The following is a 123,814-nucleotide window of genomic DNA, read 5'->3' as shown; positions in this document are numbered from 1 at the left end:
TCTACCTTTTGCTATCACAAATTTTTGAGCGGCATTGGTTCTTCCTAGCTGATGATTTCTATACCTCATCAGAAAAAAAAATACCTGAGAATCGCTATCAGTCTTTTAAATGATAAGTGTAAAGGCGGTAAACTAGCCTAAAATATCGAAGAACCGCAAGGTGCACAGATGAAAGGAAAGGAAGTTCAAGGCAGAGATGCACGACTTTAGTAAACTCAAAACATCGTTGCCCACATAGATAAAGAATATATATTACTGTTGCCCAGTCTTGTCCGAGAGTTTGTTAATAACTATTTTATTTACAATGAGAATACAATTTCTGTTTACGTGTTATTGTTTGCTATGGATGTTTAACTTTAAATTAAAAAAATACGTTGAACAAAGAAAATCTGCATTAAAAGGGGGTGATATTTAGTTTTAAATAGTTGATTGGAAAAATATTAAAACTATATCCAAATCATAAATACAATTAAACCGGTCAAAATGAATGATATTTTTTCCTAACCTTAGTGGTGCATTTTTTTTTCTAAAAAAATTAAGACCATTACTCGCATGCGCGCCAATGATGAATATACAATTCTTAATATTAATAACTACATCTTAAAATACACAAAATTTTATTTGCATATCTCAACCGATTTCATAGCAATAAATAAATCATCAGTTTGTATAATAAGAAAAATTCAAACTGTCACTTTTGTTTCATGCAGAATCACCCCCTGATTTTTGTTGCACAACTCTGCAATAAAGATTAATAACGTTAGAATCCGACGAATCTGATCACCATTTACTTAAAGCGTCACTACTGTTTATATTTAAAGGAAGCCAACGACAAAATGTAAATGAAAGTTCAATGATACTGCAAAACATTTCAACAAAAAATTATAATCTACAAGGTTTTGAAAATGAGTTTACCCAGTTTCTGTATCGAATGAAGTTGAATTTAAAAGTAGGTACACAATGTTGTTATCTCTCACCAATTAACACGTACAACGAAATCGCGAGAGCTTTTGACGAAGCTGCAATGGAAGCTATTGGAGAAGTGGATAATATAAAGATTAGAAATGAATGGTGGAATAAAGAAATAGAATATCTTGTGGGGAAGAAAAACGATGTGTATAATAAATGGTTAGCAACAAAGGACTCAAATATGGGAAGGCTCCAGGACCGGGGGAGTACCCATAGAACTGATTAAATATGGCCCTGACAAACTATATCAGCTCTATCTTAACAATCTATACAGAAATAAAGGCGACAGACAGAAAGGATTGTAAGAACTACCTACGGCTTAGTGTAACCAATTAAATCTGTAGAATTTAAGGGAAGATAATTAAAAGCTGAATTAAAGATTGTTGTGAAGACCCTATAGATCAGAGTGGCTTTCGTACTGGTCGTGTCGGTATTGTATAGAGTATAGACAATGTGTTCTGTCTAAAACAAACAGTAGAAAAGCGCTTGGAACACAATATGGAGACCTGTGGCGCATCTTAAAAGGGGGTTTAGGGATTAAAACCCCTCCCAAGGCATATAAAGTAAAAAATCTCTAAAGAATAGTGGGAGAATATAATGTAACTTGTCTTACACTGTCACATACAATACAAATAATCCAAAACGCTAATTTAATAATTAAATTACCACTTTAAGTATGTAGAATACAATAATTATTGTAAATATACACAATAATGAATACACAATAATTAAGAATAGTTTTTATTATATTTAGATATAGATACCTAATATAAGGCTCATGATAAAAGTAGACAGAACGAGTCTATTGCGAGTAGCATGCACCTACAGGACTGTATCTGTGGCGCCCTTCTGGGCTATCACGTGTTGTGTTCCTCTGCCTGTGTTAGCAGTAGAAAGGAGACATCTCTATGGGTGAAGAGAGCATTTGACAATAGCTATAAAAAAAAGAAGATAGAAAAAGATCAATGGAAAGATGGCAAGAAGAGTGACACGACACAGAATATATTGCCCAGTGGACCAAAATACTGATACCGAGCCTAAGGGACTGGGTAGACTGTCTATTTTAGGGTGTATAGAGAGAGATGATCGTGAAGCAGACGTGAAGTAAGGAGCGATGTAATAGTGTTCACTATTACCTCTGAACAGTAATTAAAAAGAAAAAAGAAAAGAAATACCAAACGACCAACGACAGAGATAAGATCTCTAGATAGAAAAGGGAGTGCTCCGAAAGTGTCGTCAACCTTACAGCATAGCGGCCATCCCACTTTCGGAGTAAGGTAGGTGCGACAATCAACTGCGCACAAGTAGGGGTGAGAGGGTACCAAGTTGGTAGGCAAGATAAGAGATACCTGAATCTTTGGCACTGCTATCTTTAGTACTTTAAATTAAACTAAACCCAAATTTTAAGGACTCAAAATGAACGTAGCATAAAAAAATTTCGGTGCCCAACCAAACCCCCCTCCCAGGAAAATTCTAAGTGCGCCAGTGATAGAGACACACATGGTATTTATTGATCTTCAAAAGAAGTATGATAGTGTCCCATTAGATAAGCTGTGGCAGGTGCTAGAAGACAAGAAAATTTCACCGATTTACATTAGTGCTGTAAGGAATTGTACGACGATATGACGAGTTCAATAAAGATTGGAACAAAAGTGACAAAAAAGATACATGTGACCAACAGATTTCGCCAAGGCTGCTGCATGACACCTACGCTCTTTAAGATCTATTTGGAAGGGGTTTTGGATATTTGGAAAAGAAAATATGAACCGATGGATATTAAAATTGGAGCTCATAAACCATACATCTTGCAATTTGCGGATGACCAAGTAATACTTGTAGAAGATTAGGATGGTGTCCACTACATGATGCGAAAAATAAATCCATCAAAAACAGAGTATTTAGTAATGGGAGGTGAAGTAAGGCACTTAGAACTAAAAGGCACACAGATCGAAAATACTGATAGCTATAAACATCTCGGTATAAGCATTACCAACGGTGGTGGGAATACAAAAGAGATAACTACTATAGTTTATTCACTTGAAAGAAATGCAGCTTATCAATACGTAGATTCATAGAACACGTGAAACCTGATCGTGTTCAATATAATCGTACAGGGTTGTATTAAAGTTCTAGAAGTCTATAAAATGTGAATTTGAAATGCATTAATTTATAATTTTTAGGATTACTGTTAAAGTAATAGTAACAATATGATTGGTACGTCTAGTACGTCTTTTTGGTGCAACTAATTTGTGTGTAGTTTTATATTCTTTGATAACTTTATAACTTTAAACACACATCTAGCCGACACTCCAACTTTATCAGCTACTCTTTTCTCAAGAGCGGACAATGGTAACGCCGAATTTCCGTGCCTATACACTTTACAATTATTTCTTTACTCTCTAGGCTTAAATAATCTTTTTCGATCTTTTTTTAAGGGACTTAAAAGGGATGTTTATGAGTTCATTGGCAGAATCCGTCTCAGACATATTAAGTTGGTTTTAGTGACTGTATATACAAACTTGCAAACTATTATTTACAAGCTAATATTCTAGTAATAGAGTCACAATAATATTACATTAATTTGCTCGAGCGGAGTCGAGCCTCAATACGTGTAATTTATATGCTCCGTTTTATTTTCTCGCCGTTTTATTCTCCATTTTATTTTTCTGTTTATACACCGTGTCCGTAAAGTATGGAACAAATTCTTTTTTAGCTAAACAGAGCATTTTAAGAATTAATCCTGAAATACGTCGATTTTTGATTTTAATTTACCGTATTTTAAAATATTATTTTAATATACAGGGTGAATTACTTTCGAGTAATGACGTCACCGTCATTTTTTTTTAATGGAACACTTCCATTTGTATCCAATAAATTAACAATATTATCAAAAATACTTATTGTCTAGCAGACAGAATATGACAAAATACATATAAATGTTCGAACTGCAGCCCTTGCTATATTTGACAGTAACCAAAACGTTGTACAAATTCTTGTTGAACCTTGTTTATTGTGTCTTGAGAAATATTGTTTATTGCTGTCCGAATTCTCTGTTGTAATTCTTGAATATTCGTTAGTTTCGTTTGATACACAACATTCTTCAGATGGCCCCACATAAAATAATCCAAAGGATTGAAATCTGGTGACCTCGCTGGCCATTCAATAGGTCCACGTCTACCAATCCACCTGTTCGGAAAAATTTCATCTAGGTACCTTCTAACATCTACAGCATAATGTGGAGATGCACCATCCTGTTGAAACCATAAACTTTCATCAAAACCTCCAGGATTACGTCTGCTGGTAAACAAATTACGTAAAGTAGGTACGAGATACCCCCTTAAAAACTCAAGGTACGTTGCCCCGTTTTAATTACCTTCGAAAAAGTAGGGTCCGATGATTTGATTTCTTACAATTGCAGCCCATACATTTACCTTTTGCGAGTATTGTGTATGATGCTCACGCATCTAGTGGGGGTTTTCTTTTGCCCAGTATCTACAATTCTGACGACACTGACTCGACACTGAAGAGTAGGCAGATTGAGACATCAGTGCTGAGAGACAGTTCTCGTATTTATACAGAACACGATACTGGTACGTCTCGAGTGGGGGGAGTAGGCAGATTGAGACCCCGAACTCGAACGGAACCGTATCATCACTCTTGAAAAAAATGGCTCCAAAATGGGAGCCGAAACGTCGAGCTTTAAATTCTCAACGCGGTTCTTTCCGAGAACTCAGTAATTTTCTTATATATATATATACATACAATAATACAATTGTATATATATATATATATATATATATATATATATATATATATATATATATATATATATATATTAGACTTTAATTTGCCTTAGACTTAATTTTGCAAAACAAATGAATTTCTCTTAATTAATTTTTAATCTAAGGATTTTTTTATCATTAATTTTTCTACGTAGCTTCAAAGTAATATCTATACTATTGCCTTTGAAGTTATTGTTACATTTATATTATTTTAAAGTTTAATGAAACTGGCGCAGTAAAAATTTATTCAAATAATAGTGCAGAAAACCTACAGCAGTTGAAAATAAATTCATGTTGGAGGTATGTCAATATTTCAGTATTAAAAAATTAGAAATTTTAGAAAATCCGCAAAGGCGATTACAGCAGATTCTCAAATCGAGGCGTTTACTACAATCCAACAAGCCATGCCTTTTTTAAAACTTCGCAATACATTTTACATCTTTGACTGTTCAATTTGTCTTATCTCTGTGCTAATCCTATCTTTTAATTCTTAAATATTGGCAGGTTTTGACAGAAACAGTCTTAACGATGCATGTCGGGTGATAGCGGGGGCTATTCGATAAAACCTCGCCCTCTAATCCATCTTCTCGAAAATACAATATTTAGGTATTGCCTCACCACAAGTTTCGAATATGTAATGAAATTTCTACATTAAAATGTAATTGAAAATACTTACTTGGATTTGGAAATAACCAAGCCTTCTCAGGTTTAATACTATTTGACAATAGATAAATCTAAATACACTGCACCAAGTAAGTTTTCCCTTAATCATTTAAGGAAAAACGAACCAATAATTTTGTTGCCTATTATTCCAGCCCATACATTAAGTTTTTCTGGATACCTACTGTGTGTGATATTCACCATTCACGCATCTAACGAGGATTGTTACGTCAACAGTATCTACAGTTATGCCGATTTACGTTTGCATTAATTAAAAAATGGTCTCGTCGCAAAAAATCATTATGTCTGCAAACTCTTTACGTCTATCGAAATCATCATCTGACAACTCTAGATCTAATCTTATTTTATATGGATGGAATTTATTTTCACATATTTCATTATGGATGTTTGCGAAATCTTAAGTTCCCTGGATGTTTAGGTCAATGCTATAATGTTCGTAGGTTTTGCTAATCACCATTACTTTAGTTTTTTGAAGATTTATTGACAGTCCCAGTCTGTATACCTGAATATGCATTCAGAGTACAAGTTAAAGAGCAATGGGGATATGACACAGCTTTGTCGGACACCTCTTTGTATACGGACGATTTTAGGAGTGTGATGTGTGATTCGAATATTTTAAGGTTGCTTCTTGGTTCTAATAAAGGTTTTGAATTATGCTGAGATCTTTTTCGTCTAGCTTCATTTTCTATAGTTCATACAACAATTTTTCATTCTGTACTCATGATCCAACAGAAAAAGATGAATTCTATGCAAATCTAAATCAAGCATGCGACGAAATACCAAAAAAAGACATGCTGTTAATACTGGAGAGACGCAAACGCACAAATGGCGAAAAAAGGATATTTGAAAGACCTAGTCGGAAACGGAAAAGGAACTCTACACGAAAAAACAAATGACAATGGCCACAGAATCTGTCAACTCGCAGCAACATTAAATATGACTATCCTATCAACAAAATTTGAGCATCCAAGAAAACATAAGGCAACCTGGAGACATCCACCTTATAGTGAAAATCAAATCAACCACGTCCTAGCAACCAAACAGTTAGTACAAATAACACTGTATACGAGATCTTATAGAGGGGCAAACGTGGACATGAACAACTTTCTAGTAATAACAAAAATGAGCGCGCTCAAATGGAAAAAAAGATATCAATCTAAAACAATCTCTATAATAAATGGAACTTAGAGGCATTAGAAGAGATTGAAATAATAGAAAAAATTTAACAACACAAGAATTAAAAAACAAAATAAATTAAACCACAAATGAAGGAATAGCAAAGAAAAAACAGCAAAAAGAAATAAAGACTACTACAATTAAGACTGCGAAAAAGAGAGAACATTAAAAAATTCCCCTAGAATGACATAAATCAACAATCCATCAGAACCAAATACGAAGGGAAAATTACAAAATAGCTAGAAGCAAAGCTAACGTATAAAAACAAGAAGACATATAAACATATACATATAACATATAACATATGAAAAGAAGAAAAATGACTAGTTAAATGAAAAGCTAGAAGATATCGAAAAAGAGAAAAAATCATAAAATAAAACAATTTTACAAAAAAGTGAGAGCAACAAAAAATACGCCCAGCGTTAAAACAAGAAGACTAAAAAACCAAAATGGACAAACCGTATTTGAAGATAAACAGATCAGCACAATATGGGAAGACTATTACGAAAAGTGCTTTCACTACGGAAGAAACATACTGTGATAAAGAAGTAAGACCAATAGTACAAGATAAAGACGAAACAGAAATTCCCACAGAAGTACAAAAAGAAATTAAAAACCTCCGAAACGGAAATGCAGCAGGAGAAGATGAAACAGCAGCGGAATTAATAAAATATGGAGGAAGAGAATTACATAAAGAAATAAACAAGTTAATACAACAAAATATCGACACAAAACATACTAGAGTATGTTTCAACTGTAGTGGCGGTCAACTGTGGTGGAAATTTCTAGGAACAGTAAAGCCTCACCAAACACAGCAGTGGCGTTCCAAAAAATCCTTATGATTTAAATCAAATTGTTAAAGATAGGTACACACAATAGATTAAACAATGATATTAGATTATACTTTTGGCAATATTGTACTAGGTACATTTTAATACATAGATAGTATTATAATATATTACATACATATATTGTCTGTATCTGGAACCACAGATACGTATTACAGATTTCAGTATTAATAAATATTAATTACAAAGATTGTTTGAATTTTAAAACCTTTATTATTTATATTAATACTCACTTAAACGTCACAAATTTAAATAGAAGAATATACGAAATGATTGCAATAAAGTATAAAAATAATACATACATACAGCACAGTTTGGAAAACTTATATTCACATAGGTTACATAGGTACATCTTAATGTTAAATTATATTATTCACTTTCATAATCAGATGCACTGTCGTCGTCACTAGAATCATTTAAATCAATCCTTAATTCTTCAGTAATTACATCTATGCGACATTCACTTTCCAAATACTTATCTTCAACCTTGACATGTTCACACACTTTCTTCCAGTTATCTACAGTTACTCTAGCAAATTACTGTTCCACGAACACTTTTACGTCTTCCAACTTAAAATAAACGTTTTATTTTGCAACTTCATTTTTTATTTGCGCCAAAACCATTTCTATAGGGTTCAAGTCTGGATGATATAGCGGAGGTTTTAAAGAAACACGTCCACATTCTTGCAGCAGTTTGTCAAATTTATATTGAATATGATCCTGTTTGTGTCGTTTGATGATTTCATACAATTGCGGTTTTAACATTGACGTTACAAATGGTAAATTTTTTCTGTCAACCAAGATATATCCATTTTTTTAGAATTACTGGTGGGTGCTTTATTAATCTTTACATTATGATATGACGCATTATCAGTAACAACAACAGATCCAACAAGCAAATTGAGGATTAACTGTTCTTTCATCCATTTTTCATAATTTTCTGAATTCATATCATCATGATAATCTCCTGTCTTAAAAATCAGAAGGGCATTCTGTATGAAACCCATCTCCCCACCACCATGTACGATAACCAACCTACTTCCTTTTGAAATGTTTTTGAAGAATCCTTTACCACTTTAACATATACAGTTGACTTACCTTCGCTTCTGTAATATTTAATTTTGTCCAAATATTTAATGCTTAGGCACGAATATCATCCTGTTGAATTAATAAACGTCGATTATCTTTCGTTTTCTTTCATTTAAATCCCAAATCATTCACAATTCTGCAGAGAGAACTCCCACTTCCAGTCTACTCGTACACCTCTTCAAGCCTTTTCTACAAAAGCTTCAATGATACACGACAACGTTCAATCTCATGAAAACGATTAATGGTATTTCTAATGAACAGTTTGTCATACTCCCTCAAGTCTGTTACGGTTGCTTTTCTTTTAGCAAGTGTTGTAGCTGGAAATTTTAGTGTATTATTTGACTCTGTGTTTTTAACATATTCGCTTGTTGAATGATCCTTTCTACTGTACGTAAAGATACTCCACTACCTTCACTCACACGTTGTTTAATACTGGTTCGATTATCTTCACTAAATAGTATTTTCATATATTTAAATACATTTGGATTCTGGTGTCAATCTGATCTGTTTACTTGTACTACACTTAACGCATACAACTTAACTAATACGCATGGTAGCACCTTTCTTGTTGAGACTCGACAATGAGACTAAATTATGAATTCATTTGAAATCCAGTGACTAGAAATTCTAATCCCCGGAAATAATTCTTATCAGTTCTTTGTATGTCCTTAACCAGTCGTTAAGGAGTCATTAATGACTTTATAATTACGGTTTTAAGGTAACTGATACTAAATTAGAAATTAACTTTTACCAAACTTTATAGAGTGTCAATTATTAAAGATGGTATTATAACAAAAAAAAAAGTTTTGTATCTATAAAACAATCTGTGTACAATCAAACTCCATTTATTATTTAAGTGAGTAATAATTTTGTAATTAGTGTGATTTCAAATAATTTAATTTGTTAAATATTGCAATTCCACTGCATGGGTCTGATCATAGATATTCTATTGTCTGCGTGATTAACTATTTTGTGGAAGGTCTTGCCACTCGATTTAAAATAAGCTGCACCAGATGATTGGAACAGAAGTGTTATAGTGCCTATCTATAAAAAAGGAGGTAGGAAGGAGTGCTAGAATTACAGAGCTTACAGAGCAAAACCTCTATTAAATACCACATACAAAATTCTAGCAAACATACTAAAAATGAGACCTAAATCATGTGCTGAACGAATATTAGGAGAAAATCAGAACAGGTTCAAACCAGGGAGATCAAAATTAATTCCATACATACAGTGAAGCAAATAATTCATAAATAGAGAGAATACAACAGAGAAATGCGCGTAATATTCATAGATTTCAAGAGCACTTTTGAAACAATTACTCGGATGAAAATGATGGAAGAGCTAGAGCATCTTGAAATCCCAGGAAAATTAAGATATATGCTAACAGTGAGTCTAAAGAACACCACAGCAAAGATAAATTTCAATGGAACAACTTCTAAAGAGATCAAAGTAAACAAAGGTGTGAAACAAGGTGATTCTTTCTCCCTGACACTGTTTAACCGGATATCAGAAGCAATAATGACAAACTTAATAAACAAAAACATTATTACAAATCAACTTCAAGTAATAGCATATGCAGATGATCTAGTTATCATAGCAAAGACGAAGATGAGACTTATAAGAGCAATTGAAAAATTAGATACGGAAGCAAAGAAAATAGGGCTAGAAATGACACAATAACTCAGAAATATCTAATAACACAGAACCACAAAATTTATAAATATATCCAGCTATAGCTACAGAGTAACAATAGGAAAAACCAGACAAGAGAGAACGGAGGAAAGAATTCTGAAAGGCAAACAAACATATGGAATAGATAGAAACCTGTTGAGAAGCAAAACTCTAAGTAAGAGAACAAAGAGTTATATAAGACCTTACTAAGACCTGTTTTGACATATGGGATGGAAACAATGGCAATTAACAAGAAAGAGGAAGATAGTCTACTGAAATTTAAAAGAAATATAATGGGAACAATACTTGGTCCCAATGTAACCAGACCGGGAGAAAGAAGAATGAAAACAAATGCTGAAGTTACAGAATTAAACAGAGAAAATATAGTCAGATACATAAAATATCTTTGCTTAGAATGGAGAGGACATATACAGAGACATGCACACTGAGATTTTCTGAGAAAGATAACTAACTGGACACCATTATGGCTCAGGTGTAGATAAAGACCCAGAAGATGGTTGGATGATGTAGAAGAAGAAATAGAAAAGAGTCATGAGAGCAGCAAAGACACATGCCAGCTATAAATGACATAGAGGAATAATCCACCTCATCCAAGAATAGGATTTTGAACTGATTGAATTAAATATATTTCTCTCATTTCCTACCGTTCAAATTTAACTATTTACCTGGTTCTACCTCGGTATTATAGTACCTATGTCTTCTTGTCTACTTAGCTACAGATACCTCTAAATGCTCTTAATAATTTTATGAAAATTCTACATATAACTATGCATTATTCTGTACAGTGTGTTTTTTGGAAAAAATAAAGTTTTTAAAATAATTTAAAAACAATAGATTACAATCATTACAATCAACTCATAACTTGGTTGTTTGGTGTTTTTAACATGGAATCTTTTAAAGTATTCAGTATGTCTTATTGCTCATGGAGACTGTATCATATAGTTGAAACACTTTCTGTAACTTATCATTCACAAATTCAGTTCAGTTTATTACATAGTATATTAAGTTTATATATTATGTCATAATTTTCAGGTTATTGAAAGTAAGTTTCATCATTAAATATTAGCACATCAAATTGGAAGGATTTAATTAAAAGTTGTTCTGCATGAAAGAGCACCTTAATATTGTATATAAAAAATGTGATGTTACTCCTAAAAATAATTGCTATCACGAAAGGGAAATTGGACTGAATATAAAAAAGTGACATAAAAAATTATATTAAAGTTCATCAGAACCTAAATACTTCTGAATATTTTATTTCAAATTATTTAGTTAGAGAAACTACAATAAGATACTTGAAATAACTTAACTATACATTTAATTAATTACATGTGGAATACAGACTGTAGGTGCAACTCGGGCTTGTCATAACCAAGCTCCTCTGGGGTATTGAGGCCTAATTCTGTCAAAGTAGGTCTCAGTTCTTGAATAATGTATGGGTAAATTTCATTAACTTTACTTCCACATTTGTCCTTAGTGGCTTCTAGTATTCTTACTGCCAAAGCAAAATCATTTACTCGGCGACAGGCCTTTAATGCAGCAATAAGAATTTTTGGTTCTGGAACCAAGTCATGACCCCATAAATCATTGATACCTCTTCTGATTTCCCATCCATCGATATCTTTTCTGTTAAAGAAGTTTTCGTAACGGCTATCAAATTGCTCATCGGTTTCGGTACTGTGGCTGGACATCAATCTATATAATGAAGAAATATGAGTTGATTATTTTATTGTGCATTTGAAAAATCTTACCTCATCGTAGATACATTTGGTTTAGGAGCAACAAGCGCTGTTCTTAAAATTGAGTGAGCACGGATAGCTGTATTTCTGAACATTTTCGATTGATTATTTTATAAAGAAACTTTACTTTGCTAAAGATTTAAAGATTACGTAAAAGTAAAGTGTCTAACCTCTTAATGTATTTGACAAATGACAAGGACATGGACATAATAGACATAATTGTATTCTTCTCGCATAATGGGCGCGTTCAGCAGACGGAGCAGCTACCGCTCCGCTACTTCCGAATCCATCGGTTAGCGCTGGACCAAATGTCATAAGTCAAAACCTGCTGGATTCCGCTACCGCTACCTTATCTGTCAATGTCAAATAATTTGTCATTTTAAAAATTAAATATTTTTGTTCTTTGTTTACGTTTGTCAGTAGATTACCAATTTAGCTTGACTTTTAAATATTATTTAACTTTACGTCACATTCATATAATAGGAATATAGAAAGGAATGACATAATTAGAGTATTAGTGGAAGAACTTGCGGACGAGGAAAATAATATCCAGCTAATTGGAAATGTTGTGGATCAGTTGACACAAAATGAAGAATTAGAGCTAAATAATGTTGAGAGAGCTCAAGTGCCTCCTAATCAAAATTTTTATGAGGAAACCATTCACCAATAATACATGGGAGATCTTTTTGTAAAGCATTTTCGCATGAGTAGGGAATGTGATGAAGTAGGTTTTAGTAAAGATTATTAGTTCTTTGAAAACTACATATAAATATTTTAGGTAATTACTCAGCAACTAGGAAATTTAGGAGTTATACCCATTTCAATTCAATACCCTACAATTCCTTTAGATAAAAAGTGGAACATCTATTAATGTGGCGAAAAGGCAAATAGAATGATGATACTTGTATATATTTTGGTTCATTAATATTTATGTTATATTTACAAACTTTTCTTATTTGGCTTATAAACACACTTTCCTCTGTAAAATAATTAATTTTAATAAAACAAAAGCTACTAAAAATATATCATTTTATTTACAACATTTTACAAGTTTTATTTACAGTGCTATAAATGTAGTTAATACAATAAACTGATTTGGAAGAAGAATATATGAATAGTATGATTACAAAAAAAAATAACATATACAGTCACAAAATAAGATAACAAATCAATTCAGAAAAAGTCACAAGGTATAATGGTATTAAGTTATCTAATGCATGCAGATAATGTAACACTAAACACAATACAAAAGCTGAAGTTGAAAGTATTACAAAGTTGGATCAGAATTATCACTTTTGAAGGGGAAAACTGATAGATTAAAAATTTGGAGCTTCTTTGAAGAGTTAGCTAATAGAAGAGTTCTGGGAGTAAAGCTGTTATAAGAGTAATTGAATCTATGAAAAGAATATAAAAAGTCTGCACATACCTAGTTGCAATATTGGAGAATAATAAACAAATATTTTGGAGAGAAGTTTGAAGCAGGTGCACAGGCTGTTGATAATTTTAAATAGAACTATTAAGTCTCTTTGATTTCTATATACCTCAAGAGAAGTTCAGTATACATTCTAATGCAACATATTCACAGTATACATGCATCCATACAATGGCATGACAGAAAATTGGACAGTCTTAAGTTTCAGTTTAGATGCAATGTAATAGGGGGACAAAACTGTAGACCAGTAAATGAAAAGGGATCTAACCATGGAGAAGGAGATCAAATAGCAGAGATGTAAGAAAAATCTTTGATGGTTCTCTTCACAAATCCAAGTAGCTTCATAGATTTCTGTATTGTTGTGGAAATGTGTGATTTATAGTTAGAGTCAAGGTTCACACCTAGATCCTTGGTTTCAAAAGTAGAATATATGGTTAAATTGTGTTTACTATATTCGAATATTATTGGGGGATGAGGAAGGTGCAAATGAAAACTATGACATTTTGACGCATCCAAATACCATTTTGTGTGCTCCACTTAGAGGCGATCAATATCCTTCTGCAGACTTCGGCCTGGCATTTGTTTATTTTAAAGCATTTTAAATCGTCAGTAAATATATAGTAAATTTTCACTTACTTGGAAACAACATATTAGATAGTTGACAATTAGATTAAACATTACACACAATTATCATCTAAATAAGGAAAGCTATATAGTGCCTGAAAGAAAGACTTTGATATGTAAGTAATAAAACCATCAACGAATTGAAACAATAATTACATCTATAGGCATGATAACAACAGAACTAAAAAACCAGAAACAGAGAGGAATAACACCAGCTTTCAGAACAAACAATTACTTAAGCAAATATAATAAGCACCAGAGCCAACATAAAAAACATTTATACAGTGGGGTATAACAAACTTAATCAAAAACCCAACATACAATATTACATCTGTTAAACTGGTAGAACCTTAAACAAATGTATACCAGAACACAAAAGAGCTTTCAACAACAAAAAACAGAGTCTACATGCACACTTCACCTTTTATATCATAATAATTCATTTAGTGAACAATTTCAAATCCTTATATTAAGAAATTTATGAACCCTCACACTGCACCATAGTGAAAAAAAGGACCCTTCTGGCTGTATATCTTTTTAACTCTATATACACACAAAATTAAAATCTAAGTATATATCTACACATTTCTTTAAAAAAAAAACCTTAATTTGTGTTAGTTAGAGGTGAGAATCACTATATGATTCACGCAGCCTTGTTGACTGATATCGTATATTACAGCAGTGTGCATCAAATGCCGATTCACACAAAAACAAGTCCATATGATTCATGCGACCGTGTTTATCAATGTAATATCGTTTATTACAATTATATGTCCATTTCCACAATATAGGCCATTTTACAGAAAAATACAATTTTGCTCTAAATGAATATTATTTATTTCCAACTGTTAGCCCGTAGGTGTTTGTTGATTTCACTGGGTACTCTGTGCAATTCTTTATACTGTGAAAATGAGTTAAAAAAAAACAAGAGAAACTAAATAGTGTAATGAAAACAATATTTTTTAATATATAAAGTTTTTGTTAATTTCTTATTAAAATAACAATGTATTTAAATAATAGTTTTCGTTAAAAAATAAATATATAATAGTTGACTTAAGTAGTTTTTATCAGTAACCCACTTTTCAGGCTGTGAGAATCAAACATTGGTTCACATATTTCAGAGGCCAAATATAGTTTCTGTTGCTTACAGCCGTCTATGTTTAAACTGCATTAATGATACTTTGATATGAGAGACCACAATTGCTTCTCAGAGCTTTCATAATTTGTGATGTGTGAGCATTACAAATGCGTGTGTATTCGATATTTGATTCTCGCGGCTGTAAAATCGTATTACCCGTGTATCACATTATGCTTCTCATGGCAGTGAGATGTATTAAAATATACAGATATAATTCTGAATGACCAATTTGAGACATACAGCTTTCCCCTCCTTTATTTGTTCAGAGACTATAAAGTGTAAAACAGACATTTGTTTGTCAATTGAGAAAGACAAAATGCTGAAATAGCTGTAGTGGGAAGAAATTATAATAAAAGTTATAGAGATGTAGAAAACAAAAGTTTTCAGAGTTTTCTGTTTAGATAACATTAACTATAAGTAATGATCAATTTCGACGTAAACATTTTTAATAGCTAATATATGAAGTGAAAAGAAAGTATGAACAAAACATGAAGGAATGGAACCAAACAGTCATTAAATTGTAAAGATAAATAATGGATCACCTTTTTGTTATTAGGAAACAGCTGGAAAGGAATTAGAAATCCAATCAAGAAATACCTCTAAACAAGTTAAATAAATTCAATGGATATGTCCATATAATAAAGTAATATATGGCTGGAAGTAAAAACGTAAAAGCAAAACAAACAAACACCTAACCCTCAATTTTAGTACAGAAATGTCATGAATGACATTTCTCTCAACATGTTGGATGGAGGTAGCGATACATTTTTACGCTACCAAATTTGACAGGCCGCTCCGGAAGTAGCGGAGCGGTAGCGGTTTCATTTTGCAGACATTTACTCAACAGTTGTGGAGCAGCTCCGCCTGCTGAACGCGCCCAATGTCCAGCGTCACTAATCGTTGGTATTACGTAGCTATAGTCGGTTCGCTATTGGTCGGTCCGAACTGTCTAGTGATTATTTTTTGCGAAGTTAGTTACTTTTTGACAGACTAGAAGTGGCTGGAAATTGCTATACCACCAAAGACACGTACTCATAGCCAATATTAATAATATACAAACTAAATAGTAAATAAAATGGAACTTTACGAATTACCAACAATCAATGTTTATTAATTTGCACCATATAATAAATAGTTATGTTAAATTATAACAACTGAAATATATTTTTTAAATATATACTACCCAAAATTTTATGGGTTTAGTTACACTTCCACTATTTATAATAATTCTTCTTTTTTCAATGAAAGAAGTCTGTAATAAATTAAAATGTTAATACTGCGAGCTAGGAACTTTTGTGTTGTAGGTTTCCAGCTATGAATCTGTCAAGTCAAAATATGCCCGAGTTGAGCGAATGGAACTTACCAAACCATAGATGTAGTACTACATATATATATACCTCTTTGTATTTGAAGCATATAACATATACATTATAAGGACATGGCAACACTGCCAATGAAATTTTTCGTTTTGGGAAACTTAATTGACAGCTAATTTAAAGCTATCTTCACTGGGACCAAAATGTGAAAAAAAATTCGACAGTAGGTGGTTATATATCATAAACTCCATTTGCTTAGCTCGGACAAATTTTGACAGATACATTGTCGGAAACCTACAACACAACAATTCCTACTTCTCAGTATTAATAGCTCAAGTATCCTGCTATTACAGACTGCTTTCTTTAAAAAAAGAAGAATTATTCTAAATAGTCGAAGTGTATACTAAACCCATCAAATTTTGGGTAGTATATATTTAAAAAATATATATTTAGTTGTTATAATTTAACATAACTATTTATTATATGGTGCAGATAAATAAATATTGATTGTCGGTAATTCGCAAAGTTCTATTTTATTTACTATTTAGTTTGTTTACTATTAATATTGGCTATGAGTACGGGTGCTTGGTTGTATAGTAATTTCCAGCCACTTTTAGTCTGTCAAAAAGTAACTAACTTCGCAAAAAAATAATTACTAAATTCACTAGACAGTTGGGACTGGGCATAGTATATACCCCCCCTAGTAAGGTAAGTGCCGGAGAAAAAGTGGGGAGAGAGTTTCTAGCGCCAAATAAGTTCGGAATCGGGAACTAAAAATTTAGCGGCAAATTCAAAATGTAGGTTCTGAATTTAAGGCGGGAAATTCAAAAAGGATATACTGAATTTTAGGCGGGAAATTCAAAAAATAAATTTCTGAATTTTAGGCGGGAAATTCAAAATGTTCCGAATATTATATAGAAAACAGATATAGTCATAAAATAATAAATAAAAACTTATTCTATGCCAAAATATATTCTCTGTCCAAAAATGTAGTATACACTTATGCAATTTTGTATACCATAAATGTATAACATATCAGATAGAGACATATGTTTTGGCACAGGAAAAGTTTTTATTTATTATTTTGTGACTATATCTGTTTTCCATTACATTAAAAAAACAGATATTCTTAAAAATTTATTTATTTCTGTAATTTATAAAATTTGAGGAATCACAGAGATATAATAAATTATAAAGATCGTCAGCACTGCCATTGTGGTGGTCTTCACCTGTATCCACGAAACTAGGCTCCATTCTGAACTTAACCATCTATTCACTGCAACCTGCAAAATGATATATGGAATTACACACAAGCAGCAACACCGAAATAAGTAAGCCCTACCTGCGGAGACTTGCATACCCATATGGACATTCAGGCATACAATTCATTGAGGTGAGAAAGATTGGTCCTAGTAAATTAGGGACCACTCCTTCGAGCCCCAATGCTCCCCAGGCTTTCCTCACCCTCCCCCCCATACCACGCTGATGTGCTATGGGAGGCTAGTTTCATCTATATATTTACTGAATAGTGCAGAGCAGCATGAGGCTCTTTAGTCTTGCTATGCTATTTGTATGTTTGTGTATATATATATATATATATATATATATATATATATATATATATATATATATATATATATATATATGTGTGTGTGTGTGTGTATATGTTAGAGATTTATTATGTATCTAATGTATTTTACACACAAACATATATAAATAAAAAATAAACTATGTTTATGAGTAAAATATGTGCCCATGTATAATTAAAGTAAAATATGTACCTATGTACTACAATGGCGAGTGAAATATCTCATTCATTTACAATTAAAATGTTTTGAAAACCTTTGTAAACAAAGAGTAAGTAACATTCTTTCCAGAACTTACATCAAAGGAGAATTTTTAAATACACAGTGTTCACAAATTATATGCAATTTCTTTGAATTTCATGAATTTGTAACTAAGTATAATTAAAGTAAAATATGTAACTATGTATAATAAAAGGAAAATATGTGATTATGTATAATTAAAGTAAAATATGTAACTATGTACTACAATGGGGAGCGAGACAAAGACATAGCATTTCTCCCAAACTGTTCACCCTTGTTCTATAAGACAAGGTAGATACAGATGAAAGCAATTGTGAAAGACCTAGATTCAGGAGCAGATGGAAAATGTTTGATGATGAAGATATATGTAAAACAATAAAAAGAATTTTAAAGATTCCATATGAGTCCAGTAAATAGAAAACACAATTTTATTTGTTTACAACAAAATGGAAATATGAAACTGTAAACAAGAATGAATAACATACAAATTGTACAGTTTTATACTGGAAATAATTTAATTACACTTATGACCTGTACTTACAAAATTGTTTTCTCCTACTTTCATATTTTCTGTGAGCTACTAATTTCATAGGATCTATCATAGTGTAGTCTGGTTTATTTTTAAGTAAGTTAATAAACTTCTGGTCTCTGCCATTTACAATTGCATTTACACTTTTACACCACATATACAGAGAAAGTCTAACAATAAATTTACATATATTTATACCTGTATTTGAATGGATTTTACAGTTGAATGGTGAAAAATTTAAACAATTCAATTTCAATGAAATCTGTATCCTCTTTCTTTACTCTAAATAACATATTATATTTACATTGCTCACAGGAAACCTTCAATACTTTCTTTGCTACATATCCTGCAACATAGGTTACAGTACACCTTCCCACCTGAGTTCTCATAACATTTGAAACTGAAAGAGGAAGTGAAACATTCACTTCAGGTGCCAAAGGTTTACAACCTGGTAATACCTCACCTGTTAAAAAAAACCTAATGCATCTAATGCTCCCTCACTAACATCATTTTCACAATTGCTTTCAGGTGAATGAAAAGATATAAAATTATTTATAAGCAAAGCTTTGAAAGTGGTTATAGCATCTGGCACACTTACTGAATGAAAAATGTAAAGACATATTTTTATAATATATTACCAAAGAATATAGAATATTTGATATTACCATGTACGTCAATAAACCTTATAGTTTGAGTTTCTTCTTCTTCAATATCTGCTGCATTCTGAGAGCCTGAAATTTATAAATCTGTTGGACTAATAAATAAACAAGTACTAGATATCTTGATCTTTATCATCATCAGAAATGAACCCAAATAATATGTTGCCCAGAAGGCCCATCAAAATTTATAATAATTAACTACAATTAATATTCATAATACTTATATTAAAAATCAAAGTCATATTTGCGGAATACAATTAAGTACAATTAGATTTATAAGTTTTGATGATTTTAAAATATATAAGTAAGATTCATATGATAGGATTAACATTAATTTAAACAATAACAGTTTAAACATACAAAATATTATTTAATTTAAGTTTGCTAACAAACATTTGCTATGAGGTACAGTGCTTACCTATTGCCGGTAAAAATCCACTTTATCTTCGTCTGTAAAATGTCTAGAGCAAACACGAAATTTATTGTAAACAGTAAGAGGTGTATAATTGTTTAATACTCCTCTCTTAATTACTTTCAACCATTCCAACGTGTCCATTTCATTTTTCGGATTTGGAAAACAAAATCTACTGCTTGTGTGGTCCTTACAACCAGGAACACAACATGGTTGGCTTTTTCTTTTCTTTTATTTTGTTCCATTTTAACGATCAACAATCAATAAGATGATTACAACAAAGACAAAACAAAACAAAATTCAACTTGCAATATTTCAATGGCGTACAATACAAATAATACAATACCATACCATAATACCATAATACCAACAGACCAACACAACACCAACCTTCATTCTTCAACTTCAATTCTTCCACGGCACATGCGTCTCATACCATACCCCCACCTAGAGTGACTGTAGCGCCGCCGCCATTACGTACGACTGGAATCGTCCAAACAAACTTCCCCGCTGCCCTATCTCTCTTGCACTACTATTTCTTTTTATGTACTATGGGACTGGGATTGGGATTAGCTAGCGAACCGAGTTTAGCATAGATCATAGATAAATAATATAATCAAAGAATATAGACGCTTATCTATCTTCTTTGATATAATATTAGAAATATATATTTTTTATTTAAATTAATGTGTCTCGGCTGCAATGACCCTTGAAATAGAAAGTTATATATTATGGAAATAGATAACCAAAATCAAGAATCAAGTTTGATCAAATGGAAGTAAAACAGGAGGTTGGTGGCGACTCTTGTAAAGCCGAAATTAAAGATATTGAGGTGAATAATGTTCTTTTTGATACTAAAATCAAGTTTGATCAAATAAAAGTAAAACAAGAGGTTAGCGACGATTCATATAAAGTAGAAATAGAAGATAATGAGGTGAATGACGCTCTTCCTAATAACTACAAAATTGAGATTAATGAGGAGCCCAAGAGAGAAAGTGCACATAATGCATTTGATTATTTAGTTTTATATGAGAACTCTACAAAAACTGAAATAGAACAAGTTGATGAAAAACTAACAAATAAAAGCAGTAAGTGGCTTCATCACTAATATATCATCTAAAAAATTGTTTTAAATGCTTATTTTCTCTTACATTTTCACAAAACTCTAGTTGTCGACCAAAATTATCTCCAGTTAATTATTATTGGATTAAAACTTTGTGCAAAATGAATTGTACAGAATATCATAGATGATTTCTTGCTAGTTTAGTTGTAGACATTTTAGAATTCTGTTGAATCTTTAAAAGGACATCTAAAGTTTTATCATCCATAGTTGGACTGACTTACTTAACAGACTTAAAAAGTTGACTTGCTTCATCATCACTAGAGTTTGGATAATTATGCATTTAAAATAGGTAAAATTTGCATACAGATATGCATTGAAAGCCTGAAAATATGCACTTAAATATTCATATATGTAAATAATTATTAATAAGACTAAGTACTCTATTACTATTAAAAATAATAACAATAACAAAACAAATAAATGGGGAGGGTAGAACTCCACACTATAGCTAGCATGCTACCATCACAAAGAGACACTTTGGGGCATTGGTTATGTCAGAATAAGATAAAACTTATCTAGAAGGGGGAACTACATTAACAATCCATTCATGTTGACAGTCCCTTGAGTGGTTGTGGGGTCTGGTGGTTACTTGGGTGTCACTAAAATTGGAATCCCACCTGCTGAGCAACAGCTACTTATCAACACAAGAAGCGTGTGGCAGGTCTGCACCTTGTCCGGAAGTTTGTGTAATGTTTAGTTGTTTTTGTCAAATTCAAATCTTCACGCAAATTATTATGACAATAGTTTTGAGCTTCTGTGCCATATTAGGTCCCCCTAACGTTGGAAATTACATTGGTGAATTGTTTACTGTCTTCAGATAATCAGAATAGTTGTTTAGCACTCTGTCCAATTGCAAATGGCACACTGTCTGTCCAATTCCAAATGTAACTGAGCCATGCCATCTATTTCCTTCCAATTCCTCTGTGGCCCTAGATTTTAACTTTGATGTTAAGCTGAAAGATTCTGTACCAGTCTCCTCTAAGAACATGCCCTAGGTATGAAATTTTTATTATTTTAATAGTTTTCAATAACTCATGAACTTCATTTGCTATATTTTACAAAACTTCGTTGGTCTGCATTGCTGTCCAGGGTATTTGGAGCATTCTTCTAAGCAACTACATCTTAAATGCCGCTAGATTTCTAGGTGGTCTAAATGGTCTAGACAATTGATAATATCAGCCTTTAAAGTCCAGTGCCATGTAAAACACTAACCAAATATAGCATTTGAATTTCATTTTTAGAAACTTTGTATTAACTGCTTCAATTCTGCATTTGATTTCTTTACTTATTACTGTTCTGAAGCTATTTTTTGTGACATCTTAATGCAATTACAAACTTATTTTAAACTTCTTAAGTTGTGGTTTATTTCCAACAAGAATAATAATCTCTTTACTTGGGTGTAGGTGGTCTGTAATATAGCATCCCAGATATTTAAAATGAGTAACTCTCTCAATGTTGTGTTGATCTATGAGTAGGGAGCATTGTAGTGAAGTTGGCAACTAAAAATCATAAATGTTGTCTTAGAAACCTTCATTTTTAGACCCATTTCTCTTCCTGTTGTGTTTAATTACAATCCAATACTTCTTTTTATGATGGAAAAAGGAAATTTGAAGTGTTACCAAAGTAATAATATTATTGCTTTTGTTTCTATACTTACCAGGGTAAGGTTGTTCACTAATTTTCTTAGATAACTCCCAATATACATTTAATTCTATTCATATTTTAAACTTTAAACACTCTTCACACAAAGCTCAAGCAAATATTTATGTAGGTGTATAACTTCAAAAAGTTATTCACGAAAATGCAAACAAGTCAATATTAACTCAAAAGACACAGCACTATCTAGACATTTTGCAAAGAAAACTGTAGTAACTCAATATATGACAAATATTGTTTAAAAATATGATGATTATGCAGCGAAGATTACAGTAACTCAACTTAATGCAGTTATCGTTGAAAATGTGCTAGGTTATTTGAGATACTATAAAACTGAATTGTGTATATTAAGTTGCCTATACAGATGCTAGAATTGCCTATACAGCTACATATAGAATAATTCAGAAGAAGGTAGTAACTCCAATTATACAAAAATTGAGTTAGTACAGTTTTCGTTGCATGAGTTGATTTGTTTTACTGATCTTGTGATATTTATTTGTCTTTGCTGTTGGTATGTGATATTGGTTTAATATATATTCACTATTTTAGGCTTTTCCCCTGAAGATATACAAACAAATGCAAGCAAAGCATTCAAAGACCATGTTAGAACTAACAGTATTTTGGACCAATATCAAACTACTTCGCTGAATGTGAATACGGAAAAAAACTCTGTTACTTGTGAAACTCTTAGTGTGAACACCCAAGAAAAACATTTTACATGTGAAATTTGCTCAAAATTGTTTTCAAACAAATCCAATTTACGAAAACATCTGAGAAAACACACTGGAGATAAACCTTTTACTTGCGATATTTGCTCCAAATTGTTTTCAGAAAAATTCAGTTTAAATGAGCATATGATAATACACACGGGAGATAAACCTTTTGCATGTGAAATATGCTCCAAATTGTTTTCACGAAAATCCAATCTAAACTGGCATCTAAAATTACACGAAGGAGGCAAGCCTTTCAAATGTGAAATTTGCTCCATATTGTTTTCACATAAATGCAGTTTACAAAGACATCTGAGAAAACACACTGGCGAAAAACCTTTTACATGTGAAATTTGCTCCAAATTGTTTTCACAAAAAACGGATTTAAAAATACATCTCAGAATACACACTGGGGAAAAACCTTTTACATGTGAAATTTGCTTTAAATCTTTTTCACAAAAATATCATTTACAAAAACATCTGAGAATATACACCCGAGAAAAACATTTTACATGTGAAATTTGCTCAAAATTGTTTTCAAACAAATCCAATTTACAAAAACATCTGGGAAAACATACTGGAGATAAACTTTCTACTTGCGAAATTTGTTCCAAATTGTTTTCACAGAAATCCTCTTTAAATGAGCATATGAAAATACACACGGGAGATAAATATTTTGCATGTGAAATATGCTTCAAATTGTTTTCACGAAATTCCAATTTACGAAGACATCTGAGAAAACATACTTAAGATAAACTTTTTACTTGTGAAATTTGCTCTAAATCATTTTAACAAAGATCCTATTTACAAATACATCTGAGAAAACATGCTGGAAATAAATCTTATGCAATTAGCTCCAATTTTTTTCACGAAAATCTAAGTTAATTATGCATATGAAAATACACACGGGAGATAAACCTTTTGCATGTGAAATATGCTCCAACTTGTTTTCACGAAATTCAATTTACAAACACATCTAAGCATCCACTGGAGAAAAACCTTGAACTTAAAATCCGCTTAATCTGTGTATTCGTCGTCTCCTCATCTTTCATTTGTTATGATTCAATTAATCGTTTCTTTTGGACTCAGTCAAAGGCCTTCTTTTCGCCAATAAATCAGTATATACTTTATAGTATATCTATTATGCATAGTGTCATGTGATATCTCATATATCGCTACACGTTCACTAATAACGAATATACGGTGTAGTGCCGTTTCGACAGTCGCCATGTCATGATACGTGAAGATCGGGAGTTTCAACTAAGAAACGAGACCAAAATGAACAGAATGAACCTTAGAATTTCTTATGACGATTTACATGGGGATACAGACGATTTTATACTCGTTGCCTTTCAGCCCTTTTACTAGAAAAGATATTTTCAAAAAAATCTTTAAAAACCCATATGAGGATACACAATGTATAAAAAACCTTTTCACTGTGAACTTTGCTCCAAATTGGTTTCACAAAAGTCCGCTTTAAAAAACGAAAAGAGAATACGCAATCTATAAAAAATACCTTTTAAATATGAAGTTTGCTTGAACGCAAGTGTGCAATTGAAAAAATAAGACATGAGAATAAAACTGATTAATAATCTGTTATGTGTAACATTTGCGTCAAATAATCCCCAAGAAGTTTCAATTCACATATACAAAAGCACACTGGTTAAAACTATGCATATTCATCATTTCCTTTGGATTAGTTTATTTATTAAATTGTCTTGTTAAGTGTCCAACACATTATACAATTAATACATAAAAAATATAAAACATATTTGCTAATATTCTTAAGATTCATACCTTCATCCTATATTATTCATCCTTCCAAGATTGGTCTTACCGATCATATGACATTTATTTGACTTTGCTGTTGATATGTGATCTCGGTTTAATATATTTTCACTATTTTAGGTCTTCCCCGTGAAGATACACAAACTGAACCAAACAAAGCATTCAAAGACCATGTTAGAACTAACGGTACTTTACACCAATTTCTCACTGTTTCGACGAATGTGAATACTGAAAAAAACTCTGTTTCCTGTGAAATCTGCTCCAAACAATTTTCAACAAAAAATCATTTAAAAGCAGATATAAATGAAAACACCAAAAAAAGAATTTTTACGTGTAAAATATGCACCAAAAACTGCACTTTTTCAGAAAGTTCTCATTTAAAATCACAAGTGAAAACCCACTCTGCAGAAAAAAAACTTTTAATATGCGATTTAAGTGTAAATACTAGAGGAAAATCTTTCGCGTGTGAAATTTGCTCCAAATTGTTTTCACGAAAATTTAATTTAACTGAGCATCTTAAAATACACAAAGGATACAAACCTTTCAATTGTGAAATTTGCTCCAAATTGTTTTTACGTAAATCTAATGTACGAATACATATGAGAAAACACAATGGAGAAAAACCTTTTATATGCGAAATTTGCTCTAAATCGTTTTCACAAAAAGCCCATTTACAAAAACATCGGAGAATGCATACTGGAGAAAAACGTTTTACATGTGAAATTTGCTCGAAGTTGTTTTCAAACAAATCCAATTTACGAAAACATCTGAGAAAACACACTTTTAGTTGCACAATTTGCTCCAAATTTTTTTCACAAAAATACAATTTAAATTTGCATATGAAAATACATACGGGAGATAAACCTTTTGCATGTGAAATATGCTCCAAATTGTTTTCACGAAAATCCAATTTACGAAGACATCTGAGAATACACACTGGAGATATACTCGTGTAACTTGCTCCAAATTATTTTTTAAAAACACATCTCTGATTATGTTCTGGAGAAAAACCTTTTTCTTGTGAAAATCGTTTTCTTATAGATTCTGTTTAAAAGAACATATATGATTACACACAGAAGATACAATCTTTTTCACAAAAATCAAATCTAAAAACATCTCAGTGTACATACTGGAGAAAAACTTCCGCTAAAATCCGCTTTAAAAAAACATCTGAATTTATGAACACATCTTAGACATCACTATAGATAAACTTTTACTTGTGAAATTTGCTCCAAATCGTTTTCACAAAGATCCGATTTACAAATACATCTGAGAATACACACTGGAGAAAAACCTTTTTCATGTAAAGTCTGCTCATTTATCATCCCCACCCCTTTAATTGGTTTTTCTCCGCCGATTGTTTATTTTGTACTCGATCAGAAGCCTTTTTCACGTCAATAGATCAAATTTGCCTTATACAGTACTGTGTGAATTAATGGAATCCTAGGCTGTTTTAATGAAAAATCATTTTATTGGCTTAGCTTTGTCTGCAGTTACTGCTTTTACTTCTTTTTGTCATAGATTCTACGAGCTTCTGACAGTTCCCAGATATCCTTTCATCTCGAAACCAGACCTTGTAGTGCAGTCGATTTTGCGCTGTCTAGCTTTGCAAATGGCCCATAAATTTTCAATGGGGTTGAGGTCTGGTGATATACCGGGCCAATCTAAAACATTAATCTTATTTTTTTTAAATTCCATCATTTGCTTTTATTTGTGAAAGGGAGCAGAGTCTTGTTGAAGAATCGCTCATCCTTGTGGTCGACACTTTTGGAGTTCTGTGTCGAAACGCTATTTCAACATCGATTTGTATTTTTGGCTGTTCATCATGCCTTCGATGAGTACCAAAGATCCAACCCCCATGTATGAAAATCATCCCCAAAACATTTTTTTGACTGGATATTTTACGGTTTGATCAATATGAGATGGTGTAAGGTTTTCATTGTCAGACTTCCTGTCGAATTTCCACCGCTGTCCATGAACTATAAAGTGAGCTTCATCTGTAGATAGGACTTTTCTCCAGTTGTATACAGTCCAATTTTTTGGCCAACAATAGCCTTTATTTCCTCATTCGTTCAGTTAAAAGCTGTTTTTTCTGTGGACGCATTGCCCTTCTACGATTCTCCAAAAGTCTTTTCCGAACAGTTGAGTCGTGAATAACTACACCTCCATCCATCCAATGGCACTACAGCCCAAATCGGACCTTGGCCTCTTTCAACTAGCTTCTCCAATCATTTCGATTTACCGCTGTTCTTTTCCATGAACGCGTTCCCAGGCAGTTCCTGGCATCCTCATCGACTTCGTCTTCCCATCTCTTTTTAGGTCTTCCAACAGGTCTTTTTCCCTGCATTCTTGCATTTAGTAATTTTCTGGGGATTCTATTCTCATGCATGCGGACCACGTGTCCTGCCCACCGTAATCTCTGCAGTTTAGTGTATTGTGCTAGAGTTGGTTCGCTATATTGCTCGTATATTTGAATAACTATACCTGATGCTGCTAAATCGTGTTGGAGCTCTTGGATTGTTTTTCTTGGGTTCAATTTGCTTTTTCGAAGTAAAAATCTTTCATCTGCTGATGTTGTTTTTTTCTTTCTTCCGCATTGTCCTTTTTTTCACATCCATTGATCCCATTTCTCGTTTATTCTTCAAAATCTTGCTTATTACCTCCTGACTCACTCTAGACATTCTTGCGAATGCTATTTGTGACATAGAAGTGATATTCTTTTCACGGTTCCTAGGCGTAATATCCATGATGGACTTAAACGAAACAAACTCACTAATTATCGAAAACAACACAAAATAGTACAAAACAACAAGCTTAGTGGGAAATGTCCTAAAGCACCCTCAAATAAAAGGCAGAGCAATGTAAGGTTATGTTTTCAATGCTTGGTCAGTTGTAAATGTGTGAACAGTGTTGCCAACTGTGAATATTGAAAAATGTCTAATGATTCCACTAATTCGCACAATACTGTAGTATATCTTTAAGCGTAGTGCCATGTGATATCTCGTATATCGCTACCTGTTCATTAATAACGAAGATACAGTATAGTGTCCTTTTGACTTTCCCTTTTCTTGTGGGCTTCCATAAGAAATCTCCTTCTGCCTGTCCCCGGACCTCCTACGTTTGGCGTGATCTTTGTTACCGCTGCTATTCTTTGATGGGCTTTTTTCGCGGCATATATTATTTTTTACAGAAGCTCTAGTTGCGTCCACTATTACGCCCAGATATTTGTCTTTCTTAAGTATAGATAGGATACTTTCTCTTTCCAAAGTGAAGGGGATATGCTCTCTCACTCTTGGGCCCTTAAAGATTATTGTATCCGCCTTCTGTGTGACTAGCATCAGTTTTTTTCCTCTAGCACCTTCTAACTAGTTCAAGGGCTGTATTTAGCATTCCAGAGCAGCGGTACTAGGACCGAGCCCTATGGCACACCCGCAGATGTTTTTACTGTGTCGTCTTTAGTTATATTAATGTTCCTGTCTGTGACATAATCACTTACCAAGTTCTCCATGTATGGAGATATTTTCATTTCTTCCAATAGTTTGATGATTTTCTCCTAGCTCGCGTTATTGAATGCGTTCTTGATGTCCACGAAGAGTGCCACCATCTTAATAAGCTGTTTATGGCAGATCTGCCTTTTATGAACCCATACTAGCGGTCCGACAGGCCTCCAATTTCTTTTTCGAGCCTTGACTTTATAAGGATTTCAAATAGCTTGCCTAGTGTATTTAGCAAGCATATTGGCCTACAAGCACCCGGTTTAATTTCTTTCCCAAGTTTAGGGATGAGGATAAGGTTTGCCACTTTCGAAACCGTGGGAATTTCTGTCTTCTAAGGAGGTCGTCCATTATGTTCTTTACCTATTCATCCTTTTCTTCAATAATGGTTTTTATTATTTCCGGCGCCATTCTGTCAGGTCCGGATACCTTTCCTGTCTTTCAGTGTCTTTCCTGCTTGTATTATCTCTTTCATTGTGAAGCCATTTGTTGGTGCCTCTGTAGGTATTATTTGAAATGTTTCCTCTAGTGCTTCCGCTAGTTCCCTCCTACGGCTGTCCTCTATTTTAAAAAAGGTGTTTCCTTTGAATTCTCTTGCTGCAGTCTTATATGCTTCCCCCAGATGTTATTTTCCAGGCTTACGCATACTTCTTTTCAGCACCTTCTCTTTTCGCCGTTTATTTTTCGGGCTAGTTCTTTCTTTAAGGCTTTCATTCTTTCGGCCTCCTCTTCTATTAGTCGGTTCTTTTTTCTGTCTCTGGTGACTTTTCTTCTTAATTCGTTGTAATTTCTTCTTATAACTTTTATGTTATCTGTCCACCAGTATGGGCGGGTACTCATTCTTCCTCCCCTAGGGCAACATATTTCGGTTAGCTCCTTAATTTTAAACTATGCAGTTAATTTTAAATCACAAAATCATTCAAAGGGCGCATGAGTCATTACAGCCTAAAAAAATCTAGCAGGAAGTACCTGACAGAGGAACTTAACATTAAAAGATGTACAAAATGTTCCTTGACAACACACGCTTTAATATCTCCTTTGGGTATCCCAGAACCGACACTTGCAGCATTTGTGATGCTTTCAAAATAAAAATAAGGGAATGTAAAGATAAAAAATTAATTAATAAACTTAAAACAGGGCAGAAACTTCACTTACTAAAAGCACAGACATTCTACAAACGAAAAACAAAAGCTAAACTACGAGCAAGGACCTCAAGAGAATATGAAGTCATAGCCATGGACTATAATAAAAACCCAATGCCTAATATTACGAGTAACGATGTGTGTTATAAAAGGCAGTTAGTCTTTCTACTCCTTTAATGTCCATCGACTTAGTGATAATGATGTTATGTACTCGTACCTTGAGACAGTAGCTCGAAAGGGTGCCAAAGAAGTTTGCTCATTTCTGTATGACTATGTGACAATCCAGCTTCCTCCTGAAGTTCGTAACTTAGTAATTTTCTGTGATTCGTGTGGAGGCCAAAATAAAAATTGGACGGTATTCCGGTTTCTACATTATTTAGTCCATAAAATAAACAGATTTGACTCTATTTTAGTGACCTTTCCTATAAGAGGTCACTCTTACATGGAGACGGATAAATATTTTGGTATCGTTAACCAAAAAAGTGCAGCAGAAACCCCAGAAGATTGGGAAGCAGTGTTACGATTGGCTCGTCAAAAACCAGCGCCTTATAAAGTAGAAGTGGTTGATAACTACTTGGTGCGTAGCTAGGACACTTTTCTTGCACCTATGTATGCTACAAAAGTACCTTTTAAAACTAGACCAATAAGAGAATTAAGCATTTCAAAGAAACATCCCAGACTAATTTATTTCAGAGACACCTACAATGGAACATTGGTTTCTGCTGTCATTAATAAAAAAGTGACTGGTAGGGAACCACCGTATACTGGAAAAAAATTCGTTTTTCCTTCTCAATCCTATACTGAGTCACTGCCCATTCCAATGGCAAAATACAAAGATTTCCAAGTTTAAAAAAAAATTGTTCAGAAAAAGGAAGAATGTATTTTGATCAGCTAAAAATAACATGACTTATTTTTTATCTTAAGAATTTTACAATGTTATTGATTTGTTTAACAGATACTTAATATTAATGTTTTTAGCTTTAGTTAAGTTAAACAAGTCTAGTTCTGTTTATTTTTTTCTTTCATTGAATTAATATTATATTTTGTCAATTACAGCGTTTTTGTTTTTTTCCTCCAGACCTTTGGTTGTTTTTTTTTTTAATTTCTCTTGTTAACTACTGTACATGACAATTTCAGTTTTATAATATCATACTCTGTATATATGAGTTGTCAAATACTCAATACAACAGTGTTTTAGCATGTTTATTTATGAATTATGAAGTTTTGAATCTAAAACTCGCGTTTTCCAAAAATTTAAAAAATTGACTTACAGCGTTTTTCCCCTGTAGTCTTCAATTCAAACACACATACATTTTGAAAAAGATTACTTTAAAATGATATTATTTTACTATCATCATATTATGCAATGATTACTGATAAGATTGGTTAAGGCTACAATGCGTAAAGTTGTTTGCAAAGTCGAAATACAGGGCGAACAATCACAGGCATTTGAAACGCATGTTGGTCTGCGACAGGGAGATGCGCTGACGTGTCTCCTTTTCAATATAGCTCTGGAAAAGGCGGTCAGGATGCCCAAATAGACAACAGAGGAAACATTTTTAATAAATCATCCCAAATTTTGGCATATGCAGATGATGTTGACCTAGTTGCCCGCACAACACGCAAGCTAGAAGAAATATATACCACCTTATCAAAGGCCTCAAAAAATATGGGCCTGCAAGTAAATGAGGAGAAAACTAAGATAATAGCATCAACACCCAACAATGGAACCAGAAACATCAGCCACCAATTCACGTTTGATAACTCTACCTTTGAAGTGGTGGACAAATTCACATACTTAGGCTCCCTGATCACCAAGGAGAACGTCATGACGGAAGAAATCAAGCGAAGAATAATCCTAGCAAACATATGCTATTTTGCGCTGAGTAGACATATGAGAAGCAGAAACTTAAGCCAAAAAACAAAAATAACCATATACAAAACCCTTATACAACCAGTGTTGACATATGGGTCGGAGACATGGACCATTTCCAAGGCAGATGAAAATCTCTTGCTTATATTTGAACGGAGGATCCTGAGAAGAATATTCGGTGGCATCTGTGAAAATGGTCTTTGAAGAAGGAGGTACAACTACGAGATATATCACAGATATAAACATATATTTGGTGGTAATATTCTCAGCATTCTTCTTTATAGAAGAATGCTGAGAATATCATGGACAGCAAGGATCACGAACAAGGAAGTTCTAGAAAAAATGAAGAAGGAACCGGAGATTGTGTTTACGATCAAACGCATAAAATTGCAATATCTGGGACACGTTATGAGAAATCAGCACCGTTACTCCCTGCTGCAGTCTATATTGCAAGGTAAAGTCAAAGGTAAGCGAGGACCCGGTAGAAGGAGAATATCATGGCTGTGGAATTTAAGAACATGGTTTAAGAAAACCTCGAGCCGCAGCGAGCAAGGTCATGATTGCCAATATGATTTCCAACATCCGAAACGGATAGGAAGCAGAAGAAGAAGAATATTTATAAAAATAGGAAGACTAAGATGGGCAGAACATCTGGCAAGATCACAGCAGAACAACCCTCCTAGAAGAATCCTTATGTCACAACATGTGGGAAGTAGAAGTAGGGGTAGGCCAAAACTCAGATGGAGGGATGGTGTAGATAAAGATGGGAGACAAATAGGCGTAGCAAACTGGCAACAGTTGGCAATGGATAGAACTGACTGGCGTAATAGACTTGGGAAGGTCAAGGCTCTTTTATAGGGCTGTAGCAACAATGATGATGATATCAAAATTTTCTTGCTAGAAATGGTGAGTATTTGGTCACAGGATAATAAAACAATCAGAATGCCCACTCTGCTTGTCAAGATAAGTACGCGCAGACGGAATCAGCCATGTCTTAAACGGAACCAGTGTTATTCAGTGAAATTTTATCTGATGAGTATTAAAAAGTTCAGTGGTAGCGTGTGTTAGGGTGTTCTCTATTTGGGATTAGTGTTATCAAAATTTGAAAATTTGGACAAGGATGTATAAAAAAATGTACGGTTCTGTTGTAGCTTGTCACAAATTTCTTAATCCGAGTTCTGTGTTTCCGTTTAAAATATGGCGATCGCGTGCTGACAAACTTCAAAGGCGGCATCTGAGAGTGGGCATCCTGATTGTTATTTATTCTGTGATTTGGTCTTACATTTAGTTTACTCTGATAAAGTAGAAAAAATTGAATATTCTGATAAAGTCGTCCCAGGAACGCAACTCAAAATATTGACAATATCATTTTAAAGCCATCTACTTTGAAATCATAATGTGTGTCTGAATTGTCATGAGTCGGATAAAATAAAATTATTAGAGCAATTTTTTACCAAGTAACAAAAAACAAAATTTGTTTCATTTATTAATGTTAAGTATTTTGAGAACGATTTCCGAAGTGGAAATCATATCGTCAAATAAACGTTTTTTAAAATAAAATTGTGGCTTATTCCCAATAGAAATAGTAAATTTCATTAAGACGCCATAGGTCACAGAATAAATAACAATTGTTATTTATTCTGTGATAAGGTCATGTCAAATGAAAGAAGAACCTTAAGGGAATATCAAAAAACATCCAAACACCACAGAGTAATAAACATAATAAACAATCAGAATGCCCACTCTGCTTGAAAAAATAATTACGCGCAGATGGAATCAACCATGTTTTAGTCGAAACCAATGCTGTTCAGTGACATGTTATCTTGTGTGCACAGAAAAATTAACCAGGTTTAATTTAATTTAACTGTAGACATAATATGCACTATTTTATTCGTACTTTTAGTTGAATAGATTAAATTATTTCAAATGTACTAAATTATTAATCTCTAAAAATTTAAATTACAGTTCTGTCGTAGCTTGTCACAAATTTATCAAATCGAGTCTGCTTCCGTTTAAAATATGGCGATCGCGTGCTGACAAACTTCAAAGGCGGCATTTGAGTCTGAGAGTGGACGGTCTGATTGTTATTGAAGTTATACTTCTATACGCGCGCTCCACGTTGGAAATTTGTATGGGAGTGAATCTGTGAAATCATTACATATGTAAGATAATGAGTAAGAGATAGACAGAAGATATATTTTCTCTCTCTCTTCCTTTTTCGAATATAAAAATGTTCCTTTTGTATATATATTTAATATTATATATATATATATATATATATATATATATATATATATATATATATATATATATATATATATATATATATATATATATTATATATATATATAATAAAATATTTATTAATATTATTATTTATGTGATATGTTTTGTATTATTTATTAAATGTTCATAATTATATTAGTCTTTTATATTTCAAAATAATAATCTCAATTAATCCCTGTATGGCCCAGAACTGTCAATTTTGAAATACATTTGTGTCATGTCCTCGATAGTATAGTAGTCAGTATCTCCGCCTGTCACGCTGAAGACCGGGGTTCGAATCCCAGTCGGGTAGGACTTTTTTATTAATATTATTACATGGTAAATTAAACATATGCGTAAGTAGAAAAGTTATGTATATTATTGTCATTTTTAAATACTTATGAATATTGCATTTTAATTTGTATTGTATTATTATATTGAATTATGTTGCACTTTATTGTAGTGTATTTTTTTTTATGTATATTATTGTCATTTTTAAATACTTATGAATATTGTGTTTTAATTTGTATTGTATTATTATATTGAATTATGTTGCAGTGTATTGTATTGTATTTTTATATTAATAACAAAATAAACAATGAATTTTACTGCAGAGTATGTGTAAAAAAATTTTTCATTCAACTCCTTTCATACATATATGAAAATAAAAATATACATTTTCATCAAAATATTGATTCAATCCTTCATTTACTATACTCCTATTACAGGTCAAATGTTGTTTATTAATTGTTAGTAAGTTGTTATTAATTCTGTTTCTCCTTCTGCTATGTCTTACCTATTCGCGATTGAAACTGAATGTAGAGGGCAGGTCGATTGCAGTGTCATGGCCGATATAAATGGTATAAACAACTAATGTTTACCATTGCTTTTGCATGTATAGTTTGGTTTAAGACGAGTTATTTTATAATTTGTAAATGAAAATTAGCCTTAATGATATCTTTGAGTATTGTGGTGAAGCAAAGAGTCCATTGGTTGAAGGGGAAGCATTTTTCAAGTGATGAATTCTTAAATTTTAACTTTAATGTTTGGAACTGGCTTGTGTATTGATGAATCTAGAATTCTATTTTGTGTATACCTGGGAACCCAGAGTATAATGTTTTGTGTAATGTTTGTCTTACTACCTAGTATATGCATTATTTTATATTATGCCTTATGTTTTTAATGTTAATTTTTATTTTATACTATTTTTTGACATGTAAGTACTTTATTGTATATTAACATAAATAAATAACTTTTTGAGTTTATTGTAAGATAGTTCATTTGATTACATGAAATCAACCTTAACTTGGAGAGTCACCTGTCAAAAAAGATTTGTCTTTAAAAGATTCCGTAATAAATCATGAGGAAAAAACCTCACGATACTATCAGAGAACAACCCAACACAGGGGTTGTGTCTCTGTTATGTCTCTGTTGTGTCTCTGTTATTCTAGGATACTATCCCAACATGGTAAGTATTTGTATTTCTGTTATTCAAGAAAATAAATTATGTATTCTCAGTATGTTATTGACTTAATGATAGTGGTATTTTCTTTTTATTGATTTCCTCAAGTTTTCCAGTTTAGGAAAGAGAAATAGAGAAATATTTTTTGTCGATCTTGAATTGTTGAATTGCATTGAGGAACAGAACAATATCGATTTGATTTAAAATACTTTAACGTAGTCACAGTATATTGCTTTATAAAGAATATTTTTTGGCAATATACTGTGACATAGTCATAATGCTGAAATTTACTAATAAAATTTAATAATTCTATTCAATATTCAAATCAACAGCTGTCTGGTTTGTTTATACCACTTATAGTAGTTTAAATTTATTCCGCCAGAGGTCAGATACTTTGTTTTCAATCGCGAATAGCAGTACATATGTAATGATTCAGCAGATCGACTCCCAAATAAATTTGTAATTGTAACGGCGAATGCGTGTATAGAAGTGTAACTTCTACCGGCAGTCCCATTGGACTGCCACACCCGTTTTTTTATTCTGTGCCAGTATCATCACTGCCAAGTGCCAAACCGAAATATTTTGTTCCTTGGTTGACATTTGCGGCTCTATTCAGCTTGTACTTTCGTTAAAGCAAATAATATAATTAATTCTTTGGTTAAAGTTAACCATGAAAGTTAACCGTTCCGTTCTAATTAACTTTTTATAGTGAATTAATTGAATTATATATTTGATTATTTAAAATGAACGATGGTTTAGATTTTATTCCATCTAAAGCGTCTTTGTTAAAAGCAAAAGATTTAAATTTCGAATCTGTAGTTTTTGAATCTTATAAATCAACTAAGAAGGCAAGGAAATCAACAAAAGATGATGATAATGGTAAGTTTTAGCAAAGAATATAGACGCTTATATATTCTTTGGTTTTAGCTTTACAATGTTTTAAAAATAATGCTTTTATGCAATATTTTTGCTTTAAAATTGGGTATTTGTCTAGCCTATTAGGCGACCTTAAATTACAGCTCAAATTCAAAATATTTAGGTAATATTTATGGTTTTGTATTCACTTTATAATGCTCTAAAAAAGACGGATTTTATATTTCACTGTATATTTTTCCTATAATTCTCATGCTGGTCATTGTAAAGTATAATCCATTGTTAACATTTGAAAGTAATAGGAAATCCAATATAATCTGAATATTTATTGAGACAACATTTAACAAAATTAAATACCTATATCCCTATCAAATCCAACTTTATGTAAATTTGATCATTTTGTTCCATATTAATACTTGCATAATTACCAATTAGCTAAAGAAATGGATGGAAAGAATGAGCTGAACATGAGACAAGCAAAACATGAGATCATAAAATTAGGATTGTCAGGATTGAATTCTAAGAAGAAAGAGGAAGCTAAGATAAACTTATTGATACAATTGGGTAAGTTTATTGAGTGAATACCCATTGAATAAATTTTAGCTTACAATAATTCCTGTATCTAGGGCAAATATCCTCTGCACTTACTTTTTGTGGCCAATGCCAAAGGTGGCTTTGTTAATTGTCATTTATTAATAACTCTTTTTGATAGTAATTTTTGTAATTAAATTAATAAAAATCCGGACAAAAAATAAACATTAAAGGGACATAGGGATAGAAATGCCTAAATAACGGGGGTTCTTTTATTTTGTCACTTCTTATTAAGTATTTTATTAACAAAGGTAATAAAATATTGTGGAAATATAACTAAATAAAATTTATCAATGCCTTATTTATGCTGTACAGGATATTAAAAAACTATGGCCAAAATGGTTATGTAAATAACAACAAATTAAAATTTCATATAAATGCATCACATTTGATTAATTTAATTATTTATATTTTAGGCGCTAAACCACCAAAAAAGAAAAATAAGAATTATAAAGAACTTTGTTTGGAAAGGAAAAAAGCCAAAGAAAAAGAAGCCAAAACAATGCAATTTTCACAATTAGGGAAAAATCAACATGGCAGATCAACAGCTAAAGGAAAAAGTTTTGATCGCAAGAGGAAAAAAGAAAATAATATATTATCAGTTTATGGAAAAGTTCAAAAAACAAATAAATAAGCTTTTTATTTATTTTTAATATTTGTCCCTGATTCACAGTTTTTCCACCAATAGAACTATGATTTTGTTGCAAAAAAATGGTTGACTGATATATAAAACCAAATGGGACACTTCAGGTGTGACAGAGGAGGAGAAGCATAGCTTTCTTATTCTGTATGCATGAAGTGATGGTTTTAATTTAATTTATTTTAACACTGTTTAAAATAATATCTTTCATTTATTTGAGAAGTTCCTACTAGATGTGACAATAAAAATTCAATATGCCTACTGTTTATACTACCGCAGAAAGGGTACAAATAATGAAATGGTATTTTAGGGGCCATTCTGTACAAGAAACTATTAATTTATTTATTACAGATTTTCAAAATATACCAATAGCCATAGAAAAAAGTGTATTAGCTATTATTCATTAATTTTAAAAGTTTGGCTGTACTAATGGCAAATTTAAAAACTGCTACTCATCAGATCAACCTGGTGAAAAGAGAATTAGTCAAGAACAAAAAATTGGACAAACCTAGAACTGAAATGAAAATAATATTTTTTTGAAGAGCATATTGTTTACAGACTAGTCCTCCTTCACAATGGACTATCTAAGTCTGACGTCACAATGGGTGGGGGTTTTAAAAACATTTCTAATTTGTGTGTATTTGTCCCATAAGAAGTTGGAAATATTGGTTTTTTTAAGGTGGTATGTTACAATGTTAAAATTTATATACTTTTTAGTACAAAAACAAATCTTCAACTTATGATTATGTATGTAAACTTTCTATTTTAATGATATCTAGTTTAAATTTCCAAAGAAAGCAGTAATTTTTCATAACTGTACTTACATAGATACATGTAATAACGTGATTAAAAGTTGGTATTGTGTAATAATTTTTGAACTTAGGTACAAAATAACTACGTTAAATGATTAACTTGATTGAAATTAATTGAACTTGTCGTACAGAAAACAATAGCTCACAGGAATTTTAAAGCATCAGGCAACTCATATGAGGAATTTTCGGTGTTAAGGGAAAGATGTAAATCATTACAAGCAGTATGTTATAAGAACTATTTAGAGAATATTCAAGCAAATCTTTCAAGTAATCCCCACTCTTTTTGGAGGTATGTTAGTACTACATGACTTTTATTCTGTATAAAACACATGTGGGTCTAGTGCTTATCCTAATGTAATGTTTAATAAATGAGGGGATGTAATAGCTCAGAATGGTGATGAAATAGTAAATCTTTTTGCCAGTTACTTTTCAGGTACATATAATGATAGTGAGTATAATGTACCTAATTTTAAATTGGACTATAGTGTGGATTTTCAGATTCTATATTTTAGTCTAACTGATGTTTTCGAAGGGATTATGAGTTTAAAAACTACATATTCTTCAGGGCCTGATGGTATACCTGCAGCACTTATTAAGAACTGTATTTTTTCCTTTGTAAACCTTTACAACAAATTTTCAATTTATCATTGTCATCATCTGTATTTCCACAATATTGGAAAAATAGTTTTCTTACACCTATCTATAAATCTGACAATCGCGAGTGTGTTAACAATTATAGAGGTATAACTATTTATTTTGTGGAAGTTTTGAAAACAAAGTTTTCAGTGTTTTATTGTTACGTATAACTATTCAATCAGCAATCCTGAAACTTCTTAATAAATTGGTATCGATAAATCTCATCTGGGCTTGCACAAACAGGTCAACAGCAACAAACCTTGTCAATGACCAACAATACTTGTTGGGTGCATTTGAGAATACAATTCAGGTCGACAGCGTTTACACTGATTTCTCAAAGGCCTTTGACCAGGTTAATCATAATCTTTTGGTCCACAAACTTCATGCATCTAGCTTTGGTGACCCCATTGTTAATTGGATTTAAAAGTTTTTTGATGGGACGTACACAGCAAGTTCGTATCAACAATTATATTTCAAAAGAATTTCATTGTTATTCTGGTGTACCACAAGAGTCTCATTGTGGTCCCTTGTTTCTTAACTTGTTCATTAACGATATTGGTAAGGCTATTAAAAACTCACACTTCCTGCTATTTGCTGATGATCTTAAGTTGTTTCGTTGTAATAAATTGAATGGAGATCTCTTGCAAGATGATGTAAATAATAATATATGTTTATGGTCAAAACAAAATGGTTTAAGCTTAAATCCAACTAAATGTTCTTGTATTTCATTTGGTCATATAAATAATCTAATAGCTAATAGATATGTTCTTAATGATTTACTCTTGGATTCAGTTACTGAGATAAGAGATTTGGGTGTATTATTGGATTGTGCATTGACATTTAGAAGCCATTTTCTTAAAATTAAGGAAACAGGATTTCGTAATCTTGGTTTTATTTATTGTAATAGTCATGATCTCTCACCTATTGTATTAGATAGACCTTAGCCAAAAGGTTACATGAACTTTACTTTACCTACTGTATTCAAATTATACTATTGCTCTCTGGTACGCTCAGGTCTTGAATACTGCTCTGTTGTTTGGTCCCCATTTCTTCAAGTATACATTGATGGATTGGTGAGCGTTCAGAGGAAGTTTCTAAGATCTTTAGCTTTTAAAGCACATATTAATATAAAAAATACTGAAAATTATTTCATAGATTATTCTATAATGTCTCAATTTAACATTGCTACATTGAAGAACCGCATGTTGAGAGCTGATAATATGTTATTTTTGTTTAAAATTCTAAACAACGTTATTAACTGTCCCTCGTTATTAGCCAATGTACACTTAAACACAATACATAGAACTCGACACACTTCACTCTTTTATATTCCTTTTCATAGGACTGATCATGCTTGTCATTTTCCCTTGTCGAGAATGCTCAGCTCTTGCAATGACGCAATGACCTATTGGATCCTTTCTGCCCAAACATTAATGCTTTCAAAAGGCAACTTAACCCTGTACTGCCCAATTTTTTTCAACTGCAAAAAAATTTCTTCTATTACATACTTCCAGAATAGGATCAAATTAAAACATTTTTGAAGATTTTTTTAATTCTTTATTTCCTTTGTTTCATAAGGGTTTGTGACTATCAAGTTACAATGGGAAAAAAAGTTAATTTTTATGAAAGTCCACAAAGCAATTAGAATTAGGCGTAAAGCACAAATTTACATTACATTTTTCACACAATACTTTTGGCACGCCTAGGCATCCCGGTTTCTTGCAACGTCCGCGCTTTTCTGAAAATTTAGGCCAATGGTATATGCCGTCTTTCCGTATGTTTTTCTCCGGTAGAGAAGCGATAGGTCCTCTTTTCTTTTTATGCTCGATTTCTTGTTCTATTATAGATAGACTGGGCCTTCCCCTCTTCTTGAGGCTCTCTTTACCCTCTTGACAAAGCAAAGGGGCAATAGATGCCTTGAAATCTAAAAGATTTAGTTCATCGGTTTTTTTTATACCAAGTAACTGAGTGTCTCTTCTATAAAGTAACCAAGCGTTCACAACTGCTAAATTTAAATATATGGAACACAATTCGGAGGTATCACTTTTTAGAACGAATCCTAGTTCTATATAAAGCCATCAACGAGTCCATTAAGTCCACTCCGCCCATACATTTATTGTAAAATGTTACAATGTTAAAACATTCCACAAGAATGGTTTCTTTCTTTGCTTTGTCCCATCTTTGAACTTGACTTGTAGGATACGTGCCTACAAACGAACTCAGTAAATCCACCGGCTTGTTGTCGTACCATTTGACTGCCCTAACGGTTATTTCTTCTTTCTTGTAGACAAGTTCTTCGAAACTCCCCCTTCCTTTCTTTTTCATATCTTTGTCGGTAGAGAAATTACATCCTTTTAATCTGTTAGGACGCACCGTACCTACAGAGGGAATACCCAACTTGTCTAGTTCAATTTGCAATTGCATACTTGTAAACCAGTTATCAAAATATATCTTATGGTAAGCATTTCTTGGAATTATTGTGGCCAATCGAAGAACCACATTTCCGCTGACTCCAACATTTGGTAAAGATTCTGGATGCCTAACTGAGATTTTTATTTATAAATTTTTCTCAGTATAGACTAGATTCATATTAAAAACAGTTCCTTTAGATTAAATTTTGGTTAAATAAACTAAAATATCAATCCCGCTACTTTAGCAGGACAAAAACAGCTTTCGCGTTTTCATTTCCATTTTTTAATAAACTAATATCAAAGACTTTAAATTTTGATGTCACGTAATGCACAATGTTATAATCATACCCCGCATCTACTAAAGATTAGTATGCAAATATGTTCACAACAAGAAGTCAATATCCCGTATCGTAAGGTCTCACAATATTAAGACTGTTTTATCAACTTATAATATCCTAGGTTAATCAAAATTTATAAAAATACCAGCAGAAATATATTTTTAATAAAAATAGTGGTAAAACTTACCTTTGAAATATAATTAATTCACTGAACAGCTAAATAAACTTACACAAGTGTAGGTTGTAGAAGAATGCAACGTACAACTGACAGATACGGGATATTTTTATGCGCATATCTTCTGACGAGCAATACATGGTCTTTGAATACGGGATACTCTACACTTTCCAACGCGCTTCTAAATCTTTCTATAAAAGTGGTCAAATTATTATTCAGAAATATCTTGAGAAAGGTCACACCCAGATGGAGTGTGATAGTAAAAATTGTAAAATTTTTCTTCCACACGATTATATAACATGTACTGAAGAAGCGTGGATAAAACCAGCTCCATTGAAAGCGCAGATGCTTACTCATACCTTTTTTAAAAACTATGCATCCTGTGAACTTGCGTATAGAAGTATTCGACCTGGAAAGATGAAGAACGATACGACCGTCACAGATCTCAGGGTATTAATGTACGATCCAGAGAAAAAACAAATTTTGTTCAAAACTAATTTCAAAGATGATTTTAAGCCATTACCTGTATGGGCTTGTCAATCCCAAAGGTCTAAAAATGTCGTCGTACCCTAACTTACACAACCAAAGACTAAGTATAAAGAGTGATAAATATACTCATTTGCAAGACCTTAAGGTACTTTTACTTACCGACTGTCACATGTTTTACAACAATTTACCCAAAAATAACAAGGTTTAGGTAGATATCTTAAAAGTTTTTTGTTGAGTTATTTGTTTTTAGAAAGTTATATTTATTAAACCTAATTTTCCTTTTGTAACTTCTAATAAACTTGTTTTGTACCAATTTTCGTTTTGTTTTTACTACCTGTTGTGTATTAATACTAAAAACCCGGATCTAAAATTTATGTTACAACATTTTTGACAATACCCCGTATCTACACAAAAAAACTCAAAATACTGCAAAATGTACTTTTTTAGCTTTTATTTACTAAAAAATGATATTATTCATTTTAAGGTCAAGAAAAAGTCTAGTGTTCATTCATTTTTTTTTGTTTAAAATCATATTTTGTCTCTCCTCTAAAATTCACTTATTTCAGATACGGGTTATTACAGTCAGGCCATTGAAGTGTTAATTGTAAAACAGTTTAATTACGCCAAAATAATATGGGTTGTTATAGTAAAAAAAATATATTTATATATTTAGTAAAAAAATAACTTACAAAATATTTTCACGCGCATCACACAAAACAATCAGTGAGAATAACTCAAGGTTGATACATGATACATTTTAGGAACGTTAGCGGATCATCACATGTTGGCATTGTAATTTGTGACTTACATATAAGGTGGCAGCACATATAAGGTTAACAAATGAAATTTATTTGAAAGTGACCACTGTGCCCGTGTGACCCGGTCTCCCATATTATATATATATATATATATATATATATATATATATATATATATATATACAGACGGTTGAAGGTAACCGGGAACGACCCAATACTAAGGAAGCAATAAAAATATTAGAAGCACCCGATTTTTATTGCTTCCTTAGTATTGGGTCGTTCCCGGTTACCTTCAACCGTCTGTATATATATATATATATATTAAACCTAAAGCTAAGATTAATACTAAACAAGAATTAATAATAAACTCAACAGTCTTCCGTGTTGAATTATCCGCTGAGCTTTCGACATCATATTTGATGTCTTTTTCAGGGCTTCCGAGGTCTCAGTCTCCAGAGCCCCCAGACACTACTACACTGATCACTAACCGATGCATTACTGCTAATGGGAACTGCTAATGCAACTTAAAGGTTTAAACTCACGAAGGTACTTTTTAAAAAGACCCTTTATTAACTTTTACAACTATACTGCACTGCTTTATTGATTGAAAATAACTCAATTTAATTACAATACTATTTCTTTTATATAAAAATTAAATGCTGACAAAACTGTTGATTGGGTTTGCTGACCTCCGGGGTTACTGCACCGTAATTTCTCCATCCCCTTGGGAAGTTTTGTGAGGGATGAACAAAACTGAAGGTATGGATTCTGGATTGGCTGTATCTTCTTCTTCGGTTGTCTTCTTTTTCCATATCTCTCGTAATTTGTAAACCAAAATAATGATAACGGCTGTTGCCAGGATATATATTGGTGGTGTCCATAGATGGTAATGGTCCATTGTTTTTAAAGACACGGGTTGGAGTCTTTCTTCTTCCGTTGAGAGTTTATGTAGTTCATCTAACTGGATTCTATCTAATTTTAGAGGCTTTACTGTTGGATTTTCCCCTTGAAGACTAATTTTTATTTTTGGCAGGGTTAACGGTTCTTCTTTTATTGTTGCTTTGGAGTTGATGTAAACTTCGTTGTTGGTTCTGAGCTCACATCCTGGGGGTAGTTCTATTAGAAATGTTCCTCTGAGTACTTCAATTTTGGAAGTAGAACAGTGGGTGGAGATTTTAGTAGCTTTTGAGAAAACAGCAATATAGTGAGCTTCCGATACTTTTTGGATAATTGTTGTGCTAATTGTGATCGGCACGTTTTGACATTGGGCGGCATCATTGGATAATTTTAGGATTTGATTGATGCAGTCGTCAGTTTCTGTATTTTCTTGCGGGAACTTCTCTGGACAAATGAATTTCTTTGGTTCACTCTTTCTGCATGGTAGGTCCATGTATTGAAAAAGTTCTGAGTTAGAAGCTAAATATGGTCCAGGTGGAATAATTATTGTGTTATTTATGGTTGGAAGTGAATATAGATGAAAATATGTGAATACTATGGAATAAAGAATGGGAACATGTAAGATAAAGACTAGAGAGTGGTTGGAGTAGTAACCATCTACTTCTACTATCTCGTAATATCTCATCAGGTCTTCTTCTTCGAGGTATGGTAGCTGAGAAGCTGGATGATGTTCTAGCATTTTCTGTATGGTCCATCTTATTTCGTCTGGTTTTATAAGTCCATTATGAAGAGTTTTGATTTTTGCGAATGTGATTGCTGTCTGTAGGTCATCTAATATTTGGATAATGGTTTGTAAGGCTAAATTCATCTGGTCTAAAACGTTTCGAAATTGCATGTAATGGTTGAAATCAAAGACGAATTGGTTTAAGTCTGTTCGGATTTTGTTGGTTTCTGTGGTTATTATCTCTTGATTGTGGGTTAGTAGTGTCACTGTCTCGTTATAGTTGTTCATTATTTTCTTATTAAGGCTTAATTGGTTATTAATGTTGTTAATAATATTTTGTTGATTGAGTTCAAGTGACTGAATTGCTGCATCGTATCTTTCTGCGTCTTCTTGATCTAAGTTTCCTGAGATGGATTTTATAATATTTCCTAATCCATTGATAAGACCTCTTTTATTTCTGGTTGCTGGATAAACTGAGTCGAGTTTCTCTTGGGCTGTTTTAAGAAGATACTGCAATGTTTTGTCGAAGTTCTGTAGACTGTCGAAGTACGGCTGACTTAGTCCATTTTCTATAGCTGTAGTTGTAGTTTGATATTGATATGCCAATGTTTCGATTTCCTGTGCTATTGGTTCCAATTGGAAATAGTGGATGAAATCATGGGTGCTGGTTTGGATTCTGGCTTCTCCAAGCTTAACTGGGAGGATCCCTGGATTGTCTCGAAGGTCCTGGATTTTCACTTCTTGGGCTGTTACTGAGATACATCTGTAAAGTATTTTTGCGGTTAGTTTTTATTGGTGGTTGATGTTTAATATTTTTCTTATGCACCGTAGTATCTTGGGTATCAACAGTAACAGGATTGTTGTTTTGGACTATTTTAGGTGAAAATCTGGGGAGCAGTTTGTTTCGTTTTACTGTTTTTCGAGTGTATATTTTCGTGCTGGGTTTATATGTTATCGGAGAGTGTCGTTTTTCGTTCATCTTTTCAATGTTTTTCTGTTTGCTCTCTTGCAGTTTCTTATTTATTTCTTTATACATCTCTCTTGTTTTCAATCTGTGCTCCTGTGTGTAATTATTTATCAGTGTTCTATTAATGTCAATATCGAATGGATCTTGAGCATCTATGTGGCCATTAAGGACGTTGATGGGCTTCTGTTTGGTAGCTGAGTGAGTAGAATTGTTGTATGCCATAATGGCGTATAGCATCTGGTCTTTTATGTTAAGTGTTTTCTTTTTTTCTTTTAATATTCGAAGATGCTCGATGATTGTGGAGTGAAAGCGTTCGATCATTCCATTGGATTGCGGGTTATCAGGTGTTGTGTAGTGGATTAAGATCTTGTGAGTGTCCACGAATTCTTGAACAAGTCCATTTTTAAATTCAGTTCCACTATCAGAAATTATCATATGTGGTAGTCCATGGTGGGTGATGAATAGCAGGAATGCGTTTAAGATGTTAATCGCGTTTGATCCTTCTATTGGGTATGCTTGACCGTATTTTGAAAATGCGTCGATGATGGTAAGGAATTTTTGTCCTGCTGCTTGAAATGTGTCTATGTGAACAATTTCCAGTGGTTTCGTTGGTGTTGGAGTTAACATAAACTTCGGTTTTTCTGGATTTCTGTCGTATTTGTTTGTTTGACAAGTATCGCAGAGATTAATATAATCATCTATATCCTTTTTCAACGTTGGCCAGTAATAATGTTTTCTGATTTGAATTTCTGTTTCATTAATTCCTCTATGATTTGTCTTTCCTTGGTGATAGTCTTGTACGATGGTTTTCTGTCTTTCTGGACTGCTTATATCTTCAAGTAAATTGTTACATTTTACAAGATCAAATGCAGAATTCTTGAATGTTTCTCGAAGTATGTTGCAGACAGACTGGTAGAGTTCATCAGTTTCGAATAGGATGGCATATTTCTTTTTTGTATCGACGTAGTTCTTGAAGAAATTAAAAATATCGTTTTTCAGGTCGTTTTTATCTAGTTGGACGTGCATTCTTTTCTTTGTTAGGAAGCACTGTTCTGTTATAGGTTTTGCAGGATTGTAATTTACCAATTTGAATATGATTTGGTTGTTGTAACAGTTCAATGGTCTTTCGCTGATTGGAATTCCGAGTATTGGGTTTTCCTCTGTAGAATGTTGGGTACCATCTGTGTTGTTGTCTTGTTGGTATAGCGATTTTGTTGACTGACTGTCAATCTTTTGGTTTTCTTCTTGTAGAAGTTCGTCTATTACTTTCATTTCTTCTGCAGTTAGGCCGGATGTTTGTTTTTCTTTGATAATTTCGTCTAAGTTAACCATAGGATCTTCTTCATCTGGATCACATACTGAGTTTGGATGGTTGATCATAGATATGTTGTCATCTTCTTTTCTGGATAATAGACGGATTATTTCTTCTACGTGTTCGTCAATGGTATTTACTTCTTTAGTGTGGATTTCGACACGGGATAATGCATCAGCGTTCGTATTGGATTTTCCTTTTTTGTATATGACTTCATAATCGAATTCTTCGAGTTTTAGTCTCCATCTAACAAGTTTCGAGTTCGGATCTTTTAAAGAGAAAGGCCATTGAAGTGGTCGATGATCGGAGAGAATTTTAAACTTCCTTCCAAATAAATAAGGTCGAAAATATTTAGTAGCCCATACGATTGCAAGCATTTCCTTTTCGATGGTAGAATATTTAAGCTCGGTCTCGTTCAGTGTTCTTGATGCATATGCAATGGGTTTGTCTTGTCCTACAGGACCCTGTGACAGGATAGCGCCTATAGCAAAGTTGCTTGCATCTGTGGTGAGATTGAAAGGCTTCGTAAAATCCGGATATTGTAGAAGTGGTTCGTTGGTTAACAGGTTTTTGCAGATTTTGATACAGTTTAGGAATTGTTCTGTGTGTTCTATCTTGGCATCTTTCTTTAAACATGAGGTGAGTGGTTTTGTTATTTTTGCGAAATCCTTAATGAACTTTCTGTAATATCCAAGTAGTCCTAGAAATCCTCTAATCTGCTTGGTAGTATTTGGTATGGGATAGTCTATGATGGCTTTAATTTTGCTTGGATTTGGTTTTATTCCTTCAGGAGTTACGACGTGGCCCAAGAATTCAACTTCTTTTTTTAAAAATTCGCATTTGTCTATCTGTATCTTGAACCTAGTTTCTCGTAGTCTTTCAAAGATTTTCTTAAGGTTGACCATGTGTTCCTGAAGTGAGGTTGAGTATACGATTATGTCATCCATGTATACTAGGCAGATTTCTCCTATGAGTCCTTTAAGCACATTGTCTATTATTCTCTGGAATGTAGAGGGTGCATTCTTTAAACCAAAAGGCATTCTAAGGTATTCATAATGGCCATTTTCCACGTTAAATGCTGTTTTCTGTATATCTTCCCCTGCCATTTCTATTTGCTGAAATTCACTGGCTAGATCGAGGGTGGAAAAGTATTGACAGCGTCCGAGTTTCGAGTCCGAGATGCGTCCGACATCAAGGATGTCCGTGATATTTGGAATGGGATATCTATCGTCTATAGTCTTCTCATTTATCTTTCTGTAATCGACTACGATTCTCCATTTAATTTTTCCAGAGGCGTCTGGTTTTTTTGGTACGACCCAAATTGGAGATGACCAGGGTGATTGACTTGGTCTGATGATGCCTTGGTCCAGCATTGATGTGATCTGTTTTTGAACCTCTTCTCGATGTACGTGTGGATATCGATATGATTTTGTGAAAACTGGGACTTCATCCGTTGTTCGTATGTGGTGTTTTATTTGATTTGTAAATGTTAAAGTATCATCAGGATTATGGAATATATCTGCAAATTTTCTGCATAAACGTCTGATGTGCATCTCTTCTTCTGGATTTAGATGATCTAGAAAGCAAGATTTGTAGGCCTCATTGATCGTATGGTTGATCCCATTGGTTCTCGTAATCCTGCTAAGAACGTAGTTAGGGCCTGTTGTTGAAAGAATTCCTTTTTGCTCCTCTTTACATCTGCATTGTCGGTATGTAGTTCGATGTGGTTCGAAATTGTGTTTAAAAGTGACATTACTTTCTCGTGAAACTGTTGAGGAGTTTCGTTGGGTCCTTGCCTTAAGTTTACCATGTCTCTTGTAAGCGAATTTTCATTACGTTGATCGGCAAAGTTTTGAATTAGTATGGTCCTTATCGTGGGCCAATCTTTACACCCATATACAGAAATGATTTCTCGAGCTCTTCCTTTAATTTTATTCATTACACCTCGAGTTATCATGTGATTTTGGAAGTTATCGGGATTATTGTGATCCCAGAAATGATTAAGAAGCATTGTAGTAACTTCAATGAAGTTGTGAAGTTCATTAGGGTTACCATCGTAATCAGGCACGATGGAAAGATCTTTATTGACGTCGAAAACTAGAGCGGGAGCGGGTGCCATGGCCATAGTATTTAATTCACTAGCGGGAGTAATAATTATAGATGGTATATCTAAGCTATTTAAAGTATTATCTAAAGAACTAACGTTGGTTTTTAAACTAAATTGAGAAGCTGAGTTATTTTGCGAAATAGAAGCAGCACCAGGTTCGATAATCGATTCACTAATAGTTGAAAGAGAATTACTAATTTTAAAAGATGAAGCTTGTGAAGCAATTAAATTATGATTAGAAAATATTTTAAATTTGCTTACAGATAAATGGTGCATTTCTTTTCGAAGGAACTGGTTTCTTTTCTTCTTTCGCTTTCTTTTTATCGTCTTTCGTCATATAAATTGATTTCTACTCTTTAACTCTGGATTTTCGTTGACTTCTGGGGTTGAACGGCCGTAGTTTTCCCTGGAAGTTGGTTGGTTCGTAGCGGGTAAACGTTTAAGAACGACGAGGATCTTCTGTAGACTCTCCCACTATCTTACTGCACTGTGCCACTTAAAGGTTTAAACTCACGAAGGTACTTTTTAAAAAGACCCTTTATTAACTTTTACAACTATACTGCACTGCTTTATTGATTGAAAATAACTCAATTTAATTACAATACTATTTCTTTTATATAAAAATTAAATGCTGACAAAACTGTTGATTGGGTTTGCTGACCTCCGGGGTTACTGCACCGTAATTTGCATTACTGCTAATAGGAATCATTTTTACTGTAGATGGTGACGTGGTTTGGGTGGAGGTTGGCGTGGGGGGATAACGCGAACATTTCTGACAGTAGGATTTTGATTAGAAAGTGGAGCGGACAATATTTTCTTTATGAGAGAATACAATGATTATATTGAATCTTCATCAATACATAAAAACAATAAAATATACAATGAAACCATAAAATACATAAAAAATAAAAACAACGCCATACATGTTAAACTTAAGTTGTTGACATTATCATTTCCATATTCTTATCGATTTCTTCTTTAAGAAATTCATTGACCAGCCTTTGAGAATACCCTCACTGATGGTACTGATGTTGACATGATACATAAATACTTTTTCGTCAACTGAGCTAAATGTGGATATAACAAAGCTCTGGTTTTTCACCATTTCACCAAGATTTTTGGCTAAATATGCCCTTACTTATTGTCGCTGATTTCTAACTAAATTCAAAATTTTGTTCATCGTTTGCGGCCGTTTCTTCTTCGGTCTTTTCGTCATTGTCATTAATAACTATATTATCCGGCTGTCGTTCTGAATGGATTAATTGAGCTACCTCGCTCTTGAGAAATTCTTGAATATTGAAAACGCCCTTTTGCAATGTTGCAATTGTATTCTGAATTAAACACTTTGGTTTTGAACACAGGATCTTACAAAGCACACTTGCCATTAAATTATTTAATTTAGCAGCAGAGAATCTTGTGTACTTAAATATTTCTTTTTCATGAGTGACAAGAGATTTAACGTTTGTACTTGTTACAATCTGTTTAATTTTCTTGATAGCAATCAGGCCCTTTACAATAACAATTACCTTGAATAACGTTACATTTTTTCGGCACTCATTTCTGTGGTAAGCTTTTCAAACGGCTCTAATAGACAACACATTTCTTTTAATGCCAGCAATTCAGATTCTGTTAAAAGTTCTACAGAACTCTGCAGAATTCCTATTGTTGCAGTTAGGGGCTCACGAGTTTTTAAAAATTGCTCAAACATGAAATATGTTGAGTTCCATCTTGTGACTACATCTTTTTTCAACTTTAATGGTGTTTCACCCTCGAATCATTTGGGCTTGCATAGCCATACATTTATTGTTGGCTTTTGTACCTCTATGGAAATACTCTACTATCGTCTTAACCATTGTTCTTAATGGGAGACATCACATATTTCTAACCTATTTGGAACAATTAAGTTGATTGTGTGAGCAAAACATCCAATGTGACCCCACTCAGTCAACTTTATTGCTGCCTTTATATTTGCAGCATTATCTGCCGTTACTAAGGCACACTTTTTTAAAATATCCCATTTATTGATAACACTACATAAATCATCTTCTAAATTTTGAGCACTACGATTCTAGTCAAACTTATGACACTTTACTAAACTGGAATAAAGGTCCAATCTTCTGTAATAAAATGGACTGTGTAACCTGTATAACTAGTTTTGACTGTGTTAAGCAGTCCAAGCATCTGTGGTAATTGCAATTGAAGTAGTCTTGAATAACAAAAATTTCAACTTTTCAGTTTTTTGTCAAAATTTTTAGGACAAAAATGAATTTGTAAATGTAAATCGACTGGGCATGACATAGAATGGTTCAATGCCATTAATTAGTGCTCTGAAACCATTATCTTTAACAATTGAAATTGGTTGTAAATTATCATCATATTTAAAATTAATCCAGTTATTTTTTCTATCGCAATATTGAAATAGGTTTATGTAGGTGACTTAATATCGACGTTTAAGAGGTTGTTTTTAGAAGAAAAAGGTAATACAGACATTTGTTATGTCCTAATATGTCTTGACGATGAAGCAATGGTGCACATTTTCTTCATCAAAATGTAGATTAGATTTGAAAAATCCGTTAATTTCAATCAACATAAAGACTAAAAGAGTATAACTGCATTAAATGTGAACTTACATCTTTTCTCTGATGATGCACCTGTATTAGTACTAATATTTTTATTTAAAAAGGTGTGATGTTTGTTTGCTATGTGTCTTTAAATTTGAGGTTGAACCTCCTTTATAAGAATAATTTCTTCCATTTAAATTACACTTGACCTTCCCATCAGATAAAGGCGAGAAACTCTCAGTTATTTCAGATTTTGCTTGAATATTAATTTAAAAAATTTATGACTTCAAATTTCTAGACAACTATTTACATTTCATAATGTACATTTGCATGTAAGGCTTTGTTTACATAACTACTTAACAATAAAGAAGTAGGTATATAAACAAAATAAATTATGATTACTAAAGTTATATGTACTTAGATTAAGTTAATTAATTCCCTAAATATAATATTAAATTGACTCTTAAAAACTGACTCAACTAATACCCTCTGTATTCTATCTAAGTTTTTGTATCAGATAACAAACACTTCCTGGATCACATAAACATATTTATGGCATATGGCTAGTTCATCCCTCATAGGTGACACCATATTTATTATTAAAATCTAATGTGCTGCATTTTTATTTTTCATTCTGTGAATTACCTACATCAGCAAATTGCATTGAGGTTGGTTCCTAAGTGCATTCTATCTTTGTTAATGACATATACCTCCCTCTTTTTCAGCTTCTCCTTAGTACCCTGTAAAATGCTTCTTAGTTACTGATACTTATATCTATACCACTCATCAAATACCAGTTTGATATCAACTGGTTGTAGATACAATATTCGCTCTGATTGTGATTGGTACGAAGTAATCAAAGTAACAATTTGCCTCTTTGTATAGTAATTGTTACTTCTGGTATTGGTAACTGCTGAGTACTTTGTAACAAATAGATACTTTTTCAACATCTCTATAATAATTCTATCTTAAGTTACACTTAACTAGCACAAAATGGTAAATACTTTCATATCTTTATTCACTATTATTTAAATAATTTTTGAAAAGTTGAAAATACAGAAGGTTTTAGTGCTAAAGGCTGTTTGCTAATTTTGGTACATTGTTTTTTTTTTCATTAAAAATTGTTAATCTTTCTTATAAATAAGTCCTTAATATTTATTATCCAGGCACTATAGTATAGTGTAACAATATTCACAAAACACTTAAACAGCTGTTCCTCGTTCCAAATTTTGTTTAATTTCTGTTGTATGTTCACCATAAAATCTATCCATCTTTTTGTTAAATTTAGCATTCCTTTCATTAATATAATCAATATCTGCATCATCATTATGAGTCCTTCTCCTTGAGTATTTACTTCTTTTAGCTATTTGATCTTCTACACTCTTTACCAAGTTGTCAACAGCTTCTGGCCTATCTTTATGAAGACCATGAACAATTGTATTTGGACCAGCATAAAATGCATCTCCATACTTTTCTTTTTGCTCTTCATATCTCTCCATGTCTTTGGGAGCCATTGTTTTTATTAACCTAAAATATGAATATTTTACTCTGACAGTCACAAAAGTTATTTATTTAGGCATATTAGATCTGTAATCTTATAGATTATAGCATAGTAGTTTCAGATTAACGGTTCAGTTTCATCAAGATGAAATACATCAGAATACAAGATTCTTTAAAGAGAAAAAAAATAAAATATTGTTTTTTTAATCTTTTCGACTTGAAGATTCTTTATGAATATGAATGAAAGGCTAGACAAGTCTTCATATTAGGTATTTACTGTCTTGTGAGTTATTGAACCAGAATCATCACTCTAATTGTTGATTTCCTCTGGTTAAACTGAGTTAACAGTTGAAGTTATGAGGACATAGGTATTTCAGTAGTTTTAGAAGGCGATAATAAAAAATATACCTATGAGAATAAGAGCTGTTACATAAAATTGTATTATTAAAGGAAATGACAAACTCTAGCTGGATATTTTAAATAGTACTGGAGGCAGTTGCATATATGAAGTTTATTGGGACTTTAAATAGTAGTATATCATAGGAACCTCAAAAACTTCATTGGTTCAAATCCAACACAGGATTTATAAAATAATTATGTGAACAAATTATTGTTTTCAATATTACAGAATAAAACAGATAAATCCAATAACTGTGTTTTAATATTGTTCTGAAGCTATTTTCTTGTTGCATTTTAATATCACTTACTATTTTTAATTAGATTTAAACACAATTTCAGTTGAAAATATGTTTGTTTTGACATTTCGATTTCCACTTCAGAAATCATTTCCAACATACAGTAATTTCCTAAAGAGAGTAAAGAACTGTTTTTTTGTTGCAGAGTTTTACTTATTATAAATCTTAATATTAATATCCATACCTATTATATTGCCTTACGGATGCGGCTTCATAGTCTGAAAATCCCTCATCAGGGTTTTTCTTTTTCTTCATCCTATCAAATCGTTCAGCTTCTACAGCAGACACATTCAACAATTTGATCCTATCATAGTCTTTTCCTTCTTTAGCAGCTTCTTCCCTTTCTTTCTGATCGTTTAGTATCCATTCTGCTCGCCGCTTTCTACTTTCCCAATTCTGAGGTAGTTTAATCCTGGAATCTTCAGCTACCACTTCTTGATGGTTATGTGTTCTAGCCTCATTTCGTACCTTGTGCAATTCCCTCAACTTTTTCATTCGCTCAGCCTGTTTTTCAGCGAATGTTTTATTAGTTTTGGCCACGTCTGATTCATTTTTTGAACTCATTTTTGTATTTTTTTAAATGTATTTTTATTTATTAAACCATTTGACAGTGACACTAGACAATCTAGACATGGTTGACGCATAGTTGACGTTGACAAACCATTGGGTATGTACTTTAAGGAGGAACCATAACTTTGTACATAAAGGCAAGATACTGTGATTAAGAAGAGAAGATATAGGTCGTGACGTAATTGGAGAGTTGCACGTTCCTAATGTCAGTTTTTTGTATGTGTCAATAAATAATCTTTAATAAATAGTTTGGAGATATCCTTTTGTGTACGATTACTGTAATTATTAAACCTTTATTTAATATTATTATTTTGCTAATTGAATAATTTTATCACAGAATGCATAAAAATCCCATTTAACTTTAACAAGAATTCAAATTCTACTCTCCAATGACGGCATGCGCGAACACGACCGATTTTGTGCTACGGGAAGATCCTATCTTGTTAGTCATAGCTGTGGTCAGGTCATAGTATCATGCATAAAGGTATTTATTAATGAGGGAAGATGGATAGGAATTCTCAATTAGAATATTTCTACCTCATGTCTTTTGCTGTGCTGAGTTTGAGTTAATTTGTAAACTGTATTCAGTTGCAATTAATTGTTTATACAACATAATCTTATAATGTCCATTATCGTAAGCTTCTTTACACATTTAATATCTTTGACTGCTACATAAATATCTTTTTAATGTAACACCCTTATAATAACTTTTCTATGCATGTTTGGTTTTTCATATAGTTCTTTTTTAGATGATAATGCTTTCTGATTCACAAACCATACATACAGTATGTATGGTTTGTGTTCTGATTAGGAAGCGAAACGTCTTCAATAAATAGATGAAGTAGCCACCTTCTTTGTCTTTTATTTCTCCACTTTGACCTAAAAACCCACTACTCTTCGAGTGTTCCTTAATTTATATATATATATATATATATATATATATATATATATATATATATATATATATCCTACAGACATTGATGCGTCCTTACATTTATGTTTTTGCATGTAATGCTGCATCCACCGCATTGTTGCGTCAATATACGGACGCAGGATTACAATCGCTTCTATTTCAAAAATGGTCGTTACCAATTTCTCCTAACTGGCATCAGGGGACACTCGTAATCCAAACAAGGGATGTGGCGAATTTGCATATAGTTCTGAGTTATAGCAACAAATTTATTAAGGATTTTAAGTGACGCAACAATGGTGTTAGCATGAAATTTTTGTGTATATATTAGTTCATGGTATCTCCTGCAGGAGGCGTATGAAACAATGGAGTATACTTCATTGGTGTATATTATTTTCATTCTCTCGATTATTCTGCGTCATTTCAATTTGGCAACATTGCTAACCGTCTGAAATACCATTAAATATATAGATGTTTTGCAGTAACATGTAGGTAATAGAGTTTAAGTTGTAAATATGTATATTATTTTTACAATATTACTTTGATGACATTTCATATTTAAGCTTTTTACTAAAATCGCATCCTTTGAAAATGTTTACAGCAACCTTCATCTAGAAGCTGTGGTACTTTACTCTTGTACTTTTGTTTTTTGTGATTTTTTAAGAATGTATATTTCCGATATATGCAAAGCTGGTCTTGCGAACAACTTTTATTTGAAAAGCCTTTCGATATTGTAAAAGAACAAATTCAGATTCGGGGTGGTTAATTAGTGATAAATTTAAATACAGGGACAGACTTTTAGACGTTTTTCAAAAACTAGATAAAATATATTTTTGTGCATGATAAACCTGATAACGAAAGTCGCATAACCCACCCACCTTGAAACGATGTCAGGTATGTGACGGGTCAACATCAGATTTTTTAACATTTTAATAGATAGGTGTTAGAAGTTAGCCTTTATTTTATGAGTAGAAAATTGAAAAAGGTACGATAGTTAAACAATCCCTTCGGAACAAAATTAAATACTTCCAAAATGTGTATTTTTATACAATTATTTATATTTAATTTAAACACGAATGCACAAGTTTAAATGGATGTACTTACGTTACTTAATTTAACACAAAGATTGTTTTATTGAGTTTGCTTTATACAGTATCAATTAATCTATAGGCTAAAAACTGAACCTGTCAAGAAGTCAGAGAATTTTCAATCTGCTAAAAGATGAATGGTCCATACCAAATCATGAAATCACTAAAGGGACATATCTGAAGAACAAAATGTTAGATTGGTGTAAACTCAGGATTACTACTGATGCAGTAATAATAGCACAGCCACACAAAATAAAAAGAAAAGTGTCTACTACGCACTACGCTAGTGTAGGTATTCCGATGTATTTTTGTGCATATTTGTTAAATATTTACGAGTAGATCCTCAGTTACGGAAAGTTTCTTTAGTGGCAAAGAAATATTTATTGATTTGTAGCAACTGATCTAAAAATTTTCAAAAATTATTTATTGAAGAAAGCAGATGAATCTATTCAACATTTAAAGAATAATAAAAATAGTAAAATAAGCTACAAGTTAATTATATAATACATAAAATTAATGGAAATAATTTTCTGCCGTTTGATTTTATTGAATCGTGAAAGAGTTGGCGAAACGGAGCGCATGCCAATTCACGTTTATTCTGAAACAAGTACTCATCAAACATGAAGAGTTTTGAGAAGCCATAACACCTACTGAAAAAATATTGCTAACTAAATTCAAAAGAGTTGTAATTCGTGACAAAGGAAGGGGTATTCCGGTGCTCTTCAGCATTGACCTACAAGAACACACAGGTGTTTTGACAAATTGAAGAAAAAACTTTGTTGAGGATTCAAATATATATTTGTTCCCGAAAATCGGTACAAATAATCCGACGACCGGTTATAAAGTTAGTATAAGCAAATGATGCAGAATTAGATGGTAGTGAGTTAGTTTGTCGAACCTGAAAATGTCCCTACTATCAACAAAAAAAGTCATACTCTGGTGCCATGTACTTTAGACCAAAAAGAAATTGCAAAAAAATTCTTTACAGATCACATAAGAAACAAGACACCACCGAAAAAAGGAGAGTGTGAAGAACTTAAATCCAGCAATACAAATATTTTTGGCAATAAAACATGGCTCCAAATTAAGGTTTTTATACGAAATATTTACCGATTGAGTTAATTTGTGATGCAATTTGACACTGAGCTGACAATCACGAGATACATTAATGCCTGCCGCTAGTTGATGGTTTATTCTTACTTCTGTGCTTATAGCACATTCGAAGTAATTTTTTGAGTTCAGTGTATTTTATTCAATAGAATGTAGTATTTTGTATTAGTTTACTATAGTTTTAAATTTCTACTCAAGTTCTTTATTAAAACGAAAATGATTATTGATTTGTGTTATTTTAAATGTTTCACTTCATTCCTATAGTCAACTTTGTATCTCTTTGGAGATAATACTCTTTTTAATCTAAGAGGGGATGAGAAAAGAGAAAATTTTCACGTTTATTGAAAAAAGTTTTTGAACAAAAATATTACTTTGATGACATTTCATATTAGCACAGCCATCTTTAATTCTCATTTTATATTAGTGATATTCCTGTGAGTCAATAATTTTCATTAATAACACTATATCAGTTTTTCCTGATTTACAATTTCTTTTCGTTTTGTCGTTATGGCTTCATTTATAAAATGATGCTACTCATTATCTAGCAGACAACCTTGAGAATATAAGATGGCATTTTCTACGCAGACATATTTTCTAACAGAGTACAGATAGTATTTAGGATGACATCAAAATGAATGATAAACTGAACCGAGGTATTTGATAATGGCAACGTTGCGGATGCAGAAACAGCTTTAATATGAACAAAAATACCCGTTGCGGACACAGAAATGTCGGCTTGCTGTAATATGGTATATTGGGACGTTCCAACGATGGCAAAATATGTGGATGCAAAATTGCTATCGTAGTGAAAGTAAAAATCATCTTCTTTATTCTTAAAGTATATAGAAAACTGAGTTGACACTGAAGTAGCCATGGTTGCGGGATAGTCAACAACAGTCTAAAATTTAGATATATTTCAATTTTTCGAGTGGACGCACAAACATACCTATAATAAAATGATGCAGCAATGATCGTAAGATTTATATATATATATATATATATATATATATATATATATATATATATATATATATATATATATATATATATATATATATATATATATATATATATATATATTTGCTTACATTCAATAAAAACACTTTAATTTCCGATTTCTACGATTTATATATTTATTTAGACTTGAAACATAGACTTGAATCTCGTATTTTGTGACAAGCTACGATAGAAGTATAATTTAATTTTTTAGAGATAATTAATTTAGTAAATTTGAAAAAATTAAATCTAATCTTCAACTAAAAGTACGAATAAAATAGTGCATATTATGTCTATGGTTACCGTAAATAAATTAAACTGGGTTAATTTTTCTATGCACAACAGATAAAATTTCACTGAACAGCACTGGTTCCGTTTAAAACATGGCTGATTCCGTCTGCGCGAACGAGATGCGCGTACTTATCTTGACCAGCAGAGTAGGCATTCTGATTGTTTACTATTCTGTGACATTGCTCCTTATTTTGTGTTCCAACTTTTAAATCAATAAAAAATTCGAAACAAACAGTTGACAAATTTTTTTTTGACATTGTAACGTAAACATGTAAAAAGAGAGACATGTTCTGTGATGAGAACTTAAATACAAGTAAGGTTTCCGATATTATCGATTTGGTGATAACAATATTCTCCGTCAGAGGACACTTAGTGCGGACATAGCCTTTCCTTTCATAACTCACAGACATACGTCCGCTTTCGAGATTTGTCGTTAGGCGTGGTTGTGTCTTCAGAAAAAGGACAAAGATTAAAACACGTAAATCGTAGTGCTTGACATACTTAAAAAGTCATAAAATGACAGTTACGCCATTGCTGAAAATTTGAATAAATAAAAACATTGTAAATGTGATGATTTGTGTGAATGTTTTCGTTTTAAATATCTATTAAATCGTTTTATATGTAATCATTAATAAAATGCCTGCATCTATCGGTGTGAACCTGCGAGTGACAGGACATTGTCGCCAAGGTGGTAGAAAATACATGGAGGATTTCTTTTCAGTTGCATATCAACAAACAGAGGATGAGAAGGATCTGGAATATGCATTTTTCGGTATATATGATGGACATGGAGGAGCTGAAGCCGCAGCATTCGCCAAGGAACATCTTATGGAAACGATAATCAAACATAAAAACTTCTGGTCAGATGATGATGAGGATGTATTAAGAGCCATAAAAGATGGGTATATAGCCACCCATTATGCTATGTGGCGAGAACAAGGTATTGTTTACATTAATATTATGCACTAAAATAGTGCTAATAAATATCTTTTTACATTTTTTGGTGACCCTCGTCTATTTATCTTTTAATTATTAAGCACACAGAAAAAGTTATTTACAGATCTTCTAATTTTCTTTGAGGACTACGAATTTCAAATACTGCAGTTATTAACAACATGTTTCTGTTGATATGATGTCTTGATACATTGAATAGGTAACAAATTGCAAAATTTTCTATGCCTAAAGACCCATACACAGTATTTTCAAAGAATGATTTTTAAAGATTTTGTTTGATGAGGAAATACCTATACCAATCATTTCATCCACAACTTCAGGAATAACTACAGTAAACTTATTTATTTATTAAAACAATGCGATATGTTTAAAAAATCACCAATAACAATGCACATTTAAAAAATTAAAACAGAGCTATCAGACATGTTCTAACAAAAGTTGTTTAATATTGTTTTTAAATTTGCTAGCCCTACCCAAGCAATCAACTTCATTACAACTAAGATTTCAAATCTGGTAGTTCTAAATAAAAATGAGTTGTAACCTGAGTTAGTTCTATATATTAAATTGCGGAATGGAACCATGTCAGGTATTATCAGTTAGGTATTTGTTACCACCAATTCACCTGTAACTGTCATCTCCACCTAAATCAGTGCAAAACCCACCAGGGGGTGGAGGCAGCCACTTAGATTATCACTGCATTAGAGGGCAACCTACAATTACAGCATCTGAATTGATTGCCCACCAGTGGATAGGTACATCAAATAACTATAGGTACAGATACTATAAGAGATTGTATTTTCAAATTCAATCTTTATAGTAAAAGACCAAAAAGGTGCCTACCTCTTTTCAGAGATCATCAAACTGCAAGATTAGTGTGGAGTTGAGAATATAAAGGCTAAGGAAAAATGACTAGGTCATAGTTTTACTTCCCAATGAATCTAGATTTGGATTTCACCCAGACTACAGTAAAGTACCACAATTGAATCAGTGAGATGAAAAAGGTACACATTCCAAAAAATGCGAATTTAAACTGAGATAGCCATTTTGTTTCTAAGATCAAGTTCCATCTATGGAGTTGAAAAAGGTACACATTACATTACAAAATATTACTTATGCAGAGGTCAAAATATTCCGTTGAGTTGAAGAAGGAACACATTCCTGGAATGTGTCCCTTCTTCAACTCGACGCGTGTCACACAGCGCAAGTGTAGTGGGAGTCCGCACAGTTATCGTTTGCGCATATCCGGCTTCTACACATAAACGGCCAGTCATTTATCTGTTGTTGTTTAGTTAGTGTGGAGCTGTGTTATAACGTAAACAGTTAACAGTGAATAGTTATAGTGTGTTATTTGCGATGTCGAGTTCAGACAGTGAAAATGTAGAGCCACGCCGGAAGAAGGGAAAGTTAAATAAAGAATTACATGTCAGAGAGATGGAAAAAATTGCTAGACGCAAGGGTGAAGAGTTTGTTACGTCATCAGGTAAACTAGTTGAAGCTAAACAAACTGGCCCTGACTGTCAGTGTAAGAAACAGTGTATGTCTAAGCTATTAGATGAAGACAAAAAACGTATTTTAGAAAAACTTTATGCTGGCCAATCAAAAAATGAACAAGACACCTTTTTAATGGGGTGTATTGAAAGATTCGATGTCAAACGGCACAGACCAACAGTTGATCATTCAAAACAAATCAATGCCTCATTTAAGTATTATGTGATCGTGTCTGGAAATCGTTCAGAAGTATGTCGCAAAGCATTCATAAGTTTGTATGCAATTTCACACAAAATAGTTATCAGACTCACAAATCTCTTGGCGAAGGGAATGTCTCCTCTTGACATGAGAGGCAAGCATTTAAATCGTGTTAATACTATTCCAACCACTATAACTACCAAAATACATGAACATATCGATTCATATCCTAAATATTTAACCCATTACACTAAGCAACCTATAACCTATTTGGATGCTAAGTTAGATGTACTGAAAATGTATGATAGGTTTAAACTGTTCAAACGTTTTGGCAAAGGTTTGGGTTTTAGGGAGTATGTAATTTTGTCAGCATGTATGACTTAACTTGAAGTTATCTGCAATGTTGTAGTTTATATCTTCTCTATGATAATGTCTGAGATCTCAACAATATACAGTAGACTCCCTCTATAATGAGAACTGAAATGACAGACTAATTACCTCGTTATAAGCCGATCTCGTTATATCAGACAATAATAATACTGTGCATACATATGAATCTGTAGTTTTCTAAACCATTAACTTCCTATAGTGTAGCCATTCGGAGCAATATAAGATGCTAATAAATATTGTTTGAATGGCGTTATTGAAAAAAAGTTATTTACTTTTATTGTCAATGAAATATATTAAAACTTAAAAGAGTTGTTTACTTTTATTATCAATGATATACGTTAAAACAAAAAATCTGTACTTATATTTTTCTCCAACTACATAATGTATAAAGCGTATTTTCAAGGATAACATAAACTATTGCTTCTGCAATTTTAAGAACTCATTTTTAACTGCTTTAAATGGTCCAGTATCATTCTATCATATATTTTGTAAAGATGTGAAACAGTTGTATTTATTCATTGTAAAGAAGTTTATTGCGGGCTGCAGTTTAGTTTATTGAGGGGTTGTTTGAAAAGGTATTTATTTATAACCACAACCGGACCAAAAACGTAAAAAACACGTTTTTGGATCTTGTTTTCTCTCGTTATAACCAAATTTGCCTCGCTATAGACGGTTATAGTTCAATAGAAATTTCATGGGATATCTAATGTATCTCGTTATAAGCGAAACCTCGTAATAACCGTGTTCGTTATAGAGGGAGTATACTGTAGTTGCAAATTAAGGCGATATAACTAGCAACGATGCCATTGTTCGGTAGCTATTTTATTGTCTGTTATCTGTAAGTCAGTTTCATAAGTGTAGTGACAGGGGTTTCATAAAGTAGAGAACAGAATTTTGTGTAGTATTATTATAATATTAAATTTGCTATATTATCATATATTATTGTAGTGAAAGGAGCTTTTACATTTACTTTTTGTGAATTGTAACTTAGTTTAATTCAATTTGGTATATGTAATGGTACAAATAATAAATATGACATACAGTAGTAAGTATTTAATAGTGAACTGTATATCAAAACAAAATGTCACAATTTAACACCTGAAGAAAAAACTATGATTGGAAATCTGTTTGAAGGACTAGAGCTAGAGAACAAAAAATAAATATGAGCAATGTAGTTACATTGTGTAGTATTTTGAAGTTAGTGTGTATAGAGAAATTAAAACAGATGATGAAACCAATGATAATAATACTTTGGAGGTTGTGACAAGAGGAAGAAAACATAAAATTGGATGATACAACCAAACAGGCCAGTGCATGAATTTTATTTCAAAAAGGAATTACCAACTATAAAAAATTACTTCTTCTCTTCAATCTAATGAAAGTATTCCAAAAATATTATATATATATATATATATATATATATATATATATATATATATATATATATATATATATATATATATATATATATAAACTAAGGAACACTCGAAGAGTGGTGGGTTTTTCGGTCAAAGTGGAGAAATAAAAGACAAAAAAAACCTACCACTCTTCGAGTGTTCCTTAGTTTATATTGGATTGACGGTTGTACTCCTTTTCTAGATATATATATATATATATATATATATATATATATATATATATATATATAAAATATATATATATATATATATATATATATATAAAATATATATAAATATATATATATATATATATATATACATATATATATATATATATATATATATATATATATATAAATATATATATATATATATATATATATATATATATATATATATATATATATATATATATATATATATATATATATGTACTTTATGTGAAATGAACTTTAGGTATTTAAAGAGAAAGAGGAATAGTACCCTTATTCAGAAAGAATAAATCATTTTATGGGGCAGAAAGTATCTAAAACAAATAGCAGAATTTCAGAGATGGAAAAAAACATACAGATGAAACATGTTTAAATGAAGACCATACTGTGGCAAAAATATCGTATAAATAATCTAATAACTAATAGATATGTTCTTAATGATGTAGTCTTGGATTCAGTTACTGAGATTAGAGATTTGGGTGTATTATTGGATTGTGCCTTGGCATTTGGAAGCCATTTTCTAAAAATTAAGGAAACATGATTTCTTAATCTTCGTTTTATTTATCATTACAGTCATGATTTCTCACCTATTGTATTAATCTCTGGTACGCTTAGGTCTTGAAGTGCTCTGTTTTTGGTCCCCATTTCATCAAGTCTATATTGATGGATTGGAGAGAGTTCAGCAGAAGTTTCTAAGATCTTTAGCTTTTAAAGCTCATATTAATATAAGAAATACTGAAAATTATTTCATTGATTACTCTGTAATAATGTCTCAATTTAACATTGCTGCACTGAAGAACCTCAGGTTGGGACCTGATATATTATTTTGGTTTAAAATTCTAAACAACGTTATTAATTGTCCCCCATTATTAGCCAATGTGTACTTAATTACAATACATAGAATTCGACACTGTATTCTTTTATATTCCTTTTCATAGGACTGATTATGCTCGTCATTTTCCCTTGTCAAGAATGCTCAGCTCTTGCATTGACCTCCTATTGGATCCATTCTGTTCAAACATTAATGTTTTCAAAATGCTACTTAAGAGTCTAATTAATAATCTAATTATATGATTTTTTTTAACTTTTGTGATTTAATATACTGTTCTAATGTACAAATTTTTACTGTTTAATTGTTTCTTTGTTATTGTTTTGATGTTTATTGTACATGATCTTTACTTTTTACTTTTTATTGTATTTTATTGTAAATGCTTCTACCATTGAAATAAATAAATAAAAATTTGGCAGGATTTAAATGTCAATCTGTCATAAACAAGCAACAAACTTTCCTAGATGGTTTGTCAACTGGTTTAAAAACGTTTTTTATTGGCCATACTGGTAGCTACTCAAGATATGCTGAAGGAGGTTTAAATACAATTGTTTCTAAAAAGACTTGAGATTACCATGAGGAAATGGATGGAGATCATTACGAAAAATGGTTTTCGGATATTCTGTACAAATCAAACAACATACTGTGCTTAAACTTAATTTTTACATATCTTGATGATCCTTATGACATTAAATTTGGGTTGAATGACACAATATTGATTACGTTTTGTGATTATATATAATTTAAAATATTACTTATTCAACATTATTATCATAACTATTAAAAAAAAAAAAAAAATTAATTAACAGTCAAACGCCTGAATTTGTTATATTTATATAATTATATATATGTATATAATTATATATATACAGTGGAACCTCGATTATCCGTCAGGGCACCGGACCAAGGGTATGACGGATAAACGAAAAGACGGATAACGGAATAAAAAAAAAGTTCATAGTATAACTCTCAAATTTTATTTGTATGTTTTATTTGACAATAATTTGACAAAGCATTGCCGACTGCGTGTTTTAAATTGTATGCTTTCCAGTATTCTGGCAAAGAATATTCCTATTCCATAACTAGGTTTTGAAAAAAAAAATTTTCTGTATCTTGTTTGAATGTTTTAATGACCGATTGATCCATTGGCTGTATCAATGATGTTGTATTCGCAGGCAGAAAAGAGCACGTGATATTTTCATCGTCACTTCGCAGCATACCGGCTTCAGGATGGGCAGGTGCATTGTCCAAAATGAGAATCGCCTTTGGTGGCAAATTTTTTGCTTGAAAGTATTGTCGAAAGTCCGGTATAAAAACTTAAAAAACAAGATGTTAGAAAAATAGATAAACAAATTTTGGTTTGTAGTACATACCTTTTTGAACCAGTCAGCGAATATTTCCTGGGACATACATGCATTATGTTGTGCGTAGTAGTTAACGAAAAGTACGTTGTCGCGTGTCTCATCGATCATATCTTGAAGCTTTCTTATATATTCGTCAACGACTTCAATATTTGCGGCGCTCTATTTTTCACCTTCGATTTTCAGTTCCCGTATACCGTGGCGGTTTTTGAACTTCGCTGCTTCCTTTAAATGGAGGATTGCCATTTAATTTCATGTTGAAAAACAACGCTTTTCCGGCAACAATTGGTCCGGACAAAGGAACACCTTCGCTTCTTTTTTGAACGAATCACAAATACAGAGTGTAGTGTCGTGCCGTGTCGAGTGATTCATTTGTGGCTTTTTTCATTGTCTAACTATGTTTCATCCGGCCATCCAACGATTCCATTTGGGAAGCATACTTTTCAATTCCATAAGCATTTTTCTTTAAATCATTGATTGTCTTTCTCGGAATATCATACTTTTTGCTCAATGCGACTAAGTTCGAATTTGAATCAAACTGAATTATGTTGACACACAGATATTGACTGTAATAATTATTGTGCTCTGCGTTTTTATTTTCGGCTTGCGATTTTAAAAATTAAACTCTAAAAGAACGGTATCACTTATCATTACCTAATTAAATTGAAGTTTAATACAGAGCCCTGAATAAGAACAATAATTAATTACATAAAAAAATGCGGTGGTGGCATAACTTCACGTACACATTTCAACGAATTTCGTTTGGCTTATCCGCAATGCTCAAACAAAATGAATTGATGACTAAATTTTTATCTATGTTGGTAATATAACTTTTGTATGGACCCTGACGGTTAACAGAGGTGACGGTTAATAGAGAGACGGATAATCGAGGTTCCACTGTATAAGGTAAACTAGTACTTGACACTGTACCAGCAGTTGACATTTTCAATTTTAATCATTAATAATAAGGTTTTCCAATTATTTTTAATGTAAGATTACCATCATAGTTAACTAGTGTCATGTATACATCTTCTCTGTAAATATAGAATTATTTAACCTTGAAACAGAAAATTCCCACTGAATTTTTGTCAAGAGTGTTGTGTGAACCTCAAAAGGCAATAAGTTTTCTAAACAAAAGTATTAAGGTTAGTTTAATTAAAAAAATTCTATTTATTGATTAAATTGTGAATGACTGTAATTTTAGATATATCACTATATTATATGAATATTTAGATAACAACTTGCTAATGTTTTAAGTTTGTTTTATTCTCAAAACAAAATTTAGGCTTGGTGTCAATTACTAACACACAAATATACAAAAATACTAGTAGTTGACATAGGTGTCAACTACTAGTATGTGTATACTTATATTTTAAATATCGTGTAAATGTATCCACTCTATCTAGTGGTTGACACTATGTCAACTATTGAAACACTTTGGATGTCAACTACTAAAACAAAAATTTAAATTTTCAGTTAAAAACAGAATCTCTTTAAAGATGACAAACCAGGAAGAACCTGGTTTACTGGATTCTTAAAAAGATATCCCGAAATGAGTAACAGAGTTGCCCGAAATCTAACATCCACAAGGACAATGGTAACAAAAGAAGCCATTTAAAAATGGTTAAGTGAAATGTATAATTATTTTAGAGAGAACAACTATGAGGAGGTTCTTAATGACACAACTAGAGTATTTAATGCAGATGAAACTGCATTTTTCCTTAACAACAAAGGAAACAAAGTATTGGCAAGAAAGGGCGACAAAACTGTTTATCAACAAATTAATTAGTTTTCCTGAAGAATGGGGTATTGGTAGGTCAGAAAGTGGATGGATGACAGGAGCTACCTTTTACAAGTTTGTTACAAATATTTTTGATAAGTGGTAAACACTAAGCAAAATCATTGACATCAAGCATTTAACATTACACACTAGTAGATGTTGTGCTGAACATGGTATTATATTGGTAGCTGTTCATCCAAATGCAACACATTTTCTTCAGCCAATGGGTGTTGCTGTATTTCATTCTTTGAAAGGGGGTTGGAAAGATGCAGTACACCAGTGGCGGATTAAGAATCAGGCTTCTCCAGTTTTAAGGAAAATTCACTTCTGTCCTCTTTTGAATAAGTTCTAGTGAAAAAGTGCCATCAATTTTAAAAAATGGTTTCCGAAAATGTGGCTTAGTTCCCTGGGATGTTGGTGCGATTTTGTTTCACAATTAGAAAATAGACATTTCAAAGAAAATGCAGGAACTACAGGAAATGAAACAAGGGAAAAACTTTATAGAGAAACATATTGCTAAAGAAAAACTACCTCTTTTCAAAACAAGCCTAGAATGGAACAATGACAATGAAGATTTATCTTTCTTTCACTTTTACAAAAACATTTGCATAAAATAGAGTCTTTTAGAAGAAGAAATATACAATTTGAAAGCGTAACAAGGTGTGCAAGAACCAAATAATGAAGACAACATTATTGATGATGCCACTTATATTGAGGACATACCAAATGTTGAAAACAACCCTAATGTTGAAGACATTTACATAGAGGACAAATCTGATAAGCCAGTCGAAGAACAGCATGAAATAAGTGAGTTATTAAACCAATCTGAGGCTGAAACAGATAGAAACATTTCGGATGTTTTGGAAGGTCACACTAGTCCCACTAGGAAAAATCTTCAGCATAACAATTTTGCTATTATTCAAGACACTTGTACTTCTTCATCAAAACAATCACAAGTCCCGTCTTCAGCAATTGAAGAATTACCTACACCTTCTACATCAAATGAAATTATACCCTCTTCTTTCAAATGAATACTGTTTTGGCCTGAACCCAGAGTATCCTCAGTAAAAAAAGAAGAGTGGAGAAAGTTCTTTCTGTGGCTAGGTCAAAAGAATGACAAACTTATCATAAAAATAAGAAAATCAAGCTTCTCGAAGAAAAATAGAAAAGAGCAGAAGAGAGACAAAAGAAAAGAGAAGAAAAAAACTTTGTTAAAAAACAAACCGAAAGTAAAGAAAAACAATAAAGTTAGTAACAAAAAGGAAGTAAATCATGGTAGAATCTGGTAGTATTCTGGATCTTTTGTCGCATACCTGCGATACAGCTATTAACGATTTAAATATACAATGATATACAAAAAATAATCGAAATAAGAAACTCACGTTTTCAACTTTATTTCACTTGAAGCACCTTACATGCGGCACACGCTTCAAACGTAAGAATAGAATTGAATATAGTTACAGTCACTAGTAGATGGTAAGATATGTATTTTACAGGAAATACATTACTTGTCTCATTGTAGGACCTGTCCCACTGGTGGGCACTTTCCCCTACTTAAATTTTTTAAATTAATATTGTTTATATAAATGTTGTTAGTGGATCTTTGATTGGGGATATCACAATTATTATCACAGTATACAGATGAGAAATAGTAACGTCCAAAAATAATTGCTATTTCTGGCTCTGTTTAACATTTTACTCCGTATTTAAATATTTTTTAAGTAATATTTTTTTAGCATGATGAAAAACTCATATTTCTTAATTACTTTTGTTTTTCTTTCAGAAAAATGGCCAAGGACCGCATCAGGTTTGCCCAGTACAGCTGGTACAACTGCTAGTATAGCTTTTATTAGAAGAGGAAAAATATACATAGGACATGTAGGAGATTCTGGAATAATATTAGGTATGACTTTAAATATAGTGAGAACCAATTTAGGCAGTATAAAAGTGAAATTATTAGTGTTTTCTTTTTAATATCAATGTGGATGATGGCCGTGATGATCATCACTGTCCTTAAAGAAGAAGAAGAAGAAGAAGAAGAAGAGGAATCAATTTGGATAAAAAAACAGCACTGAATGTATTGCAGCTATTATCACAGAAGGGAGCACTTACATTATAATAATGTTTAAAAAAGATAAAGTGCAAAATATAGACAGTTCAATTTCTTGATACTATTTTAAAAATTACAACAAAAGGTGTCACTAACAAAATAAATTATAGTATCAACAAATATTGATACGGATTAAAAATATTTTGCATGCATTTTGTCTTTGTTCATAGAGCAAAGAGAAAAATCTGTTTCATACAATCCATTAAGTGGTTTGTAAGTATGGAAAAAGCTACTGATTAGAACCAAATAACAAATATACACCACATGCCCATTACATAATAAAACCAGCGGTTCTAATTTATGTAAATCTTATTTATTTATAAGCTTATAGTACGGTAATATCTTATCAACTAACTAAACTAATATCAGCGCGGCTTATATATAGAAGTCCTTATTTACTGTTCCATCTGCTCCAATCTTTCATTTTTTAAGTTTTTCCTGATTAGTTTCTAGGACAGTTTAATTTAGGTATACCTTTTTCTTTAGTATATTGCATAATTTGGTAGCCCTCTGTCTATTCAGGAGTATAGACTTTCAGTGCCGGTGTTTTCTAAAGGTATAGTATTATCTGGGTTATAGACGGTATTTAGGAATTGTTTGTTTATTCTTGATGTTTCGTCTGCAACTGCGGCAGATATTATCAAATGTGATGCGGGAGCAGACTACTAAGACTACATTAATGATCAGGATGTTCATTGTTTATATCAAATTTGCTAATTATTTCATGGTTATTCAAGACTGTTCTGGATCAGTTTTCTAGAATCAGTTGGAGAATAGGAATCAAAACCTATCATTCGTACATCTAGTTGGAAATATTTCAGTAATATATTGTACTACCGATATGGCAATTTTTCAACTACCGCATAATTATTCAGTATGTGGAACAAAGATAACAGTTAATTATTTGAATACGAGTGAGACAAATCCACGCATGTCGGACTAGCGAGTCTAACTTTTAAACAGTGTCGCAAACTTTCTGTTACATCATTCCTTCTAAAATTTTAGTCAGATACATGAGTGTAACATAATATTTAAATCCACTACAGTACATTGTAGAATGAAAATTAATATTGCCACAACAAAATTTACATGAAGTAATCATGTAACTGTTATTTTTTAAACACTGAATTGAGAAATTGATATGTGACAATAGCGTGAACTAAATAAATAACGCACTTAACTGACAGATAGTATAAACGGTGTATCCCTTATACGAGTTCATAATTTCTCCTCAAATAATAGGCGGTGCTTATCTGTACAGCAGGTTTATGGTCGATCTATTTGGATTTTAGCTGTGGCGGTAAAAGGTTGAAAACAAATAACATGCCAAGCGTATATTTTCGAGAAGAAAAGATTCAAATGGTGAAATGGTATTTTGGGAACCATTCTATTGTAGAAATAATAGTTATTTATTTCTACTTTTGAAAATCGCCCAATTCCGACAGAGAAAACAGTACGATAAATTATTAAAACTTTGAAAATTTGGGTTGCATAAATACGTGTATGAAATGTTGTCAACGGATCAACCACGATCGAAACAAATTTCTGAGTAGACAAATTGCGGACGAAGTTGACCTAAAGGAGGGAACTGTAAGGAATATTTTAAAACGAAATGGATACAATTGCTATAAAGTTCAAACCACCCAACTTTTTCCAGACGATCATTATAAACGTATGGAATTTTGTGAAACTATGATGGAGAAATTGAATGACAACAACTTTTTAAAAAATGTTTTGTTTTCCCATGAATCTTCATTCACTATCCATAAACGTCATAATCCATCTGTCGTCCGCTATTTTCCTAGGAAAAATAAACATTTGAGTATTGCTGTAAAAACACAATACCCAAAGAAATTAAATGTGTGGACTGGATTTTATAACGATAATATAATTGGTCCATTTTTTATTACGGGAAATCTGAATGGACGTAATTATCTAGATTTATTACGTAATCAGATTATTCCAGCAGTTCGAAAACTTGCGGTCAGTTACGGTGACGTCTGGTTTCAACAATTACAAATTATTTGGAACAAACATTCCCTGGACGATTAATTTCTACACGAGGAACAGTAAAATGGCCACCTAGACTACAAGATTTAGCACCTTTGGGTTTTTATTTCTGGGGAATGCTAAAATCAAAATTATATCGGCATGAATTCGAACGTGCCACCAATTTAGCCGAATTGCAAGAAAAAATTGTTCAACTCTGTAGTCGGGTACAGCTAAATTAGCTGAATGCAATGAGACTTGCTTTAGTTGATAGATTCGGATATTGTTTAGCGCAAAATGGTGGTTTGCTCGAACATTTAATTGTTAATTTAATTATTTAGAATAATTTTTTTAGTTTGTTTTTTTCTTATAAAAATAATATTTATGTTTTGTTAATGTTAAGTTAATTATTGTTGTATTTCCAAGCTACCACAGCTAAAAATCTACAAGAATTGCATTTAAAACTCGAATATAAGTGTTCCGAGTTTTTCTTAAGGTTTATCGACGGAAAGTTGGCCGGGAAATCATTTTATGTAAAGAACTACACACTCTTCGTCAGTGTTTGGTAATTACTGAAAGCCGGATAGCCGGATGTATCTTGGCGCACCGCACGGTGAAGGAAGGCGTGGCTTAAAACATTACAACTCGTCAGGGGAATAATGCGTTATTGCTATACATCAATTCCTTAAATCAATGTTCTTTGTTAACTAATTAAGTAATAGATAGAATCGATTAGAAAATAACAATTACATGGCTACTTTATTTAAGTTTTTTTGGGACAATATTAATTTTTACTCTACAATGAACTGTAGTGGATTTAAATATTATTTTACACTCATGTATCGGACGAAAATTTTAGAAGGAAAGATGTAACAGAAATATAGCAACACTGTTTAAAAGTAATACCTACTCCTTCGAGATGGTGACTGCCTCTCACTTCTATTCAAACAATTAAGTGTTATCTTTGTTCCACATACTTAATAACGTATACGGTAGTTGAAATTTTGCCATATCGGTATACATAGGAAGATAAAGCCATATATTATGGCTTTGGAGCACAAATTAGTCAAACTTTTTACGTCTAAATCGGAGTCAGTAGAACGATATAACTGTTATTTCGGTATATCTACCTCGTCAGCCGTTCGAGTTGATTCGAACCGAAAAGTCCAACTAATGTCTCCAAAATCTTAACACTTTCAGTGGTTTGAGCACAGACGTGCCACCTGATTTAGTGGCGAAGAACTAAATAATTAAATAAATTGTTTTCTGTAAACAAGCTTGCTAGTGCTCTGATGAAATGAAAGCCTATATTATGGCATTGGAGCACAAATTAGTCAAACTTTTTCACGTCTGAATCGGAATCAATAGAACGATATAACTGTTATTTCGTTCTATTTATTTGATACTTATTGTAAAAACCAGTTATTATTTATCGGGAGAATCATAGACAAGGTAATTTCTGGCAGTCAAAAGAGCTCAAAAGGATCGTTAGGACGTTTGATGTAGATTCCGTGTAAGCAGACCAAAGGAAGGAGTTTAGCTACTGAGTTTTTTTTGAACGAATATTAGGGACATCTCAGAATTGAAAGTTAAACTTGTGTTTTGAGAAAAATATTGCAGAAGCATAAAGTTTGAAATGAAAAAATATTAAAATTGATTTGTAAGGTTTTCTCGTGCTAATTTTCGATAAAGTAGTGTTTGTTATTTGTTAAAGCTAATTGAATTTGGACTGCGCAGTTAAATTTTTCAAGATAGGGGAATATTGATATTTCTTAGCGATTTATACGTCTAAGAATTTTTTTTAATGGAATTTACCATTATATTTAATAATTGTATTGAACAAAAAAGTAAAAGTAAAAGTACGCAAGACTGCATACCTTGGGCACATACTAAGAAATAATAAATATAGTCTTCTGCAGGTCATCATGCAGGGTAGAGTCGATGGCAAAAAGGGAATAGGTAGAAAGAGGAAGTCATGGCTGCGAAATATTCGAGACTGGACAAACATGACTGTAGACGAATTATTCCACGTTGCAAAAGACAGAGAAGCTTTTAAAAATGTGGTCGCCAACCTCCGTTAATGGGGACGGCATAGGAAGAAGAAGATTGAACAAAATTTGAATTTTATTTATTTTCTTTCTTATCCTGTTTAGTATTGAACACTAGCTAAAGATCAAGGTATTTTTTAAATAAAAACCCCAAAGGATAATAAAAAATCTAAAAAATTAATAATTTGGCGTCTGTGATTAAAATTTAATACGAATTAAAACACTAAGGGCCGGTTGTTCGAACGCTAATCAAAACTTGACTGTAATCAAATATTTAATTACAATCAAATATGTCACAGCAGCTGTCAAAATTATTAAAAATTGCTTATTATTATTATTGATTTGTAAATAAAAACATGAAATTAACATCAGAAAGAGTTTAATTTTGGTTTATTTTAAATTATAACTCAAAATCATAAAATTGAATAAAATAAATATAACTCAAAATCATAAAATTGAATAAAATAAATAGGTCAACATAACCTCAAAATGTGACGTATTTGATTTTAATTAAAATCAAAAATATAAAGTGCAAAAAAATCAATCCATGGGTATTATTTGCTGAAAAAAGAAAACGTTTGAAGATATTAGTTTTAAATCAGGTATATATGTTAGATTAAAATAATTTTTACAGATTATCCAAAAAAATCATTTATTTATAGAGACATACGCCAAAACTCAAAAATACAAGAATATTCAAAACTTTCTGAAATTAAGAAAAACATTGATAATAAATCAATATCTAGTGTTTCCCCCTCGGGCCCTTATAATAGCCTGTACACGTCTAGGCATTGAGGTAATTAACCTCTGGATATCAAATTGATCCAATTGGTCCCATATTTCTTGAAGAGCCGCTGTAAGTTGTTTGGACGGGGTACTCGAAGACGTCTTCCCATCATATCCCATAGATGTTCTATGGGATTGAGATCGGGACTGCAAGCTGGCTAGTTCATACGGACAATGCTCACCTCTATATATTGGTTGACGATTCTAACACGGTGAGGACGCGCGTTGTCGTCCATAAAAATAAAATTAGGTCCAATGAAAGGAGCAAAAGGTACCACACGCTGGTCTAAAATACTTGTTATGTATCTTGCAGCAGTCATATAACCTCTATCTACAATAAATAAATCAGTATGGGCTTCTGAACTGATACCAGCCCAAACCATAACGGAGCCCCCCCCCTCCCAATAACTTATTCTTTCCGCAATATTACATTGCGGATTACATACTTTCTCGGCCGTCCGGTGACCTTAGACAAAATCTGGATTCATCTGAAAACAATACATTGCTCCAATCTGCATCACTCCAGTTTTCATGTTCTCTTGCAAAAGTAAGGCGAGCTCTGTGATGTTCTATGCTGAGATAGGGCTGGCCTTCTGGATAATAAATTACCTTCTACAAGTCGTCGACGAACTGTCCATCTGCTTACATCCACATTTCTCACTTCGCTCAGACGATTTGCCAGTTCAACTGAAGTTAGATGCCGATTTCTCAAACATGATGAGACCAGAAATCGATCATCTCTTTCGGATGTTACCCTTCTACGACTTGATCCTGGTCTTCTTGTGAAGTTACCGGTGTCGCTAAAACGCCGAACTGCTCTTTGAACCGAAGATCGACTAACACCCAACATTTCAGCTGCATAATATTGGCTACGACTATCTTGAACTAAAGTCACCGCCCTTGCAGTATCTGTCGGAGTTAGAGACATTTAGGAAGGATAATTAAATAAAAATATAACACGTTTTGAAAATAAAATCACTACACTAGTATGGTTGTTGAATTAAAAACAACATTCAATAAATATCTACTTGCTTCAGACCCTTTTTGACAAAAACCTGAAATACCAAACGGTATACGAGGGTACACCTAAATTTACATACGTAATTTAATGTCTCTAAAATTATACAACTTCAAATAGAAATAAGGAAATTTTTTTGCACCTGAGTGTATATATATATATATATATATATATATATATATATATATATATATATATATATATATATATATATATATATATATATAATATAATGATATTTTAGGGTACCAAGAACCTGGATGTTCGGAATGGAAGGCGAAACCCTTGACTAGGGATCACAAACCAGAAAATTTAGATGAGATGAGTCGTATCAAAAGTTGTGGAGGAAAGGTGGTTGCAAAATCTGGTAAGATAAATATGTTGTAATATTTGTGTGAATAATTTGTGTCTTAACTTAGATCACCAATTTATAGTTGTACTAATAGAAGTATCAATTATAATTGTGTGATATACAATACTTGTTTAGGTTGCCTATTTGCGCGAAAAGTAAATATTAAGAAACGAGTATCAGTAAAACAGTTGAAAAATGGCTGCTTTATTCCTTCATTCCACCAAGCTGTTTGTTTCCATTTATTATTTTTCCTGCTTGACCCACATACTTCTTAAACTGTATTTATAATAATTTTTTTAAAGTTCCATAACAGCTCTAGATTTTCCTCATCTGTCTATTCGTTCTGTGTAGCCGGGAGGAGGTATGCGTCACGTTTAAAGCGCTCAACGGCCAAATTTGTCATCACCGTAAGGTTTTTATAACCCATAATTATTATACATTATAATTATTGTTCACAACGATAGTAGGTAATATTTGTTGCATCGCAAACTGCTACAGTAAAAGTAAAAGTGGTTGCACTTTTATCGATTTCCGAGTTAAACTCATAAAAAGTATCAATGTAAACTGTGGATTATTTAAACAGGTCATTTCCTTTTCTTATTTCCAGTTGTCGGATCAAACAAATCACAAATCGATTTATACGTTGTAGCTAGATATCCATCTAACAATGCAAAAAAAATTAGTCATTTGGAATTTCTTCGTCCTTTGTTCCTCAGGAAATTTTTTGCATTGGTGCTAATTTAATGAATCATGTTTAACACTGTTTTCATAACATCCGAATATTTTAAATATTTTGTAACGAGATGTTCGCGGTGAATTAGGTATGCATTGAATCGTTATGAGATGTGGAATTAAAACATCATCTTTTAAAAGCCCAATAAAACCGACTTTAAGGGCCTGCGTAGCGCAAGCGGTAGGATGCTTGCCTCGCAAGCCGGTGGTCCGGGGTTCGAATCCCACCGCCGGCAAGAACATCTAGACATTTTAAAAATGTCTATAGGCCCCAGGTCGACTCAGCCTGAATGAAAATGAGTACCTTGGGTAAAACCAGGGGTAATAATAGACGGTTGAAGCGTAGCACTGGCCATGTTACCTTCCTTGTATACCGTAGGCCCTAGATATAGCAGACTACCCTGCTATACTCCCAAAGCCGCGACAGCGGTATAAAACGGGAGACTATTATTATTAAAACCGACTTTTTACCCAGCATTGCTGGAGCTTCATTAGTTGCAATGCTTACAATTTTATTAAGAGGCACATCAAAAGTTTTCATTATGGAATCTAATGAATTACTAATATTGAAGTGAAAAATACCAGATTACAAATTATATCCGTAGCTAGAGTGATAAAAATCGGTCTGGATTCAGACGATTACTAAAGTTTATTCGATGTGTCATATTCTTTCTTAGACGGAAATGGAATTTGTTACAACTTTGCACTTAGTCTTTCATACTTATCAGTAATTTAAAAGACAGTTTGAAACACAGAACGATAATAATATTTTAAAATATAATAAAACAATAATGAAAATAAACTCGGGTACATTTATCGAAAGTCACAAATAATCTTTCAAAGAGCCGTAGTTTGGCCACTGTTTAAAATTGTTTAAAAATATTTTATTCTGTGTACCTATATGTAAATTCTTAGCCCTAAGTTTTAATTTGCCTAGACGGCAACCCTGTAAGCCCTAGGCAGAGTCGTTACAATTTTATAAGGGTAGTATGTTTCCATATGTTGCCATAAGAGCACAGTAAAGAACCTGTGGAGAGATTTCGTGTAATAAGTTATTTCTTCTCCCTATCGATCAACTATTTACCACCACGATTATCCAGCGACCATTCAATTTCAATCAACAATTTAAACAGTCCCCCCTGTTAATGCAGCATCATCTGCATTTGCAATTTTTATAGTTTTTATATTTAAATTTCGATCTTCCATTTGTATTTAAATATTCATTCCAATCAAGCTTCCCAAGTTTGTTTTTGTTCTGCTATTCCGTTATGAACTATAATCGAATATAATTCTGTATTCTAATTGTATGATATAAGGCTTTTGCTTAGGTTGCTTACTTGCGCGAAAACGAAATATTATTAAAAATCGAATATTAGTAAAACTGCTGAATTGCTTGCGTAAAATAATTATTTAAGCTACACGACTCATCAAAAATAAAAGAAAATGTCTAGGTAATTAATATTACTCATGGTTTAACAGGTGTACCACGTGTGGTATGGAATAGGCCAAAAATTGGCCATCAAGGACCAGTGAGAAGATCTACTCCCATTGATGAAATTCCTTTTTTGGCAGTAGCCAGAAGTTTGGGAGATCTTTGGTCTTACAATTACCAGAGCAATAGGTTTATTGTTTCTCCAGATCCAGATTGTTCTGTCATCAAGATTGACACAAACACACATCGATGTCTAGTGTTTGGTACTGATGGACTGTACAATATGTTGAATCCATCTATGGCAGTAAGTATTTTGATGTCGTATCAGTTATTACCTGTTTAGATTTTAAGCTGCTGTTTATAATTTAAATTTAACTTTACATTTTTTTGCTTTTCCCCAATAGGTTCACATAGTTCAGCAAGTCGAAAGACACAATGAAAACGCTGCTTTGAGTGATTCTACGTACAAAACCTGGTTGAATCCAAGCAAACTGTTGGTAGAGAAGGCTCTAGAAAGGTGGCATTTGACAAAAATGAGAGCAGACAATACTTCAGTTGTGACATTAATGTTGGATCCTCCGGGTCCACCAAGAGCACAAGTTTTGAAAGATCGTAAGAAGAATTTACCAGAGAGAGGTTAGTCATAAAATAATTGTTATTTTCATTTCTTTATAATATGTTCTTTTGTAATCGGTCTGTGATTTAAGATATGATCTGCTGTGATTTAAATGTGATAATTAAATGGTACATTTTTTTGGGATTTATAAGCGTGGTCTTGAATTTTTTGTTCCTGAGCTTTCATCTGCAACTGCGAGATACATTATAGGCGAGCGGTGCACTCACAAAAAGTGCTCTAGTTTTCGATAAACCCATAACTCGATTGCAGTCGGGCAAATTTTGTACCAAAATATTCGTAATATCTGTACAACTTTTCTAAATATTTATTTGGTTGGAGTGGGGGAACATGCAAATAAACAAGAAACAGCAACAACTTTGATTTTATAATTTTAATGACATTTTATATTTAACTCACGATATTTCAGTTCGGTTTAAATATTTCGATTTCTCATTTTAAAACAATATACTATGGATATTTTCGCAAAAAGATTTCTGGAAAGTTTCAGATTCTCAAAATGAATCATAAAAAAGTTATTCGAGCTGCGCACGGACCCACGTGACCTATTGTAGCGCGATTTAAGCGTTCGCAATGCACATAACGAAAAGTTCGACTGCAGGACAATGTATTAATACATTATATGTAAAAATATGGGTCCTAGAGTTTTTCATTCCATTTTGCTCAAACCCGGGTAGAAACAGTAAATGCTGTAGCACCTGTTTTTAAAATAATGAGTAATGTAATTTTCTAGCGTTAGGGCAAGAGGAAGTCAGTAAATGAAATACATACTGCATTCAGCAAATATGGATCGAAAACAGCTCATTTACAATACATATATAGTTTGATACGAAATATAGTAAAATAACAAAGTTTGATCTGGCTTAAGTTCTGAAGCACAATTATGTACAGTTAAATTGTAAGTCCAGTACTTTCTCTTATAAAAAGAAACAGAATATTCCAAAAAGTCGTTGGCAGGCACTGCTGAAGATCGAAAGTGTAATAGACAAATGAGGCGTCTTGCTTGGCCTTCTCTTTATACAACTGCTTATATGTATAAGCTAAGTCTGCATCAATGTGGTGTGTTGTTTTAGAGATCTTCAACAGGCTCATTTCTTAGGTGTGTTTAATACCAGCAATTTTCATGTTTAATTCTTCACAATTATGACAGACGACTGTTTTTGGGACCTTAAACTTTAGAATAAGTTTATGAAATTCTCTTTTATATATAATTGTTCCTACTAGGTTTTGACCTCTTAAGTAAAGTTGGTACATTTTCGTCAAATTGAAGTCATAAGTTTAGATCCTGTTTATTATCGACCCGCCTTGTGTAATGGCTTTCGTATTTAGGACTTACGCATCTGTCCATTTATTTGGAAAAAATAGGTGTACGTTATGTTTCTTTCCTTTGAACTCATAAAACTATAAAATATTGCCTCTTTTCATTACTTCCTAGTCCACAATATTCTTTAAAAATGTTACTTCTCAGTTCTTCCAATAACCATTCCTTACATTTTAATCTGCAGTTTTTTAAGTCTCATTAATCTTAAGTTCATTATCTGTTTCTTTGAATATTTATCTGTGGTGTATCATATTCGTGATCTAAATGTCGTTTTAAAGTTTTATCTTTTCTTAGTTTCTGGAATACTTCTTTAATACTTGTAATACATATTGGCATACAATAGTTTCCTCATTATAGATAATGTGATTTTTTTCATAACCGTTTATTTCACATGTCTCTAACTGCGCTTCTTCTAATCTTCTTTATTTTTATATGATATTTCGTCGCTAGCAGAGTAATTTTCTGAATTAACTTAAGAGGGATGTCTCTAACTGCGCAGTTTCAGCAGTTATATGATCTGATGGTCTACTTGGTAGCAAATTTTTATTGTTTGTGGTAGTACATATACATTTGTTTGCTCAAACTAAAATAGTCTAATGCAACTTATGTTCGTTGAACTAGTCTTAATATTAACCTTATATTTTAAGATAGACTTAATTCTTTTCTACCAGAACGAACTTCTTCACAATTTACAACCAGATGTGTAGTAACCCATTTTGGCTAAAAATGGATTTAAGTCCTCTTGCTCTAACACTAGAGAATTGTTAAAATGCTAGATAATTGTTTTAACTTTGACAAAAGTAATAATTGTATTTTTATAACAATATTTTGTAATTTATATAACAGTGGTTTATGATTAAAAAAATAAAATGTTTCAAGAGTATATTTTTAATAACTTTATTAATACAATATATTGACTTTTACAAAATCACCTAATCGTTATGATTCGTAATATACTTTCAGATATTTAAATTCTTTTTTTATTAATCACTTGCCTTATCGCACATGTAATTAAATTGAGTAAAAAAATATAATTACACTTATTAAAAGTACTGTATATTTGAACGTGCTTAAATCTGTTGTACATGATCACATTTTATTTATCATAAAATATGTCTAATTACATTTAATTAAACAATATATATAAAGTCTGAACGTTAAAAAAAGAAACTTAATTTTTCCACCTTTTAATAATGTTTTAATAATAATAATATTTTAATAATGTATTATTACATGTGGTTCAAAATATTTTAGCAAATTGACGTCTGTTTCCATTTGCTTTTTTATGCAAAGCAGTGAAATGTGTTTGTGTGGTCATAGTACATTCTCACTGCAGCTGTTGCCCTATTATATAATTCGAAGAAGAGTTGTGATGTGAAGAAGACCTATGATCAACACTGCACTCTGTAAGAACTCTTAACATAAAGCTATGCTTGACTAAGTCAAATGCTTTCCCAAAATCTGCAAATATTAATATCAATGGCTTGTTGTATTCTATAACTTTCTCTATCAAGGATTTTATTACTTGTGATTTTATTACTTAAATTTCAATAAGCGATACAGCGGACGTAAACATTAGCATGTGTAGACCTCTAACAACACTGCACTCTATTCTTCTTCTTCAGGTTCCTTCTCCTATCGGAGGTTGGAAATCATCATCGCTATTTTAATTTTATTGGCCGCGCTTCTGAATAATTCTAATGAGCTGCAACCGAACCACTCTCTCAAATTTCTTAGCCATTATATTTTGCGTCGTCCTGGGTTTCTCTTCCCTTGTATCTTCCCTTGCATAATTAATCTAAGTAATACGTACTTCTCGCCCCTCATTATATGACCCAGATATTGAATCTTTCTAATTTTAACAGTTTTTATGACTTCACATTCTTTCTTCATTCTTTGTAACACCTCTATATTAGTTACTTTTTCAGTCTACAATATTCTGTGGATTCTCCTGTAGCACCACATCTCAAAGGAGTTTAATTTTTTGAATTCAGATTGCTTTCAACAAGAAAATGAGGGTCATTTTCAACATTTATTGTAATATCATATTTATAGAGGTTATAGACATTTTTTGTACTTGTTAATTCATTTAAGCCATTTATTTAGTTGCACGTAATTTTTTAAAGGTTAATGAAAAGGGCCATAACTCAATAAAAACTGTTTTTTGAAAAAAGTGATAAGAGATAAAAAAAATTTAAAAATAATGTGTTAAACTAATCATGCCACAAAATTCATTTAATTTGAACGTACTCAAAAGTTTGGAGTGATTTAGGGCTGCACTTCCCCCTTAAAATTTTTGTGTGCGCTTAGATTTTGTTGTTTCTTTTTTATGAAAAATGCTTTCAGGACAAGAAAGTAACGTGTCCATTTTTATTACAAAATGTCAAGTAGTTTAGGAGATAACGCAAAAAAAAAATTTTATTTTGTAACTTCAAAGGGCTGTAACTTTTTGTGTGTACACTTTTGTACTAAGGAAAGTTGAAATTTATGACATACCTTTTTCAAACACCCTGTATATTTTAATTGTTTTGTTAAAACTTACAATTGTTTAGCAATTTAATTTTATTCTGTAAATATTGCTCATTGTTAATTTCCTTGGCTTTAGTTAGTATTTTAATTGTTGTAAAACTTATTATATTGTACGCAATTGTTTCAGGCTTGAAAATAATGACCCGTTTTGATGGTGGCTCAACTCAGGAATCATCATGTAGCAGTAACTGTGATAGCTCCCCCATCGATCATCATCCTTTAGAAGATGTCGCCTCCTCAAATACAATTCTCGAATCCGTACCAGATCCGACACCTATCCTTCACCCGCTTCAACATCCATCTAACCCACCCCCACAACACAACAAAGACGAGTGCCTACCAATAACCTCATTGCCTATCGAATCTACTTCCGTTTCGTCAAGTGACCTTACCTCAACGATGACCAATTTCCCTTTGAAAGAAAGAAATTTTTTACCGAAACCCCGCGAGAGTACCAGTTTCGATCCCAGAGAACCATGGGTAACAGACAGCGGCAAAGAAAACTGCAAGTCACAAACGCAAGACAAAGAAGACAATACGATACAATGTAACGAAGTCTCGTCCAGCAACTTAGAGGTAGATAGTGCCTGTTTAGAGGATGAGGAAGAAGACAACTTTCAACGAAACGGAAAGCATAATTTGAGAAGTGGTAAAAAGACGAAGTCCGAAACGGCCTCGAATGGCACCAAAGTAAAGCATAATGGAGAGGGAGAATCTAAAAGCATGGTAAAGAAAGAACCTTATTATATTGAGTTATATATTATACATAATTTATATATATATATATATATATATATATATATATATATATATATATATATATATATATGTATATATATATATATATATTATATTATATATTATATATTATATACTAAATATGACAAATAATTTACTGAATGTTTTTAAATACATAACACATATACATATTTTCGCTTCCTAAAACATATTTTCTTTTTCTTAAAATTTTTAAAGTTTTCTTAAAATTTTTGGCCTTATTACAGTTTTCTATTTCGTTAACGCGCATTATTCGTATTATTTACGAGATTCTACCCAAACATGTCCGATATTCGTTCATAACGATAACAAAATGCTGCGAAATAAAAAAAAAATAGAATGTAAGCAAAAAGTAACGGTCTGTGAAGAGTTACTTGTTCCTTACGTAGAATACATGTATATGTATTTAATTTTTGTAGTCCTGATACGACTTTTCTCCTTAGTGTCAGGCTACGGCTTTACGAGCCATAGGTCATCGAGGGACTTCTTCTGATATCAAGTTTTCCATATTCTGTATTTCTTCTCATTCACAGAGTACGTCGTTTCTGGTCTTTGTGTCCCATATAATCAGATTATGTTTAACTGGGTCATTCATATGTGGTTGGTTGTCTGTCAGGTTCTTTAATCCAGGTTTATTCTGTTTGCTGATTTCAGGTGCATACTGAACAATTTTTGATGATTTTCACTGGTGATTTGGTTTGCAATTCCCCAATGGTTGGTATGCTGTCACATTTGTTGCTGGTAAGGTCCCGTTAAATTGTTTATCACATTCCAGACGTGCTTAGTGCTAGACATCATGTCCATTTTACTTAGTGTCTCATTCTATGATCCTCATATTGGTTCTCATTGTAACCGTTCTTCTATATTTTGTTTTGGAAGGAATGGGGAGTTTTGAGTCTTGTAACAATATCAGTGTTAAGGCATAGCCCCATCAGACATTATGACATTTTAAATGACAAAAATGATTCTGATTTTCTGATATGTAAAGTTTTGAAAACTTTTCTGGGACGTTTTTATACTGTTATGGATCAAGGTCGAATATATTTAGTTTTGTCAGTTTTAAAATTCTAGAGTTATATTGTTTGAAGATTGACCTACATCTTCGTACATTGGATTTTCATTGTTGTTGTTTCATGGTTATTCATTGTTTACCTTTATTACATATTTATTTTGTTTTTAAATATTCCTCATTAATACCATTATTTGCCAATTAATTGTGGTTAAATTATTCAAGGTCTTTCTTGTTTTTTTTCTATTTTTTTACTCACTTTCTGCGACAAATAACATTACTCTTGAACGTATGTCCATATGCTTTGTCACTCAATATCAGAGTTACTCGAGCTTTCCATACTTTAAATGCAGGAGCTTATTTAGCCTTTTTATGAATGTAAATCCTATTGGGCATTTTCTCCAAAAAAACCAAATCTCGTCAGAGTTGAAAACTTTCTCATGTTCTAATTCCTCAATAATTTTTTTAAAATGAGTTGGAAATAACTCTGGAAATAATTTTAATATTTTTCAAGTTGTATCTATTTCGAAACCCATGAAACTATCTTCGGCTTGCAGTAGCCGTAAAATTTTAGTATGCGGCAGTTCAAAGAGGCATACCGAAAAACGAATACATTATACATCTTTTATCCCATCTATGACATACCGTGGATAACTGGAACCTCGGATACCGATGCAGTACCCCCGGAGTACTATTGTACATAAAAGATAGGCGGAGTGGAATATTCGTTGACATTTTCTATTAGGATTCTGTCTCAAGATAGTAGCCTTTACGACTTGTTCTTGTTCTACTGACTTGTACTTGTTTGTAATAATTTTTATAAAAGTTTTGTAAATTTGTTTTACAATACAATGAATTTGGTCGGTAATTTATTAGTTTTTTTATTTCGTTAATTGAATGCTCATTTCTCATAATATAATGGCCATTCACAATACTAATTTTTCAATTTTAATCTCAAAAATCAGATATTCTACATGCAATAGTTTGGTGGAAGTTGTGTTAATTTTACTCTTTTTTAGGGTGTTAAAAGAAAATTGGATATTGATCTAAATTCACAGACTCAACCAAGGAAGAGTTTGAGAATAGACAACAATCAAAAGAAAGTAGAAGAAAACGTGGGGAAAGAAAGAAAAGCTTACGAAGCTGAAGAAAAGCTCAAGAAGTTGGCAGAAATGGCTGACTTGGCAAAAAGAAAAGCTGCAACGTCGTCATTACCGAGTCCAGCTCAAATCTTAAAGGCCAAAAACGTCGAAATGAAGAAGAAAAGCGGTGTTTTGAATAAACCTATTGCCAAAAGAAATATTAAATTGGTTTTTGAAAAAGTGAAGAAAGTACAAACATTCTCAAAGTCCAGTTCAATGAAAGGGCAAAAGTTACAGGTTGGTATTTCGCATGTATTATTTTTTTTTTAATAAAAAATCGAAACCATACAATCATCAAATATTAAATTTTTCAGAGATGCACGCGGTTGGTCAAAATATATGAATTGTGGATATATAAATATATATATATATATATATATATATATATATATATATATATATATATATATAATTAATATTTTTTGAAAAACTGCGTTATATGGAAAACTTTTTTATTTTTAATGTTATGAAAAAAAGTTATTCTTTATAAAAAGTTCTGAATGATTTAAAACCTAGAGTAGAATCATCAGATATTAAATATTTTTAGTCATATACGCGATTTGTCCAAAAATATGAATTTTATGTATATCTACAATCTACTAAGTTTCTTATTGATCAATGCTGATCAGGACGTATGTTTAAATACATCTCAGTATTCTACAAATTTTCCTCAGTTACCCACCTTTATACTATTAGTAATGTGTTCTTCTTTTGTATAACTATGAATAATGATCTGTTGGAATGTTTCTTTAAAATATCACTACTTTATAACCATACTACAGATTTTTTATATTATTTTATTTTAATAGTATATTTATTTGTTATGATAGAATATTTAGACAGATATGAAACAAACTTCTTACAATAATTTTGTTTTAGAGTGCTGCAAAAACTCCTTTAAAGATAGTAGCTAAAAAAGCAACCTTCCAGAGGCATACAAAGAAGAACGCCTCACAACGCCAAAGAAATGTCACGGTGACGGTAGGTAATGTCACCGATAAACAAAGTATAATCAAAGTGAAACCAAACTTGAAAGAAAATATCAATGTAAAGGCTAAAAGTTTATTGGCGGGAAAAAAGGAATCTCCCGCGAAGGTTGTGAAAAGCGCCAGTAGTAACGTAGCAGAAACTTCAAAGATTAGTTTGAGGAATAGTGGTATGCTCAATTTATTAGGTGAGCATAGATTTGAATTAAAATATATAAATATTTTACAGTACTAAATTTACTGTCCACACTGTTATTTTGTATATATCTTACATGTGTTTGTAGACTTTGGGTAGGATTTACCGCATCTGCGAAAGTTAGACCTGACACGGGATTCAGTTTTATCATTTCTGGATTACTGAGTCTGCGTTGTTTCTATTATTTGTTTGCTTTGTTTGTTTCTGCTTAATTCTTGTCCCACGTAACTTAGGGAAAGAATGGTTACTCTCGAGAGAGTATGCTAGGATAAGGCTAATGCAATATGGGTGTCGCCTAATACCTGGAGTTGATTCATAATATACATGTGCAATCGATTTTTAAAAGGCTTTTGACAAAGTCCGACAACAAAATGCTATAAATATTGAAAACAGCTGGATTGGACAATAAAGATTTACGAATAATTACAAATCTATTCTGGCATCAAGTGGCAAGAATAAAAGTTGAACAAGAACTGTGGGATAAAATAAATATAAAAAAAGGAGTAAGACAAGGTTGTATAGCCTCGTGTCTTTTCTTTAACTTGAATTGAGAGGAAATATTTAATAGAGACAACAACTTATATCTGGCTTACGATACCTTAGTGCTGGCTAATTGAGGAGAAGACCTTCAAAATCTAATGAACAAATTTACCAGACCAGTATGGATTAAAACTCAACATTAAGGAAACTAAATATATGATTTATTTATTCATTTTTAAAAAAATCTTTTAACATGTATAAAAAACCGAAATATCTGACTTATTTTTAAGTTTTTATATGATAAGTTTATTACTCTCAAATTTGTTCCGTGATTGTTCCAATAAATTTTACAATAACAATAATAACAATGCAATATGGGTGTCGCCTAATACCTGAGTTGATTCATAATATACATATGTGCAATCGATTTTGAAAAGGCTTTTGACAAGGTTGACATAACAAAATGCAAGAAATATTGAAAACAGCTGGATAGGACAATAGAGATTTACGAATAATAACAAATCTATACTGACATCAAGTTTCAAGAATAAAAGTTAAACAAGAACTGTGGGATAAAATAAATATAAAAAGAGGAGTAAGACAAGGCTGTGTATTCTCCCCTCTACTCTTTAATTGTGAATGGTGTAACCGCAAACAATATTAGATATGCCAACGATACCTTAGTGCTGGCTTATTGAGGAGAAGACCTTCAAAATCTAATGAACAAAATCGCCAGACCAGTATGAAATAAAACTCAACGTTAAGAAAACTAAATATATGATATTTATTCATTTTTAAAAAAGCTGTTAACATGTATAAAAAATTGAAATATCTGATTTATTTTGTAACTTTCTAAGCAACAAATACGGAGAGAAACATTAATAAACGCCATTTTGAAGTTTTTTATATGACAAGTATATTACTCTCATAGTTGTTTCAAATGTTTCATTTTTTGCTCATAGACGAAAAAAGATAAAATTGGCCATTTTTTGACCTTCCCTTCAAGACCCTTCAAGTTCCGCTCCTATTGGAGATTGGAAATAATTCTGGCAATTATAATTTTGTTGGTTGCGCGCCAGACTAGTTCTATTAAACATCATCCAAACCATCCACGTAGATGTCCACGAGAATTTACGTCTTCTTAAGCTTCTTCTGCCTTTGATTATGCCCTCCATTGTATTCCTTAATAGTTCATCTTTTTCACCTTTCATGATGTGCCTTAATTCCAGCTTCCTGATTTTTATGGAAACTTCGTATTGTTTTCCTAGTTGTTTGAGAACTTGTGCGTTTGTTTTGTGATCTATCCATGATATTTTTACAATACGTCGGTAACACCACATTTCGAATGCTTCTAGGTTTGTTGGGTAAAGTTGAGTTGTTTCGGTGTTCAGGCCTCAACCCTATACAAAAGGGTGAAAAAAATATAACATCGAAGCATTCTTATCTGGAGCGTTATATTGATATTGCGATTACAGAAAAGTTTTCTCATTCTGTTAAACGTTGGCCGTGCAATTTCAATGTGGCATCTTAGTAATAACTAAGTCCAAAAAATCGAGTTCAGGAAACATTATAGGTTCTTGTTATAGAGGTCCATACTACTCAAAACAGCTGTCGTTTGCCTGACCGGATCAGTGTCACGAAAAAAATATCATTTCCCTGGTCTAATAGTTCTTTTAGGAACACGGTATGTCAAATTTGGGGTAAAAAGTTAGAATTTTGTCTCGTATTTGGATGCTCGTTTGTATTGGTTTATTTAAAAAAGATATGCATTTAAATTTAACTAATTCAGAAATGGAAGTCCTATATAAAGGTTATTTTTTAAGGGTTTAGAAATGTAAGTTGGCAACACTTTTTTAACTGGCGGCTATTTTGACAACTGTCAAGTGATTTATGTTTAGTTTGGTTTGGCATTCCAGCATGAATAGACTGACGCCTGAACAACGTTTCCAAATTGTGCAAATTTATTTTGAAAATCATGGTTCTGTTCGACATACGTATCGCGCACTACGTCCATTTTATGGTCAACATAATCGTCCATCAGAACAATTAATTTGATTAACCATGGATCTTTTTTGCACCACGTTTACTCTAAATAATAATATGCATCCACAGAGACGTCTTACATTGCGTACAGTGGAAGTTGTTGCTGATGTAGAGCGTAGCATAGAGGAAGACCCGAATCAGCCGATCCGCCATCGTGCACAGCAGTTGGATATGTGTCCGTCTACTTTATGGAAGATTTTGCGGAAAGATTTTGGTGTGTGTACTTACAAAAATCCAACTCATGCAAGAATTGAAGCTACACGATCACCTAGCTAGGCGTAGATTCTGTGAATGGGTCCAAAACGAGATTGCCGTTGACCCTGATTTTCATAAGCTAATTTTGTTTAGCGATGAAGCTCACTTTTCACAGAAAAGAAAGTCACAAGAAGTCACAGAAAAAGTGATTGTTTGCTCTGCTTTGTGGGCTGGTGGAATCATTGGTTACTACTTCTTCCAGAGCGATGCTGGTCAGAACGTTACAGTCAATGGTGACCGCTATAGAGCCATGACTACTGACTTTTTTTATTCCTCATTTGAACAACCATGATGTGCTGGAGCTGTGGTTTCAACAAGACAGCGCAACATATCGCACAGCTCGTGCGATTTAACACCGACAGACTTTTTTCTGTGGGGATATATGAAGTCGAGAGTTTACGCGGATAAGCCTGAAACGAGACCACTTGGAGAATAACATTCGTCGCGTTATTGCCGGTATACGGCCACAAATGTTGGAAAAATCCATCGAAAATTGGACTACGTCAGAGCCAGCCGTGGCGCTCATATGCCAGAAATCATATTTAAATTATAACGCCAAATGATTATCCTTCGAATAAAGCCAATTTCATGTCAATTTAAAAAATAGTCTTTGTTTTATTCCAATTCAAAGTTCTATACCTCTAAAAAAACACCCATTATAAGAAAAGTAATAATTATCTTTTGTTTATTTTATCAATTTTAAATACATCAGATGGTGTTATCGACTATTTGTCTTTGGTTTAATATTTATTGTTAATTTTGTTTAGGTCTATAGCATAGTAGCTTTAAATATTATAAGCATGGTAGTCGCCGACGTTCCGTAGGGATATGGCACTCTAAGAAGAAGATAAAAAAAAGCTGTTTCCACTATGATGTTATACTTAATTGGTCTGCTGCATCTTTGTACAAATTCGCTATTTTCTTACGAATTCAATCAAAATGGGAGGAATCGAAAAAGGAGACATTCTAAATCCATTTCTTTTTAATTTATTAATAGATAAAATAATATAATGTGCATCCGTTCTCAAAATTCGATACAGAATTAACAAAAAACTGATTTGTTTTACAAAACAAAACTGTTATCACAGTTAAAGCATCTAAAAATTGACTTCCTTAGTCTATATAACTCAAAGTTGTAAGGACGCCACAATCCTTGTTTTTGTACTCTTTCAAATATTCTTCTTAGAATACTTGGCTAGAAGCACTTAACCTCCTTCTTATTGCACCGTCTCCTTTCGAAGATTGGCGATCCAAATGACAATTGTAGCTTTGGAAATTGCTGCACGAAATATTTCTGCGGATGAGCGGTCAGGTCTTTCAGCCACGAGTTCTGGCGTCTTTCAACTAATCTTTTGCCTTGTACTTTACCTTCCAATATAATTTGGAGTAATTCATATCTTTCTCCTCCTAACACATGATCCAACTATTGTATTTTCCTCTTTGTGATTTTGCTTGATAATTCCACTTAAGCACTTACCAGATTTTGTTTATTCTATATAGGTGTGCAAATTTCTGCTAGCAATTTTAGGACCATTTGTCTTTACAAGCCGTAGGAACACCTAGGGACAAGAACAATCATTCTTTTAATTTAGTCGCTGGCAGCGTTATTATCTACAGTCAGTAACGATCCTAGATAAAAAATGAGTTCTAGATAAATAATACTCCCTAATTCCATATAATCAATTATTAGCCTGTTGGCTATATTAGGCGTATTTTATTACTTCACTTAGAGACGCACATGTTATATTTCGTTTTTTGGTCACTGATTTTTAATCCCTTTTCAGTGCAGGTATCCATAACGACCAAAAAGCTTCAGTTTGTCACTTTGTGGATGTCATCTGCATATTCGACCACTTATACATATTTACTAAATATTAGGCAATTCGGCATATTAATATGGTGCTCTAGAATTACTTTTTCCACTGCAATATCCAACAGAAGGCACGACAGTCTGACTCCCCTGTCTTTATCCATTGTTAGAATTGAATGGTTTTTAAATGTCGTTTTAGATTCTGATTCTGCTATATCTGCTATATGTACCTGTGCTAGTTGAACGAACTGAAGTGTGGTAGGTACCGGAAATGGCACTTGAGGTACTTCATTTCCAGTATCTTTATCGAGTCTTCCTCATGATTGCCAGTTAGCAGCATCTTTACAAGACTAGGGCATTCTAGGTTTGAATTATTTTCTAGAACTATTTGTAAAAGTCTTGATAGAAGTTCTATTATGATAGTTAACTATCTTGTTTAGGGCGTTTTCGTACTGCCCTTTCATTTTCCTTTCGAATGTTTACTTTTCTACTCCTAAATTTTCAAAAATTTTATGCTGATTTATGTCCAATGGTCCAATGGTGGAGAGTTCAATCAGAGCTAGACCATTTTCTTTGCTGACCAAATGGAGACTATGCTCGCCAATAGTTGAGCCATAGGTTGTATCTTGAAAGATCTTGGCATTGAAATCATTATAATTTCTATGTAATTATTCTGAGATTACTTCTATGGATTTTAATGATGTTGTAGTTGAAGCACCTACCCTTTAATCTCTAGCTATCACTGGACTTATTGACTCAAAATCTATAACTGTTTTATCTCCATTCAATTTCAATTGTCTGTTTAGTATGAATTCCACTCCAAAAATATGATCGCTTTTATCACCTCTGTAGTAGAAGGGTGTTGGTATTATTCTCCAGGCTTTCACTACGTATCCGCGCATTCATTACGAGTTTGGAATAAGCTTCGCAGCTACTCAGCACTGTAAAGTTTAAAGTTCCATGTAAATAAAAAGAATACTATTAGTCGTCGTGCTGCTGATTGTTCTGAAGTTTATGTAATAATAGTTGTAAGTGTTCATAACAATCTTTTCTTACGGAAGCGGGGTGTTAACCCCCCATCTTGGAGAGCCAAGACTCTTCTATCACGCTACCCTAACTTAGCCAAGGTGTCACTACACTAACGTCCTAGAGGCACAATTAAATCAAACCATGATAATATATTACGTGGACGTAAAGAGCACGCTAACTCAATGGCTTCCGGTTTTGTGCAACATAGCACCACCCAAAACAAGACCGTTTGTTGTTCATAAAGCTCAGTACCGGAAATGTCAAGAGAATCCATCATTGCCAATAATTACTGAGATCGATCAACTAAACCAAGGCTCAAATCTTGAAACCCGCCAACAAGAACAGCTAAAGCTTCCAAACAATTTCACAATCGATGAGCATTGGATAGACGAAAAGAACGAAGAAGCTAACAACGCATACCTAATAGAAAATTCCACAGTCAAACCCAACTGTTTCTCTCGTTCGCGCAGAGAATGGTGTAATCAGAACCGAATTAGAGTAGGTTTTTGCAGACAGCTCTCTATGTGACAAACAATCCACCACATCACCTACGAATGTCGGTGAAACATGTGAAAACGTGTGGTAAACGAAATCCACGAACTAACTACCGAGGAAATGGAAGGGCTCTATGGTAGTAATATCCGGCTTTAAGGCGTTTTCCTATTTTATTATAATGTATTGGATTTTTTTTACTTCCTAATGTGACCTCTCTTTCTCGTTTAACGTGGAACCGACAATGGTAGAGTTCGAATAAAATGTACTTATCGTTAATGTAGAGTGATATTTATGATTTTAACTTGAAGGTCATCCGAAAAATATAGCCATGTTTATGTTTCAGGTACTTCTAGTAGATCGACCAAAAACTCATGTCCAGCCAAAACGCCACATCAAAAATTCGAATCCAAGTTTAATACCAAAAGTCTAAAAAAGAAACTCCAACAGAAGACAGAAAGTATAAAAAGAAACGTGATGCGAAAGAAGTAGATATAAAAATCTTTATCATTATTTTAAGTCTAGTTTAAAAACATAATTTCTTTATATATTTTTAACAGTAATATACAAAGTGGGGTATTTAATTTTTAGTTTCGAATTGTACTGAACACTTAAGTTATGATACTTTAGAATTCGTTTGAGAATGTTTTTCGTTCTGGATTTGTATAAGTTGGTAAGTTAATGTTGCACGTTCATGGTTGAATCATACCTTAATGTTTGAAGTGTTTTTTAAAATTTCTCTCTTTGCGGACGACAGTTCTGATTCTAGACGTGGATTTTCAATTATTTTATGTTATGCGCCATTTATTCTAAAATATATTAAAAATAATTAGACAGACTAAAAATTACTGAACCGGCATTTGGATTAGTCATATATGAGATGTCCAGCGAAAAATAAGTATTATTTTTTGTAAAAGTCAACAACTAGAGCTGATATCTACTATATTTAATGAGAATAAATCACATTTTTAATTCATAATACGTTATATTTGACTATTTAATATTTTCTAAAAGTGAAATTTGAAAACAGGATTTGAATAACAGGTTGATAGAATTATAGTTGTCAGTACTCTCTAAAACATGGAAAAACCTAATAAGTATATTGTAATAAAAGCAAGTCACTATTAACCTTTTGTTATAGTTTTTCTTTGTCCATTCCGGCCACTTGCTGTTGTCAATAAAAAAAAAACACTTAATACAAGATTTTGAATATAATTCAGCTTTCTAAAAACTATAATTTGATGGAAAATAATCCCTAGTGAAGGAGCAGTGGTGCCAACTGTGTTTAGATGATTGATTTGATTCATACGACTTTTCCTTTTAGGTAATTCTTTACTCAGAGTTATCAGAATTTTTATCCCCTTTCTCTAAATGTCTTTATATACGTATGTTTTCTTGATTTTTCAGATTTTTGATTTTTTTTCTTAGGTTTGGATAAAAATGTTTTTCCCAAATTTTTCCAAAAAAAAAAGGAAACACAAATTATAATTTCTTTAATTGAAGTTTAGATATGAGGTTTATACATTACTTAATGTAAATTTTCTTAATGCAATGGAAATGAAACTGTTCAATTATTTTAAAGCTTAATTAGGTAAGTTATTTTGAGTCTTCATTAAAAACATTGAAACGTCAACAAATTTTTCTTTGAAATTTTAAGCTCAAAATAATATTGTAGTTTGATAAAAAGTACTTACTATTATAGGATGTTACAAAATCTGCAACAGAACTGCAACTAAATCTAATTCTACTACAAAATCTGGCAACACCGTTATGCCAATAATAAATTAGAACGTCAAAAATACATTGCAACAAGAAACAGCTAACATTAAGACAAATGGCATAAACTGTACAATAAAATTAAAGAAAACTAAAACAAATTTTCATTAGTTTACCTCAGGTTAATAAACAAACACCTCGCAGTTAAATATATGTTTAATATTGGTTCTATTATTGACATTAAATAGGAAATGATAACAAAATTGCTAAAAAATGATCTTGAATTGAATCTTTTAATAAATATTGAATCTATCTAATTATTAGTTAATTTAAATATTCATAAAATACACTTGAGTGCAAAATAATCGACTCAAAAGCGATATTTGAGATTACACCTTCTGTTTCAATGTAAGAATTATGAAAATAAAAAAATGTAATGTGCAAACAATAACTTTATTATTGAACTTACAAAAACTTCTATTGCATTATTTGAAAGTCGCATTTTAAAAATAATATGCAATACAAACAGAGTTTCCTAAATATTCATCATTGGACTAACGCAAGAAAGACATTATGAACAGAGAAATCATCAGTTACAACATGAATTTCTTAATTATTCAGTATTTAATATTACCACCCCTACTCCTAATTACACTTTTCAATCGATTTCGCATGGATCGGATGACTTTTCTAATAAATTCTTGAGGCATTGCTTCCCATTCATCATTAAGTGCAGCTCTCAATTCCATTATGCTCCTTGGTGCATGATTTCTGTTCCGGACCCTTCGTTTAAGCTCATCCCAAACATGCTCTATTGGATTTATGTCCGGGCTCAACGCAGGCCAATTTATTGTAGGTATACCGATCTCAGTCAGATAGGTGGTGGTGACTCGTGCGGTATGACATCGTTAATTATCATGCAATAAAATAAAGGCATTACCAATAAATCCCGCGTATGGAACCACATGTTCTTCCAAAATATCTCTGATGTAACGATCCGCCGTTAAACCTCCTCCACGTCCTCCACCAGGCACGAAAACCAACTCGGTTTTCCCATCCATAGAAATGTCTGCCCAAAACATACAAGAACCGCCACCATTTCCGACACAATTTCTCGTATACAACATTGAGCAAATCGTTCCCCTGGCCTTTTATAGACTCGACGCCTCTTGTAGTTGCCATGTAGGCAGATCCTACTTTCGTCGGAGAATAATACCGGACTCCATTGATAGTCGTCCCAATCCAGATGTTCGCGAGCAAATTCTAGTCGCCTTTGCTTGTGGGCTGCAGTTAGCTTGGGATCCGTAGCTGCCCTTTTTGGTGTCAGGTTGGCTGCTTTCAGTCTCCTTCTGACTGTCCAAACGCTGGTAACCACACCTCGAACCTCTCTAAGCTCTTCTTTGAGATTAACACCAGTCAAATGTCGATTTCTCCGAGATTTAGATAGAAGAAATTGATCATCTCTCTCTCTGTTGTTATTCGTTTACGACCTCCTCCTTGTCGGCGGACATAAGCACCAGTATCTTGGTACCAACGATACACTCGAGACACAGCAGATTGGCTTAAATTTAGTCGATTTGCCACGGCTCTCTGGCTCAGGTCTTCTCTCAATAATGCTACTTCTTGAGCTGCTTTGACGGATGTGGTATCCATTTGTTATGAAGTTGCGAACTTAATTGACTGATGTATTAGTGGGTTGCTATGGAAATTAATGCTTACGATGTTCACCGAACGCGTTAAGTCGGTGCGTGTCGATTTCAATGAGTCAAATTCTGACCCCCTCTCTACGTATTGCATTATTTATTTGTAAGACGTCACCCGATTTACCAAAAATCAAAACTTTTTTCAAACTCAATAATGAGGTTAATAATTGTATACTAAATATTTTTAAATTTACACCTTTTTTGATTGAAACAGGTGACGAACTTTCGCAAAATAATTTTGAGTCGATTTTTTTGCACTCAAGTGTATTTAATTGTTGTTCAGCCCATTGAAAAACGATATAAAACCAATATTGATGATACATTGAAATTGTAACAACAATGTGCCGTGATAAGGCCGATATAATGCCAATGTTTTGCCAATATAATTTGATATTTGGGTACTATGCAAGTATTGAAGAATTGTCAGTTGAAGGTATATAAAAAATTTTAACAAACACTTCCCATGATTCTTTAACAAAACCATACTATTTTTGAATTATAACTGTTTAAGTTCTGTCGATTTCTTAAAATATCATGTTTTTGTTTTTAAATTAACAATCATTTAGGGGTATCAGATTTTTCCTATTAAATCCGTTTCTCATCATTGATCAGCGTTTCAAATTTAATGTGTCTTGAGTATATAGTATTGTATAATACTCAAAAATTTAGAGGAGTGTAGGAAACTTATAAAATAAAATGTTGTCAATGGAAAGGCTCTTCCATATGTTTAGGTTTCTACAAAGTAAAAAATGAATCTTAAATTTAAGTATAATAAAATTTTGTAATAATATAATTTGAAAATGTCTTTTGAAATTTTAAGTTTTAAAAACCGCTTAAGGATGTTGCTAAAGAGAACAATTTTTTACTGAATATTTTTATTCAAGCAAATCGTGAACGTTAGAAGTGTTTCTTTTAACGTTTGTTGATCATACATGATCATTTACAAATTTTTATCTTTATACTGTAGGTGTAGATTGATATTCTTGATTTTTACTATAATTTCTTATAAACACTAGAAATTTAACAGGGTGCGAAAAGAACCTAATATTAAAGCTTCACAATGATAAATCCACTCTCACCAATTGCAATTTAAGTGTATGTTCCATATTCATATGCGACTGGTTGTCAAAAAAAAAACTAACTCATGCTGAACGGCAATATTTTTGCCTGATGACAAATATATACTTCTTATTTTTTGTTGCAATAAACAGCAAAATTAGGCATTTTAAAAACGTTGAAACATTTACATATAAAAAAAGTACACTTCAATAAATAAACAAATTTAAATCAACATATATCCGCAAATAATGACTCAAAAAATAATATGCTCGTATTAATACTCAGCATCTAGATAAATGTCATATTCCTTGCATATGTAGCTAAATACCTTCTTCCTGATTGACTTTCTGGTCCGATATATTGACTGGCCAAATTTGGTTATTGAACTGTGCAATGTGAACATGTGAACATGTGCAATGTTTTTGGTTTGTTTTGAAGTTTTATCTATTTTGGAAACAGTAGCCATTTTATTTTTATGCATAATACTTAAAAAACTACTTTACAACGATCTTTTTATTTCAATACTATGTACTCAATTTTTTTTCAATCAACTTCACCCCTTTTGAATTCTGATCAAATGCTGAGCAAATTGGAACAATGATGCTCAGGATAGAGACCGATGGAAGGAGTTGGAAGAGGCCTATGTCCAAAAAATGGACGATAGAAGGCTAAGAATAAGAAAAAGCTAACACCACTTTTCTTGTTTTGTCGAACTGTCCCACACGAATAAGTTTTGTTATCAAAACAGAAAAGTCTGAAAAAGAGGGTCTGGTATAAAAGTTGTCAGTAAATAATAAATATCCTTTGTTTAGATTGGAATTGAGAAGTTTGACAACAATAGCATCAGAAAAGCTAATGAAAAGGATGTCTGTTGTTTTAATATTGGGTTTTTAATTACTTATGTATACTGTGCTGTTGGAAGCTGGTATACAAACTTAATTAAAAGAATACGTTTATTAACATTTCATCTACATTCTAGTATATTCAAAATTTTGAGCAAGTCCGGCACATGTGTCAAAATCTAAATATAAGTGTTCATCTTTAAATGCAAATGTTCGATTTATATCTACCAAACTGGGCCAGGGTTTCAGACCCATCGTTTCTCTAAGCTACCAGTTTTTGATTATATAAGTTTGTATGTGTATCGTAAGTGGGTTAATAAATAATTTACACAAACAATTATTTTCTAATAAGAGAATTATTTAAAATGCTTTGTTCCCGATAAGGAGAAGACACGTGGATACGTCACGCAATGTCTGTTTCTAGAACATATAGATTTATCCAAAAACGATGTTTTTGGTTTTAATATGTTGCTTAAAACTTAGCATTCCTTTGAACATATTCATACTTTTATCTATAATAATGTTTTGGAATGTACAAAACTGAGTTTGTTGTCTATATTGTCTGGTAGAACTTCTTTATTATTTTATGATAGTGTTAGATAGTTTTTTTTGTTATTTGTTTAATTGCTTACTTATTTGATTTCTTCTTTGGAGAATAAATTTAAAAAACGTAATCCATTTCTGTTGACTTAGCAGTCAGAAGTTCATTTTGCAGATGAGAATAAGTATTATCGAATTTGTTCGGATAAGGACTGAATTCATCTTTTATCATGTTTCTAAATCTATTCGGTCAATTACATTGTATTTAATTTTCCAAGAGCGTCCATTCCTGGACATGGCTTGACTATTTGTATCTTGCTCCAGAATATTGTTTTATGTCATCTGACCATCTGTGATCTTCTCCTTTGTCGTTTGTAGTTTTATGGTCTCCCAGGTATAATTATTTTGTTTCCACTATTTTACGTCATTCTATCAACATGTTTTCCAATTTTGTACCCATGTGTTAATCGGACCTATTTTGCGCTGCCTTCTAATCTTTTTAAGTCTTCTTTCTATTATTCGTTTTGTTCTTCTTATGTCAAGTCATAATTGTTGTCTTGTCAACTTTAGTTTTCAGGTCTATATCAATATCTTTATTTCTCCTAGTAAACGTCCATATCTGATTATGTGGAAATAGACAATACGCATTGATTTGATTTAGTGCTGCAAGTATTTTTTATTCTATTTTTATTACTTTAGCATACAAGAGTTCTACTTTAGCTGCTCCTAATTTACATATCTGCTGGCTATACTGTTAATCTATATTTTTCATCGGTTTGGTGTTAAGCATTTCATATTGTTATTTAGATCTATTGCTTTCTCAGTTGTTTCGTTGTGTCGTTAAAGCTCTGATGTTTCTTACCACCCTCTATATTCTAGATATTTTTTACACTATTCTCACTTAAAACACAGTAATTACCTGGTCTATTTTAGACCCTTATTTCTATTTGAATATAACTATTACCTCTAACAGGTATTATAACAATACAACAGGTAGCATTAGAATCACATTGTGTTTGTATTGTTATGGTACCTGTTTGAGTTAAGAATCCGGTTCAAATAGAAATATTTTTGTAAGCATCTTTACATAAATGGTCTAAAATAATTTGGCATCTGCAGTACTTGTCTATGACACTAATGTGAATGATTTAAAGCAAAAAGAGAATAAGTATTTTTGCAATAAACAATATATTTGAAAAGTGTGGCAACATTGGTTCAAAAAGTATGCACTACGCATACGCACATCATTGACAGCAGATGTAATGGCGGATACAGTTTGAAATTTATGTCAAAATATCAGTTTTTAAATGAGAAATACGGAAAAACTATAATTCAGCGGGAAAAAATGTATAGACTTTAAGTGAATGAAAAGTAAACCACAATCCACTGTTCAAATTTCAGACCAATCCGATTAGCCTTACTAATGTAAGTAATTAACTTACCGGCCTTCTAAATTTTATATTTGACGGGTATATCAGTCATCCGTACTAAAAGGGTTATATGTTGCACCAGGCAATTTAATTAAAAATTTCCATTTTTTTTATTATTCAATCGGTTTCTCATGTTACGGTTCTGTTGCTGATCATGTTAGCTGGATTTAAAAGGAAAATAAAATATTATAGACTGTGTCATTTAATAAGAAACTAAGGCGTGCAAATAATTTAATTGTTTTTTATGGTTAGTTGACCTCTAAAAATGATAAAATCAAATTTTGTCCACTTTTCGGAGTTTTGACTGTAACTAAAAAACTATGCATTTTTAATAAATACTCTATACCAATTTTTTGTAGGGAAATCAAATTTCCTATCAAACTGACGTCTTTTATAGTCCATTTTTTTTAATAAAATAAATCCAAAAAATGTTAAAGCGAAAAATTTGGAACTTTTTTATTAGACGTTTTATTCTAGTTTTTTTAACTTTTTTTTTCAAAACGTATTATTTGTTAATTTTTCATAAAAAAATGTATTTCTATGCAATAAATTATGTATCGAATAATAATTTAATGTTAATAAATAAACGTATTTATTTAAATTTAAAATCAGTTTATACATTTATCTGCAATGTTAATCTGCATCAATATCAGTAACAATATCTTCCTTGCAAATATCCGAGATATCAACATTGTTACAATTAAAGCGGTACTTTCCCTGGTACGGTCTGGTCCAGCAGTCGACTAGTGTATGCTTTATAACAGTTTTCATGTGTTTCAATACTTGTAACTTCTTCTTCTTCTTCTTCAGCCTTAAGTAATCCAAGTTTAGACATAGGCCTCCCCCAAATCAATCCAGTGTTTTCTATTTTGCACCACTTGCTTTCAGTTGTGTCCTCCGATCTTTTTAATGTCATCAGCCCATCTCATTTGTGGTCTTTCTCTGCTTCTCGTTCCTAACCATGGCCTCCACTGTTGTATTTCGTGGTTCCATCTTTTATCCTTCAGTCGGGCATTGTGTCCTGCGAAGCTCCATTTTAATTTGGCAGCATGTTCTCCTGCGTCTTTTACTTTGGTTTTGCTTCTATTCCATTTGTTTGTTTTTTGGTCTATAAGTCTCACACCGAGCATTGATCTTTCCATCATTCTTTGTGCCTTTACTATTTTATCCATATTAGACTTGGTGAGTGTCCACGTCTGTGAACCATTCGTGAGTATAGGGAGGATACACTGATCGTAAATTCTGGTTTTCAAATATTGTTCTATTTTAGTGTTTTTTTAAAATTCAACTCAGTTTTCCAAATCCTGCCCACGCTAACCTTATTTTTCTGGTAATTTCGGCAGTTTGATTTTCTTTGTTAACTTTCATTATCTGTCCCAGGTAGATGTATTCGCTTACTGTTTCTAAATTGATGTCGTTCAATGTTCGGTGTATTTATCATTATTTTTGTTTTTTCCAAGTTCATCTTAAAACCTACTTTTTCCGAAGCTTGAAATAGTTGCGTCATCATTGTCTGTAGTTCTTCTTAACTTGTAGCGAATAGTACAATGTCATCAGCGTATCTCAAATGACTCAGTTTTCTTCCATTAACATTTATTCCTTTATCTGCCCAGTTAATGTGTTTGAACACGTCTTCCAGTCCAAGTGTGAATAGCTTTGGTGAGATAACATCTCCCTGGCGAACTCCTCTGTTGATTGGTATAGCTTTGGTTTTCGCATCTATTTGTATTTTCATTGTAGCTTTCTTGTAAATATTATGTATGAGCATTCTGTATCGGGAGTCTATCCTGCAGTCGTTCATAGCTCTCTCTATTGCCCAAAGTTCTACTGCCTCGAATGCCTTTTCATCATCAATGAAGCCAATGTATAAGTTCAAGTAATATTCATTGGCTTTCTCTATTAGCGTTCTGACTGTAAGACGATGATCCGCTGTAACCTTTTTGGAATCCTGCCTGCTCTACCGGTTGATAGCTATCGAGCTTCGACGTTAACCTGTTAGTTATTACTCTCATAAACAGTTTGTACCTTTGGGACAGCAGGGAGACTGGCCTATAGTTCTTCAAATCTCCCCTGTCTCCCTGTTTGAAGAGAAGTATTGTTAAACTTTCATTCCAATCATCAGGGACATCTCCTCTGTGAAGACATTCGTTGAAAAAAATTTTCCTTAAACATTTCTACAAGTATTCCATCTGGGCCCGGAGCCTTATTGTTCTTTAGTTGTGCCATAGCTTGTTTTATTTCGAAGGATTTTATGTTAGGGATTATTTCTGAGTTGGCATTCGATATCTTTCTCTTAAGATCTTCCTTTGCAGTGTTACTTGTGTATTTGTCACATCATTCAGTATTTTAAGTTTTCGATAATTTCGAGTTTAACTTAAAAATCAAATATTCAATATCAATTCTAGAAGCATACTGAATTTGAACAACAAGGAACAAGACCTCCCCGCGCACTTTCAAAATATGTTTAGGTAGCAGATGTTTCAAAAGAAACAACGGTATATTCGACATAGAAGACTTTTGAAATAATTTATTTGAAATAAATATCTCAATGTAAATATATTTCAATTGTATTTTAAATTTATTTTGTTTTAATAGTTTTTTTAATAATGTAAAATTATAAAGTTAAATTTTGTAACATTGGGTACAAAACTAATATTTATTATTTTAAAGATGAGGTAAATATGTCAACTGATTTAAGATTTAAATAAATAAGTTTATTTTTAAAAATAAATTTTAGATAAATTATTTATAGCATAAAAATAGATTGTTTCATGTATAAATACCACACAAAACGTTTAAAAAGAAACAGTAAAAAATAAAAACGGTTAATTTTAAACGCTTACATCTTAGTCAATTTTTAATTCATCATCATCAGTGACATTACAGCTCGTATAAGCCAAAGCCTTCTTCATAACAATCTTCCATTCGCCCCTGTCTCTGGCAACTCTTCTCCATGCTTTAACTCAGATGGATTTTAGATCATCCTCTATATTATCTTGATACCTAAGTTTTGGTCTTCCTCTGGCTCGTCTTCCCGCTGGTCGTCTTCAGTCGAAAATTTTTCTGATCGTTGCATCTTCATTTCGCCTAATTACATGGCCTATCTATCGAAGGCGTGCTAATTTAATACTCAGTCAAGAAGTCAATTTTTAATTACAAACCTTTATAAACCATCATTTTAACAGAAATTGCGAGTATTTATCAAGCAAAAGTATGCTCATAACAAAATTTTTTTCAAAAATAAAAAAAAAAAAACTTCGAAATTTTCCAACTTTTAACATTGCTTTTTGGATGTATTTGTCGAAAAAATATATATTTTGGACTTATATAACCTATAAAATATGTTATTTCAAAAAAGCTTCCAATATTTACTAAAAATGCATAGTTTTTGGGTTATAGTCAACAAATGGAAAAGCGGACAAATTTACCCCAATCCCTATTTGGTAGCACTCTTCAATTTTAACATGTTTATAGGCCAATTTACCGTATAACAATAACATTTTTGAATGCCTTTAGTAGGTCTTTTTACCCATGTTTTTTGACATAGTCAATAGCCTGCTAGTATTTTTGTTTATTTAAAAACAAACGTTTATAAAACATTGCTGTAATAAATTTATTTATAAAACAAGGAACATTTTGTTATTGTTAAATTTTAAGGATTTAGTACACCTTTTTAAACAAATATAAGTAAATGATTTCCAAATGTAAGTTTTTGACAGAATATTTAAATTATAGGGAAAAAATATTACAGAAGGTATATGGTTATAAAACAACATTTTTTAAACTAATATTTATTTTCTAGTACAAAACCGTAAGTTGGTTATGTTCTGCCTGTTCTAAACGCATTCACCAGTACTCCCAGTATCGCAAATACGAATATCGATCTCTTTGTTTCATCGTTTGTTACAAGCAGATGGTTATGATCATGATTAACTATTAATTGTTATCTTTTGTAACCATTTACCCTGTAGACCATGATTTGTGTTTTATAGCTGTAATTGTATACACGGTACCTTATTTTAGTATTGTGAATTGTCATAATTGTATATTATACTTTTAGCTGTCACCGAACAGTATCATTGTTTGAATTGTTTTTTTATAAAATACTGAAACTACTATTTTTTCTAACTTTCAGTGTTTTATAAATAAAATGACTTTTGTCAAGTATCGGTCGATTCTATTAATTAGTTAATTTTAATTATTTTCCACAATTACTCAGCTGTTCTCCGAGAACGATTTTGTAAGTGATTAAGGTTGTACATATACATTTTTTCTGTGTCTTAGGCAATCTTTTTCCGTTTTTTATTAGCCAAGATATCACAGTGATTTTAAGATATTGTGAAAGAGATAAGAGATTAGCGTAAGTATTTTAAATTGGAAACCGGAAAGTTACTATTTTAGGTAATGTTTGTGCAAAAAAATCATAGATTCTATATACATATCGACAACTTACATACATAAATTCTATATCGGCTCGGTTTTCGCTCAGTTATTCATGGTAGTTCATATAGTTCTTGATTATAAGTCACCTTTTCAATTATTTGTGCCACAGACTAAAAGTGATTGTTCCGCCTCTAAATTAATTCTTTTAAGATTTATATAAAACTCATACTTCTTGATTTTCTATTTTAATTGAAGACATCTGCTAACTGTATCGTTTGTGTTAAGTAGCTTGATTTAACATTTGTTAAAAATATTCTTCCCATTGTCTTAATATTTGGAGACACCTGTAACTCGTGTTAAAACCTCCTTAATATATATATATATATATATATATATATATATATATATATATATATATATATATATATATATATATATATATATTTATATGTAGTTCTGATATGAATACTGCAGAACACAGCAATTGGATATGATTTAATATCGATACAACATATCATACCGTAAGTAATAAGAAATAAAAGAATACTACCTATCCAACCACTTGATCTATTATCAGTATATGTTATCATTCCATGTGCAATGTAGTGTTACAAAGTCTGAATACAGGGTTCTCAATATTTTATATACTGCTATTACGCCTTAAAATGCAGAAAGTTTCATCAAATATCTGATCAAAACTTTTTATACTTGGGTTGTATTATTGTTTTAAATTATTTTTATTTGCGTGATGTACAACCTTATATATCTTCTTGCCTTGTCTTTTGTCCATTGAATCTTTATACAGACATATTTTCCTAAAATTTCTAATCAGTATCTTAATATTTACTGTGAATATTGTAAATTCAGTCATGGTACATTATATTTGAATACAATCAACTGTTCGTTTTACAAATATTTTTTAGTTTTGTATTTTGCAACAAATTTGTGCCTTTTGTTACCAAAAATATTGAAAAATGTTACATATGTACACATAGGCAAATGAAATATATTTATAAGAAATTTATTATTTTCTCAAAATAAAGTTTATAGTTAATTATAACATGATTATTATTTAAAATACTACTTCTACCTTTCTTATAAGGCGAAAATTTCTGTTCTACGTGACCCTATCCTAACATAATTTCACTATTTCCTTTGGTCATGTATTATAGTGAATTAGAAGAGAATAATAAACAGATCACAGATGACACCATTAATAAAATTAATAAAACTTATAAAGGACTAAACAGTATTCAAACATTAGCCTACAGTCTAACATTGACCTTCAAACATTACAAGGAATTACAATGGGCTACCTAAACTCTGGCGTCACAATGAGCTGTGGTTTTAAAAACCTTTCCAAACATTCATTCTGTGCGATTGTTATTATTTTTTGTTCGTGAATTTGTGAGGTAAGAGTATCAAATTATTAAGATATTTACTATGAATGTTCATATTTTAAGGTTATGTTATGGTTTGATTAAAACTTTAATTATTTTTACTGTGTTTCAAGGTATTTTGTTGTTGTTTTTATCGGGGTTATTTAACAATTAATCAATAAATCATTGAATTTAATTAATGTTTTAATCTTTTTTAAGTGCTAGTGTGATTTTATCCCTTAAGAGCGTAAGCGCAAAATTTCGGGGCAATGGTTTTTAAATGCATTCATTTTTTTCGAATCCTGAGGAAACTAACAAATATTTTTGAAAAATTTAAACGCAGAATGAAAGATTATATTATTACCGAGGACCGAAAGTCCCTTAGAATAAACAAAAAGTTTTTTGGAACGAGATATTTGAAATTAAAAATCACACTAAATTTTCTATTCTTTTTCACCCCTGTAACTTATTAAAATAAACATTATAGATGTTTTCAGGGACTTTCAGCCCTCAGTAATAATGTCTTCTTTCATTCTGCGTTTAAATTTTTCAAAAATATTTATTAGTTTTCTCAGGATTCGAAAAAAAAATGCATTTAAAAAACATTGGCCCGAAATTTTGCGCCTACGCTCTTAATATATTCTTTTTCGCGTAGTTTAAATAGTTAATAGTAGTTTTGTTGTCATTACTGAAAAATTCAGTAATACCGGATATCTTCAACACATGTTTACTAGCCATTATATGCATAGATCTAAAAAATAAACTCAAAAACTATTACAACATTCAAAAACATTGTTTTAAATACTCATTATGGCAATTTGATAGAAAGGTTTCCACAACATAAACTATGTTATTAAAATTTTAACTACGAGAAAACGAATATCTTTAGTATTAAACAGGATAAAATCACTGGAAATGAAAAAAAAAAAAAATTAATAAAACATTAATTTAAATATTTCTCAACTTCGTAACTAAATTCAATGATTTATTGATTTATTTTGAAATAACCCTGATAAAAACAACAACAAAATACGTTAAAATACAGTAAAAAAATTATTAGTGTTTTAATCATACAATAACATAACCTGAAAATATGAACATTCATAGTAAATATCTTAATACTTTTGATATTCTTACCTCACAAATTCACGAACAACAAATAATACCAATCGCGCAGAATAAATGTTTATAACCAAAAGTCCTTATTTATTCTTCAAACAATTAAAAAAACCAATATTTCTAAGTTCTTATGGGACAAATACACAAAAATTAGAAATGTTTAAAAAGGTTTTTAAAACCCCCGCCCATTGGGACGTCAGACTTAGGTAGTCTGACAATGCTTATGGGTCTGTAATTGTCATTTTTTGAAGAATCGCCTTTTTTGTAGATAGGTAGTACTTTTGAGTATTTCAGTACTTCTGGAAATACTCCAGTTGATAGAATTAAATTAAAAAGATGAGTGAAAGGTGCTAAAACTATTTGGTAAATTTCTTTTAAAATTTTGCTATTAATTTGGTCAACGTCCCTACAATTACAATTACTAAGGGACTTTATTATTTGAGAGGCCTCTTGTTCCACAACGGGACGAAAAAAAGGACTTGCTCAGAGAGGATAATTTCTATAATTGAAGAGGACATCGACATTAATAGTGGGACGAGATGTAATTATATTCTCTGCAATTGTAATTAAAAATTGATTTATTTCGTCTGAAGGTAGATCAAGTTGTACCGAACTGGATCTTGTGTTGTTTCTTTCGAAATTTACTATTTTCCAGCAGTCTCTAGGTTTATTATTGGAATTAGTAATAAAATCACAGTAAGCTGACTTTTTAGCAATTTTTAATTGCCGATTATATTCAAATTTTTGTTGTTTATATACTTTAAATAAATCGAGATTTAGTGGCATCTGCAATGTGTTTAATAAGAAAAAGATTAGATCTGTAAGACCCTAATTCATTATTAAACCATTGCACGGGCGTTTTTCAGCAGTTTGTCGCACTTAATTTAGTGGAAAATGCTTTAATATTAAGTTATTATAAGTTTCGGTAAGAAAAACTGTCAAAAAATCAGGATCATTATTAATATCATAGAAAAAGTCCATCTTTGTACTAGCTAGCGTAAACCGTTGAAAAGTTTGATTTTTATTGAAGGTACATAAATTGCATAAAACCTACATTATATTCATTTAGATTAAGAGAAGAATAGGTACTAAGATTTTCTTTTACATAAATTGCAACTCTACCTTGCTTCTTTTTTACCGTACAAAAGAAATTAACCAATGAAAAGCCGGAGATACTAATTAATTTTAAATTTTCTTCACTTTGCCATTGCTCTGAAAAACATGACGTCATAAAAATTTTGATCCACAAGAAAAACATTGATCATATCGACTTTATTTGAAATACACTGCAAATTAACATGAAACATGCTTACCGTACCTTGTGGCATTAGTTTATTTGAATAAAAGTTTGTAGAAGCTTTTAGGTTGCTTCCTCCGTCTTCATGTGCTGAACATTTCTTTTAAAGTTAAATCTCCTAACTGCAGCTTCTTTGGTCCAAATATTAGGTCTGTAGACTTCATCAATTTTATCGAAAGGGAAAGATACCTTATAAGTGGAGTATTTGTCAGTTATATGCCATTCCACGCAGTTAAAAGTAATATCGGGTACCGTCTCATCCAAGAATTTTAGATCATCGGCTTTCATATCAACATCTATGCGGGACACATGTACATGATCTTGTCTAAAGGTGCGTACATACTTGCACACGTATGCGGTGAGAAGCCACGCATATGCGTGCGTGCTAAAACCATTCGCGCTCAGGGCATTCGTTGAAATTAGAAATCACCGCATATGTATGCGTGCCCAAGACGCTCCATCCATTCGTGAACAAATGTCTGAGCTGCTTATGGTTAGTGCCGCGTTTGTGGTTATTAGTTTATTAAAAAAGAAAAAACAAAGGAAAAATAGGCGATGGTAGACGACGCATTTATTTAAACGTAGAACCCTACAAATGAAGTCCGATTTACTAGTAGATTTGGCGTTAGAACCTAATACTGGACAATTTCAAAATTTTACACGTATGTCGGTAGAAGACTTTGAACGCCTTTTAAATGATATAGGCCCTGTAATAAAGAAAAACGACACAGTCTTAAGAAACGCCATACCTGTTAAGGAATGTTTACTGATAACATTAAGATTTCTGGCTACAGGGGATTCTTACACAAGTCTAATATAGGGTTCATAATATACTAATGTCTAGAGCCCGACCCACTATTCTGAGCCGCGTAATGTAGGTTGCCTATTATGAATTTGAATCGGGGAAATTACGCATGACGTCAGACATCGGATAATCATTTTTGACTAAAATAGATGTTAATAATTATTTTTCTTCCAAAACGAATTGTCATTAGAACAGGCAATTTTAGTTTTATCATATAATGATTTAATGACTCCCTTTTTAACATTTATGTTGTGATTTGATTTATAATTTAGATATATGTTCATATGTGTTGGTTTTTTGTATACATCCCATATCCACTATTTTCCTTTGAGATTAAAACATCCAGAAAAGGCAACGATTTATTTTATTTCTTTTCCATTGTAAGTTTTATTGACTCCTCCTTTTTAACTTTTATTTATATTAATCAGAAGTCTTTCCAACAGATCATCTACATATTTCCAACGTATTGTGAGCTTTAAATTTTGATTAGGAATATTTGTTTTGAAGTCTTCCATCAATATACATATTAGCTAATTATGGATTTAAAGCACAGCCCAAAAATTTTGTTTATAGAAATCATTGTTTAGATGAAAATAAGTGTTGTCAGTAGATAATGTCAACAGTTCTGTTATAGCTGACACATTTAATTTGGTTCTAGTTGTTAATCTATCATTTTGCAATTTGGTCCTAATTGTTTTCAAAGTTTCACCTAATGGTACATTTATATATAGACTATTTATTTATATAAAAACTTACTTAAAAAATATTAAATATAAAAATAAATGTACCAAATTATATTAACATTTAAAAAATGTAGATAATTTTAATGATATTTGTGATTTTTTTCTATCTATTTAAGTCAAGCATAACCACAGCTATACAGATCCCTGTTTATAGTAATAACTTCAGTTTGTTTTTGAATAATACATCTAAAAAAAAAGGTGCTACATATTTGATTCATTCATTCCTTGTAATGTGATTTTTTTGGCTTGCTTAAAAACGTTTTAGAGACCTTTTCTTTGTAATATCTAAAAATGAATAATTTTCCCGTTTCGAAATACATTATTCAGCACAGTTATATAAAAATTATTTATTAAATATGGTTAGTTCCTCGAAAAGCTCTGGCTTTTAATATTTTTTGTTGCGCATATGAACATATATCCAAATTATATAAATGAAATCACAACATAACACAATTATATAAATGAAATACAACCTTTTAACAATTTGTGTAGGAATTTAAGGGAATACGACAAATACAACAGCTTGTTAAAAACATAATATTTATTTTTCAAGGAAGACCTACACCTACATTTATTTATATAAACCTACATTATTAACAATGAAAAAAATGGTTTTAAGTTTTCCTTTGAAGGCAAGTTTAAATAAAATTCCCTATATTCTAGGTTAGGAGTATAAGCACACATATCCATTAAGTTGTTTTTTTTTTCTTTCTTTACTGGCAAATGATTCTTATACAACACAGGAAGACTTTCAATTGAAATGGCAACTGGTGGCAAAAAACGATTGCTCTCTTTTTTAGCCAAGAGATAAGTAGTCGATAGTCGCAAAACATTGTTTCTTTCTCGACATAATCGATTTGTTGGATCATCACTGGTAATTATGTACCAAACCGCTTCAGTTATTTTAGTCTTAGTTTTCAGTAAAGCTGACTCGACTATAGTTAAGTATTTATTTAAAATCGGTCCTCTCAAGAAAATACACAATAGGGGAAAGTGGTCTACATTCGGCCATAGGTAACATTCGGCTACTCCCAATATACCCGATTTACGTTTGAATTAGGCGCCAATATCAACCCAAGCTGCTAGAAGAAACATCGTCCGACATTGACAGTGTGTTAGCATTGTCTTTTTGCTCGATGGTTAGCACAGACGAGTTTTAATAAGTGGTAGTTATTTTTTCGTCGTAATTTTTTACGTATATTAAAGGTAAGTTTTATGTGTTTAATTTTTTGCTTGATTTATAAGTTACTTTTGTTAATATATGTACCAATTGCCGTGCATATGATAAAACATTTATTACTTTTGTAATGTTAGTACAACATAACCTTCAAAATATTGCCTAGTTTTTCAATTTTATTTAATATTATTTTTAGAGCACGTGGGGAAGTTTCGGCTAACTGTTATGGGGAAGATTCAGCTAGTAGCCGAATGTTCCCCACGTACATTATCTGCATATTGATCTTTTTTTATATCGAAGTAAGTAATAATTTCTGTTTACTAATTTGTTCTAGGCGACTAGGAATTACACAAAAAAAAACAATCGCTGTGACAATAATGAAAATACCATGAAATTGGCCATTAAAGACGTATTGACAAGGCGTTTGAGTTAATACAAGGCTGCCCAAGAGTATGAAGTTCAAAGACAAACCATACAGTCAAGTCATTTTAAAGAAAAAAACAAAAGAAGAGCTTTTGGTTGGATGGGCTGATTCAGGCAATGAAAGTGAAAGGGGAGGCTTCATATACTAGCAAATATACAGCTCGTCAAGTCATTACTTTGCATGAAGAGTTCAAGCTTGTAGCTTACATAAAAGCGTGTTCCAACTTAAACTACGGCCTAAACTATAAGGATATAAGGAAACTGGCTTATGATTTTGCTAATGCTCTACCGAATACCTACTACAGCACCAAACAGTTGGGAGTTGAATAAAATGACAGGTTAGTTTATTTTTTTGTGTATGTGTAAATTCAAGCAGCTAAAGAAATATTTTTTAGGTCTGGAGTGGCTACGTTGCTTTATGAAAAGATATCACAACGATATCTCGATTCGCAAACCCGAAAATACAAGTATAAGTAGGTCGATGGCTTTTAATAAACCACTTATAGAAGATATTTTTACCAAGTATGCCAGTTTCCTGGAAAAATACAAGTTTAAGCCGGAACAGATCTGGAACCTGGATGAGACTGGCATAACGACAGTTATGCCACCTGCTAAAGTTGTTGCCCCAAAAGGCAAAAAACAAGAGGCTCTCATCTCTTCATAGGAGAGAGGTGAACTTGCAACGTTTGTAGGGATGATTAGTGCACTGCACACCCAGAACTCGCGTGTCTTCACTAATTTGGGCTCCTGTACTCACTGACTGCGCGAAAAAGTTGGTGTTTTGATAGGCATTTGATAATAAAATGGCCCCTTATAACCAAATTTCTTTAATCCATTATCAGCATAGTTTTTATTTTTGTGGTTTTATCGGCGGATTGCAAATTGTTACTGTAGTATTGTTAATGTAACTATACTGTAACGAGCATATGTTTTGTTGTTGCGGCAAGAATTATTGTGACTGATTTATAAGATGACCGCGTTCAGCGTAAAACGTTGGTGTTAATTCTCGAATGTGCAACGAGTATGGCGGCGGCACGAAGAGATTGGTCTGGTTAATACCTGCTTCAGGACGAGGCACGGCTACAATAGGTGGAGATGACCGCTTTCTAGTTTCTATTGCTTCAGAAATCAAATGGTCATAGCGATTTTCCTTTCAAAGCATCTGCAAGAAGTGAGAAATGTAAACATACGTGCGTGGACAATAAATAACAAATAAAGTACTATAAATACTAAATAACTATAAAGTGATGGCAGCACCAATATTGACATACGGAAGTGAAACTTAAGCACTTCGAAAACAAGACAGTCAACGGATACAATCTGGCGAATGTTTTTAAGAAGAACAAGTTGCACGTGTACCTGTGACGTAAGTCCCAACATGAGAGATCACATACGAAATGACAACATAAGAGCCAGTGGCGCACCTAGATTTTGACTAAGGTGGGGGTTTGGTTGGGTACCGAAATTTTTTTATGCTACCTCCATTTTGATTCTTGTTCTATTTGCTCTTCAGTTGGAGCTTGGGCGTAGATTATGTTGTAAAGAATTTCCCTATATTCTTATTTTGCATATTTGGTGATTAACGGCTTTGGAGTCTATTACAACTTATTTTTGTTTGATTCCAACAATGAATTCGGCCTCAAAAGTGTGTTAATGTCTCTTCTATGTCGCTGTTTCCAACCTTCTGTTTCCATCTAATCTCATGTACAGCTCTTATGCCTATCTTATATTTGTCTTAAGTGTTTTTGAGTGTCACAAATGACACTCGTGGTTCAGAGGCATGGAACTGGTGCGACATACTGATATCAGTCCAATAATAAGATAAGAAGAGCAGAAAAAGGATCCTTACAAATAATCCAACCAGCATGAACGCCTACACGCTACGTAGCGTCTGGCACCAGAAGAAGAAGTTCAGTAATACTCTCAGTGCACCTGATCGGTACACTGTTCTTACGTTTCATGTTCCCAGTTTTATTTCCTTATTTCATTTGTCTGGTCGTCGTTCTTATGTGTGGTCATCCTATTGTATGGTTGTGAGACATGGACGTTAAAAACCACAATGCTAAATAAGTTAGAAGCATTTGAATTGTGGTGCTATAGACGAATCCTAAAGATATCGTGGGTTTCGCACACTTCCAATGAAGGTGTTCTCCAAATGATCAATTCAGAACGTCTGCTCATAAACACCATAAAGAGGAGAAAAACAGAATACTTCGGCCATATAATTAGAGGACCTAAATACCATCTACTTCGCCTTATAATACAAGGAAAGGTGGAAGGAAAGAGATGGATTGGTCGAAAGAAACTTTCATGGCTGCGTAATATTAGACAATGGTGTGGTTCCACAGTAGAAGAATTATTTCGCGCAGCAGCCGACAGAGAAAGGTTTCAGGAAATTGTAAACATGATGACGGCCAACGTCTGAATACGGACACGGCACCCAAAGAAGAAGGTCGTCGTTGTAAGATCCGTCCAATCAGCTCTCTTTATTAGGTGTCGTAATCGGTATATTTTAACGATACAGGTGACTAGCTTGTAATCTAACTCATTTATTGGAGGACCATTTTTTATGCTCTTTTTATTGATTATCTCAGTTTTCCACATGGTTGCTCAGGTCTCCAGAGTTGACCGGCTTGGAGGTAAGAACCACGTGTTTTGTTTAAATCTCAATTATTCAAGTTTTCTACAAATTAATATTTTCGTCATAATTAATGTCATCCAGGTTTATGTTAATTGAATCAATTCAATTTTGTACTGAATTTTAAAAAACCATTTCGCAATGATTGAACATGCCTCAAACTCCAAAATCAGCTTTTGGAAGGTACAGGTGTAAGGTATTCAGTTGAAACGATAAGAAGAAGACTTCGTTCCCAAAGATTATACAACAGTAGACAGTTACGGGTTTCCGAGTTAACCAGGCAGCATAAGATTGTTCGCCTAAATTGGTGTCTTCAATACCAAAACTGGGACATTGGAAATTGGCAAAATGTGCTATTTTCAGAAGAAACCAGAATTTGTGTAAAATCATATAACCGATGAATTCGTGTACTTAGAGGGCTAGGAAGACAAACAAGAACGGAAACAGCCAGATCTGACACAGATCTGTTCACAGACATAAAGGAGATAGTGCTATGTTCTAAGAAAGTAATATGGTCGGTAAAAAAACTCCTTTAATTTCCATTCAACCAACTTTAATAGCTCGAAGGTATGTTGATTTGGTTTTAGAACCTGTAGTTAGACTCTAAAAAGTGCAGTGGAAAAAAATGTAATTTTCATGCATGATAATGCACCTCCACATACTAGCAGAGTTACTGCAGACTTCCTTGAAGCAGAGGATCTCACTATTCTATAGTGGTCTGCTTGCTCAACCGACCTTAACTCTATAGAGCAATTGTCGCATATGCTTAAAAAAGAATTAGACCTCGCCGGCATAATTCACAAAACACCGTACAGCTAGTACAAGCTGCTCTTGAAGAAAGGAAACAATCTCCCACAATAAAATCTTGACAATTTGTTTACAAGTATTCCCACGCAAATTGGAGCTTGCAAAAGGCCTAGGGATAGTAACACCGACTACTAAAAAAAAAACATAAATAAATAAAAACAATTTAAACATTAATACGTGTACATTGAAATTTTGTATGCTATTGACTTTAAAACAAATAATTATTTCAATGTTATTATTTAAGAATTTATGCCTTTTCTTTAATTTTTATGTATTGGCGATTAAATTGCTTTTAAATAAATATTCATTGACTTCGTATGTTGTTTTTTTTTATTTCGATTAAAATAATAAGAAATATCAGATGATTCCATATAAGTTTGGTTGTGTGTAAACATGTAAATGTAACTTGCATTAGTTACTGGAAAACCTATTTCAAACGGCAAGAACACAGAAAGTAAAGAGAAACATTTAAAGTCACTTGTAAAAATATTGCATAACAGAACAATGGATTCTGACAGTCACACTGCAATGCTTAAAAACCAAAAGACTAAAATATATTAAAGGTGAGAGAAGACATATTTTTCTCAACTAGAATCTCTCAGAAGAATTAGTTTTTAAAAATATCAGAAGTTATTGGTTTGAATTAAAAAAAAAACTCATACTCTACGCTATAAAAGGCAAAAACAAATTTCACCCCAAAAAGCACCCCAAAAAATTATATAAAAGTAGCCTTCTAATAAGTGAAGCAAAGAAAAAGGATTTGATCAAGATGTGCCAAGAAAATATTTTTCCAGAAGAGGTGTACGCTTGGATAACAAGTTTAAAAACCGGTAATAATGTCGTAGATCGAATTCCAGACGTAATGATGTGGAAAGAAGAAGACATTACCTTTTTATTTTTTAAAAAGAATGTAGATTAGTTCTTTTTTTGTTTGAATAACATACAGTTAATTTTTATTTTATAATTAAAAAAAAATAAAAATAAAAACCAATAAAATCAAATGTACTCATTCAGCGAGGGAAAACCCGATAAATATCACGTTTTATTTTTTTCGTAAATACGTTTTTATAAATTAAATTCTGTATCGTTTGGCTATAACAAATGTTTGATAAAAATTTCTGCGGCGATATTAAATCTTCTTCAAAGTTACTAAAATCTTTAATTGTGATTATCACTAAACAATGGTTTTGTTAATGTTATCGGGTTATCGCTCGAACCCCTCGATATATAGATTCATCTGTAAACATTTGTCATAATTTAATGTTATCACACAACTTCTTAGTTTGTAATAAGTTTGGAAACTTCTGAAAATATTATTTTTTCCGTATCTTTTACAAGTCACTATAGATAGTTCTAAGCATATACTTATGTAACTACACTTATTTGTAAGTATATAAGTTAAACCAATAGTTACTGCTCTCGACTTCATAATGCGTTTAATTCGAAACCACAATTAGCACCTTTTAAAGCAAGACAATGGATAATTACGATTTGCAACCACACTTTGACTTGTTTATGTTTTCGTTCGACATTGGGAAATCCATTCCATGCCTTTTAAAATGTTTTAAATGAGAAACAAGTATACCGTGCTCGATTTTTAGGCCACTTTCAAATTATTATTGCAAATAAATCCGTCGTATTTACTAGGTACGTTCTATAAATTTGATCAATAAATATAGGCGAGGAAACGAAGTACTAAACCTATCAATTTTCCGCATCAAGATGGGTCGTTGTGAAACCTTTTGCATTCGATTCGGGAAAAGGAAAGTTTGTGGACAAAATTCATGGTGGTTAAATGAAAATTGAATTGTGTACATAAGGCAAATGTATGTTAAAAGTGCATTGAAAAAGAAAACTTTGCAGCTAAGAAAATATCGACAAGAATGAGTTTAATTTTGATAGTCGCGGGTTTTAGAGGTCGCTGAATATGAATATGATAACGACGATGGTCCTGGAGCTTCCTGCTGCCCAGGGTGGAACTCGTCTATTGGAGAATACTACGTTAAAATATACATTTAACAGAAGCTGTTATCCTTGACAACTTTATGATTTATCAGGCATACTCTAAAAATAAAACCCTTAAAAATATTTCAAATCCCTCCGTTGACGTCATTAGCTAATAAATAAATACTTACTCTAATAACTCGAACACAAAGGTAACGGTTAGTTGTTATAACAACCGTTTATTAAAAATATTTATATTTAAAGTATGAAAATAATAAACACGAAAATAATTTATAAAACTACGAATCTCAAAACAAAATTTACAATTTCCAGTAGGTGAACCAATCACCAACCATCTTCATATGGCTGTCTTTGTTCGATGTATGCTGTTATGTATGAACAGGTTACTTAGATTCATCGTTTTAGTTTCTGTGAGTAGGAAAGAAACGTAATATAAAAAATAATTTGTGAATAAAGTCATACTTCTGCAAAGTTCCAGCGGATGGACTCTATACTCCTTTTTACTGACGTCACTAAAACCGTTACTATCTTCACGCTCATTACTTTTTTTACTTTTCACACGAATGACTGGAGTTCGATTCACTGACCATAAGAAATTTTTTGAAAAGATAATACGGAAAATGTAAATGATGAATAAATTCTATATTATATTTAACACATTTTGAAATTTGAAGAAAACTGAAGACAAAAATTAAGATTTTTAAATTGTAAACAACTTAAATGTTATTTTAAAAAAATATTAACAATTCAGTAATACGCAGACATACAATTACATTAACCCGCAATACAGGGTGTCCCATAATTAATTGGACATTAGCTAATGGGTGATAGCTGACATCAAAATAAAGCGTTTGAGCTCAAATTGCTTAGGCAAAATGTTGCTAGTTTTCGTTCTACAGGGTAATTCATTAATATTTTTTTTTATATTATTTTTAGGGATATATTGAAAACTATTCAACCGATTTAAGCAAAATTTGGTATCTTGCTATTATTTAGTATGCTTATTATGAAAATTATATTAGCTTTACTATTGACACTAGTTGGCGCCACCAACTTTAACATTGGTTCAATAATGTGGCCATAATTTTTTTGTGCGCACTGTATAAACATTCTAGAAAAAAAAACATGAAATAGCATTCAATTCTACACAAAAAAAGTATTCCTGTTTTAAATCGAAAAAGTACACCGTTTTCGAAATAAACGTATTTTGTTAATGATACGCATGTCTGTATTTAATTTTTCGCAAAACAAGCAGGTACCTAGGTATGTTGTGAACTTAATGGCAACGTCAAGACAACTACGAATTTTACGCATACATTTATTATTAGTAGTCAAAGTGCAGTGCGAGTCATTATTTGTCAAAGTGCTATTAAGTTTTTTATAAACCATATAAGATAAAGGTAAAATGCCACGTCATAGTGAATTTTCTAATGTAGAAATGCGCGATATGATCTGTTTGTATGCCCAGGAAAATTTTTGTTCTCGTAAAGCAGCTCAACGCTATTTCGAACTTCATCCCAATAGAAGGCAGCCAAACCATAAGACTATTAGATCATTGTTCGACAGGTTAGGCGAAACAGGGTCATTTCATTTCAAAGAAACAGGAATGCTGGAAGACCGAGAGTAATTGATGCGGATATGGAGGATGAAATTGTTGTGCGTGCTGCAGAAGATCCAGAAACCAGTACAAGGTTTGTTTCTGCTGCCACTGGTATAAGCAAATCTACGGTGTCAAGAATAATACGGACAGAAAATCTGTATCCGTATCGTTTTACTCCAGTACAAAATCTTTTATCACAGGATTTTCCAGCAAGGCTCCGATTTAGTCAGTTTATGATAGGCCGGCATTTAGACGATCCAATGTTTTATAATAAAATTTTATTTACCGATGAAGCCACATTTACTAAAAGGGGTGTGTAACTGGCGCAATAGCCATACCTATGAGACAAAAAATCCTCATGCATTTCAAGAACATCATTTTCAACATGAGTTTTCCATAAATATCTGGTGTGGCATATTTGGGGATTGTATTGTAGAACCATTCGAATTACCAACTAGGCTTGACGGAGTAACGAATCTAAATTTTTTGAGAGAAGACTTACCAACTCTTTTATAAGATATACCTCTAAATTTGAGACGTAAGTCTTGGTACATGCATGATGGTGCACCACCACATTATAGCCTAGAAGTTAGAAATTATCTCGATGAAATTTATCCTAAACGGTGGATTGGTAGAGGTAGTGTATACCTATAGATTGTTTATAAAAAATATAATAACCGTCAAGAGTTAGGGCAAAATATTGTAGAAGGAGTTAACGTAATTAGGGCCCAAAGAAACTCATTATTTAAAATAAGACAAAACTTACACAAAAGATTTAGATTATGTAGTTTATCTAATGGTGAACATTTTGAACACCTATTGTATTTTTTTTTGTTTAGTTTTGAATTATTCACTTTGTCAATTGTTTTATATTCACTTCAAATTTAATTTCTGATTTTTTTAAAATTTGCTACTGTGAAAAAGGTTTAATAAAAATAATTATTTCAATCATATCCATTTTGTTTGCAAAAAATATCTACTACTAATACATTTAATATTCACTGGTATTTAAGGCCTTTTGAATAATGTTTGAATTTACATAAGTTTTTGTAAAGTTTTTTCATTTTATGCACGTCTCTAAAAAATACGTTTATTTCGAAAACGGTGTACTTTTTTGATTTGAAACAGAAATACCTGTTTTGTGTATAATTGAATGTTATTTATCTTTTTTTCCTAGAATGTTTATACAGGGCGGACAAAAAAATTATGGCCACATTAATAAACTAATATTTATGTAGGTGGCGCCACCTAGTGTCAATGGTAAAACTAATATCATTTTCATATTAAGCATACTAAATAATAGCAAGATACTAAATTTCACTTAAATCAGTTAAATAGTTTTCAATATATCCCTAAAAATAATAAAAAAAATATTAATGTATCACCCTGTAGAACGAAAACTAGCAACATTTTGCCTAGACAATTTGAGCTCAAACGCTTTATTTTGATGTCAGCTTTCACCCATTAGCTAATGTCCAATTAATTATGGGACACCCTGTATAGTAATAAGGCGCAATAAGGCGCTATTCACTTCTGTCGGCACTGCCTAAAGGCCAAGCGCCGTTTTTATAAATATCATTTGCCGTACTTCTTATTTTGATACCTTTGTTTTTTATTTTATTGCCAATTAAAACATGGAGACAAATGAATTTTATTCCACTGAATTGTAAAGAAAAATTTGCTGAAAGCTTATCTGGCGTATATACTTAATAAAGTGTTGCCATGAAAAAAGATAAAGATCATTGTGTTAGTTTAACTTTTTTTTCATTTGTTGCTAATAATTTTACTGTATATTTATAGGTTGGTACCAAATTGGGTGAACAGATAAATTATAAGTTCAGACGAGGAATATAATTTTAATTATAAATTTTACATTTACTTTTGCAGGGGACGTCACGTGAATGATTCCTGATGATAAAATTCAATCGAAACTTTGCAGAAAATTAAAAAAACTCAAAGTAAATGTTCAATATGATCTTCCCTGACCTAAATTTTAATTGTTTTGCCTAAAAAAATATCACTTAGACCTAATGCCTTTTCTAATGCTTTTGGTAAAGGACATTCGGACGTTAAAAAACATAATATTCTAACCCCTTATAAAATTAGTGGCATTTTGTATTTTTCTTTAGAAAAATCTTCCAGTGAATTAATTTCATTGGCATACATTAAGGACTTCATATGCCCTCAAAAATAAAAATCAAGAAGATTTCACTCAAGACTTTTTGGTGGCCATTTAAAATTACTTTCTTTTCTTTGCGAACGCATCATTGAAGAAATATGTCATTGAGATGATTTCTAACAGCTAATGGGAAAAGAACAGAATACCAGAAAACAACGCAATACAGGCACAGTTGTAGACATTAAAGGCCAGATTTTGACTACCATTGAAGATAAATTACGAAGATGGAAAGAATATATGCAAGAATTATTCGAAGATACAGCACGAAGTCCGACTGAAATAAACAATCCCTACGGCCCAGAAGTAACAAACGAAGAAATAACTATGGCCATTAAGTGGATTAAAGATGGGAAATCACCAGGATCTAATGAGGTGCATGGTGAAATTTTAAAGCTATTAGAGGCACACCAAATCACAGCTCTTACGAAACTATTCAACAACATCTACTAGACTGGTTACTTACCAAAAGACTGTTACTTAGTTACGTAGGTACTTACTAAAAAATCAAACGCAATAAAATGTGAAGAACATAGATTAATTAGTTTGATGAGCCATGTACTTAAAGTACTCCTTACTATCATTCACTCGCGCATATACACCAAATTAGAAGAACACCTGAGTGAAGTTCAATTTGGATTCAGAGCATTACTCTTTAGTTTGCAAGTTCTAATACAGAAAGCCAGGGATGTCAACTTCGATGTGTATGCATGTTTCATTGATTTCGAGAAGGCATTTGATAAAGTCCCACATTGGAAGCTAATCGATATCCTAAAAACATCAGGACTCGATGGTAAGGTTATAAGAATGATCTCAAACTTATATCTCCAACAAAAAGCAATAGTACGATTAGAAAATGAACTGTCCGAGATCTTCACAGTCAAAAAAGGAGTTAGACAGGGTTGCATATTGTTACTGGCATTATTTAACATATACTCTGAAAACATCTTTAGAGAGTCCTTGGACGAATTGGATTGCTGTAAATGGCCAACTTATAAACAATATTAGATATGCAGATGATACAATGTTGCTGGCAGATAGTACGCATAGGCTTCAAAGGATGATTGATAACTTTGTAGAAGCATATAACAATACGGCCTAAAACTAAATTGCAAGAAGACAAAAATAATAATCATTAGTAACAACAACAACATAAACGACCAAATTACAATAGGCGATACACCATTAGAAAGAGTGGAAAAAATACGCTATTTAGGCTGCAATATTAAGGATACTTGGGATCACAGCTACGAAATAAAAACTCGTATTGAAAAAGCCAGAAGCTCTTTCAACAGCCTTAGGAAGATTCTCTGCAACTTATTTTTAAGTATCAATAAACGCATAAGAATTATTAGATGTTACGGCTTTAATGTCCTTCTCTATGGAGTAGAAAGCTGGAGCCTTACAGAAGATGCCATAAAACGATTGGAGCCATTTGAAATGTGGTGCTACCGATGTATGTTAAGGGTCTCATATATACACCACACAAGTAACATACCTATTCTCCAGAGGCTAAGAAAAGACAAAGAAATTATTAACACCATAAAAAACAGAAAATTGGCTTACTTCGGCCACATCATGCGTAATGATAAATACCGACTCCTGCAGTTGATTCTACAAGGCAAGATTGAGGGTAAGAGAGGTCTTGGACGTAGACGTATATCCTAGCTCACCAATCTTAGGAATTGGACTGGTCCAACGTCAACTGATCTATTTTGAGCTGCTATGAATAGAATAAGATGGGTCAATGTGGTCGACAACATCTCTAGAAGATAGGTACATTTAGAAGAAGAATGAAATCAGGTAGAGCTCAATCCTGCATAAACTACATTTGTTTTTTTACATCCAGTAATAATTCGTCCAAAATATCACTAAGAGTATTTTATAAAAAAACCATTAATTTCTATTTTAATTTGGAGTATCTATAGCAGCATGCGGGTTTTTTTCTCCCAGTAACGACTTTATCTCCAATTGAAAATCTTCTGTATGGTAAATGTTGCTTTATCAGTGAACATAATATTGTTAACAAAATATATAGCAGCATTATGTTTGCTTAGAGTAATACGTTAAGAGTAGTGTTACCCAAAATCGGTCTTGGTCTTGCAGTCTTGGTCTTGTTCACTCAGCAGAAACAATTTATAGTCTTAGGCCGATGAGATTTGTTTATTTAGATTCCTCCTGACTAAATTATAATGGCAAAAAAATTGAATTATTAAGTGGGTGTCCGTAACAATTATATTTTTTATTAGCTAGGGTGACATTTTAAAAAATATCGATACGATATTACTGTCGGCGTCGCAATGCAAGAAGAATATTTTTATGATTAGAGGGTGGCTATTCTCAAAATATGGACAATTAATTTCAGAGCGAAGAAGTCGTCTGCTGGAAAAGAAAGTACAAAATATTTTATTTTTACATTGTAATTATGACCTCTGACCACGTGTCAAATATGTTTTTTAATGAATATTTTGATTCGGTATGTATGTTTATTGTATTGTTTGTAATGCGCGTAAGCCCAGTTTTTCAAATTTTTATTACATATTTTTTTGAGTCTCTTAGAGTCTTTAAGCATATTCCCGAACTAACATACTCGCTAAAACCACACTTAGTCCTAAGTGCAAGACGCAAGAGTCTCGCAGGCTTAGTCTTGTTCTTGCTTAAGTCTTGCACGGTTAGTCTTGGTCTTGGTCTTGCTAAAATTGGGCGGTCTTGGTCTTGGTCTTGGTCTTGCAAAAACGCAAGAACAAGACCAAGACCAAGACCGATTCTGGGCAACACTACTTTCAACGTATTACTCTAAGCAAACATAAGTAAACATAAGCAAAGTAAGTTCTATTTTAAATGTGAAGATCTACAAGACATCTGTAAGTAATTAGTTTACCTTTATATTCTCATAAAAAGCGGAGACATTGCTACATCTTTAATGATGCACGAGCTATATTTTTCATCTGTCTTCAAAAGTAATTAATGCTGCTACCGGATTCCTTCTAGAGCTATTTCTAGTTATACACCATTTTGCAACCAATCAGAACATTTAACATTTTTAACATTTAGGAAGAACATTTATTTTACTTATTTCATTAAAAACAGTGCGGAACATAATTTTAAAAACAAGTGCGGTTCGTTTGTTTGCGAAATCAATATTTTGATTTGCTGATTGCGACTGGCTGAATGACAATTGTCCAAGCCAAGAACAAAAAAAAATATTTTGATTTTTTTTGTAATTTTTTAAATTTAAAATAGTATTATTTGATTTGCATTATTAAATTTAGAGTTTCCTTTATCTCGAGATAAGCTCAGACCGTGTTCAATTTTGAGTGTACATTTTTTTTTCTCCTTTATTGAATTTTT

The 123,814-nt window shown here is 32.2% G+C and overlaps 5 protein-coding genes and 1 long non-coding RNA gene across 8 annotated transcripts; 3 read left to right on the top strand and 3 right to left on the bottom strand.

Moving 5' to 3' along the window:
- Window positions 1-11,480: 11,480 nt before the first annotated feature.
- Window positions 11,481-12,177, bottom strand: COX5A (Cytochrome c oxidase subunit 5A). The gene is made up of 2 exons (XM_072526539.1): window positions 11,992-12,177; window positions 11,481-11,935 (listed from the first exon to the last, which is right to left on the bottom strand). Exons 1-2 carry the CDS (start codon window positions 12,072-12,074, stop codon window positions 11,566-11,568), a joined length of 453 nt encoding a protein of 150 aa, XP_072382640.1. The 5' UTR covers window positions 12,075-12,177; the 3' UTR covers window positions 11,481-11,565.
- A 5,450-nt stretch (window positions 12,178-17,627) lies between these two features.
- LOC140437186 (uncharacterized) lies at window positions 17,628-20,351 on the bottom strand. Of its 2 annotated transcripts, none has more exons than XR_011950354.1 (3): window positions 20,306-20,351; window positions 19,510-19,575; window positions 17,628-17,772 (listed from the first exon to the last, which is right to left on the bottom strand). It is a non-coding gene; the product is annotated as an uncharacterized lncRNA (long non-coding RNA). The 2 variants fall into 2 exon arrangements; XR_011950353.1 differs by lacking the exon at window positions 20,306-20,351 and adding an exon at window positions 19,922-20,299.
- A 6-nt stretch (window positions 20,352-20,357) lies between these two features.
- Window positions 20,358-30,781, top strand: LOC140437185 (uncharacterized). Of its 2 annotated transcripts, none has more exons than XM_072526538.1 (2): window positions 20,358-21,003; window positions 25,313-30,781. In XM_072526538.1, exons 1-2 carry the CDS (start codon window positions 20,688-20,690, stop codon window positions 26,146-26,148), a joined length of 1,152 nt encoding a protein of 383 aa, XP_072382639.1. In that variant the 5' UTR covers window positions 20,358-20,687; the 3' UTR covers window positions 26,149-30,781. The 2 variants fall into 2 exon arrangements, with proteins under 2 accessions (XP_072382639.1, XP_072382638.1); XM_072526537.1 differs by lacking the exon at window positions 25,313-30,781 and adding an exon at window positions 23,244-25,280.
- A 5,144-nt stretch (window positions 30,782-35,925) lies between these two features.
- Window positions 35,926-37,545, top strand: LOC140437184 (uncharacterized). The gene is made up of 3 exons (XM_072526536.1): window positions 35,926-36,307; window positions 36,737-36,865; window positions 37,309-37,545. The coding sequence occupies exons 1-3, from the start codon at window positions 36,172-36,174 to the stop codon at window positions 37,524-37,526; spliced, it is 483 nt and encodes a 160-aa protein (XP_072382637.1). The 5' UTR covers window positions 35,926-36,171; the 3' UTR covers window positions 37,527-37,545.
- A 15,175-nt stretch (window positions 37,546-52,720) lies between these two features.
- Window positions 52,721-54,567, bottom strand: LOC140437183 (pre-mRNA-splicing factor Syf2). Its single transcript, XM_072526535.1, has 2 exons — window positions 54,099-54,567; window positions 52,721-53,246 (listed from the first exon to the last, which is right to left on the bottom strand). Exons 1-2 carry the CDS (start codon window positions 54,476-54,478, stop codon window positions 52,922-52,924), a joined length of 705 nt encoding a protein of 234 aa, XP_072382636.1. The 5' UTR covers window positions 54,479-54,567; the 3' UTR covers window positions 52,721-52,921.
- A 4,740-nt stretch (window positions 54,568-59,307) lies between these two features.
- On the top strand, window positions 59,308-104,617 carry Pp2C1 (protein phosphatase 2C). Its single transcript, XM_072526534.1, has 9 exons — window positions 59,308-59,819; window positions 69,275-69,394; window positions 75,687-75,809; window positions 78,006-78,262; window positions 78,363-78,594; window positions 82,570-83,168; window positions 85,248-85,607; window positions 86,250-86,544; window positions 93,008-104,617. Exons 1-9 carry the CDS (start codon window positions 59,516-59,518, stop codon window positions 93,151-93,153), a joined length of 2,436 nt encoding a protein of 811 aa, XP_072382635.1. The 5' UTR covers window positions 59,308-59,515; the 3' UTR covers window positions 93,154-104,617.
- Window positions 104,618-123,814: the final 19,197 nt, after the last annotated feature.

This window comes from Diabrotica undecimpunctata, chromosome 3, assembly GCF_040954645.1.
Source record: "Diabrotica undecimpunctata isolate CICGRU chromosome 3, icDiaUnde3, whole genome shotgun sequence".
NCBI lineage: Eukaryota > Metazoa > Arthropoda > Insecta > Coleoptera > Chrysomelidae > Diabrotica > Diabrotica undecimpunctata.
Note: the sequence above shows the minus strand (reverse complement) of the source record. Positions and strands in the feature narration are given on the sequence as shown.

What these genes read in the sequence shown, in the direction of transcription:
- COX5A (XM_072526539.1), bottom strand. Translation starts at nt 12,074, where the DNA reads ATGTTCAGAAATACAGCTATCCGTGCTCACTCAATTTTAAGAACAGCG. An exon ending in CCAAATGTATCTACGATGAG is followed by an intron (nt 11,936 to 11,991) that starts GTAAGATTTTTC and finishes TTCATTATATAG; the next exon opens with ATTGATGTCCAGCCACAGTA.
- LOC140437185 (XM_072526537.1), top strand. Translation starts at nt 20,688, where the DNA reads ATGGAAGTAAAACAGGAGGTTGGTGGCGACTCTTGTAAAGCCGAAATT. An exon ending in AAAACTAACAAATAAAAGCA is followed by an intron (nt 21,004 to 23,243) that starts GTAAGTGGCTTC and finishes TCACTATTTTAG; the next exon opens with GCTTTTCCCCTGAAGATATA.
- LOC140437184 (XM_072526536.1), top strand. Translation starts at nt 36,172, where the DNA reads ATGAACGATGGTTTAGATTTTATTCCATCTAAAGCGTCTTTGTTAAAA. An exon ending in AACAAAAGATGATGATAATG is followed by an intron (nt 36,308 to 36,736) that starts GTAAGTTTTAGC and finishes ATTACCAATTAG; the next exon opens with CTAAAGAAATGGATGGAAAG. An exon ending in AAACTTATTGATACAATTGG is followed by an intron (nt 36,866 to 37,308) that starts GTAAGTTTATTG and finishes TTTATATTTTAG; the next exon opens with GCGCTAAACCACCAAAAAAG.
- LOC140437183 (XM_072526535.1), bottom strand. Translation starts at nt 54,478, where the DNA reads ATGAGTTCAAAAAATGAATCAGACGTGGCCAAAACTAATAAAACATTC. An exon ending in TCCGTAAGGCAATATAATAG is followed by an intron (nt 53,247 to 54,098) that starts GTATGGATATTA and finishes TTCATATTTTAG; the next exon opens with GTTAATAAAAACAATGGCTC.
- Pp2C1 (XM_072526534.1), top strand. Translation starts at nt 59,516, where the DNA reads ATGCCTGCATCTATCGGTGTGAACCTGCGAGTGACAGGACATTGTCGC. An exon ending in TGTTGAATCCATCTATGGCA is followed by an intron (nt 78,263 to 78,362) that starts GTAAGTATTTTG and finishes TTTCCCCAATAG; the next exon opens with GTTCACATAGTTCAGCAAGT. An exon ending in TGAAAGGGCAAAAGTTACAG is followed by an intron (nt 85,608 to 86,249) that starts GTTGGTATTTCG and finishes ATTTTGTTTTAG; the next exon opens with AGTGCTGCAAAAACTCCTTT.